Genomic DNA, 144,179 nt, shown 5'->3' with positions numbered 1-144,179 from the left:
TGCCAGGAGGTTCAGCCCCTGCACCACTTGCCTCCTTTTAATCCTCATACATTCTTAAGGCAAGACCAAAAAGGAAGCCCTGTAGAAGGCAACTGATATGGTTTCTAGGAGGAAAGGTCCTGAACTTCTGTGGTTAGAGTGCCGCCGGTAACCTTGCAGATAGGCCCTTTCCACAAGGCAGGCTCTAGGAGCTTGTTCTCTTACAGCATGTACTTGGCGAGGACACAGACCTCCCAATTTAGTCAGAGCAGCTGTTCAGGAAGAAATCTCCTCCAAAGCACACTGAGATACCCACTGGAAAACCATATTCCCATGTAAATCTGTGTTTAGTCCATGGTGCAATGGTGCAGGTACCTGGTCCATGGAAACGATAAAAGCTTCATCTTGTACTGGGAATTGACAAGCTGGAGTATGTTCAGAAGAGGGTAAATGCCATGATTTTCTTTACGGAATTTATGACATATAAATAACAGTAGAAGGAACTGGGGATGCTGAACTTAGAGCAAAGAGGCTTTAGGTCATAATTATCATTTTTATATATTTAAAGGGCTGTTAGAGGAAACAGGAATTCGACGACTTCTGCATAATGTGAGGGAGAGAGGTAAGAAACAAAGGATTGAGGTTATAAGAACATGTATTTCATCACAAAATGGAATGGATTGCCTTACTAGGGGGTTCCTAGTAAAGCTGAAGGAAAAAAATTGGGTGACCATCAGTCAATTAAAAGTGTTGACTGGGCTGGGCGCGGTGGCTCAAGCCTGTAATCCCAGCACTTTGGGAGGCCGAGGCAGGCAGATCACAAGGTCGGGAGATCGAGACCATCCTGGCTAACACAGTGAAACCCCGTCTCTACTAAAAACTACAAAAAACTAGCCGGGCGAGGTGGCGGGCGCCTGTAGTCCCAGCTACTCGGGAGGCTGAGGCAGGAGAATGGGGCAAACCCGGGAGGCAGAGCTTGCAGTGAGCTGAGATCCGGCCACCGCACTCCAGCCTGGGTGACAGAGCGAGACTCCGTCTCAAAAAAAAAAAAAAAAAAAGTGTCAACTAACTGAATATCAGTAACTGGAAGAACCGAATGATCATTAGTCAACATTTCTGGGGAAGAGGTGAGTAGATGGAATAACATATTCTCAACCCCTTTTTTGTGATTCTGTGAGTTATAAAATCATGGGCATCATCCCACAGTGCAGTTAAGTGTAGGGGAGAGCAAACTCTACTTCAGCCAGTGTTACATTTTGTTGGGTTGAAGACGGAGAACTTCTGGAAATATTACTAGTGAGAAGAGATATGTCAGAGATGATATTGTCAATTTTAGGGGGCCATTCTGCTTTCCTTTACTGAATCTTTGGCAGTCTGGAGTTGGTAGAAAATGTAGACATTTCCAAAGGAGAAATATCTCTGTAGATGCTCAGTGGTAAATAGCTAATTTGATGCCTGCGATTGCATTTGGAAAAAATATTGAATATATTTACTGATCAGGATATACATACATACACACACACACACACACACACACATTCTTTGAAGCTTTAATATGAAACAAATTGTTGTTTAAAGATTTGCAAGAAGAAGTGGCTCTGGGCTGGAATTAAGGATACATCTTCTCATTCAGTTTTTTATGATACTTCCTTTTTCATACAGAGACAGTTAGGATCAGGACTTCAGGCTCTGGAAAGAAAAAGACAGAATCCCAATGTAGGAGGAACCAGGTTTCTGATGCAGTGGTTTAGTGATACAGTTAAAAGCACAGGAATTGGTATTTGATGGGCCTCAGTTTGATTTTTGGTCCTGCCACTTTGAAGCTGTGTGATCTTGCGTTAGTTAGTCAACCTCTTGGTGCCTTGGTTTTTTCCTGTGCAAAATGGGAGCACACGTGGTTCTTGCCTGATCAGACTGTTGCAAGACTTATGTGAGATAGATACTGTACCTGTACCCGGAACACAGTAAGTCATTGATAAATAATGACATTCTTTTTATAATCACCACCATCTTATTAGGCAAAATGGCAGGAATAGTGGTTGGTAGGACAGGATTCTGATTTCTGGAACTCTGGTTCATTATCGGAGCAGAGTGTGAAGGGAAATGGTGTGGTGTCAAAATCACCATAAAGCCCTCTGATGAGAAACAGGATTGTTCCTGAGCAGTAGGTTCAGGAGGAGGAGGAAAAACACTTCAGCTGCAAGGATAGGTGAGCTGTGAGAAAAGGAATGATGCAGAGTTCTAGCTGCTGTCCTACTGGAAGTCCTGTGAGGTCATCTGCTAGCCCTGAGCAAGAAGACCCAATGAATGTCTCTGGTTATATAAACAAACAGCTGAGTACGTTCTGCTTATATTCAACCAAAGAGCCAAGAATCCACTTTTCAAAAAATTGTTTCTGAATTGTCTTTTCTTATATCCATGCCTGTTTCAGGTTATTTTTAACAGGATTCTTAGAAAGATGTCATAGTTAGAATTGCTTTTGGATAGTTTTTTATTCTCAAAGAAATTAGCGAGTTCGTATTTTGATAAACCTGACAAACAAATACATTTGGCATCTGCTCACGTTCTTTTTATCCTTTTCTGATTTTAGTTTTCTTCGCTGGCTGATAAAATTTAATTGCTTCCTCCATGTGTAAATTGGGATTGCCTGCTTTGAGTTTCTGACTTTAAGGAAAGGAGTGTCTGTATATGTGTACACACACATACACACACATACGTATGAATATATACACAGACATATATATAGATATGAATGATTGTCATATATAATAACTAGTTGCTTTAGGAATACTTTGGCTTTTTGGTTCACACTTCACCATCTTTATAGTCATCATCATCTTATCTTTGGAGCTACCATTTATTGAGCAACAGTTTATATGCCAGGCATTGAGCTCAGTGCATTGTATATGACATCTCATTGGGTCATCTCATTTACTCTATGGAGCACATATTATTGTCTTCATTTTACTGATGGGAAAACTGTAACTCAGAGAGATTAAGTAACTTGGCTAAGATCCCACAACTGGTGATGTCAGGGCCAGGATTCTAGTAATTTCCACATCCCTTTGTTGTTAACCACTAAACTGTGCTCCTTGATAGCTAACTCAAAACTCTTGTAAAAATTCAGAATTGTTGATTCTTAGACATGGAGAGGGTTTCAGAAGTGATCTGGTCAAATGTCCCCTCCAGTACAGTGATATTTTCTCTCACTTGCCTGTAAGTAGCTTTCTATCTCTTCTCCCAGTGAGGGATAGCTCATTATCATCCAAGGTAAGACATTATATTGTTTGGCAGTCCTAGTGGTTGCAAAGTTTGGTCAAATTTTACTTCTCTGTATCTTCATCATAAAAGCTTAGAATTTTCTAGCTGGAAGTGATATGAGAGCTCAAACAGCCCAGTGGTTATCAAACATTTTTGGAAGGTGTAGCAATCTTTTCTTCAAATGGTATCTCACTTGGAAGTGCAAACAACAAAAATAGAATTGCTTTGAGCAAAGCAGGTGTTGGTGTGGAGGCATGTGTGCACAGCATCGTGACGATTGCCCCATCCCTCTAAAGTCTCCCATGAGGTTATTGGTTGAAGTCTTGTTGAAAATAACCTGAAGTAGATTACTGACCTCAATATCTTATAGACAAGAAAATAGAGGCTCGGAGAACTTAAAAAGTTCGCTAAGCTAATGCAGCCACATCATCAGAGGAACAAAGACCAGAACCTAGGTCTCAGAACTCCTACATCCATTTCTCACTTACTCATTAATTCCTCCATTCATTTATTATCTTCTTATTACATGCCTAATAGGGTACAGACACTGTTCTTGGCAGAGGGGCTCCAGCAAAGACCTAGGCAGGCAAGATTCCTGTGGCTAAGGAGCTCACAGTTGGGCTTTTATCTTCTTACTTTTTCCTGATGGTCTAATTCCTGCCTTTGGAAGCTACACACAGACACATACACTCAAAAGTTAACCAGAGCATCCTGGGAGACTTCTACATTCAGTCCATTTTTTGCTGACTTTCCAAAAGGGTGAGTTCTAGAATTGAACTGAAAGGCTATTCACACATTTTGGTGGTTTTAGGATGCTCTTTCCTTGACAGAGTTGCAAATTATAAATTATTTTCTCTGTCTCTGGTTTTCTTTTGGGACTATGTATATAATATAGCCATAAAGGGAGAAGCTGCTTCGTCTTTATCACTCAGGAAGATGGAAAGGCCATTCAGACATGTGGGATTTTAAACTGCAAATGCCAGCTGGATTGGGTTGTAATAGGATAACCTTGAGCAGTACAGTAGGACTTGCAGTGGGTAGAGAGGGAAGGACATATGAAGCCTTTCTTGGCCAGACCCAATCTAGTTTTCCAGCTCATTTCCCTCAACTCTTCCCACTGCAGCCCAGCTCCCAGCTCCCCTGACCTAACTCTTTGTGCAATAAACATACAAGACTGGTCAACTTTTCTCAAACACATAGGGAATTATTTTGTCTCTGGATCATCTCTGCTGCCTCGAATGCTGTCTCACTTTCCAGACTGGCACAAGACTACTCATTCTTCTAGGCATGGTTCCAATAGGAGATCTCTAAACTTTCCTGGCCCACTTTCCCCTCAGTCTCTTCCCTCTCTTACCACCTCCTTGCCTTTCTCTTGGAAGTTCAGCTTATCCCTCAGTATCTTAAGTATTCTTTATGTACCTGACTCACTGTCACTCACATGGGCAGCTTCTCAAGAGCACTGTTTAGGGGTTGAGAATGCCTGTTGCATGAAGGTGCAAATTTAGTGATGTTGTTTCAATGAGGCTCTGAGTTCAGATCCTGACCCCACCACTCTCTAGATATTCTACCTGGGGAAGGTTACTAGGATTCGTTCCACTCAGCCAGAGCCTGCAAATAATAACACCCATGTGATAGGCTTATTGTGAAGTTTATATGAAATAATCCATGAATTTCTTAGCACAGTAGTTGACACATAACAAACATTCAGTAAATATTGGCTGTGTTTAAAACATACTTTTAAGGTATTTTCTCTGAGACATTTTCAGGTTCTTTTATATTGGAATACTATAGAAAAAACAGGTAGATAGTCTGACTCCCAAAGATTCAGGTTTCAATCCTTTTATTTGCCATTTAGGAACCATGGTAGACAATGGAAAAAAGTCATGAAAGGACATTGATTTGACCTCTTAGTTCCGTGTGCATATTGAGAAATAGGAAAAGAAGTACATCGGGATTAGAATCAGCCACGCCTGATTTGATCTCGCACTTTGGTGTATTGAAACATGGACATATCTGAGGCTGGCGATGGGATTAAAGGGCCTTGGGAATACATTTTGTCCAGAGGCCACAATGTTAACATCCCAAAGTGTGAAAGCTCAGCTTTCTGCAAGCTTCAAAAAACAGTAGAAAGAAAGATCCTAGAGCTCATGCCCTGCAGATGCATTGCTTTATGTCCTTGCCAAGACACTGTGCTTTCTGCAATTTAGTTTTCTCATCTGTCTGATAGGAGCTTTTGTCACTTGCATGCTACTTTCATGATTTTTTTAATCATATCACCACTCTACCCATGCCATGCTAGTATTTATTTACTATTTTTCTTTAGATACGTTTTAAATCTAAATAATTGTATTTGTAAAGGAAACTCTGTATCGTGACCTTAAATGCAAAATTACATAGAAAAGATGATTTTTAATATAAATGCAATGAAAATAAAACAAAGTTATTAAAATTTAACTTTATCTCATTTTTTTGCCAAAGACTTTGAGCCTGAAGCCTGCACTGCGTTTGTTAGGTATTAGAGACTTGTTAAACCAGAGAAGGACCACACTGAGTCAGAATGACTGAATGAAATAATTTGAATCCCCTTGCTGTCATTCAGATTATTTAATGCTGTGCCCATTGTCTGAGATATCACTCACAGAACACATCCCATGTTTGGGAAACACTTGATCTTCTAGCCTCTGTAGAATTCTGGTTGATAGTGAATCTAAAGATAATTTAAGAAATTGACTTTTTTTTTTTTTTTTTTTTGAGACGGAGTCTCGCTCTGTCGCCCAGGCTGGAGTGCAGTGGCCGGATCTCAGCTCACTGCAAGCTCCGCCTCCCGGGTTTACGCCATTCTCCTGCCTCAGCCTCCCGAGTAGCTGGGACTACAGGCGCCTGCCATCTCACCCGGCTAGTTTTTTGTATTTTTTAGTAGAGACGGGGTTTCACCATGTTAGCCAGGATGGTCTTGATCTCCTGACCTCGTGAAGAAATTGACTTTTAACAAGCGAACTTGCTGATAACTTATTACAAATCTATGTGTCTCACGGTTTGTAGACATCTCAGTTTTTATCAGCTAACAATACCCAAGAATTCTATTTCTCATCACTTGAAGATCACCTAGAAAAACATTGCTTTGTAGATCTCTTTACATTTTTTGCTTTCTCATTTTCATAATCACCAAGTGTTTTCTCATCTGTTTATCTTCAGTGTGATGAAAACCAATAAATACTCACTTGTCCACTTTGCTGAAATGTATGTTTTATTTCATTGTTTCCATTCCTTTCCCTTTGGGAGCATCACCGAATGCTTCAGATTTCTAGCTCTGGCCCCTCTGACCTGCCTGTGCTTTCTCTCTACTGCCCACTAAGTCTCTATCTCTAAGCTGTCTCTCTGGTATGAATAGAATGGCTGGCGGGAAATCTCATACACCTGTGTGCGTAAAAATCAATTGAGAGCAGTTTTTTAAAATGCAGATTGCCGCTCTCTCCGCCTCACTCCTGCCCTCCTGCCCTCGCTGTCAAAGGTCTAGTATGGATCCTGGGAATCTGTATTTTATACAAGTACCCAATATAGTTCTCATGCACATAGCCTCTGGACCTTTGAGAAAGATGTCTTAGCAAGTGATTCTCCTCCTTCTCTTCCTTCACTTCCTCCTCCTCTTCCTCCTCCTCTTCTTCCTTCTCTTCTTCCTCCTCCTCCTATTCTTTCTTCTAGAGAACAGGCAATTGTAAGTCTGTTTCATTAACTGCTAATATTAAACTTCGTTATAAAACTTCCCGTCACATAAATGATTTCCATGTTTCCGAATGGGCAGAATTCTTGATTTGAAGGGCAAAATACCTGAAGTACTAGATCCACCATTACCCATCAATCAGTCCATGACCCTACATTACACTTTCCTATTCCTCTAACATGGAAATAAGACTCTGTACCTTCTTGCTCTAGAGATTTGCACTGAAGATAAAATGTGAGAAAAGATATGACAATGCTTTGTAAATTGTCAGGGATTTTTACCAACACGATTACAAGAAACTGAATTTTAAAAACTCATCCGTTAAAATATTGGAGAAAGATTCTTTTTAAATGATGTTTTGCATCAGGGATTTTGAGTGGCTCTGCCAATGTTTTTGATCAAACATATGTTTGAGGAGAGACAGTTGTGATCTCGCTGCATTTTAAGTTGTGGCATCTCAGCCCCACCCTATCCTATCCTACCCAGATACGTTTAACAGCTTTGCAATGTAATTTCACAGATTCCGGAATTGAGGTCTTTCAGATTCTTTAATACAAATCCAAAATTACCCTCCCTGTGTTTCCCGTGAAACCTCTTCCCTCCACATGGAATATAAAGTATCAGATACTAACAATAGAATATTAAAAGCCAGATTTGAAGCAATTACCCACAGCTTTGGAGAACAGTCCCACACACAGCTGGTGCCCAATCAGAGGGCCTGTCTCTGTCACCCACCATCCCCGCTACTCATAGAATCAGAATGCCAGAGTTGCAAAGGATCTTATAGATTATCCTCCCCTTCATTTAACAAATGGGAAAAGTGAGGCACAGGAAAGGGACGAAGTCATCCAGAGTCACTCAAATGGAGGCATTAGAACCCAGGTACCTGTCTTCCGGTTGCTACACTCTGCTGCTTTCTTCTCTGAATTAGTAGGGTGATTTTGTAGCTGGGAGTGAAAGGGGCTTCCTGAGTGTTAAAGCCACGTGCACTGAGGATGATCTTGTTGCACAGGATGGAGGTCTCTTGTGGTGCAGCATAATGTACCATATTGTTTTTTATCATGTATGAAGGCCTAAAAGGCAGATGACACTAAACTGTTAACTGTGAACAATTATGTAAGTATAACAATGAGAACCGCGGCTATGAGCCAACTATCCATAAGATCATTCTATCATTATTCTCAAGTTCTCATCCGTCCTGCTGAGAGAGATGGTTGTGAGTCCTTCATAGCGTTAGATGCTGGGCCACTGTTCTTTCTCCATGGCCGGAGCTATATTGATGTAACATGGTATTAGGCATCAAATAGCAATACTAGAGTATTTTCAATCTTTATTTAAATCTCTAAAAGAATTGTACAACAGAGCCAATATATTGAAGCTGAGTTTGCCAGTGTCAAAGATAGATAGAGAGGGAGAGAAAGAGAGAGCCAATGTAGCCCTTCGGGAAACATTTCTCAAGGAACCTCTTCCTCTCTCCAATTGCTCTGGAGCCTTCCGCATGCCCAACCACATAGTTTTCTTCAGCTCTGATCTTTTTGCCTTGTCTTTTATCCTCACTCCTCATTCATTATTATGTTTATTCATGTAACCCCTCTCTTTGTCTTCTGTACTTTCCTCTTACCATTGCAGGGTTTTTTCCCCTCCTTTACACGTAGTCTCCCTAGTTCTACATCACAGAAAACATTGGGTTCCACTTGGCAATGACTCTTCTTTAATGGTCAGATGGAGTTAGCAGGAAAGAGTCCAATGTTAGTGTCACAGTCATATTGTGTTGCAATAAATGGAGAGGTCACATCACACTGCAGATTTCTCACAGGTGGAACATTTATAACATGCACCCCTGTACATATTCATTTCACCCAGGAATCTGCCATAGTGGGACAAAGAAATGCTAGAGACAGCAAGACCTAAATACTATATCTATAGTGGTAGTTGTCAAAATGATGAATGACAACACAGTAGAACAATTACTAGCACAGATGCTGGTGTCAAAAATGACTTAAATGTAAGGTCTGACCCTGTCATTTATTAACTGTGTACACTTGGGCAAATTACTTATACTCCTTGAAGCTCAGTTTCCTTGCCTGTGAAATGGATATAGTACATGAATTAAGGTGCATAATGCATTCAGCCCAATGCCTGGCACACCAGTGCTGCACTAATGGGTGGTTGTTTTCATCGTTGCTAATAATGACAATAATAACAAATATGACACAAAGGGAATTTGGCCAATGAGAGATGAGAAATTCTTATTTTTTTTCTTCCCTCTCTCCCTCCTTCCCTTCCTTCTTTCCTTCCTTTCCTTCTTCTTTCCTTCCTCCTTCCCTTTCTTCCTTCTCTCCTTCCTTCCTTTTTTAGTTTCATTTCTTCCCTTTCATTCATTCTTCTTTCTCTCAATAGATATGTTTAATGAATAAGACAGATAAAAATGTAAGGGAGCATGTAAAGGCCTGAGGGCACATCTTGAGTTGTCTAGAGAGTTTACACTTTAAAAAGGCATGTGGAAAATCTGGAGGAAGGAACATATAACCAAGGATGAATCAAGGATGAACAAAAGCTATGTTCAGAGCTATGTTCGGATCTAACCCAGAAATAGTTAGATCTCATTATTTAGGGAAGAAATCTTGCATATTCTGCTGTAATAAGAATAGACTTCCAACTGGAAAGAAGAGAACATTTTAGGGAGAAAGTTGCTGTCCAGGATTGATGGAAAGCATTTAACTCTTTCTAGCCAAGATGTGTCATGTCTTAGGGGTTTAAAGGAACTTGTTGCTAACAAGTCTGATGATCTTTGTCTAGGACTGGAGAATAGGTGGAAGCCTGGAGATAGTAAATATTGCCCCAATTTTTCAAGAAACACTAAAGCTAAACTCCAGAAACCATAGACTCATAGCTTGTGTAAGTAAGATTCACTATTGTATAATAATTCATGCCAAATAATTTCTTTATCTGTTAGGAAAGACTTTCTGTTTGGCAGAGACATTTTAGCAAGGCATTGGACAAAGCCTGTCAGAGTGGGTCCATTCTCAGGCACATTGAGCATTAGATGTTTGACTGTCAGGAAGCCTGTCTTGGGGTAACTATGATTTTCTGTTTTTTCTTGCTCAATATTTTTTACCTTGCCTGAAAAACTAAAAGGCAGATGACACTAAACTGAAATATCTACTATTGTAGATTATTTGATCTTCCTATGTGCTTGCAAAAACCTTAAGATCTAGTTTGAGTGGATGCTAAATAATCATATCTTGCATGTTAAAATTGCTATGATTTAGAATGATCTCAGCTGACTAAAGTGATATCAAACCAAGATAACAAAGTTTAACTGAGTAAAATGTGATGATTTATATTTTGGCTCAAATAAATAAATAAATAAAATCAACTATGCAGCAATGTAGTAAAGAACCTTAGGAACTGACAGCTGTTGTATCAAAAATGATCAAAGTTGGCCGCAAGCTCAATATACGCCAATAACTTATTACCATTGTTAGAAATGAACTGAATTTGACTACATTCATAGAAGTAAACCCAATTGATGATGAAAAGTTCATGATGTAAGTCAGGCTCATTGCCAAAATTTGTGCACTTTCCTAGTACCATAATTCAAGAGAGGTGTTCAAAGGACAGTGCCCATTATGAGGAATAATCTGGAAACCATAATATGTAATGAACTATTAAAGAAAATGGAATGTGTAGCCTGGAGTAGAGAAAACTTGGAGGATATAATCAGTAGAGGGCACAATGCTGAGGGGGCCTGATAGGCGCACTAGGTCCATCAGGTAGAAGCCACATGGACACCGATTTTGGCTGAACATTGATAGGTTATTTCTAATAGCTACTGTTGCCCAGAATTAATATGGACTGGCCTGTCATTTGAAATTCCTAAGTAGAAGCCAAATAGCTACCCATCTGCATGGCGCAGAGTGTTCCTGCCATGCAGGTGGGCTCTTTCAGGAGATGGTCTGCAACATCCATTTCAATTCTGAGGTTCTGTAATCTTCTCCTCTCTCTAGGGATGCAGTGGAGTGTGGTGGCCAATGGGAGAGTCAGTGTCACCCGCCAGCAACTTCTCCTTTGGTGGCTACTCAGCCGAGTGACACTTAGGCCCCTGGGACAATGACCCAGAAGACAGCCATGCCTCCGAAAGAGGGCCAGGTCCTAAGCTGCTGCTTGCGCGCGACTGCACCCGGTATTCTCTTCACCTGAGGCCTTCCTTCCGCCGGTGCAGGAACCCGGTGCACGCTGGGCTTTTCCTCCGAGATTCCAGCAGGTGGCGCTGGAGGGAGTCAGAGGACATAATGGCCTCCTTGTTCACTTTTTATTTCCCAGCACTCCCTCTTCCCAGATTCTCTGCTCTTGCCGCATGGTCTCTGGTGTCTCTGACATGTTCCCGTCACTCACTGTGTCTGGTCTGTCTCACTCACGTTCTAAGCACGATAGCTTGTTGTGTCCTATCGCGGTCACTGATGTCTCCAAACACACCTTCTTTGCTGTGTGGGCTCACAGGTATCAACAAAATACTCCCTCTCTGCTTCTGTCTTAGCCAGAGTCCTCGCTCCTGTCTTGCTTACTTGCTTGGTCACGTCCGTCACAGCCATGTTCAAGCTCTCCCCTGTCTCTTCTTCACCCTGTTCTGTGCCAGACGCTAACACAGTTTTCTCCCTGTGTCTGGGTCCAAACGTGCATCCTCTTGGCCGGCCCCCTTGTCAGTCCCAGACATCCATTTGCTCTTCCTTATGTCCAATGTCCGTCCTCCTCTTCAGGACATGCTCCATATATTTTCCATGGAAGACACAGGGTCAGAGATCTGTCAGAGGAAAATGGTCTCCACAGCAACTCCGGAGGGAAACTGAAGACAGATAGCTTCCCCCTGTTGTCCTGGCCGCTGGCGTGTCTGCCCTGAGATGCCACTGTCCTGCTGGGCTAGAACGGGACATCTTTTAAAGAGCCTTGGGCAGGGCTAGCAACATAGTAGGTGTTTATTAGGCTTCAAGATCTTTCCCATGAACTTGTGATGTCATTTTAAAACCTTTCAATCTGGCTTTGTTGCTCCCAAAGGAAGAGAACTGTTGGAAGTTAACACTGGGTAGACTCATTTTCCCCTACAGCTCCCCCCAGGTGCAGGAGGGCAGGATCCAGCAGTACTGGGGATGCGTAGGCAATACTGGACTTGAAGCCAGAGGACCCAACTTGCCGCCCTGGCTGTGCTACTAACAAGCTGTGAGATCTTGAATACTGTTTTTTCATCTCTGGACCCCACTTGCCACATCTGTGCACTCAAGCTTGGACCAGAGGATCTTTAAGTTTTCTTTCTGTTTCTAGGACAACAGGATGCTGCTATAGCCGTCTGCTACCTCGAGAAGCCATGGCCTGCCTGCCTTTTGGCTTTGTTTCAAAGGAAAGACCCTCCTCATTTGGGCCTTTTAGACCCCTGACCTTTCCAGCTTTTTCATTTAGATTAACCTGGATGTCTTTTATTCAAAGCTGATCAGTGGCTCTTGCGAATGCCCCAGAGCAAAAGTCCCTGGAAGGTAAATGCCAAACCCAGAGCCGTGTGAGATTCTGACTTTGATCTTGGCTGTGGTTTGATAGCATCTCAGGATTATTTATCATACTCTCTTTTTCTCTTGTTGCTTATGAAGTGTCAGTTATTGTTTCTATTGTTGTTTACTTTAGTTCTGGAACTGAAACTGACAGGAAGAAACTTTGGAATAAGGAAGAGAAGATTGACCAAACCATCCAAATGCCAAAAAGGAAAAAAAAAAAAAAGAAAAGAAAAAAGCCTCTCTGTCCTATGAAGGCTTAATTCTGTTGGGGAGAAAGTCATGTTTTAGGGAAGGGAAATAGCCTCTGAAAGAGAAATGCTATTCAGAAGTCGTGAGAAATATCTCTCCATGCTGAAATGTTCTTTGTGTGGACTGGGATTCTCCCTGATCAATGGAGCAGATTGAACCTGGGAACCATTCTTGTCACATATGAAGAAAGTTTATTTAAGTTCTAACTTGCACCCTGACTCTATGGCTGGACCAACCCCCTCTGATTTTTCAAGTCATTGTTCCCTTGCCATCACGAGGCTCAGCAACCACCATTAGCAGGCAAGCACCATTTGAGGTGCTTTTCTAATATGAAGAAGGGAGCAGCCAGCTTCTGGGCCCCACGGCTCTGGACCTGATGATGAGACCCACCCAATCTGCTGTGGCGGCCCACACACCCACCCACTGCCTGCATGAGTACGTTGGTGGGAGGAGTACAGCACAGAGGCAGCGCATGCACTGGGTCCATTGCTGACTTATTAAGCAAATTGAACTAATTCCTGAATGTCTCAGACCTCAGAGAGAATCTCTCTTGTCTACTTCACAAAGCTGTTGTGGAGATAAGTAAGATAAATTTTTTTTTTGTGAAAACATTCTGTAAATCATAAAATGCCATTCCACATATTTATCATTACTTTGGGCGTTTTGGATTACTGTAGATGTGCCTGAGCACTCAAGGACTAAGAATTTATTTACCAGGAGGTAAACCAACTTAAGAGAATAAGTTTCTATGTTGATAAAGAAACAGAGAAAGAAATGCCCCAGGGCAAAGTTCACAGGAAGGTAAATGCCAAACCCAGAGCCTTGTTAAAAAAATAATATTTTAAGAGCACCCCTTGGGTATTAATTCTTCCTGTATTCCCAGCACTTTGGGAGGCCCAGGTGGGCGAATCACTTGAGGTCAGGAGTTCAAGCCTGGCCAACATGGTAAAATTTGATCTCTACTAAAACTACAAAAATTAGCTGAGTATGGTGGCATCTGCCTGTAGTCCCAACTACTTGGGAGACTGAGGCAGGCGAATTGCTTAAATCCGTGAGGCAGAGGCTGCATTGAGCTGAGATTGCACCACTGCACTCCAGCCTGGGCAATAGAATGAGACTCCATCTCACTAAATCAATCAATCAATCAATCAATAATATTCTAGGAATTGTAGAAGCACCCTTTTGGTATTAATTCTTCCAAATCTGTCCATCCTAATTTGGTCATTTCAGGTTGCCCAACACACAAATTTATGAATGACAAAAACTCATTTAAAGGGATTTTGTTATTCACAAAGTAGGGGACTACACGCTAATTTTGATGATAATGAGTGTAACTTCTCATATGACTTCAAAGTCACATGGAATAAGATTCAAATGTCTGTTCACTATAAAAAATGTATTTGAAGAAGAAAATACTTGGGCCATCAAAATCATCCCCACACTGTAAATTATATATATACATATCCTATGAAAAAAATCAAACATGGACCAGACTATGACCAGCTAGCACGAATACTACATAAAGAGTCAACTAAGATATTGAACCTGATAACTTTTGAGAATTTTCCTGATCTGATAGTCTATGTATATGATTGTTAATTGTGGTTTAATGCTATTTTAGCTAACACCTTAATTTTATTTACATTTTTAGTAAAGTAGAATTACAAAGGGGCCACTTATGCAGTTTATAATGCACTGAGATCCCTTGTATAATCAACATATAAAGTACATGTGTGCCCACCACATAGAAGATGAAACAATTCTATCATTTCAAAGGATTACAAATTGTAATGATGGTTTCGTTTTGGTTTGTGAGATTGTATAGCTATGATTTATTTGAAGTTAAGGCTTTGAAGGTCCTAGAATCCCTGATTCTAACTTTGTTTACATGGAAAGCATCTTTGGCTTTATGATTATCAACTTTTTGATGCAGTTTCCAGAAATGTGTTATGGAAAAAATTGGAGCCTACATAGATTTTTTAATTGATAAATTCTATTTATTGATAAATTATACATATGTTTATATGAGTGCATTCTGTACATGTTTATATAAATTATATATTCAAGGAAAAAAATTAGTCTGAAAACTAATGACTGAATTTTGAATATGCAATAAAATGCCAAAGTCAACTCCCTTGCCTCAGTCTTGTGGAGCTTCTTGGGAACCTCCAAGATCCCAGGGCATCCTCCGGTAGCTACGTCATTTGAAGCTGGAGAATTTCCTGACTCCAGTACCAAGTTCCCCTCAAAGGAAAGCTAGAATCCCCAGGCCCTATATAATGTGATTTTACCAGATTCTACCTGTCTGCCTGTCTGTCACCAACAAGGCCTCCAGCAATAAGACAGATCTCTATGACATGGTCACCTCATGAGCAGAGGATGGGGATTCTGTCCAGCTACTCTCAGAGCACAAACCACGAGAAGCCATTTAAGGCAGTGTGACAGTATATATCTGGAGGTCTCGGATTGAGGTTAAGCATGTCATCCCTGCTGAAGCCTTTAGAAAAAAAAAAAACTGGGGGAGGTGGGTGGTGTCATGAGCCATCCAAGAGCCTGGAGTTCGTCTCCCTTAGGCCCAGGTTATGTGTCAATGAAATCTAGGTACCATCTCTTCTGGGTGTGGAACAATGGAATGAACCCTGTCAGCAGTCAGGAGACAGAGCAATGTCCAGAGTAAAATAGACTTAGCTCTTTTGTTTACCTCTTGGGACCTATCTTCTCACATATAAAATGCCAGGGGTGGAGAAGAATTAGGTTCTCACATCAGAATCCTTTCTTCATTCACAAATTTACCTGGAATTCCATCACATGAAAGATTCAAGCCGGATGGGGAATAGGTAGGTCTGGATCCCCTATCTCTAGTTATTGTAATCTATGCCCTGGAAGGAATCTTCTTGGGAGCCTAAAGCCCAATCGCTTGACCAGGGAATATCCTCTGTGCCGGTGCTTATTTTCCTCCTGTCCTTAGCTTTTCTGAGGTGGTGTTCATAATACTGCCATGAACTGTTTTTTCCAGGTGACAGTCATTTCCTCAAAATCACGCCTCCCCGTTACAAAATCTCTTCTTCCAATCAGAAAGCACACTGTCTCTGAAACTTCCTTCCTAGAATAGAGACCTGAGCCTTCACTGGTTGTGAAGCACCTGCTACTAGACCCCAGAAAACTCCTGCAGAACCCACCTTCAAACTAACCTACCCTTGGGAGAATGCCCTCTTTCTTGATTTCTTTACAAATTGTCTATTTTCATGTTGGAGCATCTCTAGATTCATTCAAGGGGAAGAGACTAGTATTGATTTAGCACTTACTGTGCGCTAGGTGGTTTCTATTTGTTGTAGTTTAATTCTCTCAATAGCACTATGGCATTCAGAGAAAAAGAGATTTTCTGAACACCAGCTATGAGGTAGGGTCTCTTGCCAGAAACCTACTAATAAAGAAACCTGACAAGGTCTCTACTCTCTCGTGTCAGAAACCAGAAAATAAACAAGGAGACATATATACATGAATAAGACAAGTTTAGATACTGATACGTGCTATAAAAAGAATAAAAAATAGAGATGGGCAAGGGGATGTTTCAGCTGAAGTAGTTAGGCACGGTTAGATGGAGGAGGTGTGCTCTGTGATGGGGGACAAGAATGCTAAGGAGTCAGGCATATATTTCATCTGAGGGAATATCGCTTCAGGCAAAGGGAAAGGCAAATACAAATGCACTGGGGCAGAAATGTGCTTGACATAGCCAGTATAGCCTAGTGAATGGGAAAAAAAGTGGTAGGAGATGGGATCAGAGAAGTGAGTAAAGGCTGATCATAATCCAGTAGCTTTGGTGCCATTTACCAGTTACTACATGTCAGCCTTGGTGAAAGCATTTTACATGAGACACCTCATTTAACCCTATTAAGCTAAGTATCATTTTCCCATCATAGGGATCAGAAAACCAGGCTGTACGTCAGAGAAGTTAATCTGGAATTTTTAAGGATGCAGAAATTACCTGCGGCTGGAAATGGAGCGCAGGTTCCACCAAATCTAAGGGGACTTGATTCACCTGAGGCCTGTTCTTGTTAGCAGCAAGAACAATCTTTGAAATGGATGGATTCTCTTCTTGTGCACTATTCCCCTTTGCCTCTTTGTTTCTCTGTGGAGTTTTGGCTGTCTGCAAACAAAGATGCATTTATGCAGTAGGTCTTCATTGATTTCAAGTTAGCTAGTTCCAAATGGCATCTAATTGGAAGGAAAAGCCAATTATTGGCCAGCCAGAAAGTGATTCTTGATAAAAATTATTTTATCAGAAATGAGTGGAAATCAATCTGGCTATGTAATCGTAGACTTTCTCATGCATTTCCTTATCTCTATCCTTACTGACATCATCCTTTCTACAACTGACATTATCTTTCGTCTGCATTGGGGAATTAGGCTCTAAAGCGTAACTTTCAGCATGCCATTTCCCCAATCAAAACCCCTCAAGGACTCCTCATGGCCTACTAATACTTTCTCTAAGTCCACTGTCAGAGTTTTTCTTCCAGTTATTCCCCCTCATCCCTGCAAAGCAAACAATATGCTCAACTCTTTGGATTTGCACATTCAGCTACTACTCCTGCTGTTCTTTCCACTGGGCATGCTTCCCCTGGCACCTCTTACATGGTGTATTTCAAATACCACCTCCTACCCGAAGTCTTTTCCAGCCTCCAGGACTGCATGAGGTTTTTGACCTATTCCAGCCCCGAAACACTTTATTTGTTGTTCTCCTGTGACATTTCGATATGCTTTTCAGTGTGCTTCATTAATTATGTTCTTTTTGATCTCTCCTACTAGATTTTGAGCTCTTTGAGAACTGTGGCCAATTCTTATTGCTCATCTTTCTCTTTCCTAGTGCCCAACACAGGTTTTTGTGCACTGAAGTTATCAAATAAATTCATTGGATGTATTTGTTTGAAAGAATGTGAAGGTTTTCATTGTTACGGCATCTCCACTGTACCAGTCTGCTTTGCCCCTTCAGTCCCAAATCTCAGTGCTGCTCTGCCATTAATACTCCACCCACTGCAAAAGCTGCAGCCTTCTGATAAGAGAAAACTCTTTCAGTGACAGTTTTGAATAAAATCAAGATGTTTATCCTACCTTTTGCAAGTGGCAGAAAGATTAGAGTTTTAAAATACCGTTATATCCCTGAGTTATGGCAAGTTTATTTTCTCTTTTGGTCCTGTCTATTGAAAAAGGACTTAAGCTTAAAGTTTTGTATTTATAGAATGCTGTGATGAAGCAGACCGAAGTTTTGTAGGTTACTTGACATTGTGTAATCCTAGAGGACATTGGCCTCCATTTCACCAATAATGGCATTTATTGAGACAACGTAGAGCAAATGAAGCGTGAACTGAGCCATAGATGTAGAATGGACCCAGTGAGAGTTATTCAGGCTAGAGTGTAACAAAGCATATACGAAAGATGTCAGAAAATGTCAGATTTTTCAGCAGCATCCTTTCTAATTTGCTGTGTGACTGGGCATGTCTCTGCACCTTTCTGCCTGAAGTTTTGCCATTTGTAAATTGAGAAACTGTCTTCGGTTAGGAGCTTGGGCTTTGACATTAGATGGACATAAGTTGAGATTTAGAGTCTACCAGTTACTGAATGTGTGACACAAGCAAGTTCCTCAACTCTTTGAGCCTCAGTTTCGTCTTTGCAAGGGGATAATCATAGCACATTGCCCATCCAGTGTGATGAGGCGTCAGTGGGTTAAAGCATATAAATAGTGGCACACAGTCTCTGCCATACAGTAAGTTCTCACTGAAGTGTAGCTGTTACTATTATTACTCTGAATTTCATGACATTTGAAATTCAGAAGCAGTATGTGGAGTCATATGGAAAGGGTGTTGAGAAACCAGGAGCGGGGAAGTGGTGGAAGTGGCAGGCAGTGATTGTTTCTCTGCCAGTTGTCTAATCTGAGAAGGGAGAGGTTAAGAAGGCTATTCAGAAGATGGAGATAGTAAGGGATTTGGCTGTGGAGTCAGAGAAGAAACATAATCTGCACGCATGGAAAATGGTATGTACTTGTCATTCAGTGTCTTATTATGACGTTCCTAATATGTCTCTTAATCCTTTCCAATTAATGTGTCTCACAAGCAAGAGTCTCATTTTACCTTCTAAGACAGTAAAAGGATGCAACTTTATTGAGAATATAAGATAGTCAGGACTACCTAAACACTTTACATATTTGGTAACATTTAATTCTCATAAAGAGTTTTGACTGGATTGAATCCCTGTTTCCCGATTTGCCAAATTTGTTTCGTTGGACACCTTAATTAATTTCTCCGAGCTTCAGTTTCTGTATTGGTAAAAATAGAGGTATTAACACTACCTAACTCATGAGGTTTGTATAATTTAAATAAAATTATGATAGCAATAGCAACACACTGCCAGGGAGATAATTGGTAGTTTCTATTATTATTTTTATTATTATTGTATATAATGCCCATTTTATGGATAAGTAAAATGAGGCTTAAGGAGACTACTTTTTTTTTTTGGAGAAGGAGTCTCACTCTGTCATCCAGGCTGGAGTGCAGTGGTGCCATCTCGGCTCACTGCAACCTCTGCCTCCTGGGTTGTAGCAATTCTCCTGCCTCAGCCTCCCGAGTAGCTGGGTTTACAGGCATGTGCCACCATGCCCGGCTAATTTTTTGTATTTTTATAGAGATGGGGTTTCACCGTGTTGCCCAGGCTGGTCTTGAACTCCTGACCTCAGGTAATCCACCCACCTAGACTAAGTTTCTAACCAAAGGTCATACAAGTTATAATGAGCAGAGCCAGGCTACAAACCTAGATCTGTCTATGTTGAGAATCCATGCTCTACTTTTCTGGCTGCCTAGGTGAGAGACAGAAGTAATGCCACCAAACATCAAAGAGACACTCCCTCTGAAATTAGAAGACATTTTATAATATGTGAGGGTAGCCTAATAGCCTGGATGAATAGTCATTTAAATTGGTCTGGAGTCCTGAATGAAAGGGCAGACATTATCTGTACTTTTAAAAACTTGGTTGAGATCAGATAATTTAATTTCAATTTAGTTTTTCTCCATATTGAATGCCATTAGGGGGTTACGTCATTTCATTCCGGCCTTGGTCCCCTCAATTAGCATGGCAATCATCAGTATATGGTCTTCCTGTCAATAGGGTACAAATAGGGACCCATATGCCACTGCTTAATGATGAAATTCTTGGCCAGGATAAAGATCAGCAACCCCCAACCCCACCCTACATTCTTTCTCCAAAGTCTTGTAGCAATCTCTTTTTATCATCCTTGGGAAACTTGCTGCTGGGAAGATCATGAGTCATCAGCTACTAAGGCTTTGTGAAAGAGAACCCAAGTCAGGATTCTGTAATTTCAAGTGAAAAGACCTTGGCTGGCTGAGCAGAGGCACCATTTCTGGTGGGACCTCTTGTCCCAGCCAGCTAGAGAGTGGGCAGTTGGTCAAGGGATGTGAGTCAGTGGAAGGAACTAGGAAAGGGTACTCTTATCAGGGTCACCCTTGTTATTGCATCTCCTCTCCTCAGCACAGAGCCATCTGGAAACACTGAACTTGTAAGACTAAAAGGCCAAAATCATTCTTTAATTCTGTCTCATCTAATAGTAGCCTTCTCGGTGGAGAGCATTCTCTATTTATTCTCTAATTTCCTGGCATTTCTTTGCTATTCAGACCTTCCTATTGCAGCAGATGGTTTTACTGTGGTAGCCTGAATAATGGAAAAAAAAAGACATGGATTCTGATTCCACCTTGCATTTTGACATTCATCAGCTAGGTAAATTCTGGCAAGCCACTTACTCTTCGGGGTCTCAGCTTTCTCATGAAACAGATGCCCTAGACTACCTCACCAAATTTTATTCAATTACTTGACAAGTGTTTTTGTGTTGTTAGAGGAGTGATACATAAATCAATTTTGTTCAATGGCCACTGAACAAACACCAATGGTGATTATGCTAATAGGTGAGAAATATGTAGTCACAAAAAACAGAAAGCTAGGCAAAAAGTAGTAAGACCAGTGAGGTTCATTAAGATACCATATTCTAAAATATGTAAGACTGGGTAACAAATTCAAGATACTACTATTATTATTACTGATTGTCTAATATTCCAGGTGAGAAGTCATTTTTTATTTTCGTACCTTCCAAGTCTCTTACATTTATTCTTCAAACTCTCTTACTTTGATACAACTTATCTGGTCTTTCACTGCTCATCACTTCATATGAGGACAACCATGGCTATATTCTACCTCCTTTCCCTCTACATCTGGACATACCATCAGGTTGATGTTTTTTAAATCACACATACACACACAACAATAAATACAGAAAGAAAAAATAAAGTTATACCCTCCTAAAATTTTCTATATTCAGCAACTCTACTCCAAAACTTTAAGTAGTAATGCCAGTTGCTCATCAATACGTCATTCACTCCTACAATACAGTGCCCAATTCAGAGTACTTCGTATTTCAGCTCTCAGGTTGTGTGCAACTTTTCCCTGCTCTGCTGCAGCCCACTAACCATGCTTTTCTTCCATCGCCTATCAGTTAAAACCAAGGCCAAGTTCATTGACTGCCTTGTCTATGAAACCTAATGGAGCCCCCCGTGATCTGTTTAATACATTTTCCCACAGGACGTGGTTCCCTGGGGCAGCAACCATAATCTCCATGGGTGTTCTCAGCCCTACATACAAGAGAAGCATCCAAATTAGCTATCTCCACATAAAACTAACCAACAATACCAACACCAACATCACCAGCACCACCAGCAAAAAAATAGGACAAGGTAAAAGTCATTCTCTAATTGACAAAGACACGTGGGTCCATATAGATAGAGCATCTCAGGAGATAAAAGAAATGAAACAACTTTATTAACTGTCTCAGGAATGTAAGGAAAAAATGCTACCAATTTCAACATTTTGCTTGTTTTCATTTAAACAAACTTTAAGGAGATATCCACTGTGTGCCAGGAATTGTGCTAAGTGCTAGTAATGCAAAATAATAGACTCAGGGCTTGTTATGAAAGTCCCCATGGGCCTGATCTTGGGGCCGCAGATAAAAGGGAAGAGACTTTGTATTGCCACCTTCTGTGGCTGCATATACCCCGTTGGGTGCTCTGAGTGCTGATCATTGTGGCCAGCCTGGACTGTGATTAATCTTCCAGACTGGTTTGCAGACCCAGACACCTATGCCAGTGGGAAACTGGTGAGTGGGATCCTATGTGAGTATCTTGAGAGTATAAGAAAGCATCACACGGACAAAGACATCTGGAAAACCTAGTACTGATCACCACACACCAGCAACTTTCATGTTTCCCTTTTTCCCATCGAAGGTAAACTGCACTGAAACAATTCTACTGTAGTACTAACATTTAAGGCATAATAAATCCTTTTGAGAGTCTGATGAAATCTATGATCTTTTCCCTGAAAATCCGGACATATGCACACAATTTTTGCCACATTTCTAAGAAGTTCATTTATTCCCTGAAGTAAAAATCCAAGGTTAAATAACAATTAAAATCCCTGCTTTAATGTGAAACTTATTGGTGGATAAAACAAAAGTGATTTATAATGAAGTCACTAGGTTCTCCCTATTTTCCTGTCTGTGGTTAGTGATGTATTTATTTAGAAGTCGTAAGTACAGTCTTCTAGTACCATTTTTGTGAGCACAATGACTCATTGTAAAAATAATATTTCTACATATAACATCTTTCTTTCCTCCAAATAGTCTATGGAAATTATCTCATAAATTGTTCCAGGTTCCCTAGAAACTGGATTAAGGAATATATTATTGCCTTCCTTTACAAGGAAGACAAGTTTCAAGTGCAAAATACAGAAGAGTCTGGGCAAATGGCTGAAATATTAAGGAATGACTGAATTCAACCAGAAATCAGAATTATTTCACTCAACAGGGAGTTACTTATTATATGCCTGTTGTGTGTCAGGTATTGTACTAGGCATGGGATTGGCTAACTCTCAGCCTGCTATCTGGTCCCCAAGTCTGTTCCTAGAGGAGAAAGTATATTCAATTTGAAAATTGACTGGAGAAAATACAGTATCCCTAACTCAGTAACAATATCCTACATTGTAACAGCATACACGGAGACAGTATAGTGTAGGCTGACACAGTTTTTGAAAGTAAACAAAACTGGATTCAGATCCTGATTTCAGCACTTATTGAATGGCCTTAGTTAAATACCTGAAGCTTTTGATCTTTAGTTTTCTTATCTGTAAAATAGAAATTACTTTTAGAGGCTGGGCCCACCGTGTCTCATGCCTGTAATCCCAGCAGTTTGGGATGCTGAGGTGAGCAGATCATTTGAGGTCAGGAGTTCAAGACCAGCCTGGTCAACATGGTGAAACCCCATCTCTACTAAAAATACAAAAATTAGCTGGGCATGGTGGTGGGTGCCTGTAATCCCAGCTACTTGGGAGGCTGAGGCAGGAAAATCGCTTGAATCTGGGAGGTGGATATTGCAGTGAGCACAGATTGTGCCACTGCACTCTAGCCTGGGCAACAGAGCGAGACTCCATCTCAAAAAAGAAATTACTTCTAGAGCAAGAGTTAGCAAACTACAGCTCTGTGGGCCAAGTTCAGCCTTATGCGTGTTTTTTGCGTGATCCTTGAGCTAAAAATGTTTTTTTTGCATTTGTAAAGGGGTATAAAACAAACAACAACAATCAAACAGGAAAAAAAGAAAAGGAAAGCAAAAAGGAGTATGCAACAGAGACTGCATGTGGCTTCAAGGCCTAAAAATACTTACATCTAGCCCTTAATAGAAAAAGTTTACCAACTCTCAAAAAGTTGGCAACTCCTATTCTATAGTCAGAATGCCTGCATTTGAATCCTTATGGCCTCTTACCATCAGTATGATCTTGAGCAAATTGCCCAACTTCTGTATCTAATTTTCCTCATATCTCAAGTAGAGATGATAATAGTACTTATTTTATGTGTTGGGAAGCTGCATATGTTAATATGCTTAAAATGCTGAGAATGGAGGCTTATATATAGTAAATATTTAAGAAATGTTAGCTATCCTTATTAATATCATCACCATTGTCATCAGTTCTTCAAAAGATACTTGTGAATATTAAATAAGATAGTGCACATCAAACAAATAGGACAGTGCCTTTCTCACAACAGGCTCTCAATAACTGTCAGCTATCATTGATATTATCATCACCATCACCATTATCATTATTATAATTTTCAAAGCTCTTTTAAATACATCATTTCACTAGAAGCTCCCAACCACCCTGTGGTTGCTGTTATGATCTCCCTCTGATACATGAGAAAATGAAGCTTGGAGAAATGAAGAGTTAGATAGTGAGCCAGGAAGAGGCGGAATGTGGACTAGCGCCAGAGATTTTGCATTCTGGACCAATGTGTCCTCTTTCCACACCATGCTGCCTCTCCATCAAAATATCTGAGGATCTGTTGTTTGTTAGTTTTCTCCAAATGATATACTTTGCATCCTAGGAGCCTGACAAGGCAGGCAAACATGACTATGTTCCTCCCTGGCGTGGTTATGCAGACAGGAAGCTGGGATAATTGGATTCCAGCCATTTGGTCTCAGGACTGCATTTGTAACCAGCCAACTGCTGATGACCAAGCCTAATGGATAAAGCCCTGACCAAACAAACACAACCCCCGTGTAGGAACTTATTGTTTACGCCGCAGAGAGAGAGATACATTGGCAGCAGCCAGCAGCCTTCTAATGGTTCCTACCCAGGGCAGAGCTGGCTTCAGAATGTGCCAGGACTCAGCTTGCCACTACGACAAGCAGAGGTATTTGGACTGGGAAAATGTTCAGGTGAGGAGGCAGGACATTTTTGACAGCAGATCGTGTGTAGTCAGATCAGAACCGTTTTATTATTTGGTGTAGGCCAAAGGCTATGGCAAGACTCATTTAAGCAAAGTGTGCACAAGGATTGATGTTTAAACAAAGTTAAGATCACAGTGGTACAGCATTAGAGTGTGTTGATGACTATAAAAAAAGCTAACGTTTTGCAGTTAGTTTATAAAAGGAGTCATCTTATCTTCATATCACCCTGTTGTTTCTATAGTACTTAAACCAGCTTTAGCTCAGATTTTTTTTTAAGTCGGGAGATTCAAATAGACTTTACTGTGGAGCAGTATGTAAATTTGTGTTTCCTGGTATTGTTGCTGCAAAGATAATAAAAACTATGTTTAAGAAGTGTATTCATCCATTTCACACTGCTAATGAAGACAAATCCAGCACTGGGTAATTTACAAAGGAAAGAGGTTTAATTGACTCACAGTTCTGCAGGGCTGGGGAGGCCTCAGGAAACTTACAATCATGGCGGAACGGAAAGTAAATACATGCTTTTTCACATGGCGGGAGCAAGCAGACGTCCCTAGCAAAAGGGGAAAAAGTCTCTTATAAAACCATCAGATCTCATGAGAACTTACACATTATCATGAGAAAAGCAGCATGGGGTAACTGCTCCTATGGATTCAATTACCTTCCACTGGGTTCCTCCCACCACACATGGGGATTATGGGAACTACAATTCAAGATGAGATTTGGGAGGGGACACAGCCAAGCCGTATCAATAATCTTCAGCATTGTCCTCGATGTATAGGGCAGAATAAATAAAATACACTTCGTAGACAGGGTTTTGCCATGCTAGGATAAGCAAATGGCATCTGTTTCCAATGATGGAAGTAAGCTGTGCTTAGAAGCAGTTCTGAGACTTGTTCCCCAACTGTTGCGACACAGAACTCTCAGTCTGAGGAAGAGGACAAGAAGACCTCCCTTCCTAGAAAGACACCTTTATGGATCCCTATGGTGGGTAGATTTAGTTCTTCCTTCTAAGGCAACGGCAAACAAGTGTAAGGTCTTATAACTTAATATTTGTAGATAAGACCATTTTAAGTAGCCAAGAGTTCCTGTGATAGTAAAGGAGACAGAAGTAATAAGGAAAGCTGGGAGCCTTAGAAACTCAAAGAAGGTCTGGGAGCTATCCAGGTGTTTGAAGCACTTTGAGCCAATGTTCTGGGATCCCATGTCTCTACTGACCTCTTCTTTTTGTTGGCTACATAAGCCCTGTCTTCTTGGCTTTGAGGTTTCCTAACACCTGCTGTCAGGCAGTTGGCTAGCCACCAACCAATCCCTGGCCTGTCACATCACCATTCACACCACAGCTAACACAACAGCCATCTGTGCTGCTTCCTAGGCCTGTGACCTACCTCAGCTCTCTCCCAGGCTGACAGACTAAGGCCCTGCCTGTATCAAACATATCCAAACTTAAGAATGGAAAGATTGACCTTCTAGCATAGGCTTATGCCATGGTCATTTAAAGTTTTCTACATTGTCTGGGAAGTGGGGTTGGGGGAAATGTGTAACCCTCCTTTTCACCATACCAACCTCCAGAGTTTGTGGTGAGTAGAAAACAGAATAATGGATGTCCAAGGGCTTTGTACAATTATGGTTTGCAATACAAATGTAAGTGACAATCTCTGTATGTAAAAACATAGGTTAACGTTGGTGTGGTTTTACATGGTCATTCCAGCTAATGAAAAATACAAACAGCCAGAGGTCTCAGGAAAACCATACTGTTAATTTAGCAAGGTTGACATAAATAGGGGACTGTGGATAAGGCATGTTATACAAATTATACCGTTTCTGAAAATCTGAAGTTTTGTTTTATAGTAATACCTTAGATTTCATCTTAACATTATTGTGTGACATTAATCGCATTTATCATTTTTACGCATGTTGTGATGCAAACAAGTGTTCATAAGCATTATATCCTCTTCTGAAATTTTCACAAGGAAAGGGCTGTGATTTTTTTTTTTTTGGCCAGAATTTGCTGAGTAATTTCAGACATGTCTATATTATCTACATGGTGCGCACTCAAAAGTTCAGTCATTTAACTCCTTAAGGGTTATATCCAAAAAAACCCACCATTGTTATCTGAATTTAGAAAGAAATATTAAATAGGCATGTAAAAGTTGTCAGGATCATAATTAAATAATTATTAAGGTCTAATAAAACAACATATATATGCCAAATATTGGTGACTTGTAGTAATTCATAATATTATCTCATGTGTAATTGTAGCCCCATGCAGGAACATTCAACACTGCTTAATTGTAGGAGATCAAGAGTGAAGGAATGATTTTGGCTACCCTTTGTGCACTAAAATGCAACAATCCTGCTGCGATTTGAGTGAATGGATCCTTATTGCCTTGAAGTTTAATTTTCAGAGAAGCATGACATGCAGATACCCAGATACTTAAATCTTCAAATGATTACTTAGAGCCTATTGAAAGTTTTTGAGTTTCTTTCTTAAATTTTCATACTGGCATATGAATTACTGAAATTGGAAATTTTCATAAAATAGACATAGTTTTCAGATGGTAACACTAAGAGAGCTTTGTTAGTTCAGGATACCAAGGCATATCATCAGGCTAATGAAATACAAGACAAATCAAGTTGAAGGAAGAAAAAATTGGAGGTCTAAATGACCACTTAATCATGTATTTAACTTAAAGTTGCATTAAAATGATGCTAGTTGATATTTATAAATGTTATGCCAGGCATTATTTATACATGATGAACATGCCTTACTTCATTTACTATTCACCATAACTCGCTGACAGAGGGTACTGGTATTGTCTCTATGTGTAGATGTGGAAATTGAACCGTAGGGAGGTCTGAGGTTGCAAGGCTACTTAGTAACGGAGTTGGGATTAGAATACTGGACATTTAACTCTCCGCCACCATTGCTCAATTAATGGTCAGTGAAATACCTAACGGTGCTGAATGAGTAAGTCATGGCTCCTTTCCCCAAAAGGTTTGTAATTTATCTGAAAATGTGCTATTTCAATTCACTTGCAGTTGCATTTAACAAGCCACAGAGGCTTATATTGTTAAATGAATTGCAGAAGCAGAAAGTGCTGTTTATTTAAAAGAAGGAAAGGGAGTATCACATTGAGATGGTCACAGATGACTATACGGAGGAAGTGGACATATATATTCAACTATATTTTCAACGATACTTCAACACAGACATATCATGGAGATTAGCCACAGGAGAAAAGAGGAGGCTGAGTTCCCTTACTTGATAAATTAAGGTAGTAATGTGTCCTGTGAACATCCCAAGTTGTTGCAAGACTCAAATGAAACACTAACTTAAGCGTGCTAAGCGTGCTTTTTAGACATACAGTGTGGCATAACCATGTTGTGCAATAATTATGCTCCCCTCCTTATCTTCCTCTAAAAGCACTTTAAGAATATTGGCAAGTTCATTTAGGCTGAGATCACATGTCTACTAATCTCTATGTTTTTTTTTTCTTCTTCTTTTTTCTTTCCCAAATTCTGCTTGGCTCTCCTTCATCTGTGGCTGTTTTCTGTTTCAACTAAAAGTGGCTGTTCCCCTGTCTCCAGCTTCTTCCTGCTCTTCTGCAATAGACCAGTTCCTGTCTAAATCTGAAAGTGCTCTGTAAGTCTGTCACTGTCTGTTGTGAGTCTGTCTGTGTCTACCTATTTATTTCTTTATACAAAATATCCTTAAGTGTCTGTTTACACTTCTGTCCTCACAGGACAAAATTAAGGCTGCACAATTGTTGGCACAGACCTGCCAAGCCCATATTAATATTGTTTCGGTGGTTTATTTAATTTTCTATTTTTACATTTTTTAATGATGTGTTTGGCTTCTTCCCTGTTCTGGGAGCACGGCTTTCACAAGCCCTATGGGAGATGAGCACTGCGATGGAGCTGAAATCACCCAGTATAACTGTGATTCTTAGAAGTCCTCTCATCTGGATTACCCCAGTGCTCCAGTTCATTTCTTTATCTCCTTGGCTGTAAGCAGTAGACTCCTTCATACTTCTTAAACAATTGGTCGTGACTAAATAAGGTACTTTTAAAAAAAGTTTTCTAAAGAGACTACTTTTTAGAGCAGTTTAAAGTTCACAGCATAATTGAAGGGAAGGTACAGAGATTTCCTATATGCCTCCTTACCCCACATAGGCACAGCCTCCCTCATTGCCAATATCCTCCTCCAGAGTGGTAAATTAGTTAAACTGATGAACCTACATTGACACATATCATTATCACCCTGAATCCACATTTTACATTAGAGTTCCTTCTTAGCATTGTGCATTCTGTGGGCTCAGACAAACACGTAATGACACATATCTACCACTGTGGTATTTTACAGAATAATTTCGTTGCCCTAAAAATCCTCTGTGTTCTGCCTGTTTATCTCTTCTTCCTCCTCCCCCGCCCCAACCTCTGGCAACCATTGATCTTTTTGTTTTCTCCATAGTTTTACCTTTTCCAGAATGTCATATTATTGAAATAATACAGTGCATAAACTTTTCAGATTGACTTTTCTCACTTAGTATATGCATTGAAGATTCCTCCCTGTCTGTTCACGGTTTGATAGCTCATTTCAATTTGGCGTGGTATAATATTCTGTTGTCAGAAGCACTACAATTTATCCATTCACCTACTGAAAAATGTTTTGGTTGCTTTCCAGTTTTAGCAATTAGGAATAAAGCTCCTGTATACATGTGTGCAGGTTTTTGTATCAACATTTTCAACTCCTTGGCGTAAATACCAAGGAGCTCAATTGCTGGATTGTATGATAACAATATGTTTAGTTTTGCAAAAAAAAACAGACAAATTGTGTTCCAAAGTGGCTAAACCATTTTGCATTCCAACCAATTGTGTATGAATTACTGTTGCTCTTCATTCTTCCTAGCATTTGATGCTATCAGTATGATGAATTTTGGTTATTTTTATAGGTATATAGTGGTGTGTCATCTCTATCTGCAATTCCCTGATGATACATGTGCAGCATCTTTTCATTTGCCTATTTGCCATATAACTATCTTCTTTGGTGAGGTGTCTATTAAGGTCTTTGGTCCATTTTTAAAATTAGGTTGTTCATTTTGTCATTATAGAATTTTAAGAGTTCTTTCTATATTTTGGATAATAGTCCTTTATCAAGTATGCCTTTTGCAAATATTTTCTTGCTTTGTCATTCTCTTAACCATGTCTTTCAAAGGGCAAAATTTTTAATATTAATAAAGTCCACCTCATCAGTTATTTCTTTCATGAATTGTACATTTGGTGTTATGTCTAAAAAGTTGTCACCAAACCAACAGTCATCTAGATTTTTTCCTCTGCTGTCTTCTAGAATTGTCATGGTTTTTATTTTATATTTAGATCTATGATGCATTTTGAGTTAATTTTCCTGCAGGCTATAAGGTCTGTGCTAGATTCTTTTTATTTATTTATTTATTTATTTATTTATTTATTTATTTTGCAAGTCAATGTCCAGTTGTTCTACCACGATTTGTCGACAAGACTATCTTTTCTCCCTTGTATTGCCTGTGCTTCTTTGTCAAAGATAAGTTGACTATATTTACCTTGGTCTATTTCTGGGGTCTCTATACTGTTTCACTGATCTCTTTGTCTATTCTTTGGCCAAACTATACTGGCTCTCTTACTGTAGTTTTATATTAAGTCTTGAAGTTGGCTAGTATCAGTCCTCTGACTTTATTCTCCTCCTTCAATATTGTGTTGGCTGTTCTGGGTCTTTGTCTCTTCATATAAACTTTAGAATCAGTTATTCTGGTCAAAAAACAAACAACAACAAGAACAACAACAACAAAAAAACACTTCACTGAGATTTTGATTGGAAATGCATTAAATCTATAAATCAATTATAAGCCTTGACATCTTGACAATATTCAGCCTTTCTATCCATGAGCATGGAATATAGCTCGATTTATGTTCATATTTGATATTTTTCATCAGAGTTTTGTAGTTTTCTTCATATAAATCTTGTACATACTTTATAATTTTACAACATTCCAGTATAAGCTTGAAAAGCAGGCCAGGTGTAGTGGTTCATGCCTATAATCCAATCACTTTGGGAGGTCGAGCTGGGTGGATCATGAGGTCAGGAGATGGACACCATCCTGAACAACATGGTGAAACCCCATCTCTACTAAAAATAGAAAAAACAAACAAAAAAATAGCTGGACGTTGTGGTGCGTGCCTGTAGTCGCAGCTACTTGGGAGGCTGAGGCAAGAGAATTGCTTGAACCAGGGAAATGGAGGTTGCAGTGAGCCAAGATTGTGCTACTGCACTCCAGCCTGGACAACTGAGTGAGACTCCATCTCAAAAAAAAAAAAAAAAAAAAAAAAAAAGAAAGAAAGAAAGAAAGAAAGAAAGAAAGAAAGAAAAAGAAAAGCAAAGCAAAGCAGTGGTGACAGCAGACATCCTTGACTTATTCCTGATCTTAGGGGAAATCTTTGAGTTTCTCTCCATTAAGCATGGTTTTAGCTGTGGGTTTTGTGTAGATTTTCTGTATCAAATTAATAAAGTTCTCCTCTAGTCTTAGTTTACCAAGAGCTTTTTAAATCATGAATTGATGTTACACTTTGTCAAATGCTTTTTATGCATGTATTAATATAATCGTGATTTTTCTTTTTTAGTCTATTGATATGATGGGTTACATTAACTGATTTTCAAAAGTTGTATTTGCCCTACATACCTGAGATAAATACCACTTAGTTGGGTGGACAATTTTGTGCATACATTGTTAGACTTGATTTGCTAATATTTTGTTGATGATTTTTGCATCTATGTTCACAAGAGGTACTGATTTATAGGTTTTTTTTTGCTTTTTTGTAATGTCTTTGGTTTTGGTACAGGATAATGCTCATAGAATGAGTCAGAAAGTATTCTCTCTGCTTGTATCTTCTGAAACAGATTGTAGAGAGTTGGTATAATTTCTTCCTTCTGTGTTTGGAAGAATTCACCAGTGAACCCATCTCAGTCTAGTACTTTCTGTTTTGAAAGGTTATTCATTTTTATTCAATTTCTTTAATATATGTATAAGCTTATTCATATTGTCTATTTCTTCTTGTGTGAGTATTGGCAGAATGTGTCTTTCAAGGAATTTGTCAGTTTCATCAAGGTTATCAAATTTGTGGGCATAGAGTATTTTGTAGTACTTGATTATTCTTGACTATCCCTTTAATGCCCAGGGTGTCTATAGCAATGTCACTTCTTTCATTTCTTGTATTAATAATTTTTGTTCTTTCTCTCTCTCTCTTTTTGTTTAGACTGGCTAGAGATGTATCAATTTTGTTGTTGTTTTCGAAAAACTAGCTTTTGGTTTTATTGATTTTCTCAATGAATTTCTTATTTTCAATTTCACTGAATTCTCCCCTAATTTTTATTATTTCATTCTACTTACTTGGAATTTAGTTTCTTCTTCTTTTTCTGGCTTCCTAAAGTAGAAACTTAAATCACTGATTTTAGATCTTTCTTCATTTAGTCCAAAATATTTTATAACTTATTTTGAGATTTCTTTTTTGATCCATATGTTATTTAGAACTGTGTTGCTAAATCTCCAAGTATTTCAGAATTTTCCACCTATCTTTCTGTTATTGATTTCTACTTTAATTCCACTGTGGCCTGAGAGCAGACACTGTGTAATTTCTATTCTTTTACATTTGTTAAGGTAAGTTTTATGTAGAATGTGGAATATCTTGGTGAATGTTCCATATGAACTTGAGAAGAATGTCTACCTGCCATTGTTGGGTAAAGGAGTTTATTGATATGAATTTTATTGATTCGTAGTACTGCTGAGTTAAATTATGCCCTTAACTAATTTTCTGCCTTCTGGATCTGTTCATTTATGATAGAGAAGTGTTGAAGTCTGCAGCCATAATCGTGAATTTATCTATTTCTCCTTGCACTTCTTAGCTTTTGCCTCATGTATTTTGGTGTTCTGTTCTTATGTGTATGCAGTGCTAAGGAGTATTGTGTCTTCTTGGAGAACTGACCCCTTTTTGTATTATGTAATGCCTCTATCTCTGGTAACTTTTCTTGCTCTGAAGTGTGTTCTGTTTAAAATTAATATAACTGCTCTCATTTTCTTTTGATTAATATTACATTGGTATATATTTCTCCATCCATTTACTCTTAATCTATATGTGTCTTTATATTTAAAGTGGATTTCTTGTAGATAGCATATAGTTTGGTCTTACTTCTGATCGATTTTGATAATCTCTGTCCTTTAATTGGTGTATTTAGATCATTATCATTCAAAGTGATTCTTAATATAGCTAAATTAATTATTTGTCTTCTATTTGTTGCCCTAGTTCTTTGTTCTTATTTCTGTCTTCTACTCTTTTTCTACCTTTTGTGGTTTTAAATAAGCATTTTAAATTATTCTATTTTCTATCTTTTCTATCATATCAGTTTAATTTCTATTTTTACTTTTTTAATGATTGCCCTAGAGTTGGCAAAACACATTTAAGAACTAATCCAAGTCCACTTTCAAATGACACTATACAACTTTTTGATAGTACAAATCCCTTATAATGACAAAATAGTCGTAATTCTTCTTCTCATCCCTTATTTCATTGCTGTCATTCATTTCATTTACACATAAACATATGTACAGATAGTCACCAACTTATGATGGTCCAACTTAACAATTTTTCAACTTTATGATGGGTTTATCAGGATGTAACTCCATTGAGGAGCATAAAAGCATACATAATTAATACATTACTGCTATTATTATTTTGAACAATCTGTTATCTACTTGAGCAATTAAGACTAAGAAAAATAGAAACTATTATTTTACTTCACTTATTCCTTCTCTGATGCTCTTCCTTTTTCTATGTAAAACTGAGAATCTGGCCTATTTATTTTCCTTCCATCTAAATAATATCTGTGAACCTTTTTTTTTGCAAGGCAGATATACTGGCAACGAATTCCCTCAATTTCTATTTGTCCCAGAAAGTTCTTATTTCTCCTTTACTTTTGAAGGATAATTTCACAGGGTTGGAATTCCAGGTTGCCATTTTTTTTTCTCTCAACACTTTAAACATTTCACTCTACTTTTTTCTTTCTTGCATGGTTTCTGAGAAGTTGGATGTAATTTTTATCTTTGCTCCTCTATAAGTATTTTTCCACTCTGGCTTTTTGTCAGCATTTTTTATCTTTGATTTTCTTTAGTTGGAATATGAAATGCCTAGTTGTAACTTTGTTGGCATTTATCCTGCTTGGTATTCTCTGAGCTTCCTGGATCTATAGTTTGGCATCTGACATTCATTTGCAGGGAAATTCTCCATGATTATTTATTCTCCATGAAATATTTCTTCTGTTTCTTTCTCTCTTTTTTCTTTTTCTGGTATACTTGGTGGTGCACTTTTTAAAAGTTGTCCCATAGTTCTGGGATACTGTGCTCTGTACTTTTTTTTTTCTGTCTTTATTTTCTTTTCAGTTTTGGAGGTTTCTACTGAGATATCCTAAAGCTCAGAGATTCTTTACTCAACTATGTCTAGTCTACTAATAAGTTCATCAGAGGCAGTCTTCATTTTTGCGACAGTGTTTTTGACCTTTAGCATTTCTGCTTGGTTCTTTCTCAGAATTTCCATTTCATTGCTTACGTTACTCATCTGTTCTTGCATGTCACCTATTTTTTCCATTAGACCCTTAGCATATTAATCACCGTTGTTTTAAGTTCCCAGTTTGATAATTCTAACATTCCTTCCATATCCGATTCTGGTTCTGATGCTTAAACTGGCCTCTCCAACTGTGGTTTTTTTGTTTTTGTTTTGTTTTCTCTATTAACTATGCCTTGTAATTTTTTCTTGATAGCTAGACATGATGTCTTTGGTAAAGGCACTTTAGTAAACAGGCACGCTATTTACCGACATGGTGTTAAGGTATTGGGGGAGGGGAATGGTCTCTAGTCCTGTGATTAGTTCTCTGTCTTCTAGAGAGCCTGTGCTTCTGGGCTGTGAACTTCACACGTGCTTCTTAGTTTGCCACCCCCTTTGGTTCATGAGATGGCTTAAGGGGGCTCCAATTGGATATTTCCCTTCCCCCAAGGTCAGCTGGGCTAGATAAAATTCTAATAGGTTAGGCTTGCTAAGTATTTCTCCTGAAGGCAGACCTTATTAAGAACAGAGTGCTCTGGAATATTTCAAAATAATTACTTCCCTTCTCTCTGTCAGAAGCATGAGGGGATTCTTCTCAGATATTTACAGCGAAATCTGGTTGAATTCCTGAAAGTGAAACTCACAAGAGTGAGAGGTCCCCTGTTATTGGCCCCCCTCCAGTTTTTGTCTCTCATATACTTGTCCACTCAGAAGCTCTAACAGTCTATCAATTACAGTCATGCCAATTCCATGCCCATGTCTGGAATGTCCTCGCTGCCCCTACAGTCAGTGCATCCGCAGATCTTGTCAGCTCTACCTTGAAGCTATATCCTGAATCCAACTACTTCTCAGTACCTCCACTGTTACCAACATACAAGACTTCTAAGCTCCAGAAATGTGAGATAATACATTTGTGTTACCTGAAGCCACCAAGTTTGTGGTAATTTGTTGCAGCAGCAACAGGAGGCTAATACACCTCCTAATTTACCCCTGGACTTTCACTCCAACCTCAGTCCAGTCCATTCTACACACCACAGCCAGAATGTTCCTTAAAAACATAAAGTCTTCAGGAACCTACTCTGCTCATGACCTTGGCTGGCATCCTACTACTTTTTGGAGGATGACAATGGTCCTTAGTGTGGTGGGTCCCTGCTGACTCCGTACCCTCATCTTAGGCTCATGCCTACTTCGTTCCCCTCTCACTACATGGGCCTGCCCCCAGGACTGTGGGCCTTTGCTTTTGCTGGTCCCTTTGTCTGCATCCTCCCCACCCTGGCTTGGTGAGCCCCTACTCCATTTTCAGTTCTCATCTCCTGTCTCTTCCTCAGTGACAGAACCCTGACACACTAACCGAGATCTCATCCCCCTCTGACATGCTCTCATAGCATCACCAAGTACTTATCACTCCTGACACCACTTGTAGCTATAATTTTATAGCTGGCTGTGGTCTCTCACACTACGCTGCTAGCTCCATGAGGACAGGGACTGTGTCTCCACTCTGGTATCTCCAAGGCATGGCACTGTGCCTGGACTGTTGTAAGCAATCAAAACATATTTTAAGTAAATAAGTGGCTGGATGAATAAATGCCTAGGATTCATGTTCATGGAAAAAACACCAACTGTAAAATCTTTGTTTCCAGCTAATAGAGCTCTGGCTTTTGTGAAACTACCTTAGGGTTGAATCTCTTTAAACCAAGGCACTTTATATTTTAATAATTAATACATCTTGCAAACCTCCCTTCTCACCCAGTCTGTGTGAACACTGCCTTGCAGGAGAAGGCTGGGGTGATGTATAATAAAGTCTAATCGTTTCCTGATAATACCAGGCTGGGCAGGCAGAGGGGGCTATTATTACGCTACTAATGACCACATCCAGGCTGCTCTAAGTGCGATGCTAATTGCTCAGTGAATGAATTGTAGACTCAGGTAATTACCAAATCTAATGTGGCTCTTGTCATGTTTGAGTAAATTAATACAAATGGGGGAAGTAACTCAGCTTGAAGGGAGTTGCCGCTTGCATTGCTGTTGCTTGGGAACCAGCAGTGTTTTTTTATTAGCTGTGAAACTGCCCAGGTATACCCACTCATCTAGAGTTGTCTTTCCACCAAAGCAGCTGTGAAAAGGCAAGTAAGACCTCACACCAAATGGAATTGGGAGACTTTTGTCCCTTTGACAGATGATTGTCTCTTTCTGGAGCTGTTTGTCTGTAAAGCCATTTACAGATAATGCCAGGCTAGGCAGGCAGAGGGGAGCTATTATTATACTACTAGTTCCCAAATCCGGGCTGCTCTAAGTGACCTTAACTGATCACAGGGTTAAGGTTTCCTTAGCTCTCTGATCAATTAACAAGTGAATGAACGTTTGTTCAGTTACTAAGGAAAGGATTTCTGCACTGAATTGGGAATTTTGTACCGAGTTCAATTTCTACCTCAATCATCAGATAAGAGCCATCCTTTTTGGCTGGCACTATTCTAATAAACATTATATGTGAATTATCTCATTTAATGTCTACAACAAGCCAGAACATCTGTGATAACTCACAGAGTCAGTAAATGGCAGAGCCAGGATTTGAACCAAGGCATTCTGCCTCAAGAATCTGTATTCCTAACTATTCTGCATTTCTTTATTTATTTTACCCTAGGAAACTCACATTTTCTAAACCTTGTTTTACTTACCAGTGAAGATTCCTGCATCCATTGTGTGTCCAGCCCTTCTGTTAAGGCATTTGTAGATGTTCATTTTCACAACAAATGTGTCAAGGAGGTGGGAGTAACTTATTTGACTGTGCGTCATAACTAGTAGATGGTAATTTGGGATTTGAACGCTATTCAGTGTGCCTGCAGTACCCTGTGCTTTCTTTCATTTCAATATTTCCCAAATTGAGGGTGTTTAGATCTCCATGAATGGGCCTACAGACTGCTGGAGGTTTGCATACTCCAGTTAGAGACAATGCATGAAGTTAGCCAGCAACAGTGGAGTGGACATGAACGCAACTGTGAGCTCTGAATTCACAAGGCAGTGTAAGTTTATAAGGTGACCAATCAGGTGATCGCAAGTCTGCTCCTATTATTTATTTATTACCAAAGTGAAAATACCAGCTTAAAAATATATGTGCTTGAATCACGGAGACTTGGGAATACTCAAACCCAGGGTATGTTTCTATGAACCAGACTCCGATTGGGATGTACTTATACTCTGCTAGACTCCCGCCAAGCAAAGCTTGGACTATTTCCTCCTTCCTGTGTCTACCAGCCACTGTGCCATGGTGAGAGGAACCACTCAAATGTTGTACAGTTGAGCCTTGAACAACATGGGTTTGAACCATGTGGGTCCATTTACACATGGATTTTCTTCTGCCTCTGCCACCCCTGAGACAGGAAGACCAATCCCCCTCTTCATCCTCCTCCTCCACAGCCTTCTCAATGTGAAGATGCCAAGGATGATGACTGTTATGATGGTCCACTTCCACAAAACGAATAGTAAATATATGCTCTCTTCTTTATGATTTTCTTAATAACATTTTCTTTTCTGTAGCTTAGTTTATTATAGGTACAAAATATGCATTAACTGACTATGTTATCAGTAAGGCTTTCAGTCAATAGTAAACTACCCGTATTTAAGTTTTGGGGGAGTCAAAACTTATATGCAGATTTTTCAACTGCACAGAGGATCAGCAACCCTAACTCCTACATCGTTCAATGGTCAACTGTAACTGGAAAATGTGCCCATCTGCTTACTCTCATATCCACAGAGAGCTGTTGCCTTTCAACTGCCCTCTGGAAAAAGGGAACCTCCACTCGGAATATCCACTCCATTCCCACACTTCTTTTCTGGTTATTCTTGACAAGTGACTCATTAGCACATGAGAAACAGATGCTTATGAGGAGAGACGTGTGAAAAGCAGGCTGTTGGAGAGGTTGCCTGCATTCCACGGCAGTACATCTTACGTGGTCACAGATGTCTCGTTGCCTTCTCAGCTAGAATACCTTTTTCACGCGATCTCAGTGGAAGAGAAGGTGTCATTTCTTGCCAGTGAAAGTGATCTATTAGCCATAGAACAGGGCAAAGGTTTAGCGGTGTGTTCTAAGGTTGAGGGCATGGGCACCATGCACATTGTTACCTTAGATAAACTGCTCTGAGCCTCAGTTTTCTAATCTGTAAGATCAGTCTAAGTAGAGCACCTGCCTCATAGCAGATGTCAAAAGTAAATTATATACATGAAATATAAGGTATGTAACTACCAAAAATGGTACCTGGCACGCATCCTAATTTCTTAATAAATTGAGCTATGATTTCTTAGTATTGTCATTCGGGTTTCTCCTGCACATCTACTTCAGGGATATCTCTGCACCTCAGATACTGAAGTACAGCCGCATTTCCTAGGGCTGTTTGGTCCTGAGCCCTTGTTTGAAGACTCATACGTAAGTCATTAAGCAATGCTGCTCAAAGGCAAAAGCAGTGGGGAAGGGGTGCATGGCCTTCGTCCTGGCCTGGCCTGTGCTCACCCATCATGACACTCAGGAGACTTGCTCAGCTGCACTGACTCTCACTTCTCTCCTCTGTGTAATACCAGTCTTATCACCTGCCTTGCCTGTCCTGCAGACTTACTGTGATTATAAAAGGAGTCCGTGGATAGGGAAATCAATTGGTGTTGCTTTAGTACGCATATTTGCCAAAACAGGGCTTTGTGATTCTGATAAGGGAGAAGAGAAAGGCAAAGTCAGGGAGGCTTCTATATCTTGAGGCCAGTTAAGTTTCATCCATAAAGGAAATAAAAGAGAAAAATATTTCTAAGCCATTAAGGCTATATGTACGTCATCATTATCATTATCATTATCATCATCATCATCAACAACATTACATACTCTTAGTTAAATGCAGAGGAGCAAAGTGAGGCATAGAGAGATTAAATAACTTGCCAAATGTCACAAAGTTGGTAAGTGGTACTTTTAAATCTCAATAAAATAGTAAAATTAAGATTAAAAAGAAATAAAATAATTTTAGCTTCAACATATTGAGCTTCTACTATGTGGCAGACTCTGTGTTAATGTTTTTCTTACATTATGTTATTTAATCCACAGAGCAAAGCTATGTGGTAGGTATCATTACCCTCAGTTACAGAGGTATAGAAAGTGACACATAGAGAGATTAAATAAGTTGTCAAATGTCACAAAGATGCCAAGTGGTAGAGCCTGAGATGGGAACTAGGTTTGCTTGACTCAAGTGAGGGTCGTGGTTAGCATGCTGCATAACGCAGCCCTCTAGCTGACGAGACAAGGCAAGGGAAATAACCACACATGACAGGGTCTGAGAAATGGTGTGAAGGCTAAACCTTTTGCAGAATTAAGTACAACAGAAATTGGCTACTGGTATTTCTATTTCTATATCCAGCGTCTGACCGTTCCTCACCATCTTTACAGCTACCTCCTGGACCAAGTCACTGTCTTCTCTCACCTGGATTATTGCTGTAAACTCCTAATTGGGTCACACCCTACCTCCATCCCATATACTCACAATAGAGCATCCAGAGGGAGTCTGCTGAGAGGCCATTCAGACCATGTCGGTGGTCTGCTCAGACCCCTCACGTGTAGTAAAAGCCAGAGCCTTACAGGGATTTTCAAGCCCACCCCCGCCCCCGTGGTCCTGGCTGCCTTGCTGATGTCAACTCTGTTTCATTCCTCCCCTTACTCTTTCTGCCTCAACCTGCTGCATCCTTGAGGTTCTTCAGATGTGCCAGGCAGGATCGAACCTCAGGACATTTGCATCTGCTGTTCCCTCTACCGAGAATGTTATTTTCCCGGATAGGCACATGCCTCAATTTCTCACTATATCTCACAGGGCTCAGTCAGGAGACAGAAACAGCCTAGGTATTTAAACACCATTTTAACATAAAATGTTGTTAACTAAGCATGTAGTCATTAACTACTGAAAGAATGCTCTAAAGTATTATGGAGTTAGCAACTGCAGGAAGCAACTACTAGCTCTGGGGATGAGGACATAGATAAAATAATCACAAAAACTTAGACACTTAGAGTAGGGACCCTACTGAGCAGAAACTTAGACCTCTGAGAAAGAGGGACGGTCCAGATGAACCTGATGTCTCTGAGGGACTGCTGTCAGCCTGGTTCTGCAAGAGATAGAAAGACTAACCTGGACTCAGCTGCTGCTCCAGAAAAGCACTGACTCTGCTGGGGCAAAGAAGCATTCCAGGAATGACGTTTACAGGAACCACAGCAGACAGAAAGCTCACAGGAGTGAGCCCCTTTCCTTCCTCCAGCTTCCTCTGCCCTGTGACACCCCGTGTTCATGGAGCTGGACAAGAGGCCAGCCAACAAAGCAGACATTTGGTTTGCAGAATGGCAAAGCCAAGTATGCAAGGCGTGGTTTGGAGGCTGAGTGTCTACGACTCACTAGCTGGGACTCTAGCTTCCCTAAGGTCTTGTATATCTCACTGGGACCTTTCCTGGCCACCCTAGTTAATAGTGGCTGATCTGGCCCTTTCTATCTCCTTTCCCATTTTATTCTTAACACTGACCTATCTGGCTAGTAGTAGCAGATGCTTTGGTTCTGTATGTCACATCCACTTGGCTCAGCTCTCTCTCAACAGCAGCTGTGGTGGATGGTTCTGTGAAAGCTCAGACTCAAGCTCTTCACTGAGGCCCTGTTCTTCAATTAACACCTGCTTCTAGCCAGCTAAAGGGACTAGTTATTCTAGATTAGGGTTTCTCAGTCCTGGCACTGTTGACATTTTGGGCCAGATACTTCTTTGTTGTGGGAGGCTGTGCTATGTATTGTACAACATTGATCAGCATCCTCGGTCCCTACCCGCTAGGTGCCAGCAGCACTACCTCTTCAGTGACAAACAAAAATGCTTCCAAAATGGCCCCTGGGGAAGAACCACTTTTCTAGACTTGTACCTAGTCCATGGGCTATGTGAGAACCAGTTAAGCACATGGATATTGGCATGAGCTAGAGTGGGTTTGATTGGATGTATCTTCATGTATGACCTATATTCCCGTGGGCATCACTAAACTTGACTATGCGTCATTTTGCTCACCTGTGAAATGAAAATGATACTATCTCATAGGGCTATTAGGGGTATTAAATAAAGTAATTTATGGAGAGGGCTTAGTACAAACCAGCTGGTCAATACAAATCAATAATAAATTATTTTAATTCAAAGCAAAGCATCAATATAAATCATGAGAAGCAACCACCAAGTTGTTTTGTCAACATATGATGCCAAATAGCTGACCAGTATTTGTTTGTTTGTCTACCGGAAAGTGCTTGACACTGGCTTCAGAGAAATGAGTGGTGATCATGCTTCTAAAATCTGTAGAAATTTCATAGGAATGGCTGCCAGATGCTGGAATCTGGGTAACTGATGCTGAGACTCGCCTGCAATTGAGATGCATTTAAAGGCAATTAAGATATTGAGTGCTATTGTGTGACACTGCAGAAAAGTAATAAACACTTGTCAGGTAGTAAATTTCACCGTGATGCTTAGAGTCAACTTGCTATTTGATTCATCTAATTGATTTACTGTTCCAAATGGCACCAAAAGGAATCAAAGTAACAAATAGAGTTACATTGTATTTCAGGCTCTGAGTGGTTTATTCACCTCAGTCAGCAGTCAGAACCCAAAACTATCTCCTAGATAGGACGTAAGCATATTGAGGTATAGCCTGAGGAGGTACATAGGGTTCATTCTGATGAGTGACACAAGAACCCCAGGCTTTGTTGGCAGTAAGAAATCTGGGTTCTTGTACCAGCTCCGCCACTTACCCCGTGTGCACTCCTAGGGCTGTCGTTTCCTCCAGGACTGTTTCTCCACTTTTAATATGAGCAATCTGGGTGCAGTTCGTTTGGTTTTCTATCTCTATGAAGTATCACCCCACCCCCACTCCCACTTCACCATATCCTCAGAAGTATGCAAAGAAAGGAAGTCAAGAGTAGAAGGAGTGCTCTTGACTTTGGTGCAGTTGAAGTATGCCTGTTGAATTCTCATGCCTTCTTTCCTTCCTTTCTAGGTACACCGTTCTGCACAGTGGACATCATCAGGAACTCGAGAAACTGCCCATACACAATGACCCAGAATCCCTGGAATCATGCTTCTGACTGAGGACATGGCTCACAACTTAGCCATTCATTCCCATTCATGTTTGCATGAACAGGTCACCCTGGCATCACTCCTGATCCTCATCACCACCAGTGAGGCACAAGGCAGTAGGGGCTGAGAGCCCAGGGGAGGTATATGGAGGACAGTGTTGGGGGGTGGGGACCTGAGGCCAGAGCATCGAGGATCTCAGAGTTGTGAAGGAACTTCAGGCATCGTCAGATTCAGTCTCCCATGCAAAGCAGGAACAGCATCTTCTATTGCATCCCTGAAAGTTGGTCAATCTCTGCTTATACACCTCCAGGGACAGGAGCTCACTACCTCCTAATTCAGGCCCTTTTATTTTGGAGAAGCTCTAATTATAAGGAATTTCTTTCCTTTCTTGGAACACAAACCTGTTGCTGCTCCTACTTCCATGCAGTTAGCCCCCACTTACCCCTGAGAGCCCTTAAATACTGGAAGAGAGTAATCTGCCCATGCCTGTCAGTCTTTTTTATAAACTGAACATTTCCAATTTCCTCTCCATTGTGGCCATCTTCTTCTGGACATGCTTTGGTGGGTGAATTAATCATGGTTCTTGTGATAAAGTTAGATTGATATCAATGTCAAGATGTCTATCTAGAAGCATTGACATAGTGACAAGTGAAGTGTCAAGATTTTTGGCTTATAGTCATGAATATTTTCCTTCTTCTCCTCCTTGGGAATAGGTTTTGGAGACTCCACTTAAGTTTTGGCTTCAGAGTCATTACTAAAAGGCATCTTTGCAGCTTTTCTGATGTGCGTGTGTGCATGCACACATGTGTGTAAGTTTAAAGTTGACATTTTCTTATTGGCATATTGATGTTGAGGTCATTAGGAATTCATTTCATTTCTATGGCAATGGGAAAGGGATCTTACTTCTTTCCTGAGAATGTTGATTGAGGATGACCTTATAACCCAGAGTCTGGGAGGGAAACTGACTTTTTTCACCCTTTATCAGCATCTCATCCTCTCGAAATACCTATGCAGATGCTTCTCTTTCTCAGTCAAAGCAATCACCATCTTCCTTCATCTTGAGGTAAATTATATACGCAGTTTGAGGATGTGAGGGCAATTTTTTAAAGAGGCCTTTCTTTTGGCTGCTCAGTTGATTTTTTAAAACCCTATTGAAAGGATTTATTACTGGTCCTCCCTTAGTGAGACAAAGGTAACAGGGCATGTGGGTGACGTTGAGGTTCATATGTAACACGCTTCTGATTGAGGACATGCCAGGAGTTTAACAGCAAGATAAAGATGTGCCAGGAGTTTAAACCTCACAAGTTCTCTTTGCCCTTCTACTTGGTCTATTGATCCTTCTTCTTCCTAACTGATGTCAGATGCCACAATTGCCTCCTTAACCCTTATTTCTTCCATGAAGGTAGAAACCCATTTACCAGCCCTCTCTCTTCTTTCTGTGACCAGGTATGGTGAGAAGGGATGGTCAGACACCACAGAGGAGACTAGGGTGATCACCCTTCTAGTTTTAACACTCAAGTCCCTCATCTTAGGAAACTCCACGGTCCTGGACAAACTAAGGAATGTTGGTCACCACACTGATGGGACCTCCCTGTGTTGATGATTAATACCCGTCCCTCCTCAGAGTGGATTCTCTTTCTTCTCTTTTTCATGGAAAAGGCAAAGATTAGTGAATTTGGAAGTCCACAGTTCTCCTTTCTGAAAATGGTCTCTCTTCTCCTCAACAAAAAAGCATTTCTTAGGGAAGGACTGAAACAGGGATCATAAGAATCAGATAATAGTGCTTTGAGGCAGCTGGTAAACTTTTGTTTAATGCCACCAATGTTGACAGGATCTACTACTTAATACATACATGCATACACATATACATAACTACAGTAGGATTTCTTCCTTATGAAATGCTTCTCTTCCCAGGAGGTTAGTAAGTATATCTGCTTTTGTAAAATATTATTTCTCAGTGGCAGGTCTTCCATATTAAATGGGAACTTGGATTCAATAGAGACACAAAGATTATAACATAGGGAGGAAAATGAGATCTTGCTATATCATGGGACTCTTCTTAACTCTCTAGATGTGCTTCTGTGGGCCAGCTCATGATTGGTGTCTGTAGAGGTCACAGGCACCCTGGACCAGGGAAAAGACAGCAATTGCAAGAATAGTACTCCTTGTCATTGTCAAGAAACTGGTCTCCCTTGCAGAGGAGAGCCTCACAAGATTGCTTTGTTACCACTTTGGACTAGGGCTGGGATGCTGTGAGTGATTCATCAAATGCCAACATTGGTGATTTACAGGACAGGGCCAGACTTGTTCTGTGTGAGCAGTTGCTAGCCTTGCCTAGGAATCCAGGTAATTTAGCATGTGTATGAAAGACTCAGAAGGAGAAGACTTAGAGCTTGTCCAAGGAAGGAGGAGACCTATACCTTGCCCTTTTCTCTAAGAAGGCCACCCTCTTCCAGGAAAACTGCTGTGTCAAGAAGAGAAACATCTGGGGAAGAGGATGATGTGCTGCAGACATGTCTGCCAGATTGGCCTTGACAATCACTGGGGTTGATAAATGCTACAATCAGAGTGTCCCATGTCTGGGAGAAAGGAATTTCACTGTGCATGCTCTCCACTTGACTCTCCAGGCTGCAAGACTCTTCAGCTCTGAAACTGGAGAGGGATGTACCATTCTAGCCTTCACCATTAACAGCTAGAAAGCAAAAGAAATAAAAACCAACTTCTTCAACTGGTACCCAAGTATGTGCTTGTAAAAAAACCTTTTCCTTCTGAGACTCCACCTTCTTGTCTCGCCAACATTTCCACTTCATGCTGCTAACTTGCTCAGTCCTGATGCAAATTGCCACCTAGCTGGGAGTGCGGGGTGGGCATGGGGTGGATGAGGGAGGGGACCTAGGGAGGGACTGGGGAGTGGATATAACTACATAGCCTTTAATATTTTCTTCAAGCAAGAACAAAAATAATGTCTTCTTGGTGCTGTGCTGTCTACCCATTTATCTCTTTGGTATTGGATCTCTCTTTGGTGAGAGAACATTGTCACTCCTCTCTTTCTGTCTCTTCACTTTGCTGTGGTAAAAATTCTGTAACACCTAGTCTGGGAAGGAAAAAAAGACTAGTGCATTTACCTCTTCTGGCCAAAATTTGTAATCTCTTTTTCATCTAATTTAGAAAACTGAGGCTGAATATTCGGTTTGAATTCAAACAATTCAGGAATGGATTTGAAGTCCTAAGTATGAACAATGTGTTGCCTTGGGCCTTACCCAACGCTTACCTTTACTTGTCTCATCAACAAAATAGAGATAATTTCTGAGTTTGTAAGATTGTTGTGAGTGCTCCAACATGGGTCATCCAAGGGCCACTGTTAGGATTTTTACCAAATATGTGTTCTGTCTGTTCTGTTACCTACTTAATATCTTTATTTGAGTTAATTCAAGTTTTCACTTACCTAAATTTATTTTTGAAGGGAACATTATAACAGTACTCAAAATAGAAAACAAGGGTATTGCGTTTTAACTAGATGCCAGCGATCAGAGTGCGTCCTCTGTTTCTGTGTTTAAAAGGGAGACAAGTGAGTGTTGGAGAGTTGTTAGAAATGCCCTACCTCTTGCATGGGGCTCTTTCAGTTAACTGGGAGGGTCAAAAGAGAATTTACAAAAGAGGAGCTTCCAAACTTTACTAGTTATTGTGATTTAGCTACAAGCTGCATTCCACACTTTTGGAAACATGGAGAGAAAGGATAAGAAACTGCATATATTTTTAACTACTGTTATAGTGGATTCAGATTAGGTTTCTCCTTCTTTACCTTTCCTTTCAGCTTGCCCCAGATCTATATCTTTGTTAATAAAAAAATAATAAAATAGCAATAAGAGAAACTGACATTTAATGAGCTTTTTTTCTGCTAGGCATTGTGGTAAGTGCTTTATATGAATTATTTCATTTAATCCTTAGGAAATCCTTACAAGATTAGTATGAAAATTACCCCCACTTTACAGGTGAGCAAACCTCAGCTGAGACATCTGGTGACTAGCCCAAGGGAGCAGACCTGGGAAGTGTGGATTTGAAATGCAAACCCAGGCAGTCTTATTCGAAATAAGGCCCACAGTCCTAAGCATGTGCAACTGTGTTCATTATGAGGATATATGTATTCCATCTTCACCTAGACACGGCTAGGAGAGAGCAATGAACAATGTTCCTTAAGAATTTTCCTCCCCACATCAGCCTGGGACCCGAAAAGGAACTCTGGACATGCCTATTCCAGTCTGAACTCTGCCACTCACTTGCTTTCTTGTTTTCCTTTGCTCTTGCTTCCACTCCCTGAGCCTCAACTTCCATCTTTAAACCATGGAAGATTCTGGTAAATGATTGATCAGCAGGAAAGGCCCTTCTGCAATGATCTTTTATAGTCTGTCTAGTATTCAGCAACCTGGGATTACTGAGTAACCAGCAATAGACTGTGAGAATGAGATATGTGAGTCAAAGAAAGCATTGGTCCTTTATATTCCAGGCCATCAGGGAGGCTGCTTATAGTAGGAGTGGCCCCTGCAGAAGGCGGTTTGCCTTCCCCACATTTCTGGGTTGGAACCTGGAACACTATTTGGATATGCTCCCATTGGTCTCAGTAAGCATCAGTCTACCATTGCAAGCTTTGTGCAGTTTCTCTGCACTTTTATAAGATCTCTAAGCCTCTCATAACAACATATAAAGAGGGATTGTTGACTTCATTTTATAGAAGAGAAAAGACTTTGTCAGGAAAGTGATTTGTCCAAGAACAACAGCTGACATCAGGCTGAAGACTGAAAACATTCAGATTTCTCAGTTCTAACAACGTGCTTCCTTCTTCTTTAAGTTTATCTTATTTCTAAATATATAAATTATACATTTTTAGACTATATAAATTATAGGTTACACAAATGATGTATTTATGCAATCCATTTCCACTATAAAAATTTCTTGTTATGTATTAATAGATACAACAAAATACCCCTTGACTCCAACTCAATCCTACTCCCATCTCCAGAAGTAAATGCTCTTTTCACTTGGCTTATGTAATTCAAGAACATTTTCTATGCATTTACATATGTATAAATGTACATATAAAACATATGGCTTTGTTTCTTATATGTAAATAAAATGATGTTGATATATAATAATCTGCTACTTGCCTTTCCAACGGTGTACTCTAAACATCATTTCACATTAACACATATAATTTTTTTAGCTGCTGCATATGCATTTCATGCTATAGACATTGTATGGATTCCAGTGTTTCTTTTGCATTCTACTTGCCTCCCATGTGTAAATGGGGCATTTCCTGCATCAGAAAATCAGCCTGTTTTTCTGGGACTATGCTAACCATAGTTGGAGTGGTTTCAGTTTAAGTGGCAGCAGTAAGTTGACTTGGCAGTTTCCCTATTAGGGCAGGCCCACCCTTATATGGGCCTCCTCTCATTATGAAGGACCAGGGAACTGCCCAAGTTGCACAGGCTTTGGATTCATCCCGCAGGACGTCATTCTTTGACAGCATCCTGCTCCCATCAATTCCTAGATGTGTGCTTTTGAGCAAGTTACGTAACCTCCTAAAACCTAGTTTTCTCACCAGTAAAGTAGGAACATATTGATCATACATTTGAAGTGTTATTGCAGGAGGTATGGAAAGCACTTAGTAATAATCACTTTTAAAAATGCTAGCTTTCATGCTGTCATGATTTCCTCTTTCTCAACAGCCTCACCAGTTCTGTTTCCTACCATCCTGGAATATGGTATGAGGAACAGGTTATGGAAAGACGAGTCCAGAAAAACCCCCACAGCACCCGCCCCACCCCCCTGCAAACAAACAAACAAACAAACAAAAAAACGAAACTTGGCTGGGCACAGTGGCTCACGCCTGTAATCCCATCCCTTTGGGAGGCCGAGTGGGTGCATCACCTGAGGTCAGGAGTTTGAGACCAGCCTGGCCAACATGATGAAACCCCGTCTCTACTAAATATACAAAAATTAGCCTGGCATGGTGGCGGGTGCCTATGATCCCAGCTACTCGAAAGGCTGAGGCAGGAGAATTGCTTGGACCAGGAGGCGGAGCTTGCAGTGAGCTGAGGTCGTGCCACTGCACTCCAGCCTGGGCGACACCCAAACTTCTTTTCATAATAAATTATATTGGAAGCAACACTACCTCCACTGGCATCACACTGTCCGGTTTACTGGCAGCTCCTATTGGAAACTAACCACTGCCCCATGGGGTGGGTGGTTATATTATTAGTTGTTACCATTTGACAGAAGAGAAAACTGAGGCTCAAGGGTAGGGGTTCCAGCCATCTCCAGCTCTCCCATCAGTTGTTTGAGGAAGTCAAAAACTGAACTCAGGTTTTTAGATTCTACATATGAAGTCCCTGTAAGAATTGTGGTACTAGCTATTATTTAGGGAGACTGTTAGACCTACACACCTGGCAATGAGACACAATTCTCTCACTGCTATTAAGTCATATATCATCCACGTAGTATTTTTAAAGCCTTTAAAAAGTGTGCCAGGCACAGAACTGCACCAACAGCTGGTGATATAATTAAATGAATGAATAGGATATCTCAGGTTTCTACGGCAGGTGTGGCCAAACCATGGCCTGGGGGCCAAATCTGGTCTGTGAGCCTTCAGGATGGTGTTTTACTTTAGTAAATGGCTGGGGAAAGAGTTGTAAGAGTAGTATTTTGTGACATGTGAAAATTATGTGAAATTGAAATTTGTGTCCATAAAGTTTTATTGTAATACAGCCATGCCCATTCGTTTATATCATCTATGACTTTCACAATAGTCGTGCAGTTGCCACAGAGAATGTGGCCCATTGAGCCTAAAATATTTACTATCTTGCCCTAGATAGAGTTTGCTGACCCTTGCTGTGGAGCGATCACTCTCCAGCCCTTCGTATTATATATCTATTCACCGACTGACTATTGTAGTTGGCATCTTCCAGATTGCTTTTTGGTTGTTCCAGTCTTAGCATCTTTTGAATTACTGTAGCGCTGCCAGCTGTACTTCCACTGATCTAACAGTTTAGGTTAGGTTAGACAAAGACATGACTAAGCCAAAAATTACAAAGCAGTGGCCTCTTGTGGCTAATGTTAGCATTATTTAGATAATTTGGTTAACAGGTTACAGTGAAAACCTAGATTATCTTCGTTCAGGGTTGGGAATCCCAGATTATTTTGAAATATCTAGGATATTCTGTAATTTGTTTCCTGCCTCTTACCACAGTTGTAATCTGTATAGTGAAACATACTTGTCTAATTATAAGTTAGCTGAGTTAAAAATAATGTAATAAGGAGACAACAGAATAAAGTACCTAATTGAATCACTCTTCCTAATGTAATGAGAATTTTCAGAGCCTGGGGAAAAAAGAGAACTTTAAGGGTAGACACTGATTAACGTGGAATATTTGAGTGTTAGAAAAACTTGCTGGCATCCTTGTATTTCTGTCATGAAAAACAGAGGTAGCCTAGCTGGAATGAGAAATTGGGATTATTGTCCTACCTAGCCTAAAAACAGGTCCTAAACGTGGGTGAGCAATTTTTCCCCTTGGGTTCCAATTAAGACCTTCTAAATGAAGGGGCTGAACAATTCTCAAAGAAACTTTACACCTTAGACCATAATTTCATGTCTATTTAGAGAAAATTTATAAAAATTTTCCACAGGCCTTCAGTTTCAGTAATTTGCTGAGGTCACTTGGCTGGCAAGTCACAAAGCCATGACTCAAATATAGGTGTTTAAGCTTTTGCTGACAATCCTTGCTTGACACTGTAACACTATGTATATCATTGCCTTATCAGGGCAATTAATTCCTCACCTTGAAAGGGGAGAAAGACTACCTCCTGATGACCAGAATTTTGGAAAATTCTGCTGTTCCCAGTATTGTCTTAAAGAGCTCTGCCTGTAATCCTAGTACTTTGGGAGGCCGAGGCAGGCGGATCACCTGAGGTCAGGAGTTCCAGACCAGCCTGGCCAACACGGTGAAACCCTGCCTTTACAAAAAATACCAAAAATTAGCTAGGCATAGTGGCGGGCGCCTATAATCCCAGCTACTCAGGAGGCTGAGAGAGGAGCATCACTTGAACCCGGGAGGCAGTTGCAGTGAGCCGAGATCATGCCATTGTACTCCAGCCTGGGCAACAAGAGTGAAACTCCATCTCAAAAAAAAAACCAAACCAAAACAAACGAACAAAAAAAGTTCTGTGAGTTGAACATCTTGTAGCTAAAAACTTTCAGAGATCAGAAATTGGATTACACTGGAATCTTACTTAGATACAACTCTATATATACACTGCTTTTCTGAGCAGTATTTGCTACTCTTCTTTAAAAAGAGGGATTCAGGTCCAAGGCAAGAGAAAAGTTTTTAATAAACTTTTATTTTATATTTAAGATAAAGCATATACACAATTCAATGTGGAAATAAATTACTAGAAATACTTTGGAAACTTTTCCATTTCCCTCTCAAACTCACTTTTTTTTAAGTTCATAAGTCTTTTTACTTGATTTTAAGAAACATGGCAACTATAATACTAAGAAAGAACTACAGCTTTGTACAGAAACATATATAGCCTTGTCTGACTATAAGGTTTAGTTGGTGTTTTAGTAACAACAAAAAAGCACACAAGACACAAACACTCTTCAACAGGTTTACTCAAACAGCTTCGCTCAAGAAGAAAAAGGCACAGATTTAAAGGGATGACAATAATCATTAAGAATGAAGTAAATGGAGACTCAGTCAAAAAATGATACTTTATGAATTAAGTCAAGAAAAACAAAAGTCTTTCAAATTATCTGTCTTCATTAAAATGAATTTTTAAATTAAATTGTATAAACATATGATATAAAGTTGGTACTTTAGGAAGCGTCTTTGTATATTTTTTATGTACAAATCTTTGTATACAATTTCGATGTTCCTTATACATTCCCTATATAGCAAACTGAGCCAGGACCTCCCAACTGCATGCCTCAAGTCTCTGTGGAGCACTCTGGCAGCTGGATGGTCCTACTTGCTTTCTGACAAAATAGCTGGAAAGGAGGAGGGACCAATTAAATGTAGTCATCTTCAACTGGCTCTCCATTGACATCACAATAGTGGATAAAAATTGCCACTACTCGCTGAAATACACCCTTCTTCATCTGACGCATCTCTGAAATTTCCTCTCCTATTGTTTCCATACAGATGTCTGCAGACAGCTGTCCTTTCCTTCTAGGAGCATAGATAGTGCCTTCGAAATTAGAAATAAAAGGAGAGATACATATGATAATCAGAATCATTTGGAAAATCACTGTTAAGCTGGTCCATAGGATATTCCCATATACTGCACTATAATGTAACTGACGTATGAATAGCTCAAGGAATGGGTCACCACCAGTTTGTTCTTATGTTTGATGCCTAAGACAGCGTACATGCTTAAAGTCTCAAGGTAAAAATACTATACCAAAGGTAAGTCAGACACGTGTACATGTAGTTCATAAAATCCATTTCCTTATAAAGTATTTTCTTAACACTTTGGTTAACAATAAATATTCAAGTATGCTACCACTTAGAGAAACTACATTCAAAAATTTCTCCCCAAATTTCTACACCTAAATTATAAGTTTCCACACAGGAAAATCTGTCCAAGGGAATCCTTTCTACCAGCCTTTATATATCCCTAGTAAGTCCACTGAACATCTATTGTACAAATAAAGAACTGTTTTGAAGTGAGTAAATAAAAAACATTTCTATGGGAAACCATTTAACACTGCACTACTCCTAACTCACAAAAAGATATTAAGTATGTAACACAGTAGGCTATACTTAAACTAGAGAATAGATGTCAAGTCAGGTCATAATTACTTTCTTCATCATCTTCAAAGTCGTATCGAGCAAAGCTGTTGGGCTCTGCTGCTCGTAATGACCTCAGCCAAGGGAAGTCAGAAATCATGGAATATGGAGCTCCATCCACAACACCTAAAAGACGACAAATGTAACATTGCTAACTGGCGTGGAAGTGCTGATAGAGCCAAATTCTGCAGTATTTTGTAAGCAGAATGTAAAATATAAAATAAAGAGAGTGAGTCAGGTGTCCTCAAATCATTTCCAGCTATCAAACTACAGTAATTTGTAATTTTTGTTTATGTTTTATGTTTCACCACTGGTTCTGATTGTCCTAGAAATAGTAAAGACTCATACAGGCAAAGCAATATTCATCTGGCTCCCACTTCTTGCAGGTATTAAAATCATCCATGTTTTGAAGAACTGTAAGACTCCCATTCATATCTTCCCTAAGGCATGTCCAGTCATCTAGTTAATAGCTATTTAACTTTTCCTTTTTAAAAAAAGTATAATTCTCTACATTTGGGTTACTGCTTGCTGTAAGCCCAAACCAGTTTGACTAATTGATTGATGGATCATTCATTCATTCGTGAATGAGAAAGGGCCATGTTTTGTTTCCCAGGCTGGTCTTGAACTCTTGGGCTCAAGGGATCGTCCCACCTTAGCCTCCTGAGTCGCTGGGATTACAGGGGCAAGCTACTGCACAGGCTATTTAACTTTCTAAATATTTGTAAATACCTTCTAAAGTATAGATTTCTCTCCCCCAGGGGTACTTGGGGTATTTCTTTAAGTCTTCTTCACTTCGAGTGGCTTCAGGGAAGAATTCATATTTAATGAGCTCTCTGGAGGCAACAGGAAAAATTAAGTAAAAATTACAAAACTGGAAATAATTAGAGTGTTGGGTAGGAAGGAACCATCAAAACTGTTTCGGACACAGATTCTACCAAACATCTTAAAGTATTAAATACCTAACAGAAGTAGGATACAATCAAACTACAGAATCCAAGTGTAGTCAGGTCAAAACTACTTTCTTCACTGTCTTCAAAATCATATCAGGGAAAGAAAGTCACTTTCTAAGCACATGTCTTCTACACAAAAGGTGCTGAATGCAACATTAATATAACAAATATACAAAAGTCAAATTTTCTGATATAAAATATCATAGTCTTAAGATCTTCTTCAAATTGATCTCTTTTTTCATGCCCCAAGGCTAAATAATGTTACAAGTACATGTACAATTTTTCCTTGTAATTTTTATGTTTTAAAGATCATAAATATATACATATGCTTTTTAGTTTTAAGTCCTCGTTTCCCTCAGTTTCTCACTTATGTCAACTTTTAAGTCCTCGTTTCCCTCAGTTTCTCACTTATGTTAACTTCAGGATAAGCTTGTCTGAAAAGCTTAGATGGAATCATTTAAAATAAAGAAAAATTGGGATTTGCTTCTGGGAGTCCCTGCTATGAGAAATGACTAAAAAGGCCTTTAGGGGCCACAGAGTTACTTACTGATTGATGTTTGCTATAGTGTCCATCCAGCTGCGAATGCGCACCTTATTCCGGACATTGGGAGGGTTGCTGAATTCATGGATAATACAGATGTGATAGGGGTAGGGACCACTAAACAGCTTCTGCTCCAAAGTTAGCGTGTCCACCTGCGGAAGACATCATAAAGAAACACCTTCAACAAAGAGAATGCCTTAGAAATCTCTCTCCTAGAGCTTCAACAATCTTTCCACGGACCTTCCGTTTTGAAATCTCTGGCTGATTTGAAAATCAAATAGTCACATACAGACCTGAAAACAGTTTGTCATGCTGGGAATAATTTTGCAAACTCTTCTGTCTAGGGAACTTGGCAATTTATATCTCACTGTTATATTTAAAAGCTTAGTAAACCAGAGAATCCTGATTGAGATAAATGATGTCAGTAAACTCAGAATCTACTTCTGGGTATGTCCTTTATTAAGTCCTGACTGCATTATAGAACTGTGAATGAGTAGTAACATATACCCTATTGAAATGGGACTGCTGCCCAGTCTTTAAGAGAGAATGCATTTTCTTGTCTTCTAGGAGCCTTTGATAACATTGCTGTTTTCTCATGGCATACCCCTCTCCCATCTCTAGTTATGAAATCTCACTCTGCCATCTCAGTGGCATATGTGTTTATCTCCCTTTTGGGAAGGCAAACTCCTTGAGGGAAGGATCATGTGTTGTGTATTTTTTCGCACCCGGCATATTGTAAGTTTTGAGACACTTGACAATATGATGACCTGACTCTTTTGAGGCCAGGCTGATTTAAAATTTCCTTTAAACCCTCTTTTGGCATTAAGCACAGAACCTTATATACAATATACTCTTAATAATGATAATGACACTAATAGTAGTTATATGATGGCTTACTATATACTACCACCTGTTTTAGCATTTCACATATATTAAATATCACAATAATCCTTGGTATATCATTATTATTCTAATTTTACAGATGAAGAAACTAAGACATAGAAGTCAAATAATCTGCCACAGGTCAGACAGCCAGAAATTTAATCAGGCAGTCTGAACCAGAGACTGTGTTCTTAACCACAAGTAACTTTTAATAAGTATAAAAACCTGTGGAATAACAACTCCCTGCATCACATATAACTTGTAAAAACTAAAATATCATTACTGTAGGTTGGAAGTGAATGAATGCCAAATCCAAAAGGCTAAAGACTAAAAAAAAAAAAAAAATCACAATATGTGTATCATCGGAAAGGAGCAAAGCTCGTTACCTGCTGCATTGGGCGTAGGTATATGATGCGGTTTCTCTCGGGTGGCATTCTTAGTATCTGGTCTAGTACCTGATCCATGTTCAGTTTCTTGCACTGTGCATAGTCAAATCGGTTTACAATTGGTGCATTTTCTACTTTTAAATGTTTTAGTACCCTGCACCTGGTAGCTACAAAATGAAAACAATGGTAAGCTCTATACATATCATCTTTGGAGAGATGGCCTAATTTTTGTTAGCACAAAATACTGCAGTAACAAACATCTTTAACACAGGTCAAATAATATCATAGAGTACAAATGGCAGTTAACAAAAAAATTTGAAAATGTGGTTCTGTTTACGTCAAAAGAAGGTAGAAGGGGCGCATTAAAGTGCCTTTTTCTAAGATTTTTACTGTTAAGAAAACCAAGCCCTAGAAAATGACTTGCCCAGACAGAAACTGTTTAGGAAATATTTATTTAAAAAATGAATAACTATTATACATTTTTATAGTTAACAATCAGACCTGAAATAATTCACCTATATTACCTTACATTCACTCTCAGGAATGAGCAGAGTTGGATTTTAATTCCTGTCACAAATGTAAAAGCAGAACCTTGAAAAAAAGACCCAGAAACACATTTGGGTATTTTGGTCTAAAGCTATTCAGTCCAATATAGTAGCCATGTGGTTAGTGGTTACCATCATATTGAACAGTGTACACACAGAACATTAAAGTTCTATTGAAATGCTGGTCTAAAACATGATTAGTTTTTCTGTTTGACATATAAAACACGAAGTCAGAAAAAAGTAATTTTGATATAATAAACACATTTAACTGAACTAGTATACCAACTTCAGAAAAATATTTCCTTCTCTTTTTTTTAATCTCAAATTTCAACCTGGTCCAATTTTCACTGCAGACTGCAACCAGGTCCAACTTGAGAGAGAAGATCAAATGGAAAAGATTATAAAACCACAGGCTGATTTGCCTGATCTTTTTAACATTTCACAGACATCTTCTGTAACATCCTTGACCCAAATGTCATCATCGTCTTGCACAATCTAGTGTAACTAACTTGACATTTAAACACTGAGCGAGACTCCTGCCTCTCACATTCATTTTCTCCTTCTGTGACATGGTGGAAAGGAGGGGAACTGGTGTTGAGGACAGCAACAGAGGAAAGGAAAGCGCTAGATGACAGTAAGGATCCAACGGTTGGTAGCTATAAAATCAGACATGGCTAAGGTCAGTTCTAATCTCATTTAATCATCTCCTCCGTCATTAACTTAGCCACTATCTACAGACTAAGCTAAGATCTTCTCCCCATGATAAGCTGAGCCAAACAATTTGGTTTAAAGGGGAGAAGGCTGGGCCTGAGGCCGTGTGATCCATCATTAGGTTAGAGAATGTACAGGAAGAATCATCAAAGTAAAAAGAAGAAAACCAGTCAGATTCTTGGAGAGCTCAGAGTAGAGAAAGGAATGGAATGAGGTGCCAACCGGCAGAGTCTGAAAATTGAGTTTTACATTCTCAGAGCTCAAAGGGTGTAGGCACTGACAGAATGAAAGTTCTTTCAGTGCTACTGAAAGGCTAGGGTGAGTACTCCTACTGTTATGAACTCTGAGCTTTTGAAGAGCCTGTGTTCTCTATTGTAGAAGGAAACTCCAATAGGAGACAGTGATTTAAGATGTTTTAGGACCAAAGACCTCATTGGCTGGGATAGAGAAAAGCACTATTTCTTCAGAGTAAACAATAGAGTTGGGGTCCCAAAGGTCTGAACTTTTGTAGAATTCAGAGTAGTGCCTGAATCTCAGTTTCATCTCTCCTTTCTTGGATTCTCCTTAGTTTATGACAAAATGTTTGGTAAATACCTTTTAACGGGATTTCTTTGTTTACTACTAATATGGTAGGAGACGTAAAACAAAACAAAATAAACCTCTTAATATTTTTTGCAATACAGGTTGACTAACCTTTATCTGAAATACTTGGGATCAGAAGTGTTTTAGATTTCAAATTTTTCTTCAAATTTTGGAGTATTTACATTATATACTTACCCTAATAAAAAATATCTGAAATCTGAAATGCACTCCAATGAACATTTCCTTTTAGCATCATGTTAGTGCTCAAAAAGTTCTGAATTTTAAAGCACTTGGGCATTTTGATTTTTAGATTAGAGATGCTCAACGTGTAATAACATCACTAGGCATTACTAGAGGTCAGACCCTGTACTGTGTGTGTGGGTGTGTGCATATATCATGTATATGTACATATACAGGCATTTCTCATTTTATTGCACTTTATTGTGCTTCACAGACATTGCATTCTTTACACAAGGTCTGTGGCAACCACGAATTGAGCGTCCACTGATGCCATTTTTTTAGTAAGCATGTGCTCACTTTGAGTCTTTGTGTTACATTTTTAATAATTCTTGCAGTATTTCAAACTTTTTCATTATTATTTTATCCATTATGGTGGTCTGTGATCAATGATCTCTGATGTTACTATTTTAATTGTGGGGTGCCACAAACTGCACCAATGTAAGTGAACTTAATAAATGTTGTGTATGTCCTGACTGCTCCCCCAACAGGCTGTTCCCCTGTCTCTCTCCCTTTCTCTCAGGTCTCCCTACTCCCTGAGATATAATGATGTTGAAATTAGGCTAATTAATAACTCTACAGTGGCCTTCAAGTGTTCCAACAAAAGGAAGAGTCACAAATCTCACTTTAAAATAAAAAGATAGCAATGATTAAGCTTGATGAGGAAGTCACGCTGAAAGCTGAGATAGGTCAAAAGCCAGGTCTCTTGTGCCAGTTAACCAAGGTGTGAACGCCAAGGAGAAGTTCTTGAAAGAAATTACAAGTGCTATTCCAGTGAACCCACAAATGGTAAGAAAGCAAAAGAGCCATATTGCTGATATGGAGAAAGTCTGAGTGGTCTAGACAGATCAAACCAGCCACTACATTCCCTAAGCCAAAGCCTAACCCAGGGCAAGGCCCTCAACATTTGGGCAAGACTCTCTACCAGCAAAAAGATTATGACTTGCTAAAGGTTCAGGTGATTGTCAACATCTTTGAATAATAAAGTGTTTTTATTTTATTTTGTTTTTTTCTGAGATAGTGTCTTGCTCTGTTGTCCAGGCTAGAGTGCAGAGGCATGATCTTGGCTCACTGCAACCTCTGCCTCCTATGTTCAAGCGATTCTCTTGCCTCTGCCTCCCAAGTAGCTGGGATTACAGGCATAAGCCACCACCCCTGGCTAATTTTTGTATTTTTAGTAGAGACAGAGTTTTGCCATGTTGGCCAGGCCGGTCTCAAACTCCTAGTCTCAGGTGATCCGCCTGCCACAGCCTCCCAAAGTGCTGTGATTACAGGAGTGAGCCTCCGTGCCTAGCCAATGAAGTGCTTTTAAATTAAGGTACATAAATTTTTTAAAAAAATACAATGCTACTTCACATTTAATCGACTATAGTGTAAACATAACTTTTATATGCACTGGAAAATAAAAAAAATTCATATGATTCGCTTTATTGTGATATACCTTTTATAATGGTGGTCTAGAACCAAACCTGCAGTGTCTCTAAGGTATGCCTGTATACATATACATACAGAAACATATCAATCACTGCATTTAACTTTCACAAATGCTTTATGAGTTAAGCATAATTACGCACAGTTTACAGATTGAAAAAAATGAAGACAGAAAATTATAAAACTTGCCCAAGGCAAGGAAATAAGTCAGATCCTCATAATTTTACATGGATGGATATCTAAAATATAATTTTGAATAAAAAGGTAAAATTAATAGATCAATTATAGGATATACTATGTAACTAAAATTTTAAGAAATCATAAAAATTAATACCCCATGTTTGAGACAGACACATATATAAAGAAAGATATAAAAGGTACACTGGAAAGATGTATGTTCAATACACGAGTATAGATGGTGGGAGCGGATGAGATTAACAATGAGGGACATGAGACTAAAAAGAAAAAGGGGCTTGGATAAATGATAATGTGCCATGAAGTAAAGATACAATTAATCATCTCAGTCAAATACAGAGCAGTTATACACTTGAGGCCCAGTCGGCGCTTCCCTCAAAAACCATGTCCAAGTCACACAGCTGGTAAATGACCAAGCCAGCAATCAAGCTGAGGTCTATCTGACTCCAAAGCCTATGCAGGCTGTTATTTACTCTGCCAGATCAGGCAGTAATTATCCTTTGGAGACAGGCTATTTTAAAAGATGAACCAAGTTTCTCTACATGATGCTCAGAAATACTATGGAGTAATACTTTGAGAACTAGAACAAAGGCGGAACTAAAGATAACCCAACACAATATTTCCTTTAAGAAAATAAGACGGTAATGTTATTACAGTATTTATGAGTTCCTAATTCTTTTAACTCATTCATGATGCTCGTGTATAATACGGGCCCAAATACATACCATGGATGAACATCATCTTGGGACAGTCTTTTAGCACTAGATCTGTGATTCCACAATTGGTCATAGTGACTCCAACGAGATTCTTGGATTTTAATACAAGAACCTACAAGGAGAAAAATTAGAAACTATATAAAGATACAAACTTTAGTTTGCATGCATTACTTAGGAACTGGGCTAGACTGTGATAAAGGTAAGTGAGGGGATTTTCCTCTACCTGCACATGGTCATCCTCGATCACAGGATCACTTGTACTGGTGGATTTATCTGCTGTCCGCTTCCGTTTCATGGCGTGACGTGGCTTTGTTTTGGCTACTTCTAAAAAAGGTAAAAAAGAAGAAAAACCAAAACTTTAGCCTTGCTTTCTTTCCCTCAAGCACATTCAATCACATATGTATGAATACCATCAAGGCAATTCCCAAATCTACAATTTGGTTCCCAATGGAATACAGTTATATTGGTATTTCCAATGGATTGTTTCAAAACAGGATCACCCTCCATTACTTCAAACATATCTACATCAAATATAACAACCCTTCTCATACCTAGGTCATCCTAATAATCTAATAAACATTCCTACTTCCAGTCTCTCTGACTCATCCCATCCTAAATACTATTGGTGAATTGAACTCCTATCTTTCCTACTAAAAAACTTTCAAATTATTGACTGAAGCTTAATGAATGTTTCAATGCTTGACATTTGGAGCTATGCTTCAGCTCTGCCCATTCTCCACACCATACCCTATCATCTCCCACTGCTAATGTCTCCGAAGTCATCAATTGCTCTAGCTTCTTCTGCCCAGAACACCTTTTCTGACCCTACTTTTTGAAATACGACCCATCTGGGAAAGGTCCAACTCAAACACTTAGTTCTAACAAAGCACCCTTGATCCCCACACATTACATACTGCCCTAATAGTTCCTTTTATACTTGTTTTGTTGGTCTAGTTACATAAAAGCTCATTAAAGGCAACAACACTCTCTTAATTCATCTTTATTTCAATGTCAGTCACTAGCAATGAGATAAAATGAACATTTATTGAATGAACTGGCACTCAACACTTACAGAATGAATGAATGAATGAATGCACCGCAGGTAAAACAGAATAACAAATATTTACCGAGCTCTTACTGTGTGTCAGGCACTGTTCTAAGGGTTTTACTTGTATTAACTCAATCCTTACAATAGCTCTGAGATGGATTTATTGTTCTCCCTGTTTTACATATTAGGAAACTGAAGCACGGGAAGGTACAAAAACTTGCCACAGTGCTAAATGGGAACCAGGAGTCAAACCCAGGAAATCTAGCACCAGTTACTAAGCTAGAAAACCTGCAATCTTTCATCTGTCAAACCCTGGTTAATAAGGCTCTTATTTACTGGTACTGTTCTGAAGCAATACACTTCGAAATAAGCAAATATTGTCCTTATTTTATTTAAAAACGAGTGCTAAATTCATAGCTAAAACTTAAGCACATATATATTCTAAGAAAATACATTAGTCATCATTCTCGTTTTTGATACTTAATCATACTGTAGCAGAGCATATATAGAATTAAATACAACCGACTTTCACGAATTAAATTACCACCATACTGTTTTTTTAGATAGTACTGCTAATTATAAACATTCCACTTGGTAATTCTGTAATATCAGTAATTCTGTAATCTCAAACATGAAAGATCACAAAAAAAGACAAAGAAATGAGAATGAATACTGCAAATTCCCAAAGGCTTGGGCTTAGATGGGAACCGTAGAGATTCAGTCTGATTTTTTTACACAACAAAATCCTTTCTACACCATTGAAGTCTGTGAAATTCTACTCTGTAAAACAATTCAAAGCAGCTGCTTTGGCTGAAGGCCGAAAAGGAGCCCAAGAGCTCTACCCATCAAACTTCCTCCAAGGACCTTGAAACGAAGCGAAATTCTGGAGTTCCAACAAAACATGAAGACTACTAACCACACAACACAATGTAGGCCTTCTCCCACAGTATCCTGAAGGAACTTCATCCAAAATCAAATCATCTTCATTGACAAGGAACCTTCTAAAGGCAGCACATTTCACCTGATAGCCAAAATTCACAAACCTTTTAAAACCTCTAATAAGTCCTGGCTCCCTCTCCCAGTACCACAACAATGAAAATGAACAAACAAAAAGCAAGCCGGTTTCCACTGCTACATGACAGTGTTCTAGTAAGAATCTTCTCTCAGTAATCTCCTTTTGTGATCTGATTTTCAAGTATCTCACCTTCCCGGATTGCTCTCTCCCTTCCCCCTTAATTTAACAGAGTATGGGGTTCAAAATTAGGTAAAGTTTCCTGCTCTCCAGGGTACCCAAACTGGTAGTTTACATTTTCTAAGAAAAGTTATAAAATGAAGTCACACTTTATACATATATGAGCTTGAAAAACAAACATTTCTGATACATAAGGAAAAAAGTTTGTGTGTTTGTTGTTATTCTCTTATGCCTCCCTCCCTGTTTAGAGAAAATTAATTTTGTTTAGGAACATTTTTTTAGTAATTCAAAACATCCACTAGCATCAACAATACCTCATATGATGGTGTCTATACTTATTATGTTCACAGTTATTATCTAAGCCCCATACCATGTGTAAGACATGGTGCTAAAGGATAGAAATATACTGGTGAAAAAGCAGAGACTGTCCTTGTTCTCATGGAGCTCACAGTCTACCAGAAAGGAAGACAGTAAAACAAGAAATTACAACAGAGTGTGGTTCACATTAATGTTGAAGATGCTACAGAAACAGAGAAAGGCAGATCAATCCAGTCTTGGGGTGTCAGGGAAAGTGTTTAACATTTATAGCAACTATTTTAATCTTAAATGTTATTCTTTGACAATCCAATTATTTATTTCTCTAATATTTACTTTATAAATTGTTATACAGTGAGGATTAAAAGCAACTTACAGGTATTTATTCCCAAAATATAAATTCACAAAACAATTATATTAGCTTCTAAAATGGCTTTAACACTCCACAGGGTCATAAATTAAAAACCAAAGATCTCAAATGTTACTTTTTTTTGAACTGATTTTTAAAAATCTTTAACATTCAAGTTTTTTCCTTTATTAGTTTGGATTTTTCTCTTTAAAAAACATGCCAGATTAAAAATAATTTGGGCCGGGCATGGTGGCTCATGCCTGTAATCCCAGCACTTTAGGAGGCTGAGGTGGGTGGATCACCTGAGGTCAGGAGTTTGAGACCAGCCTGGCCAACATGGGGAACCCCTGTCTCCACTAAAAACACAAAAATTAGCTAGGCATGGTGGTAGGCGCCTGTAATCCCAGCTACTCGAGAGGCTGAGGTAGGAGAATCACTTGAACCCGGGAGGTAGAGGCTGCAGTGAGCTGAGATGGCGCCACTGCACTCCAGCCTGGGCGACACAGAGGACTTCATCTCAAAAATAATAATAATAATAATAATAATCATCATCATAATTTGTAAGCCACCCAAATAACTTCTTGTCCTTTCCAAAAGGGACTATAATAATATTAAAATCAGTACTTTGATAACTACCCCAAAAAACTACTATTCAAAGTAAATAGACATTTTTATAAATCTAAAATACATTAGCAAATAATTTACCTAGTATAACCATGTTACAGACATTAGAAGTCTTCTCAAATTGAAAAAAAAAATCACATAATAAATGCAATAAGAAGCACTACATAAATATTTTCTTTATTTTAAATCCAGAGAATGATTTAACTTAAAAAAAGTTCTAGACATGAAAAAAGTCAGAATAAAATAGTTAAGGGATAAGCAGAACACCAGGCAAAAAATAACATCAAAACTTCAATGGTTAATATGAAGGTTCTGTATTAAAAACAAAACAACAAAAAACGAAAAAATTTTATCAAGACATGTAAGTAAAACGGCAAACATAACAGTCCCTAAACAGGAAGACTCAGTGCTGTTAAAATGACAATTATGTTTCAGTTATCAATTGAATGCAATTCCAAACAAAAAGCAAGATTAGTTTTTGGAACTTGATAAAAATATTACAAAGCATATCTATAAAAATAAATGGCAAATGCATGGCTAGTCAAGGAAATTTTGAAAAAGAATAACGAAAGAAGACAGAACACTGGAACAGAAGAGAATGACCAGAGATTAACCTAAGTATGTCTAAGAATTTAGTAGATGAGAAAAGAGCGTTTCAAAATAATAGCACAAGAATAGACATCCATAACCAGTACTGAAACAAGCTGGTGATGGTTTGGAATAAAAATTTAATATTAGTTCCCACAGATTGAAATAAAATTCCAACTGAACTAAGGAACTAAACCGAAATCAATGAATAAAGGAATAAGAAGATGGGCACAATTATCTGAACCAAGTGTAGGAAAGGCCTTTCACCGTATAAAAATGAACTCATAAAGGAAAACATGCAGATCTGACTTTGCAAATATGAAAAACCACACAACAAAAGGTGTCACAGGAGGCAGATACTGTTTACTGGGCACAGAGTTTCAGTTTGGGATGATGAAAAAGTTCAGATGGTTGGTGGTGACAGCTGCATAACAAGGTGAATGTATTTAGTGCCGCCGAATTACACACTGTACTGAATGGTAAAGTTATATCTTACCACCAATTTTTTAAAAAAGATATTATCAAACATTTACAATTGAAGCTGGGAAAAGTATTTTCACCATATGGCAGAACTACTGTTTGCAAAGCATAAAAAAGTCTTCAAATAAAACTCATCTATTTCAATGAGTTTATGCAACTATGGTAACTAGCACACAATTAAGGTCTCAAATGTATCTCATGAAAGCTTACTTTTGTTCTGTTTAGCTCTGTATGATTCAATTACTTCTATTTAGAATATACAAAAAGCACTGACTGCCTATGTTCTGGGACTGATTTTAATATTTTAAAATTGAGGGCTACTTGAAGAAAATTAAAATACATTTATTATTCACTGTCAGGTAGTAATGATATAATAAGGGCAGGAAAGAGTACTTAAAAATAAGATCAGAAATAGAAACAGACTTATGATTAATAAATGTGCTTACACCCATTCCACCCAATCCCTTGGCTATACATTATAAACATTAATGAAATTAAATACACATTATTTGTTCTGAGTATTTTCACCAAAATAATTCTCAGCCAAACCATTTACTTACCTGCTTATCTCCTGGCAAACCTTACTTGAATTGAAGCAAAACTAGATTTCTGAAAAAATTACTAAGTCCTGCAGAGACAAAGAGAGGGCTATACCCAGGAAGCTGCACTGAGATGTGCTGCCCCAGCTCCAGCAACGTCAAGTCCTTGCTTTTTGGCTAAGGTTTAAAACTTTCCTAAGTTAAGACTTCTCTAAGTGTGTGATGGTAGCAGAGTTCATCTACTGGGGCTTAGGTGTCAGTCAGTGTTATATTTAGGGAAAATATACACAGTGCCACTTCCCTTAAAAGCTGAACTGCTTGAGATTTCCAGGTTGGACATTGTATAAACTGTTTTACACCCCCACCCACCAAACCATTGCTGAAAATTAGTTTAAAATCTGCAAGACCCACAAAACCCCAAAACAGAATTTAATTTGCCAAACTGGCTTTTTGTAAGAAAACTCATGAAACAAGTTCATGCCTTTCTGCAGCCCTACCCTGCAGTTGCTAATCCTAGGAGCATTGTCATACCTGACTCAGATACCAGCAGTACATGGGACAGTCTGCTCCTGGCCCTGGTTAGGGGCCTCCGAGGGTAGTCTTCATTAGACTGCACGTCACAACTCTCAGGCTGGGAGCTCCCCCTCCTGTCCTCACCTGTAGCCCCAGAGCCACTCCCATTAGTCCTCTCATCATGTGCTGGGCCTGAAGACCCCCCTTGTGGCAGAGTCCTAAAGGAAAAGGCGGATCTCGTACCATCCGGGCCATTCACAACACAGGCTCGGCTGGTTGAAGGACGTTCCTCATCAGAACACCTGCTAGTTCTCCTTTGGGATTCCTGGGGCCTGTGACAGCAGCATCTGGGGCAGACAGAACTCTCTGCATCTCCCTCCTCCATGGCCTCAGAGTCCTCTGACCCACCGGGGGAGCAGGCACACTGCCTGGACACATCCACTTCTGTAGGGCTAGGCTCGGAAGAGCCGCCGCTGTTCACCGTCCTTACAAAGTCGGGGCTTTGAGAAGCAGTGCTGTGTGAGCTGGAGTTTCCCACTGTGCTGGCGGTGGTGCTGCTGCAGCTGGGATAAACATCCTTGTTTTTTTTCTTTTCAGGAATATCCCTAGCTGCTTTCATATCGGCTTTGATCTGCTCACTGGTGACCTGACAGCCTTTCTCACAGCTGCTTTCCTCGAGGGGAAACTGCTTCGACTGGCCCATCTGATGGGAGTTGTACCTCTTTCGAAGTGGAGTCTTGCCTTTTCCACTTACTGCTTATAGAAAAAGAAGAACGGCCCGAGGAAAAGAAAAGATTTCAGTACAAATTCTGGACAACACGCAAGAGTAAATTTGGAACAGGAAATAATGTATACTAAACACTAATTTTCCTAAAGTATAACTGTGATCACATCATTGAGCTGCTATAAAATTCTCTATGGCTCCCTAGTGTCTACCTGGTTTATACTCCTTAGCTATGCCTTCAAGCCTCACTATGATCTAATTCCAAACCATCTTTCCATGTTGTCCCCTCCATATACATTCTACATTCCAGCTCCAGCTTTTCTCTCAATATACCCTTGCTTTACTACCTCAGGGCCTTTGTTCTCACCAATTTGTCAGCCCTGGTCCTCTACTCCATCTCTTCTGCACTCCCACCCCAAATCAACTGTGGTTGTAGTATGTGCCCTGTAATATTACTACCTATTGTTTTTGACATGACTCTTCAACCAGACTAGAACTTCTGTAAAGAGAGACCATGACTTACTCATCTCTGTATCCCTCACAGTGCCTAATACAATACCTGGGGCACAATAAAGCTCAATGAAGATATAAAGGAATAAATAGGTTTTGTCTGGCCAACAGAGGATTTAGTTGCTAAATTTAGAAACTGCACTGTCTGGGAAAGTTAGGTTAGTCAGCTGGTCATATTACTTTTCCTAAATTTCAGTTTCCATAAAACCTTCTTTCAACCACAGTATAAAGTTATCTGAATCTCTTAAAAGAAATAAAAATTGAATAATCAGCCAATGATCAGCAAATTATTCCAAGTCCAAAGAACTAAACCTTCCAGATAATAGTACTACATAAATGTTTCAGGGTCAGTGTTAAATGTGTATTGAACATTCAAAAATATTGAGTAAGGGTACCCAAGGAAAAATGACTGGACAATTTGTAAAAAATATATCCTTTGCTAAAAGTGGTAAGCACATGGTTCGGAGAAACAAAAGGGAAGGAAAGACAAGGAAGAAGTATGAACTTCAAAGTTAAGAGAAGTACAGTTTCTTGGTGAGGCATTGCAGAGGGTTGTTGCCTAGATTTAAAGGGATGTGAGGGATTATAAAAATGTACTTTAGGACTCCTTCAAGCACCAAACTAGCCACCAATACTCATTAAGCACAACTGGACAGATTATCAACTGGTGAATGGTTGCTTTTCATTGCTCTGGATGACTCAGTAGTCATCCCTTACATGAGGCACAGGCTTTTCACTCACTAATCTCTGACACCCTGATGCCACAACTAAAGCCTCCACTGTAGACTTAGAATCCTTCTTTTCTTCCCTGAGCCCTCATTCCACACCACTGTTGTGTTGTATTGCCTACAAGAGCACCACCCAGATTTCCCTCTTACTTGGGCAAGTGCATTTCTTGCTTCCTGTCACATTCCATAATATATGTTAACTGCACCCAAGTTGTCATATTAAGGCCAAGTGTGTCAGTTCTGATAGTGACTGTCATTAACAGTTCAGAAAAAGACATAATTTCTCACCTGACAATTCCCTGGACTGCACTGACTCTCCAGTTTTCTCTTCACGTTCAGAGTAACGCCGAGTACCGTTCTTAGGAATCCAGACTTCTTGGAGTTCTAGACTATCTTCTTCATCATCGCTCTCTGAATCATGAACAGTAATTGGGGTTGGTTTTACTACACGCTGAAGACCACTGGGTCCTAAAAAAGAAAAAGTACAGGCCTAACAGTTACTTTTTGTGCAAGAAAGGGTCTAATACGAAGTACTGTTTCCAGGGCTCTGGAATCAATAGAGATGCTTTGTGGCTCTATGCAGCCTCCCCTGGCACACATTTTAACTGATAATACACTTGGATAAGATACTGTGAAAGCAACTTAACTCTAAACCATTATGTCAACATTAAGTATGATTAATATGCCAACCAACTTGATGCATTTCTAAAGGCAAATTAAAATAGACACTCATACAGCATTCCCTTGCAGGACCTTCACTACTTCAAAGAGTAGCATAAAATCATCCTAAAAATAATCTAAATAACAGTGATAATAATTTTAAAAATAAGCTACATATTTTCTCAATTTTTCAAACATATGAGCCAAGGTTAAGTAAATGAAGATGAATTCAGAAATGTATGGGACTGGTAAACAAGACTGTATTCTTTGAGTATGGATCTATCTCATTAGATGTAGCAGATATATTTTTGAAGGCTAGATGCATGTTACCTTTTGGTTGAATATGTGTATTTATGTAAAAAATGTTTTATCTGCTTGGCAGTATAGCTTTTAAACCTAGTTCTTATAACCTAATTCTCTCTGACAAGTGACTAATATTAGCTCCATCAATAAATGTATGCTCCGAGGAACCTAGCTTTTTTCCTGTCACACTGTACAATGCCTGACACAGAGTAGGCACTCAATAAATATTTGTTGAATGAGTGACTGCATCTGTCACACACTTAAAACAGGGTAGCATATTTTCCATCAAAGACAAGGCAGCATTCCAACAGGCAGGGAATGAGAAAACTTGAGTTTTCTCAATTTCAATTCTATCCCTCGATTACTGGCTGACTGGTGTTGAGAACATCATTTAAATTTTTGAAAGAAAATTAATTCCCCCATCTGTAAAATGAAAGGCTATGCGAGTTAATCTTTAAGGGCCTACGACTCTATATCTTGTCTTAAGTCAGCCAATGGCAAACAGAGGTTAAGTTTTGGTCTGTTTACTAAACCAGGTCAACTTCTCAACTGCTCCTCCTCTCTAACTGAATTGAGGGGAGGGCAAAAGCAGAATATTTAATCAGGTCATTTATTTTCCCATCAACAATTTGAGTGCTTTCTTTTTCTACACATACACGGATACACACATGCACATGTGGCTATACAGAAAAAGCAGTTGTTGCTGCAGTCACAAATAATAAAAGACAAACTTTAGTGACATATATATACATGCAACGAGAATACCAGCAATGTATTACAGTTCTCAGTAATCAATAGCATAAAACACATCATTAGCTGAAAGGTCAGAAAACAACCATTCTCGGTGTCTCACGTACTTCATTAGAGTTAGGCCACAGTTTCAGAATGATGAATGTGGGGTAGATCACATGATTACCTGCTTGTTCCTCATCAACATCCACAGGAATAATTGCCTGGCTGTGAGCTGGAGTATTATTTCCACTCTCGGCCACCACCTCTCCATCTTCTTGGACGATGTCTTCCATCTCATTTAATGCTTAAACAAAAATATACACAAAGTAAAAACCAAGAGAAGTATAAAGAACTACAATGGCAGGCAAAACTGTGGCCGCCCTAAGAATTGAACAGTCCCGCTGATTACTAGGCCTGCCCTGAAAGAATAGCATATACTGCATATACTGCATATACTGTGCTTGTTACTGCAGACATTAAGAAGTATTTAATCAGTCTACAGGAGAGAAAATCACAGATGGGAAAGAAACATTTGGTGGAGAAAGCCCATCAAACTCATACAAACTCAAACTGTTAACAAAGAAACAAGGCAAAACATGATTAAGCCAAAAAGATACCATTCAGATTAACGTCACTGAATTATATGGGAGAGGTTTGAAATTTCATGGGGACAGTGGGAATTGCTTTGGTTTTAAATATACACAATAGCACACCTCCCCCTGAATAATTGTCCAGCTCTAGCCTGCAATATCTATATTTCAGTCATTGCCAAAATGAGAAATGACCTTGCCTAGAAATCTTTCATGATAAAAACCAATCAATTTTCTTCTTTCATTCAACTAACAATTATGAGTAGCAGTAATTAATGTGTACATACTCTATGACAGGCTCTATGCTAAATGTTTATAGAAACATTTTCTTATTTATTTCTCATAGCAATCAGGCTAGCATTATTATTAGCCTGATTTTTGCAGTTGAGGAAATGGAGGCCTAGACGTTTTAATAGTTTGCTAGGATTTAAATTGAACAGTTTCTAGAGCCTACTACACTACAGAAACTACGAGCAGGAGGGAAATTTATACTCCTTGCTCTCAAAGAGGATGAACACATTCTGGCAAAGATGTTAGACACATAAAATAAGGTCAGAATATAATTGCTAAGACCTATAACAATTCAAAAGTGCAAAGGGAACATAGACAAGGAGCACCTAATTCTCTCATTGGGTCAAGGAAGGGTTCACTGAAATAAGGTAACATTTCATATACTACCATACCAGGAAGAATGCTACATTTTTCGGAAGAATAGTGGTCCAGTGGTAACAAAAAACAGTATCTGTGTTGTGATAGGGATGCAAAAGAAAAAACAAGGCTAAAAAGGTAGCCTGGGCTCCAGATTGTTAAAAGCTTAGAAAGCCTTGCTAAAAAGCTTAGAATTGTTTGCTGTAGGCAGAGGGAAACCACTAGAAGGTTTTTATGCAGGGAATGGCATGAAAAGAAGTACATTCAAATATTAACGTGATAAGGTTTTCCAAAGCTGCTGAGCAACTGCTTTTAGGTTGCCAGAATAGCCTGTGCAAACATTTAATATGATACCCAAAAGTTGTTTAAACGATTTCTTTGCATACATTTGAATACTTACTGAGCATCTACTACAATTTGTTAGTATTCCTTGGAGCTGAAAAACAGTGGTGATATTCAAGATCCCTAGTCTCACGGCTTACTCTAGTTGGGGAAGAAAAAATTTAAAAAATAAAAATAAAAACATCAGATAGTAATGTCTTATGTAACAAAAAGTGCGATGTGACAGAGAATAAACTGGTGGCTGCTTAAGATCAGATGGCAAGGAAAGACATCTCTGAGATTAACATTTAAGCTAAGAACTAAAAGTCAAGAAGGAGCCAGCCATGAAAAGATGGAGGGAGGGAATTCTAAGAGGCAGTAGTTAGTGCAATGGTAGACGCCAGCTGTCATGCTCAAGCATGATGTAGTGGTGGAGGTAGTACAAGATGAGGGCAGGCCAGATCATACAGCAGTTGGTGGTCCAATTCAAGAACCTGGATCTTATTCCAAGGCAATGAGAAGCTATTAAAAAGTTTTGAGTAAGCTATCAATATTGTCTGGTTTGTTAAAAGACTGCCCTGGCTGCTGTAAGAACTAATTTTGGCTGGGTAAGAAAATAGGCCAATTTTAAAGCTATTAAAACATTTAGGTTAAAAAAAAGAGAAAGGTCTGATGTAGCGGTAGTACAATGGGAAAGGAGAGATGTAGGCATACTGGAGAGATGTATTAGAGACATTCAACAAGATTTGGTAAATGACTTGGAGAGCAGTTAGGAAGTAAAGAAAAAAGCATAATGTCTTGATTTTAGTCTCTGGTAATTAAATCGCATTGTGGTGCCTTTGGGCTAGTGAAGACACAAATGATTCTTGGTTTTGACAAAAAGCATAATGTCTTGATTTTAGTCTCTGGTAATTAAATTGGATGGTGGTGCCTCTGGGCTAGTGAAGATACAAATGATTCATGGTTTTGACTTTTTTCCTTTGTTGGAAAATATTTTATCATTATGGTAGTACATCTTTTTCAGAACAGTTTTAACTTACAGAAAGTTATATATATGTATACGTATATATTATACATACATACATATGTATGCTAACTTATAATCAAGTATCAATATTCACCAAATGTTTTGTTTAGCTGAAATGTTACTTCAGCTGTAAAAAAAAGTGTTATAAAGAATTCATTGCCTCTTAACAAAATAATTTTTATGCAACGAAATTGTTGCATAAATTAATAGAAATTTACTATCAGACATAATATTTAGTGGTTGACAACTACCTGCCCCAAAGTATAAAACAAAATACATTTACTGGTCTTTTTTTTCAGACTGCAAACCCCTTAGGCTTCAAAAATAAAAATTTTACAAAATCAGTGGTTTTCAAAGTATAGTCCCAGACCAGCAGCATCAGCACCACCTGGGTACTTGCTGAAAATTCAAATTCTTGGCTGGGTATGGTGGCTCACGCCTATAATCCCGGTACTTTGGGAGGCCAGTGTGGGCAGATTGTGAGGTCAGGAGATCGAGACCATCCTGGCTAACACAGTGAAACCCCATCTGTACTAAAAATACAAAATATTAGCTGGGTGTGATGGCACGCGCCTGTAGTCCCAGCTACTTGGGAGGCTGAGGCAGGAGAATCGCTTGAACCCAGGAGGTGGAGGTTGTAGTCAGCCAAGATCATGCCACTGTACTCCAGCCTGGGAGACAGAGTGAGACTCTGTCTCAAGAAAAAAAAAAAAATCAAATTATTGGCTTGGAGCACTGGCTCACACCTGTAACCCCAGCATTTTGGGAAGCTGAGTTGGTTGGATTGCTTGAGCCCAGGAGTTGAGACAGCCTGGGCAATATATGAGATTCCATCTCTATTTAAAAACAAAAACAAAGCCATATTATCTAGCCTCACACAGACCAAATAACTGGAGCTCTGAGCGCAAAAATCAGCAACGTGTTTTAACAAGTCCTCCAGGTGATTCTGATGCACACTCAAGTTTAAAAACCACTGCCATAAATAAAACTGCAGAGCAATTTCACTTGGCAGTCAATTTAGGCTAACTGGGGTGGAGGGATGAGAAAAGAGGTTCACCATGATGCCATATTTAAAAGCATTAAGTACCTGGAATGTATGTTTTAAATCAAGAGAGAAAATTAGTTAAATGATGTATAGGTAAAACTATGCTTTAAAGTTGTAATTACTTAAAAAGTAGTTACATAAAAATAGACACTATGCTTTAGCAATTACAGAGGCATAATTTTGATACTTATAGGCAAATGTAAATTGTTAAAAAAAAATGAACATTGTGGGGCACAGTGACTGACTCATGCCTGTAATCCTAGCATTTTGGGAGGCTGAGGCATGAGGATCACTTGAGGCCAAAAGTTCAAGACCAGACTGGGCAATTCAGTGAGACCCTATCTCTACATAAATTTTTTTGAAAAATCAGCTGAGAGTGGTGTCACGCATTTGTAGTCCCAGCTACTCGGGAGGCTCAGGTGGAAGGATCACTTGAACCCAGGAGTTTGAGGCTACAGTGAGCTATGATCACGCCACTACCCTTCAGCCTGAGTGACAGTGAGACTCTATCTCAAAACAAAAACAAAAACAAAAACACAAAAACAACAACAAAAAAAACCCCACCAAAAATTGTAAACATTTATTCTTATTCTAGAATGCTGCAAAATTCAGGTAATCAAGTTATATTTTCAGCTAACTAGCTCATAATTGAGTACTCTAAGTTATAAGACTTCTGAAAGTACAAATTTAAGATAATATCCTGCCAAATTATAAAATTTTGATAAATATAGTAACTGTGAAACAATAAATCATAGTTTTGTTGGAGTTAATTTATACAAATTAAATAGCTTTTAAAATTATACAATGCCCCTCTTTTATAGTAAATTACCTCATGCAAGCTGAAGAAGTTAAATACAATAGAGCAATTAAGACTGGTGCTGCTTCATTCTGGGGCTGGTCCAAAACCAAGTAAAGGCCATGCATGTAAAGATTTGTTTTAAGACTCAAAGTCTCCCTCTGTCACCCAGGCTGGAGTGTAATGGTGTGATCATAGCTCACTACATTCTTGAAAACTCCCTACTCAAGCCATCCTCCCGCCTCAACCTCCTTAGCTTATAGGCACGTGCACTGCACCCGGTCCAGACGTGAAAAGTCTTCAAATTGTATATAAAGGAGAGTGAACATGTTAATACCCATTTCAAAGAAATTTTTAAATTATTATTTTCACTTGAAGATGTGAACCATCAATATTAGTCAACTGTTTAACATAATTCCCCATTACCCCTTTTATTATGAAGCCTTGTATTTCTCTTTATTTCAACCAAAGATCAGTCTTTTTCTAGTTCCTTATTTTGTGTGTGTGGGGGGAATCTAACTTATATGTGTGTGTGTGTTGTGTGTGTGTGTATACATGTTTAATAACAAATACAACTGAACACACTACCACGTGGGAGTGACCTGTGGAATCTAATGTTTTCTATCAATCTTCCTTTCTCTACAAATGCTGCCATTGCCTCTGGTTTTCTTAGGCTTCCTCTTGTTGAAGCTGTTTAATCCTTCAATCCTGGCATTTATGTATGCTTTATACAATTATGCTTTATACATTATGTATTTATTCTTTGCTTCTCAGGATTAAACAGCATTTTGAAGATACTGTACTTGACAATAGTCCTAGGTAACTGCTGAAGCTGAATCCTTTCATTGTAATTATGGCTTCTTAAATCAAAATAGCTTATCCTGTATCTTGTGTATTTGGTTTTTATGCCAAATCTCTCATCTTCTGAAACCATATTTACAAATCAAATTAAGATGTAAGTTCCATTTTCCTCTCTTAAATCAAATACAGATACAAATTAAATCAAATATGTTGTTGAGTATCTTTTTGGTCCTTGTTGCAACAATATGTGATTTCACAACGGCAGGTATTCTCCACTGTACTGAGAAGAAGTCTATGGCAAATTAATCTTCTAGTGAAGTCTATAATCTGTGTGTCAACTCAAACCAAAAATGAGTTCACAGGATTTGGGTAGTTCTGAATGGCAGCTGCTGTAAGTTTCCCATGTAGAGTCCATGTCCTCTGACACGCAGATCTTTATGGTGGTAGTAACCTGTACTAGGTACCGTAGCACTCAGGACAACAAAGCAAAGGGACAATATGTGACTGTCTTGCCCTCTCGTTCCCTTAACACCTGTTGGCTCTGCACTTTTATTTTTGCATTTTTAAGGGAGATTGTTGGGGAAAGATTTTACCTAGGTTTGAAATGCGTAAGAGTACACCATGGACATAAAGTACAGAGCTAGACAGCTGCATTTACTGCAGAAAAGTATAAAAGTCAAGGCTGGAAATAAAGATTTGGATTTAATACCATATAGCTGGTACTAAAACCTTGAGCTTGAGTGAAAATGTGTAGAGAAAGCTATCGTGGACAAAAGTGGAACACAGGAGGTGCCACAAGCAAAGGAAAATGAAGTAGGAGAAAAATCAGCAAAATGGTTTCAGAGATGCCGAGAGAAGAAAGTGTCTCAAGAGTGTACAAGTCTAGGCAACAATGTTTAATGCTGCTGAGATGTCAAATTAGATGAAAGTCACGAAATGACCTTCAGATTCAGTAAGACAATCACTAGTGACTTTGCCAAGAGCCAAAGTGGAGAGTTCTATAGGGACCAAGTGAGATGAGAAAGTGAAGACATTGTCTATAGATGATTCTTTTGTCAAAAACTGTATACTCAGAGTGCCCCTAAAGGAAATCATGCCCTGTACACAGTACATCTCATTGTAAAAGCAGGTACATAGTATCGGAGTACCCTATTTCTCATTAATTACTATGTGCAAGAGTAGGCAAATGGGGAACAACAAAAGGATGGCTAGAAAAGATTCCTTTTCTAGTTCCTAAGCGTGAACTGGGAAACTGGAAAATTTGGTAACAAAACAATCTTACATCACTTCACTCATCAACAGAGGGATGGATGGAGCACCTTCACACATGGGTTGGCACACCGGAAGTATTCAGTATATATTAACGAACTGGACAGACAATTACATAAATGAAATAGAATAGTCCTTCTTAGCTAATGTACTTAATCTGCTGTGTGGAAGTGAAGACCTAATGATTAAAGGTACATGAAAGGTGCCAATGTGTAGCCCATGGTTGGTATTAATCTTTCAGTTCTTCAAATATCCAGAAATGCTCTTAATGTTCATGCTATCCATTGGTCTGGGAGACAATAAAAGATACTCCTTTGTCTAAATCCTGAAAGTTCAGTCTCAGACCTCAAGAGTTACCACTCTACCCTAATTTCCCCGGCATCTGTAATCCCTCCCATTCTGTAAGTATTCTTACACAGTCTGTGGACAAAAACAGTTTTGAAACAAGCAAGAAAAGAGAAAAATTTCACCTACTCCCTCATGTTCCTTATCAACTAACTTTCCTCAGTGTGGAAAGTGACAAGTTGAAACAGGGGCAAAAGGGAACAGGATAAAGGAGAAATACAATACAAAGTAAAAATCATTTCTGTCTGGAGCTCACAAAAGATCTGGGTTACCGTCAGCTGCAAACTGCTGCTCTCCTGGCTGTAGATCTTGCCGAAAGTCATTCTCCTCGTCTGAGTCATCTGGGTGATGGTGATTGTTGTCGTGGATGTTGGCATTGTTATTCTGGGCATTGTTATCGTCATTGTTGGAGTTCTGGTTGCTAACAAGAGCTGATGAAACCCCAATTCCTGTGCCTGCACTCAGACCAACTCGAGCACAACCCTAAGGCAAAACCAAAACACATATGTTTATTAATTTGGGTTAGTATCTATCACTTCATTTTTAATATCCCTTCATTTCACCTTTACATTAGAACTAATATTTATATAGTACTTATTTATGAAACGCTTTCACATACACATAGAAAATCTTATTTAAGGCCTGCAACACTTCAAGATAGATAAAGGGTTACTGGCTTAATTCATAGATGAGGAGTCACACAAGGAGAAGAGATCTGCCCAACAGCACATGGCCAGTAAGTGGTACAGCTGCAATTTGAAACCAGGATTCTGACCTCGAATCCTGAGCTTTCCCCATTATATTGTACTGCTTCAACAGTGGGAATGTAACCATTAATAACTGATAAGAGAGAACACAAATGGTTGAAGGATTAAGTTTTTAATTACCTTAACAGTACAAAGTTCTATATGTTAAGCAGTTTGAAAATAACATTTTGTAAAACGGGGCAACCTCAGATTTCCCAGGCTATACAACTTAACAGAAAGATAGCAGCAAAGTAAAACATTCCCCAAATAAATCCTTAATTCTTATTTATACTTTGGGTTCCTAATTAGATTTAATCTACCAATGAATTATTCCACGTAATAATTTCTGTCTTAAATTTCCAGCCTCACCCTCACCTTACCTTTTGTTTACATACTAACAGAGACAGCTTCCACTTACTTCTTCCTTACCCTTCCCCAGAGAACCCTTAATTCTCATTTAGAAGAATGAGAGGCCATGCATTATTACAACCTTTATGCTTTCACGGAGGCTGGCAGTAAAAAGTCTGACTATAACACTGTAAAGGCATATTGTTGAAAAGAAAAAAAAAAATCACAGGCTGTCTTTATTTTCTTTCCTGAGTATCAAAATAAACAAAAACTCCCTCAAATGTATCTTACCTTGGGTGGTTCACGAAACATCTGATCCAGTGAAATAAACTCTAGGCTCGGTAACAATTCAATAAACTGGCCAAAAGAGTCCAGCTTCAAAGCATGGCACCGTACTAGGTTGATATCAACCAATCGAGTCCATCTTGAGTGGTCTGTTGAAGAAATGACATGACCAGAGAAAACATAAGTAACACTTTCCCCATTACTGATGAATTTTGATACAGGTCACAAAGACTTTCAAATCCTTTTTTATTAAATAACTTTTCCTTTTTTTCATGACTTCTAAAACCTGATGATTCTAAATTATGATGTTTACATACCTAATTCCATTGTGAGAACTAAATGGCCTGGGGAACATTAATTTGAATCCAATCAGCCCTGATTTAAATGTGATCCACTCAACAACCTACATGGCTTTTCAACAATAGGACACTGAATTAAAAAATTATGGCATATTTATTTAATAGAACATCATGTAGCTATTTCAAAAGAATGAAGGAGAGTTTAGTATGCTTGCTGACATGGAAAACTCTCCAAATTATACTTAGTACAAAAAGCAAGCTATAGGACAGTGTATACACAGTAAGATCCTTTGGTATAATATAAATTATTTTTAAATGCTACACACATATATGCTGCAATATGCATAATTTGTCCAGAAAAATATACAAAAAACTGTTGATGATGGTTACCTTTGAGAAGAGGAGAGTTTTCATTTTGTACCTTTCTGTACTGTTTGAAATTTATCAAGTGCATGTATTACTTTTATTTTTTTAAGTGTTAACAGGAATTCTGAGTGATGGGATTATAGGCCATTTTTTGTTTTCTTCTTTATACTCTTCTGTATTTAAGAAAACAAACAAACCAAAAACCCAATAAATGTTATTTTTTTAAAGTCATCTACGCCTGCTACATCCTAAAGTTCATATTTCCCAGTAACTTCTTGGTTCAGCAGGGCCAGGGATAGAATTTAACTGCTGCTGGCACATGAGACATGACTATATTAATGAGTGATCTCAGCAGAGGTCCCAGCCCTAAAACAAGCCTGGATAGTAGCTTTGTGAGGAGATACAGATCCCGGTAAAGTGACTCAACAGCAGAGGAGGCTGTTCTGTAGGTGTCAGTGAGAGGCTTTGTCACAAGTACAACTTTCTCGGGCTCTCAATTTATTTAATGGTTTGTAAATTTCGGTATTTAAGAAGGGCCTTTAAGACAACAGATGACATTACTCTGAGAGGAAAATGAACTCCCACCATAAGGGAAAAATATCAAGTGCAAAAGTCACACTTCTACATATAGGAGATTGGAGGGGTAGGTCTGAAATAGACTGGGATTTCTAGTCAATAGAAATTTTTATCTCAGGTTAATGTCACTCAATGAAAGTTCAAAATACATACCTACTTTGTCCTTTCAGATGATGTGCCATTGTGAAGATAATTCTGAGAAAATAACTACACTATCCTAAGTCCCAGGTAGCAATGAACTAAGCTTAATTTTATATTCCTAGCCCAAAGAAGTACATATAAAAATCAGGGCACTTGAATCCACAACCTGGAGAGTATAAATTTCCAGGTAGAAACCTTCAGAAGTTTAAAGAGGCATTGAATACACTTCCAACTAGTTATCAAAGGTTACCAGAACTTGTATGAACAATCCAAACGAAATACCTACAGTTTACATTAGGAAGGCAATCATATCACACATAGAAAACAAGGACAAATGTATTATTTCAGTATCAGTAAAACATAGCTGTATTTGTAAGTCTGTAATACCTGAGATCCAATTGTATGGGTTGTGTAGATGAGGGCAATTGTAAATTGCCAGATATTTGATACAGGAAAAAACTTCATTGACTGCTTTCATCCCTATATCAGTGATGATACCAGGATTTTCTACCACATCAGCCAAACCATACTTCACCAGATCCGCATTAGCCATTCTGCCTAAAAAGACCAATCAATTTTTTAAAAAAGTCAAATTCTTAAGTGTTAGGGAGTGTTACCAATTTTGTATCTTACCAGTCAGCATAAAAAGTCTCTACCATCATTCTGTATCATCTGCTTATCGGGTTCAGGTATAATTTTAGGTTAGGTATTATTTACATATAGTAGCAGTTCTTATGCAAAATAATAAATTATATTAAAAGTCAAAGGACAGCTAGTAGGAAAAATTATTTCCAATTGTTTAGAGAAGAAAAAAGGCAAAAATTCTTAAAGCATAAGTGAGGACATATCATACTGGTTCACACGATGGTAAAGTTTTAGCTTTATCATTTAAAAGGAAAACAAAATCTTAAAAACTCAACTCCCTCACAGTAAAATGATGTTCTTGAAGCCCAGTGTGGACATGTGTAAAGAAGGGTAAACTCTGAGAATTTAAGATTCATTGTTACAACCCATGGCACTGGTTAGTAACATCTATTTATATCCTAAAAGTGCACTTCTTAACTCAAACACATGCCACTGGGCTTTAGTGCCTACTCTCTGGTCACACACTAGGGGTTTGGGAATACGTAAAGGAGGATCCTTTATCCTAGATCATGCCACTGGGAATCACACCTCATCTCTTGCCTCTTATCACTTCTCCCATCTGCCTGTCCCCTCACACTCCAAGATTCTATTAGTTCATAGTTACATCTTTAGTGTCTGGCATAGTGCTGGGGATACAAGAGCTCATGGGGATACATGTCTCTCACAGTCTGCAATCAATCAATACGCAGGACAAAGAAAACACTGCCGCTCCGGTGAAGTTGTCCTGAATATCACAGGGGTTTACACCTTTAGCTAGAACATGTTTAAAACAATCCATCTTCTCCAAACTTCCAACTTTACTTTCCATAGAGTTTACAGTTTTTCTCCTAGAGTTCCTATTTTTGGTATTTCCTGGCACTTCTTACAGATTTCACCTTAATCCATTCTTTAGAATTTAGCTGAGCTATTTTCTTTAGCTCCTGGTAAGGACCTTTTCCCCGCTCTTTGGACTTGAGACGAAACTTGCATTTTCCTTAAGATAGGGTAAACCTTGAACTGACCCTGTTTCCTGGGCACTACCTGAATAAATGCTGTAACCTAACATGACAAATCAATGTTTCGCATTTAGTTTTTTGAGATGACCAACCACGTTTCTACTCTTGGGGCTTCCTGCTTGCCACACTCCTTCAAAATCCTGATGATATCACTTGAGATTCATGTTTGTTTTTCTTTTCAGCCCACAGGTCAGCTAAAAGTAAAAGCTATCATTTATTGAATACTTCCTAAGTGTCAGAGATTGTTGTAAATGTATATATCACTTTTCCCTTGATTCCTCAGAGCTACCCAAGAGAAAAGCAGGAAATCACCTTATCTTCATTTAAGAAATGAGAAGAATGAACTTGCTTAGGTCTCATGATTAGTAACAGACAGGCCTCAATTCTCTCTCCCTCAAGCTCTAGGACTAAATTCCTAGGACTCTAGGGCTACGACTATATTTTTTTCTAAAATTTTCACTGAGTTATACATCTCTATCACTATTATATAAAGCTTACAGATCATAAATCCACATGAACAAAGAACTCTCTAAAGATTCATCTTTAGGTCATCGCTAGAAGACAAAGGTGATGTTCCTATTTATTTATTCTGCCAGACCTTTTATAACAAGAAAGTGACCCAAGTTTTACCAGAGGCCAGTCACCACTTCTTGGGGAGATGCTTCAAATCTAAATTACTGAGAAGAGAGAAACTAAGTGAGAGAGTGTGAGTGAACAGTGAACTCATGACATTGTCCATAAGAAGTACCACGCACCTATTCTGAAACAGAGAATCCTAGGCCATCTTTGGAGGGACAGAAGATAGTATGTATATGGAAGAAATGGTTAAACTGTGGCAAATAAGAAGAGAATGATAGTACAAAGTTCAACATAACAGACTATTAAGTATGAAACAGAACATGAAACAAGTTGTGTTGAAAACTATGAGATAATGATAGTCAAGAAGGTATTTTTATGCTATAGAAAACGTACGTTGAGGAGAAAGAAACACTACAGGAAAATAATTGCTTATAAAGATAACACTGGAAGACAATTCTTCAGTAGACCTAAATTTGGCCATCCTGAAAGTACACAATTTGTCAAGTTCTGAGCTTTTGGGAAAAACAGAAAACAACATTATAGAAGGAATATCAACTTCAAAGCTAATAATTTTAAGTTACTACACAGACATTGCAGAAACATAGGGAATGTTAGACACTTCATTCAAAACCAGAAAAGCTTGATATCAAATGTATTAATTTTATATAAAATCATTGTACTAGTTAGCATTTTAAGCTATTTTGGAGAAAAGCTGATCTTTTTCAAAGCTGTATAGATTTAACGTGAATCTAATAGTCAACTGTCTAGAAAAGGATGGCTTAACTTTTTAAAGTAATCACCTATATTAATGAGTACCGTGAACAACAAAAAAGTAAACAAACAAAAAACCCACAACTATTATTGTAATATATACATTAGAAATGAGAAAGAAAAACAGTCATGTTTTTTGAGTGGGACTGTCCTGATTGGAAGAATTAAGCCTTCTTATGTTCTTCTACAACACAAACTAGATCCAAAGAAAAAATGTTATCTGCTATGATGATGAGAGTTCAAGAAAGACTTGTTGCAAATCAAGTGGGAAGAAAATGAATTCTTGAATAAAAACATGTTGGTGATGAAAATTTTCTTTCATATCTTATTGATGCCATATGGAAAAATAGTTTGAATAATGAATTGACATGCATTCAAACCCAAAGAAATGAGTTCTCAATTGTAAATGTGTAAGAAAATGCTGTGAACAAGCTTTCCAACAGCAATCATCATTAAATGAATACTGACCATTATGTGCTCACACTATCTGGAAAATCCAGAACCCCCAGCGGGCTTATTATGGAAATGAAGAGCATGGGCAGGGAATGGGACCTCATCTGAGAGGGCCATCAAAAGCTTCAAGAAGTGTGGCAGATCAAATTCAACAATGGAACCAAGGATGACATTCTGTGAAAAAAATGAAGCAGAATGGGAAAGAAACGTGGGCAGTAAAGTGGAGACAATATCAAATGTAGATAAGGTTCTTTTTCTGGTGTATTCTTAGTAACTATATTTTCCATAGTATGCTAAAATCAGAGGCAATATGGAAAAAAAATCACTGATATTTCTAATTTAAAAGTTTATTTTTCAAGACGTAAGAGCACCTAAGATTTTAAGTTGTCTTATGTTCAAAAAGACAAGGCACAACCCCAATTCAGATTTCAGTTTGTCAAGTAAATTTCCTACAGTAATTCTAGGAATTAAAATGAGATAAATCTTACTCTGTAGTAAAAACTCATCTACGTATCCTAGATGAAGGGTTTCAAACTGGGGGAACTCCAACTCTGCCATCTTTAGGGCAGAAAAGACACCATCTTTGGTTAGGGAAGGCTGGATCCGAACTTCATGTAACCTGTGAATAAAGAGAAAGAACATATCAGAGCAAAACAAAAACCACCAGAACCAAAGATTCCTCCTAATATAAGTGTATTAGTCTGTTTCTATGCTCCTGACAAAGACATACCAGAGACTGGGAAGAAAAAGAGGTTTTAATGGACTCACAGTTCCACGTGGCTGGGGAGGCCTCACAAACATGGTTGAAGGCAAAAAGGAGCAAGTCACATCTTACATCATGGCAGCAGGCAACAAGAGAGAGGCTGTGCAGGGACACTCCCATTTTTAAAACCATTGGATCTAGTGAGACTTATTCACTATCACGAGGACTGCATGGGAAGGACTACCCTCATGACTCAGTCATCTCCCGCTGGGTCCCTCCCACAACACAAGGGAATTATGGGAGCTGCAAGATGAGATCTGAGGGGAAACAGAGCCAAACCATATCAGGAAGACTCTGAAAGAAGTTTATGACTTTAGTGAAGTGTCACAGATGTCAACAACTTCCCTCCCACCTCCTCCATTGAAAAAACACAAAAACAAAAACATATTTTCTTCAAAGGAGTATCTGCAAAGTGTAAGGAAATCTTAGGCAGTACACTGAAGCTATACATTAAATAACAATTAATTACAGGTAAGAATCTTATACCAAGTGCTTTACTAAACCTGAAAAGTCAATGTGAGAATCTGCACCTGGTGCTGGTATTTGACATTTTGCTTAGGCTAGCTGTTAATGTTGCGTTTTAACCAAGAGTATAGTTCTGTAGTAGGTAACAATACCTACTTAAACTTCGAAACACTTTTATTTTAGACCCTGAGGTATTATTCTGAGGGACTAGGCTCAGATTTGTCAAAGCCGAGGTTTCCTAAAGCTTGCAGTCATTATGAGGTGTGTATTATGTAACTGCAGAATTATCTTAATTCTTAAGAAGGGTAAGTTTAAGTTGTGTTCATTATTTAGAAAGACACTGAATTATTTTTGGATTGATATGAAAGATAAAAGAGTGGTTTATTTTTCTTCCTTGATAGTTCATTTTCCACAATGATTCTGTAAATACATGGCTAGGATTTCTGGAAAAAAAAAAAAAAAAAAGAAAGAAACACTTATTTTATTTACAATCCTAATCAATAATCTCTTGATGGAAAAAGCTTTGTTTTTGAATAAATTTAAGAAATGCTTAATTTAAAGAAAACACTATAAAATAAAAGTGGAGATAGAACACTGATATGTAAGAAATAGTAAATGTGGTATAGTGATACAACCACTTGGTTAAAAATTATAGATGTGTTATAAGGTCAGACTTTGGAAAAGCTGATTTAAAACACTGATTTCTGAATAGCAAATATTATCACCAAGTAACTAGAACAATTCAGAAAATCATCCAGAGATTGAGACAATGGTCCTGAGAGGGCTACAGACACCAGAGCTTCAATAATAACTTCTGTTGGACTCTTAGCCGTTTCCAGAAATTCCACTGCTTTTCTCTGATATGAGACCAAGCCACTCTGGAGCTTGCTAGTATGCAGCTCAACTGGTTACCAGTATATAACATTAAGACTACCATGATGTTATACTCATCTGTTATTTAAACTTCTTTGTATTTTAAATTTGAACAAGGCTTGATCAAATGTACACACATATATACACACACGTTCCACAATTTTTGGTAAAACAGGGAAAGACACAATTACTTCTAAAGTGAAAGACACAATACAAAGAGGAAACATACCTACGGGCAGCAGTAATGATGAGGTAACCAAGATCTACTTCAAGAGCATTTTTGCAAGCTCCCAGAACAATAGTGTGCAAATTTCTAAAACCACCTGAAGACAAGGAACAAAAACAAGTGTTTCTTTTGACCACAGTATTTTTAGTGAAGTACTTATATACTATACATTATAAAGTATTATCTTAGATGATAATTATTGGTTTAAAAGTAAATCTCAGCTTTGTTTTTGCATTGAAATTAATATCTTAAGATGAATTATAACTACTAGTCACCTAAAAGGAGATGAAAGCAGACCCTCATTTTGACAAGACACTCTGATGGCATCTGAAAACTACTCTAAAAGATTCAGACTGTTAAGTAAGGATTTTTAGAAAGTCAGAAGCTGATGAGATAATTGTAAAAAAAGAAACCCTGCCATTTCTGGCCAAATTTTGAACCTCCAAATATCATACGGAACAAGACCAGAACCACTTTAACTGATTTTTTAAATGTTTCTGAAACTTGTATTTACCTACAAAAAAGAACATAAATTACTAATGTATAGCTTAAAGAAATGACTGGCTTATCCATTTTAAATTTGTATAAATAAAGTCACAAAGTATGTATACTTTTGCGTCTGGCTTCTTTTACTAAACATTCTGCTTATGAGATTCATCCATATCGCTGTGTAGCTGTAGTCTGTTCATTCTTATTGCTGTACAGTATTTTGCTACATGAATATGCCACAATTTAATTATCCATTCTCTTGACGACAGGCATCTTTCCATTTTGGGATGATTAGAAACAGTGCTTCTGTGAACAATCTTAAAAATGTCTTTTGGTGAACAAATGTAAACATTTCTGTTGGGTTGAAAGCCAGGAATGCAACTGTTGCTATGTGTATGACCAACTTTAGTAGATACTACCAAACAGTGTTTCAAAGTGGTTGTATGAATTTATAGTCTGACCACCAGCGTATGAAAGGTTCTGTTGCTCCACATCCTAGCCAACATTACTGTTTTTATCTTTTTCATATTAGTCATGAGTAGGCATAGTCATTTTAGTGCTTGAATATCACACTGTAGTTTCAATTTGCACTTCCCTAATGATTAGTAAACTTTATCGTTTTTTCATGTTTACTGGATTCTTGTGTGGAAACTTTTCTATTCAAGTATTTTCCCATTTTTTCTATTGAGTTGCCTGCCTTTTTCTTATTCATTCCAGGAGTCCTTTATATCTTCCCAAAACCCGGTGTCTGTATTGCAAACAGCTTCTCCCTTTCTGTAGCTTGGTTTTTCACTCTTTTTTTTTTTCTTGAGACTGAGTCTCGCTCTCTCTAGCCCAGGCTGGAGTGCAGTGGTGAGATCTTGGCTCACTGCAAGTTCCACCTCCTGGGTTCATGCCATTCTCCTGCCTCAGCCTCCAGAGTAGCTGGGACTACAGGCGCCCGCCACCACGCCTGGCTAACATTTTGTACTTTTTAGTGGAGACGGGGTTTCACCATGATAGCCAGGATGGTTTCCATCTGCTGACCTCGTGATCCTCCCGCCTCGGCCTCCCTAAGTGCTGGGATTACAGGCATGAGCCACCACACCCGGCTGGTTTTTCACTCTCTCAATCATGCCTTTTGATGGACCAAAAAAAAAAAAAAAAAAAAATCTTAATTTTAATTTGGTACAGTTTATCAATCTTTTCTTTACGGTAAATGCTTTTTGGTGTCCTGTTTAAGAAGACTTTGTGTACTCAAGGTCAACAAGACATTCTTCTAAGTTATTTTTTTAAATTTCTTTTTAAAAATTGTTCTCATTTGAATCTATGATCCATCTAGAATTAATTTTTGTGTGAGGTATGCTGACTTCTTGAATAAAATATAAGGCAGGGTTGCCCTTAAAAATCGATTAGAGAAGAAAAGTCTCTGTTTTTCTTTCAGGACCTTTATACAAACTCAGCTTTCAGCACCTCTCTACAGGTCTTCTCTCTAGTGAATGGAGAGAGACCTTCTTTTCGTTTTTGACTTTTATCTTGTTAACTATCGCCATCAATCAAAATACTGCTGGTCTTAGGGGTTGTTTCATCCCACTGGCTAAATGTAATACAGTACACTTACACCACACTTGACTGACAAAATGTCTAGAAATGTAGTGTTTACTTTTCTTAGATTTCAACAGTATTAACTATAATGCTGTTTGTTAACAATGGTACTTGATGACTTTCCATTTTATTTTAGAGAGCCAAAGTTAGATTTTTGGTTTCCAACTATTAATCATCCATTTTGCTAAACCACAATTTTTTTTTTCTGCAATGAGATGATTAACATAGAGCATATTCTGTTATGTAGCATTTATCTATTATTATATGATAAATATGAACATTACTAATGCCTAAATTTTTTTTGGAAGCCTAGCTGTACAAGTTGTAAAACATCACCAAAGAATGCTAGAAATCCCTGTTAACATTTCTAAGAAAGATTCCAAATATAAGAGGAGGTATTATTAGCTATGCAAAAGTCAAAACAAGCCAGAAAACATGTCTTATCACTCTACTGTCTATTTTAAGAAAGTTTAATATGCACCAAAAGAAAATGAACACTAGCTATGCTCATGGTTACTTATTGTCCATCAAATACACCAGAGAAAGCACAATTACTGACAAGCATTTTCTTTTTAAAAGACTTGCCAGGGAAGTTAAATAAAAGCTTAATGATTTTTTAAAGTTGACTTTTAAAAAATAGTTAGTAACAAAAGAAAATGAATACCTGATCTCCAACTGTCTTCAACAACATGTTGGATAAGACCTCCAAGGAAAGGAACTCGAACCATTTCTAAGTGTTCCAAGTTTCGGGCAGAGGCTAAGCCTGTTACTAAAGGGACATATTTCAAGGAATTTGTGGGTCCTAGAAAAAAAAAAAATCTTTGAAAGAATAATGTAAAGTGCCTTAAAATGAATTTCAAATCAGTGAAAGGCATGTATAACGTAACTCTATATCTTAAAATGACAGCCAAATTGGCTCTCTGCAATCTAGTTCTTTTTTTTTTTTTTTTTTTTTTTTTGAGACGGAGTCTCGCTCTGTCGCCCAGGCTGGAGTGCAGTGGCCGGATCTCAGCTCACTGCAAGCTCTGCCTCCCGGGTTCACGCCATTCTCCTGCCTCAGCCTCCCGAGTAGCTGGGACTACAGGCGCCTGCCACCTCGCCCGGCTAGTTTTTTTTTTTTTTGTATTTTTTAGTAGAGACGGGGTTTCACCGTGTTAGCCAGGATGGTCTCGATCTCCTGACCTCGTGATCCACCCGTCTCGGCCTCCCAAAGTGCTGGGATTACAGGCTTGAGCCACCGCGCCCGGCCTGCAATCTAGTTCTTGTTACAAATGGAAGTATTAGCCTATTAACCATATATTTACTCAGCATAAAGGTTTTTCAGTAACACTGGAGACAGATGTAGTATTCTGTAAATTCTCTAAAGGCTCAATAGTTTTGAACCCAAACTAACTAATGGGAAAAAGTCAAGATAAAAATTTGATCCTGGCCGGGCGCGGTGGCTCAAGCCTGTAATCCCAGCACTTTGGGAGGCCGAGGCGGGTGGATCATGAGGTCAGGAGATCGAGACCATCCTGGCTAACATGGTGAAACCCCGTCTCTACTAAAAATACAAAAAACTAGCCGGGCCTGGTGGCGGGCGCCTGTAGTCCCAGCTACTCGGAGGCTGAGGCAGGAGAATGGCGTGAACCTGGGAAGCGGAGCTTGCAGTGAGCCGAGATCACGCCACTGCACTCCAGCCTGGGTGACACAGCGCGAGACTCCGTCTCAAAAAAAAAAAAAAAAAAAAAAAAAAAAAAAAAATTTGATCCTTCAATCAAGTAAACAGCTCAATCATTTAACCATCTCTATGACCAGTGTTGCATTAGATACTACAGAAGATCACAAAAGATATGGTCCTGTCCATCAAAAAACGTGCAGTTGACATGGAGCTAGAACTAACATAAACAATTATAGAAGGATAAGAAGGCAGACTGCATCAAGTATAAAAATAAGATCTGCCATACTCCATGAAAAAGAAAAAGAAAGAGGAGAAAAGTAAGTTGGAAAAGGCAGAACCTGAAGAATGCATACAAAAAAAGAGGAAGAAAGTGCACATCTCAGGATAAGGCAACAGTAATCCAGCATAAGAGAAGACATTGAGGTGGAAAGCTGTATGGTTGTCCAGGGAACAATGAATAGTCAAATGTGATGATAAAAGAAGGTATATCTTGGAAAGGTGTCAGAATAAGGCTATCAAGAGGGGTCCTGGTTATTTTGACCTTAAGCAGAGTAGTTCCCCCTTAATGCTCTAAGTGCAGGGGTGTCCAGTATTTTGACATCACTGGGCCACACTGGAAGAGGAAAAATTGTTTTGGGCCACACATAAAATACACTAACATTAAAGATAGCTGATGAGCTGGAAAGAAGTGGGGGGGGGGGGGGGGAAGACCGTGTGTAAATCTCATAACGTTTTAAGAAAGTTTAAGAATTTGTATTGGGCATCATGTGGGCTGTGGCCAGCGGACCGTGGGCTGAACAAGCTTACTCTAGGGCAACAGGGACACTAAAGATTTCTGTTTAGAAGGATAATACCATAAAAGCTATGTTTAAGGTAGATTAAGGAAGCCAACTATTTACATGCAGAATGATTCAGAGACCAGAGACCAGAAACAAAGAATACTGAAATTTAATAAAACAATCCTATGAAAAGTAAAAAGTGCCTGTAAAAAATACAGATATTCTGAGTTGTTTTTGTTTTTGCTGAGGTCAAACGCAAATCATGTTTCTAATGTCTTTAAAACAAAAAGTACATTTATCTTCACAAGATGAATAAGTTATAAGACATAAATAGTAATAGCATAATATAATTGTATTTACAAATGTAGCTAAAGTTTGCTTCAGGATATTTTTAGAATAGCTTATGTTTAATTCCACCATAATTGTGTACCATTACCTGCACAGTTCCTCATGACGAAAGTTCTTAAGCTGATACAAAGGAAGTCTTTAAATGGCTGTGGTTTAGTAAGTCTTACCCACTTCATATAAAGGTGCCTTAGCATTGGGATACAAGGAATTTCAGGAACATTCACCCCTAAAACACAAATATAAAAAAGAACAAACAAGAAAAATCACAAAACTATACTACATTTTGCTTATAAGTTCAAGAGTCTATTTTTCATATTAACAGTTTAACTGGTCAAGGATTTTTATCAGAACAAATTACACAAAATCTATTAAGTTTGCCTTATTTAAAACAGGTTTATAAAGAACCATAAACCGACTTAACTTTTTTAGAAAAGGCCAATGGGAAGATAGAGTTTAAAAAGTATTTCTATATCTTAGATTAGCACGTAAGTGTTTCTTATAATCTTACAACTCTCCTAGGATATATTTTCCCAGAAGAGGTAAAGTGAAAATGGATTATCGAAAGCAAAACTACAATGATGGAGACGGAACACACAAATTTACTATTTGACTACTAATGTCCACTGCCCCCCAGTAGGAAAACTAAATTTCTCAGTGCAAAGTCAGCGAGGTGGGTTTAAATATGCAAATAGATATTTGGAAGATAGCCAGACACAGAGCTTTAAAAGCTGTTTTCTACAAATATATGAATCTTAAGACTTTGTAAATATGTGGTAGAAGCCAGCCAGCATGGCTCTGAGAAAAGCAGAAACCTGCCAGTCATTTATTTTAGAATTTCAGATTGGTAAAGGTAATTTGATGCATGGGATCCATGAGCGGCTTAATACTAGAAATCATACCCACAGAGGACCACGACCAGAAGAAGGGAGGTGTAGCGTGAGGTGAAAAAATACAGGAAATACGGACGAAAGAAGATAAAAGCCAAGGAAGGGACACAAATTTATTAAAGAAATCCAAGGATCCAGGATGATGGCATTTAACAAAGAGTAGTTGGCAAAACTATGTAATGCAATTTTTAAATTTGGAAAATAGAAGCTCTGCTAGCAAGAATAACTAGAGAATGCAAAATTGGAGTGCTTGAATGGTCAGTTCTTTAAAGGCTAAATTCTGCCAAATGTTCTTATTGTAACCTACAAGGATTACCCCTTAACTTGTTCCTCTCAAAATAGCATCACTCTGCTATTTAACTCAATTTAGCTTGAACTACACACACACATAGTACAGCAACAAATGGGAAGTAAAATTAAGGATGAGACAAAAGGACAAAAAGCAGAAGTGAGGTACAGATTGAGATGTACGATGCAGAAGTCACAAAGGTAAGTTCAGCATCTATTTTAATACTATCAAGATGGTAGTAATGATTGTACTGATTAGGAAACCCAAGGTGGCAAGGGTGAGACAGATGCAGAGAAGACAGTATATCCTAGGCCCAATCCACTTTCTGTCCCAAACTCTATAAACAAAGGACATAATTGCCCATTCTCTTGGTAATGTTCATTATTATTAATTTACCACACCTCTGCATCACCATAATACAGTGTTAAACTGTTAAATGATTCCCACAAATTAATGCATTTTAATAAAACTTAACCTGTACTTATATTTGCAATGAACTGTGACAGGCATTATAGAAAATATAAAGATATGAAAATAAGTCTTTGACCTTAAAGAGCTTATATTATAAGTTTCAGATATTATAGAATCCTTATATCTAAAAATCCAATTTCAAACTAGACACCACTCCCTGATCTTATAAATGAAGGGTTGCTAGAAATCTTTACTTTTCTCCCATAATTGTGTATCTAAGTCTTATTTAAGACCAACTCCTTATCATTCCCGATGCCCTCCCTTTACCACCTGAGTTTCAGAAATTTCCAATTCTTTGGACCATCCCCAATACCTAGAATAATGCTGAAAACATATATTCTCTCTCTCTCTCTCTGTGTGTGTATACATATATACAGAATAAAGTAGTAAACAAATATTAAAGACCAGACTATATTAACAGGGACCCCTGAATTCTTTTCAGTAGCGTAAGCCAAAAGTGACAAATTTGAGAAAATATTTACACTTTTTACTTAAGTTGAAGCTATTGGTATATAATTTCAAAGAATATTCAGATAGAGAATATACACTTGGTGAAACAGTATTTCCCTCACCCCAGTGGATCTTTAATGGGAAATCTGAATTTTTATACAGGTCTTGAAAACATTTATTTTGAAGTCATCAATCAACAAAGCCATCTCTAAAATTCTCATTATTCTTTTTCAGTGAATATTCAGGTTATATGGCATTTCAGGGAGTTACAACTGACCCAAGAAACATGTACTCACCAACTAAATGTAAAGTTTGAATTTTGGCTCCTATAGGAATTTTCAGTTTATTTTCAGGAGGAATTGGAAAGGCTCCATTACGATTACGGAATTTCCCCAAAATATGAACATGGGGCATATATGTCCAAATGGATTCTACCAATTCCAAATGAGAAGTTTCCACACCCTAGAAAATAATGCCAAAGCAAGCATAAGAAAGGATTTTAATTTAGCATCCAAAGCTTTTATTTCTGTACCACAAGATGCTAAGTACACAATGGAACTTAAAAGTTTGTAACAGATGATTTGCACGTGAGTAAACAAGTCTATCATTCTTTGGTCTATTATTTCATCAACAGTTGATGCCAAAATGTCCAGCCAGGTGCACTCACCACTAAGTTTGGGCATGCCTGCAAAGCTTCTAGGACTCCTGGAATGCTAAAAGCCTCATGGCCCCTTACTCTTCGCCTCTCAAGGTATCGAGGGTGAAGGCCATATAGCTGTTCAACATCTGGCATCTTCTTTAATAGTGTTAGAAAACTGGAATCTGTAAAGCCTGAGAAGTTCAGAAGTATTTAGAGCCAGGTTCGTCTTTCTGTTCATTAACACTTACTAGGCACTTCTGATTTTTACCAAAAGTTAAAAAAGACTTCCTTTTCAAATTTCCGTAAGGCTAACACTAAAGCTGAATAAACATAACAGAAAATAAACTTCTTTAGTAACAGAGGAAATGTGTCAGAAACTCCACTTAATCTGAGTTAATACTTTATGGAGGAGGCTTTTATTATTGACTGTTTGGTTTTTGTTCCTTTTAAGGCACGGAAATCTTCAACAAAGAACACCCTTTTAACCCAGATAACTTGGACCTATTTGGTGGATGGAGCAGGACCACCCACCTGATCACCACCACCTTTCTCCTCCCCCACGGGTACTCTCTTGTCTGTAAATCCTTCAGGGCTCTGCAGAACACAACTAAAAATATAAATAAGATATGATCCTCATCCTTAGGAAGCTCACAGTTCTGACCTAATTCCTATCTCAAATTATTCTATCCATTTTCTAATAATTACTCTGATACTCTGTCATATGTTTAACTGTTACTCCCTTGCCATTTTAATTAATTCTTTTGAAAAAGACAGATGCAAGTCAGCTAAGAGAACCAGAGTGATCCAATCTCAGGGGATGCTGCTGATAGGAAGCTATCTATCCAGGAGACCATAGCAGGAATCAACAAGATGGGAACAGAGAGAGGCAGGTTACTTCCACAGCAGGAGCTGTTGGTTAAGTAAGTGGGGAGACAAGTCTCATATGGATGCTATTTTAATCTGTTACAAGGGCTTTTTTATTTTTAATGAAAGTGGTCAGAAAGCCAACTGTCTGCTTATTAATAACAAATAAAAATATTAACTGTCAAGAATAAAAAGTAGGCCCCAAATATTTAAGTCTTACATACTTTTTTGAAAGTTGTTTTATTTGTAAGTTATCTCATTTAACATGTAAAGTCCAGACATATTAACTTCAGTATCACAAAAGTGAAGAGTAAGGAGAGACTAGAGATTACTTGGTCTCTAATTATAATAACAATTCTTATAACTTTCTTGTATAGTAACTTTTAATTACTGAACAATTCAATGTGTTAATCATTTTGTTTTTTCATCTATTCTCACGACCAAATCAGAAAGGTTATCACCCCATCTAACAAGCATAAAAAATGAAGTTGAGAGAGTTTAAGAGCTTCCAAATGGCAGTGCTGGAATCTAAAACCAAGCGTAACCTCTGCAATGTTTATCCTCTTTTGTCACATATGTTGCCTCCCACGAGAGAAATGGGGAAAGTTCTACCTTCTTTACAGAGATGGAGTGAGAATCCAAAGAAATCACATACATAAACCATAAAGTACTATTATATAAAGAATCTGGGTTAAATGCCAGAGAACTGGTCAGGGTGGCATTAGTGAGCAAGGTTAGTGTGATCTGATCTTAGGCTAGAGACTGTTTGCTTCAACTCTCTTTTACATTCATTGCAAAGATGGGAAGCCTTGGGCTCACAGGTTATTTATCACAGCCTAAAACTCAGCAACATGCAGTCAAATTCTTCTCTAATTGGTAAGTGGTAGTAATGTTAATGCTAAGACTGTATCACATGGGAGTTCTGCCGTCCTGCCTTTATATACTGTATTAATCCCATCTTCAGAATTCCCACTGGCCTAACCTTTGCAAAAGCAAAACTAATATAAGGAATAAGACGATCGTTTTCACACTGCCCTAATTTTTTTTCTTTCCTGATATAAAGGATCATTCTGAAACGAGATGAGATGAATCTTTTACCCTTAGAATGGCTTTTATTAAATATTTGAAAGCAACCACGGTTTGCCTCCCACAAACCTATTAATCAGTTCCAGCCTCAGGTCTTTGCAATGTTCTTTATAAGAAAGTATATATTGGGGCCGGGTGCGCTGGCTCCCGCCTGTAATCCCAGCACTTTGGAAGGCTGACGCAGGCGGATCACAAGGTCAGGAGACCAAGACCATCCTGGTGAACACGGTGAAACCCTGTCTCTACTAAAAATACAAAAAATTAGCAGGACGTGGTGGTGGGTGCCTGTAGTCCCAGCTACTTGGGAGGCTGAGGCAGAAGAATGGCATGAACCTGGGAGGCGGAACTTGCAGTGAGCCTAGATTGCACCACTGTACTCTGGCCTGGACAACAGAGCAAGACTCCATCTCAAAAAAAAAAAAAAAAAAGTATATATTGGTAACTACTATGGCCAACTGATAAGAGTTAGCAACTGATCTGATGACTCTCTTGAAAGGATGCAGCACCCACCTGCACAATTCCAGTATTCCAGAGCTAACCTGTTCTGTTCTACAGAACAGAACAAGACAATTATCTCCTCCAGCCCTTCACTTCTATTAAGGCTTTTTTTAAATTTTTTTATTTTTTGGTCCCCTCTCGGTCTTATACCATTTTCAAAGTCTCATAATCTGGACATCATAGAAAAAGGATGACTTTACAAGACAGATTCATAATTGCAAAACAAGAGTAACTAAATTGTACCAATTAATGGATTGGCATTAAGTGAAAAGAAGCTTTTAATTGCCTTTTATTTTAACTCCTTCCTTTCAAGTATGCCTTGCTTAGCTAAAGCCATTAACTTTCTTTTCAGGTGGTCTCTTCAACTGGGAACAATTTGTAGTGGTTAGGAAGCTAACTCTGAGTTCTTTACCTGTAAGCTCGGTCAGTGCCTTATTCGAGAATCTCCAAGACCTACTATAGGCCATTTAAAGAAATTGGAGTTCTGCGGTCTATTTTACAAAAACGGCAAGTATTTATTTAATTAAAGGGTACAGTTTAGTTGTAGAGGAAATCTATGATGAAAACTGTTACCATTCAACGGAAAACCCAAATCAGAGAGTAAAGGACACACACGGTCTAATGTGATATACATATACTCCATTAACCAAAGGCTCATGTTCTCCAATCACATATGTGTGTGGAACAGGCTGATATAGTTACTTAAGGACAGGAAATGAAAAGAGCAGACTATTAAAACAATAAAGCCTCAGGTAAAACGCATTTTACAAACCTAAAACTCAACATGAATAATTTAAACAAAATCTTGCCTCCCTACGAGGTGACTTAGATTGCCTTTTTCAAGACAACAAGTAACTTTTTATGAAACCATTGTTACTACTTTCCAGTAGGACACTACTGTACTTTACAGACTAAATCCACTTACCACTTGGCATGTATTCCCACCACCGCCCTGCACAGAGATCTACAACTCTCACAACTCGCAGATACAGGGTCACTGCTTCCTTTAGCTTCCGGGAAAGACATTCCATACACATGATATCCTGCAGAGGGAGGTACCTTTGTGAGAGAAAGAAACTCATATTTATCAAGTGGGCAAGTATCACCCCTCACCAATAAGTTATTTTTTTTCCCTTCTTCCAATCTCCTACCACTCAAATGAAATAAGATCTTCAGACAGAGATTCAAAGCTAACATGCATAAATGGTCAATATGGTCATACAGCTTTTTACTAAAAAGATAAGTCAGCAAATACTTGAGTATCCAAATAAGGTATTGAGCTCCCTCCACAGGTCATTTGATAAAACCTGCCTTTCTTCTTTTGAGTTTTCAAGGACAAAGAAAATCTAAAAACAAACCAAAAAAAAAAGAAAAGAAGAAAAAAAATAAGTGCTTTTCAAGATGTGATGAGAAAGGAACCTGAGAAAGATCAGAGAGAATTACTCATTTTGAACATGGGCAATATTATTGCATATCTTTTACAGAATCTACTTCCTGTAGGGACACTTTGCTCCCTCTCAACTCCACCCTCCTGCTCCTGCAAACTCTACTATCTTCTCCACCAACAAATACGTATGCTAGCCATATAGTACACAATTTCTTTTCCCAGATTTTTTTTTTTTTTTTACCTTTAAGGTCACATACACTGATAAAAGTATTGCATAAGTATTAAGACACCTCATCTGAATTACAACTTCCTCTTTTCCATTCTTCTTTATTATCTTTTCCTGAAACTTTCAATTAACCCTGACTTTTGTTCTGTTACATATTCTGAAAGGTCTATTTTTCTCTCTTAAGACCCCTCCACACACACTTAATTAAATTTTTTGAAAAGTTAAAGCTACCTTTACCTACTGAACCTGTATTGCGTCACACTCCACTCATTGTTTCACAACAACCTTAAGCGGTAACTAGCTGGTTCCTGTTTGTCATACAGCTCTCTCCCAGTCCTTTTTCTCCCCCTCTCTGACCTGCTGTGTTCCCTACCCATCTCTGGCTGTTAATTTTAGCCAATGAGAAGCACCAGCTGGAGGGCTGCAGGTGGCAATGCTGCCTTTCTACTGCTGCTAATCCCGTAGATGAATTCTTCATCATCCCTTACTTGTTCCGTAAACTCCACCTACACCTCTGTAAATAGTCCCTTCATTAAATTATCTTCAAATTCCAGGTAAGTGTATTTTCTGTTATCTGTTGGCACTTCACTGACATAGTATACACTATTATTACTTCATTTTACAAGTGCTGAAATTAGCTCAGAAGAATTAAACCTGCAAAATGTCACATGGCTAGGTAAGAGGGCGAAAGGGTCAGGAATGGCAACACAGTTTTGTCTGACACTATCTGAAAGAAAAGTCCACATATGCCCGTTGAATATTCATGTGATCCATTTTTTTTCTACTTCTCGTCCCTCTTCTTACCCCTTTAAAATGATTTAAATCAAATCTTATACAAAATAAAGCATTACTGCTAGCCATAACTTAATTTAGTCTCTATAACTTAGATTATAAGTAGAATTTTTCAGAAACATGACAACACATTTTATAAACAATGAAAAACATTAAATTTGCTTTCTTAATTAATTTTGCCACTGTAATATTTTTCTCCTAAATATTGTTATCCAACGTATTTGCCTAGGTTAAATTTATACTCCCTTTAAATACAAACAGATGAATAATCACAAAATCAAGATTATTTTACATCATATTTTCCCTAAGAAGTAACATGTTTTTTCTTCATAGTTACATAGTCAAAGGACTAGAGTTCTGAAGACAGATCAAATATAACACTTTAGAAAAGAGAGCATAGCAGGGACAGCAAAGATTAGGTTTCTTGTAAGGAAGGCCATAGTTTTTCTTGTTTTATGAAGAGATGTTAAGTAGTTACTACACCACCACAATGAGTCCTCAAATCAAAATTTTGGAAGACTAAAAATGAAACAAAATTTAGTTTGTTTTCAGAATAAATACATGAAGTTCAAGAACTAAGTTCATGGTTCTTTCTACATGCTGTCAAATGGTCTGTTTTCTTCATTGTAACTACCATTATATCTTGACTTGATTCCACCCCTTCCATTTGAATATTTTGTTTGAACTGCCCAACGTTATCTGATCTATTTTCAGTTTAGATTATGGTCCAATGGCCAGGTGTGGTGGCTTATGCATGTAATTCCAGCACTTTGGGAGGCCAAAATGGGAGGATTGCTTGAGGCCAGAAGTTAAGACCAATCTAGGCAACAAATCAAGATCCCGACTCTATGAAAAAATAAAAAAATTAGCCAAGCACAGTGGTGTGTGCCCCTAAGGCAAAAGGATAGCTTAAGCCCAGGAGTTCAAGGTTGCAGTGAGCCATGATCATACCCTGCACTCCAGCCAGAGTGAGACTCTGTCTCAAAAAAATATACATATATAATACATGGTCCAATTTTTTCCTAGCATTATCCAACTTTATCCCTAGATGCAATTTTACCTATGCTTTCTTAAAGAATTCTGAAGGATTTATTGTTTAATTCACTGATCCACTTTGAATTTAGCTGTAAGACATGAGATAAAAATGCGCTTTTATTTTTTCTCCAAATGGTTTGTAGGTTGAGACATCGTTGCTGAATAGTCCACCCAGCTTTTCCTCACTGATGTGAATACAACCTTGTCATAAACTAGATCTCCACATGTATTTGAATGGAGCCTATGTTTGTCTCCTTTACCCAACTGTCTGGCTTTCTTTTCCAAAACATTTTAGAATGTAATTGAACATCTGGTAGTTGTAAGACTCTTTTTCTGAAAATTTTTGGCTATTCTGACAGACTTTTTTTCTGCCAGATGAAAGTTAGTATCATTTTGTTTTGTTAAAAAAAAAATCTACCATTTTTAATTTGGTCTTCTAATCCCAGACAGAACTGAACTAGCAAAAACTACAATGTGTCACACAATAACAAACTGCAGGAAATAATGACATACACATTTATATTAGAAAAAAAAATACAGTGCCTAGGATCTCCTAAAATAACTGTTCTTGCTATTTTAAAAGTTCATAATCTGCAAATATTCATTTACAGAAATTCAAAACATTCTTAAGAACTTCAAATAAAGAAATTTTTCATAGGAAAACAACCTAAAATAATGGAAAATCCAGATGCTTAGAGAAGTTAATTCCAACTATAATTGCAGAAAACAGAAAAACTGAAACCAATCTAGATGTCAGACAAGGGAAATGATAAGTACCATGTTATTTATACATTCTATAGAATAGTAAGCAGTAAAAAAAAAAAATTATGAAGACCATGTAGCAATATGAAAAGAGGCAGAATAACCATTAACATTTACCAAGCATTTATGCTTCAGTGTGCTAAGTGTTTAATGCATTATCTCACTGAATCCTAATAATACTGCCATTATGTCTATTATTAGTCTTGAGCTAGCAAATAATGAACCCAGGATTCAAACTCGGATCTCTAATTTCAGAGACAAAGTATGTTAGAATTTGTTTATTTGAATTATATACATAAGGACAATAATTGAAAGAAGAAAGCAGTGGAAACTAGAATGACAGTTTTCCTTCAAAAAAAAAAAAAACAGTTGTTATAATGCAGTTTGGGTAAAAATATAATTTTTTTAGAAGTCTTTTTGTGTTGTGCTTATAAAACAACTTTAATGTATGCACTGCATTTAGTTATGACGGGTATTATTTCAGAAAACTTTGTTACAATCACTTACACGTATGTTTCTCACTGAGGGTTGTAGTCAGAAAAAGTCAGAAACACTGCCTTATATTGTGCAGTGTACACACATAGTGCTGTTATAATGCAGTAACAAAAGTCAACAAATCTATTAGTCAATAAAAATTCCAAGAAGTCTAGAAATGTTAACAGTCTAGAGAAAGGCTGTCCAACAGAACTATCTGTGACAAAAGAAATATTTTCTGTCTATACTCTGTTGTCCTATACACTGTGTCCACTAGCCACATATGGCTACTAAGCACTTGAAATGTACCCAGTGCAACTGACGAACTAAATTGTAAATTTTTACTTAATTGAAATGTAAATGCTGCACGTAGCTGGCAGCTACCACATTAGACAGCACTGCCTCAGGGTTTGCTCTTATCCATTCCAGGTAGGTAAGTCAACCAAACACAATCTTACCTAAAAATATGGCAAAGTACTTCATGTGAAAGTTGATTCATATAGTCCTTTGTTTCATCTGCTGTAATTTCTTCTGGAATTTCATTATTCATGATACATGTTTTCACACTTTTCTTTCGTGGCCCCATTGTTGTGCAGTCTCCAGTATCAAAGAGAAAATCTTCCCTTTTGTTTACTTGAGTTCAAAGTACCTGAAAAGCAAACAGAGAATGAAGTAGTCTAAAAAAACACACCCCCTATTAAAACACAGGTTAAACAATGTTTATTCTCAAACACACACAGGCAAAGGTATCATAATGGTACATATCACATTCAAATTAATAAAAACATTAATTTGTTCTGTGCAAAAAGCACAGAACATCTTTTTCTGAAGATGAGTGGAGAATCAACTTCTGAAGATAATGTAAATGTGCATTATTTAGAATGAGCAAAAATCCAGGAATCATGAGTACTGTGTTTTAATTTGTACTGTTGCTTCTTAGCTTATTCACTCAATTTCTCCAAGTATCAATTTCTTCATATGTAACATGTGATCATTAAATGAGGAATCAAAACCTCTTCCAGCTCCAGGAGCTTGTGGTTCTAGGACTGCTTCTAACATAGTAGAAACTAGAGGACATTCTTGGGTTCTAATCTTGATTCTGCCCCCAAATTACTTCTATAAACTTGCAACAATCTTTAAAATTCTTCATTCTCTCACCTATAAAGTCAGGGATTAGATTAGTCATGGACCCCTTTGTGAATCTGATAAAAACCAGAGAACTCCTAAAAAATAAACACAAGCTTATATACAATTTCAGAGAAAGAATGCAACATCCCCTCTCCCTCTCTTGTGAATATTGAGATGGTATTTCACTTTTGTATCACATGCACATTTCGTTTTTAAAATAAGCTTTAGAGAAGGACGAAAACAGAGAGAAAATAGGGGAGAGGGGAGGAACGGAGAGGGAAAGCAGAGAGAAAATGGGTTGCATGAGCACCCAGATGGTTTTTTGTTCTATTGATCAGCATGTGGAGTTAACACCTTGACTGTCAAATTGTCCAGGAATTTTAATAAGGAAAGTTTATAGGAAATACTGGTCTATTTAACATTAATGGTTTTGTAGATGGAGGAGGCACAGGATGACAACCGAAAAGAGGTGCATTCACATTCATTTAAATATGCCTTGGCACATTTATTTTGAATACCACTTGTATACTCTGGGCCAATGTAAACAAAGAGCCCAGAGGCAAGTGGAGATACATAATCAAATAACCACATAAATGAGCTCAGAATTACACAAGGAGGTAACTGCTACAAAGACAGTAAACACAGTTCTAAAGCCTCATATAACAAACGGGCCAGAGCCACTAATGATTCTCCTAAGGAAAAGACAATTGAGCCGATAACTGAAGGGAGAGCAGGAATTAACACTGCAAAAAGTAGGAAAGAAGAAAAGCATTCTTGGAGCTACACAGGCATGTGCTGGATTCTGCAAAGGAGCTTGGCTCTTTTAAGGAACTGAAATAAAACCAAAGGTATTAGGGTACAGAGGGTGATAAAAAGGGAATAAGATGAGGCTGAACTGCTAGCAGGGGTCTTAATCCTCAATGTGATAGGAAACTCCTAAAGGATCTTAAAAATGAGAGAAGAGCAATACACTTCAAGAACCCAAGCATTCAGGCATCTCAGTAGAAGAAAGGCACCTGGTGGGAAGAAGGTACTTTAAGTACATGCAGTTCCTGGGGTTCTTTTGCCTCAGCAGTAAATGGACACACTACTAGGCTAAGTAAATCTTCATCATTTCTTGTGCCTGTATGTGTGTGTTCCAGTCTCTTCTTCCCTCACTGAAAGGTTATGTGCTATTTACTTCTTGAGGCTGTCAGCATGCTTGCCTCTCATACCCCAAACATACACACACACACACACACACACACACACACACACACACTCCCTCATTTGTTGTTTCTAACCAGTATGGCCTGAGAAACTAGACAAATCAATGTGTGTGGACTGGCATCAACAGGTACCTCATAGTGTGAGCCTAAAAAATTCTGCAAAAAGTAGGTATATGGGCTATGCTACCCTGAATTTGTGACATGTATCTTAAGTTCTCAGAAGCTTACTTCTACGTTGTCCATCACATTTTGGCTAACAGGCCTCTGGAAAAATAAAGTGCATACTCAGAACTGCCCAAGCTAAAAGAAAAGCTATAAATAAACTCACCTGCTTCTGATTATATTACTGCACACCTTTTCTTGTTTACTGCCCTGCCTGCTCCAAATGAATTTTTCCATCTTATGATAGCTCCTGAAACCTCTGAGGTTACACTGAACATGTAGTCAACAAATCCAATAGCCTCTTTCCAGTGCTTCCCCATCTGACCCATTTGTATTATGGGACACTGCTGACCACTCCTTTGAAACCATCTCATCCTCTGGCTCCCAAAGTGACATTCTCCATTCTTGTGGTTCCTCTATGACCACTGCTCAGTCTCCTTTGCTAATTCATCCTCGAGCCCTCTTTTCCATGGGCAATTGTACCCATTCGCAAGGATTTAGCTACTACAAATATATATATGTGTGTATATATACACACACACACACACATACACAAAGAAAAGCAAAAAAAGAAAAAAATTTCCAACTCTACTTCTTACCTCTCCTGAGCTCTGAACTTTATTTCCTCTGCCTATCAGAAATTTTCACATCAATAACTTGAACATCCTCCAAAAACATTATGTCCAAAATGAACGCTTCATATCACGAACCCTCCCCCTTCCCAAAATACAGATATATGCAAATAAACATACCTATTTTCCTAATGTGTTTTACTGAATTCCTGAATTATAAACCTTGAAATCATCCTAAATATATTCTGATTTCTCATTTCCCACAGACAATTGATTGGCTATTCTTATCAATTTTATCTCAGTACAGTTCTTACATCCACTCCCATTAGTTTTGGGAGTTAATAACATTCATGTGCGCTACTGAAATGGCTTCCTAAATGATACCCATCACTGTATCCTCAGGGTCGAGGAAAAGCTTAGCAGACACTATGCCTGCCATAAGTAATTTACTGAATAAATGCTTACTATGGTATACTCTACACTGAAGCCACAGTTATCTTTTTAAAACAGTCCTCTGATTTATAGTGCTAAGTGAAAAAAGCAAAACATAGACTACATCTAAAGTATGATTCTAACAACAACATAATTTTAAAAATTAAAAAGATTACCCCCCTAAAACTTTTTTTTAAAAAGTATGATAAAAAAGACAAATATACTGTGTTTGCGTACAACATTTTATGAAAGATGACAACAAAACATTAACTGGTAACCTTTGAGGAGTGATAACAGAGGTTTAGGAAAGCAGAAAAGAACTTTTACTTTTCATTTCATATTATTCGCCATCATTTGACATTTTCAGATTGTTTTTAAGAAGTACAATATACATTGCCAAACAAAACAAAACAATCGGCCTACAAGAAATCCTGGTTCAGAGGATAAAATATTTCCAATCTAATCTAAAAACACCAGATGTTCCAGTCTTATCTTCTTCCAATCCTTACCACTTGCTCTCAGTATACTCACTCTAGCAGACCAGTATCTTCTTCGTTCCCCCAAACAACCATTGGTGTTTCATTCCTAATATGCTTTTAACTCTGATTGGAAGTGTCCTTCTCTTCCCTGCTTTGCCTAGAAAACTGCCTGTAAAAATCTAGCTTAAACGTAAGTCCTCCGTAAAAGCTTCCCCTACTCACGCCTTCATTTGAGCTCCCTGTGGGACTTAACATATGCTTCCATGGCAGTTTGTGTAGTGATTTATTAGTCATGTTTCTGCTAAAAAATCTTGCCTCTAGGTGATAACAAGTCCTTGCTCACAATATACCCTCAAATATCTAACGTATGAATATCCATCAGTCTTTCCATTATCCCATAGGTTCAAGGCTGCTTCTAAAAACCATTTCATGCTCCTATGGGGCGTTTGCTACCACAGCATTCAATGATCTCAGCAACAAACTTATAGCCCAGACAATAATGCAATCAGATTTTACTCCAGTGACACATATAACAGCTACTCTGTAGCATGTAAAAGCCTCAACATGACTATTAACCAGCAAAGACTAATCCACCCACAAATTACCTAGATGCTCAGACTAATCCTCCAGTTGTTATAATTTAGCACGTATTCAGCTTTAAGAATCCTGACAATTCTTCATGGAGATCATGCTCTTGATTCTTGATTCCTTTAATAAAAAGCTTTTTTCTTTTTTTTTAAATCCCTTCTTCCTCCTTTTTCTTCATCAAATTCACACCACCTAATAACATCTTCCTCTGCTGATTCCACCTTTGATTGTTCCTTAGGATTTTACAATGTAGTGCTTTTGTGTGAATTAGATTTAGTAGCCTTAGTGCACAAATTATACTTGAATTTTTAGACTAAATACCCAGAACCTTAAACATCATTGCATTTATAAAACTCCACTTATTGAGAATTAAAAAATATTTACTCACAGAGATGTTATACAATATTACACTGAGGTTAGATCTCCAGGAAGCTGATAAAAACCTTACCCTACAGTATCCTTTAACACTAACTAGCAAAAAGCCTAAATTTTAAATTAGCAGGACTGACAAAATTTTAGATGAAACGATTCATATTTCTTACATCATGGCTAGAATTGAAGACTTACGTCTTTTAGTTCTTACTTGGCAGGTGGAATAGTGACGCCCCTGCCCTAAGTCTATCGTGGGGAAGGGACTTGTGGAGATGAACACTAGGGTAAAGGAAAAGATCTTTATCTTATATATAGGAGGCTGACAGGACTTACAGCCAGGAGAAATCTACCAGTCCTCTCAAGTTCAAGTAGATGTCTGAAAATGTTCAGGAGATAAAAAGCTTCCTCAGTCAACAAATTTTATTTTCCCCCACCCTTACTCAGTCTTGATAATTGATAAAGGACAATAAAGTTGCTTCAGCTAAAGTTGGCTTCATCTTCATTTAAGTGAAATACCCAGCTGGGCTATGCTGAGCATTTCATCTCAGATACTGATGAATAGGGGCCTGGTTTCCCTATATGAGAAAGAAAACATGAAATTCACACAAACTCCCAAGTAAGTGGTGATGCTATCATTTTTTTTTCTTTTTCGAGAGACGGAGTCTCGCTGTGTCACCCAGGCTGGAGTGTAATGGTGCGATCTTGGCTCACTGCAACCTCCGCCTCCTGGGTTGAAGCAATTCTTCCACCTCAGCCTCCCGAGTAGCTGGGACTACACGCATGTACCACCACATTCGGCTAATTTTTGTATTTTTAGTAGAGACGGGGTTTCACCATGTTGGCCAGACTGCTATCAAAACTCCTGACCTCAAGTGATCTGCCCGTCTCGGCCTCCCAAAGTGCTGGCATTACAGGCGTGAGTCAGTATGCCCGGCTGGTATACTGTGCACCTTTTTAATGTGCACCCTTTCTCTTATTCGCTTTTTAGTTGGAAGAGGAATCAAATCAAGTGAGGAGAAAATTGCCATCACTAGTCTTGTGTTCTTTTCTCACTCCTACCTCCAAAATACCACTTGCCACTAAACACCCTGCCTTCAATTCACTTGAGAAACTCAACAAGGCAGAGAAGGTACAAAGCAGTAGCAGGTTAAAAAAAGAGTAAAGGAGGGGAAAGTCCAGTTACTGGCATTAGAGAAAGATGAGTTGGAGGGAGTCTTGCCGAGAAGTCATGGAGCATGAGGGACAGGTGAGTACAGGTATACCTTAATTGTGTTTCACTTTATTGGGCTTCAAAGATAATGTGTCTTTCACAAATTGAAGATTTGTGGAAACACTGTGTCAAGCAAGTTTATTGGTGCCTTTTTCCAGCAGCACGTGCTCACTTCATGTCTCTGTGTCACATTTTGGTAATTCTCACAATATTTCATATCCTTTCATTATTATTACATGTTTTATGGTGATCTATGATCAGTGATTTTTGATGTTACTACTTTAATTGTTTTGGAGGTACCACAAACCATGCTATATAAGATGGCAAACTTGACTGATAAATATGGTGTCGTTCTAACTGCTCCACTGGCTAGCTGTTCTATCTCTGTCCCTCTCCTTAGGCCTCCCTATTTCCTGAGACACAACGATATTGAAATTAGACCAATTAAGAACTCTACAATGGCCTCTAAGTGCTCAAGTGAAAGGAAGAGTTGAACATCTCTCACTTTAAATCAAAAGCAAGAAATGACTAACCTTAGTGAGGAAGTCATGTTGAAAGCCAAGACAGACCAAAACCTAGGCTTCTTGTGCCAAACATTAGCTAAGTTGTGAACACAAAGAAAAAGTTCTTGAGAAAACTACAAGTGTTACTCCAGTGAATAAACAAATGATAAGAAAGCAAGACAGCCTATTGCTGATATACAGAATGTCTGAGTTGTAAGGATAGAAGTTCAAACCAGCCACATTCCCTAAGCCAAAGCCTAATTCAGAGTAAGGCCCTAGGTCTCCACAATTCCATGAAGGCCGAGAGAGGTGAGGAAGCTTTAGAAGAAAAGTTGAAAGCTAGCAGAGGGTGGTTCATGAGCTTATGGAAAGAAGTTGTCTCCACAACAGAAAAGCACAAGGTGGAGCAGCAAACGTTGATGGAGAAGCTGCAAGTTATCCAAAAGATCGACCTTTGATAATGGCTGAAAGGAGCTACAGTACACAACAGATTTTCAGTATGTACAGCCTTCCATTGGAATAATATTCCATATCAGATTTTCACTGCTAGGGAGAAGTAAATGACTAATTTCAAAGGACAGGCTGATTATCTTGTTAGAGAATGCAGCTGGTGACATGAAGTTGAAGCCAATGCTTACTAACCATTCTGAAAATCGTAGGGCTCTTCAGAATGATGTTAAATCTACTCTGCCTGTGCTCTACAAAAGGAACAACAAAGCCTGGATGACAGCACATCTGTTTACAGCATAGCATACTAAATACTTTAAGACTTCTACTAAGATCTACTCCTCAGAAAAGTTTCCTTTCAAAATCTTACTGTTCATTGACAATGGACCTAGTCATCTAAGAGGTCCCTTAGAGATATAAAAGGAGATTAATATTGTTTCCATGCCTGCTAACACAATATCCATTCTGCAGCTAATAGATCAAGAACTTTCAACTTTCAAATCATATTATTTAAGAAACAAATTTCCTGGCTGGGCGTGGCGGCTCACACCTATAATCCCAGCACTTTGGGAGGCCGAGGCAGGCGGATTACAAGGTCAGGAGTTTGAGACCAGTCTGGCCAACATAGTGAAACCCCATCTCTACTAAAAATACAAAAATTAGCTGGGCGTGGTGGCACGTGCCTGTAATCCCAGCTACTCGGGAGGCTGAGGCAGGAGAATTGCTTGAACCAGGGTGTCAGTGGTTGCAGTGAGCGAAGATCGCACCACTGCACTCGAACCTGGTAACAGAGCTAGATTCTGTCTCAAAAAAATAAAAAAGGAAGAAATTTCCTAAGGCTATAGCTGCTATAGACTGTGATTCCTCTGATGGATATGGGCAAACTAAATCAAAATCTTGTGGAAAGGATATATTAATAGCTTAATAGAAGCTATTAAGAACGCCTGTGACTCATGGGAGGAGGTCAAAATATCAACATTAACAAGAGTTTGGAATCCAGTCCTCATGGATGACTCTGAGGAATTCAAGACTTCTGTGGTTATAGAAGGAGCAGGATTGAAATAAAAAACAACAAAAGACTTCAGTGGAGGAAGTTGTTGCAGATGTGGAACTAATAATCGGATGGACAGCCTGAAGATGTGACTGAATTGCTGCAATCTCATGATAAAACTTGAACAGATGAGAGGTTGCTTCTTACAGATGAACAAAGAAAGTGATTTGTTGAGATGAAATCTACTTCTGGTGAAGATGCTGTAAACATTATTGAAATGACAACAAAGGATTTAGAATACTACATCAACTCAGTTGATAGGGCAGTGCCAGGGTTTAAGAGGATTTAGTCTAATTTTGAAAGAAATTCTACTGTGAGTAAAATGCTATCATACATCGCATGCTACAACAAAATATTTCCTAAAAGGAAGAGCCAATCAATGAGGCAAACTTCACTGTTGTCCTAAGAAACTGCCAAGCCACCCCAGTGTTCAGCAACCACCACCCTGATCAGTCAGCAGCCATCAAGACAGAGACAAGACCTTCCATCAACAAAAATATTATGACTTGCTGAAGGCTCAGATTAATTGTTAGCATTTTTTAAAATCAAGTACTTTAAAATTATGGCATATACATTAGTTTAGATATAATGCTGTTACACAGTTAATAGATTATACTACATTGTAAAATATAACTTCTGTAAACACAGGGAAACCAAAAAATTTGTGACTTGCTTTATTGCAGTAGTCTGGAACCAAACCTGCAGTATCTCTGAGCTATGCCTGCATAAATAAGGAGGAGAGTGTTATATATAAAGAATATACTTTGCAGTACCAGGTGTTACCTATAGGCTTAGCAACTTCTAGACCCTCAGACTCTGAACCTTAAGGAAATGTCAGAAATGACAGAATCATAGAATCCCAGAATGTTAAAAGTTGAAGAGGACCTGAAAGACTACTTAATCACACAGTTCTCAATTTTTTGTGGGTCACAAACCCATCTGAGAATATGATGAAAGTGGCACATCTATTTTCCAGACTCGTGCAAGCAGAAATACATACACGATTTCAGGGGGTTCATATTCACAGACATCGAAGCTCATCCAGTGATCCCGAATTTTTAAGATGAACAAACAGAACCAGAGAGGACAAGGTGACAAATCACTTGCCCAAGATTAAATAGTGTCAATGTTCAGGCTGGGATACAGACTTCCCAGGTTACACTAAACATCCTATCATCAAGTCAGTCCTCTGCCACCGTGGCTGTCTTCCGGCATTCCAGAGCAATGCCCCAGTGCTTGGAGAAAGGCTTCTAGATGCTCTGATAGAACTGCATCTGACCACACCCTACTTCACAAATTAGGGTTTATGGTCCATTTAATTTAGGCTCCCACACAGTGGTCTATGGCCACCTTAGGTATATTACAGTCATTCTGTGGCTGCCTGCTTAGCTGACTTTAGCCACAGGAAGCATTACTTTTGTCTTGGTGTTGCAAGCACATTCTTAAACCAGAGTTGTTTCCAAAAAGTGTTCTCTTCCTATCTTGTCAATTCAAATCTCCTTCCCACCCAAACTCAAATTACTTTTATCCTCATGAAAAATACCCACCTCTCACTTAAAATTTCCCAATATTCTCAATGATCCTATCTGGTCAAGGGCTTCCCAGCTCTTCAAGTTTCTCATGCCTTTCTTTTGGTTTCTATTGGTTTCAGCTTGCTCATATCAAAGTAACCTTGCATATCACTTAATTTGCCCTCACAGACCTTAACTGACATCATAGACTATCTAGTGTATCTACTGACTAGGACAGCCTCTCGTCTAAGGAAATACCACACCACATCCAGCAAACTGCTCAGATAAAAACCACACACGAACAAAACAAAACAAAAACCCCCCACAGGATTATGGTGCTGAAAAAGGCCTAGAAATCATCCAGTTCAACCCTTCGTTTTACAGATAAGGAAAGTGAGACCTAGAGACGTTAGATGTCTTATCCAAAGTCACAGAGGCAGAATGTACCAGTGTGAAGCAGGGATCCAGGTCTTCAACTCCTTTTTAATTTTATTTCACTATACCACCTTATTTCATTTTAGTATACTACCAATTTTACTTCACTATATCACCCTACCTTACAGGAATCTAGCTGTTCCTTTTTCTCCTCTACTATGCATTAGTATCTGTTTGACTAAATATAAAGAGTGTACCTCTGGGCACACAGCCATTTAAACAAAGAGGCACACAAAACTCTACATTCTTTACCCAAGGAGGATATCAGAATTACAGCATCACACATTTTAAAGAGGGGAAAGAAGGCTTACAGATAATCTAAAATGTTAATTCTCAAAATGAAAGTTAAAAATCACAAGCGGATTTTTTTCAGTCTATGCCTATGTAACACATACCCTCCAAACTGGACCTCTTCCCTCCCTGAGAAAATCATGGCTTTATAGAACTATTATTTTATCCTTCACTTGTGTTGGGGGAATGGGCAAGGGGATGAAAAACCAGTGATCTAATCCAACGTCTTCCTTTGGCTGATAAAAAAAAATTTCAAGTTCAGAAAGAGGAAGGGATTTGGTCAAAGTAAACCATCAAGTTAACAGAAACTTTGGAACAAAAATTAAGGTCTCCTGTTTTTCACTTTGTAGTGGTTTACACTGTTGGTTTAGGTGTATAAAACAAAGTTTTCTGGACAGAGCTTCTCATTGCACAGGAACCTTCCTAAGTGCCCAGATGCCCTTGGCCAGCTTGGTGTCTGCAAAGAAACACGGTAGACATCTCTTAGTCAAATTCTGGATGTGCAGAGTGCAGGGAGAATATGCTTTTCAGGTCCGTAAAGGCTCCATAAAAGGGGAGTTAAGAATCTAATTTCCACAGCTAGGGCACGGACATCAAAGGCATCCAACACAGATAAGCAAACTGCAGCACAGAAAGGCTAATGGACCTAGACAAGGTCACACAGTGTGTAGGTGGAAGGGGTAAAACTAGAATTCAGGGATCCTGATACTCAGGCGTGGCAGCCTCTCAAAGATGTGTTCACTGCTTCCTGCTCACGGACATCCCCTCAGTACTCTGAACACAGGCCTCCTTCACTTCACAGGCCGAAACAGCGACTTAACATTAAAATCATGAAATTCGTGACGCCCGGAGTGGGAGACAGTCACAGAAGCTGTCCAGTGCAACACCCTCAGACATTTGATTGAGGAAACTGGGGCCCAGAGAGGGTTCTTTAGGCTTGATTTTGGGGCCAGGCAGAGGAGCAGGCAAACCCCGCAGGCACGGCCTAGAAGGCCAGGAACTACAAATTCAACCCCTGATCTCTCAGGGAGCTCTAGGCCCGAAGGGGGCCAGAGGCCGAGCTTAAGCGGTCGGAAGTTCCAGAACCCCCATCCAGCTACCTCAGCCCTGCCACACGCACTCCTGGCTTTGCCACCCCGCTCCCGGTCCCCAGGCCCACTCAGCCGCCGCCTCACCTACGCCGACCCTCCGTCTGTTATTGTGGTTGAGAGGGAGGGACGCTACAGACACTTCCCCGGCCCCCACTGCTGAGGCACTTCCGCTTCCGCCGCCGCTCGCACATTTCCGGAGTGTCGTCATCCGGGGCTGGACCATCAACCCGTGTCCATATTATGTGTGTAAAGAAGCATCGAAGCGCGGCAGCCATGTTCAGCGTGGCATTTCGGAAGGCTTAGGAGGTGCTGGTCTTTCACGTGACACTAAAGCGCCATGCCGGAAGCACTGAGTCTGATGCGCCGGAACCAGTTTCCACCGTGTGGTTTGGTCTTGATTTCCACTGGTTCTCTGGGGTCTTGGATACCCTCCGGACCTCGCCTTTGCCATTTGCGAAGTAGATAGGTTCCAATAGAGATTTTACCAAAATCATTCAACTGAAAATAGGTAACTTTTTTTTTGAAAGGAAGGACGGGGGCGCGGTTAAAGATGTTAATCTTAAGTCATCCCTTCTGTGATTTCGGGACATTGGCTTTGCACGTAAGTAATAGTATTTTACAGTCCAAAGGAATTTCACATGAGTGTCATTAAAAACTCTACACGACTCTGACATGTAGGCAAGGATCAACTTAATCACCTTTTTTGTTGTTTAATGGATAAGGAATTGTCTTCAGAGAGTGTAATTGACTTGCACGATGTCGCACAGATGGACTGAAATTGAGATTTTTACCTTTTACATCCTGTGTTATTGACCTTATATACATGTAATTAATATGGGCTGAAATCGCTAGATTTAAATAGATACAAATACTTCTTAGGAAAGTTAGTGTGCATTAAAGCCATGTAAGATATGATTTGACAAGACCTAGCATTGACTAGGCTATTCTGCTGGAGAGGAAAAAGCTAAAGAAGGCTTGGGAATCCTGTTTCTTCTTCTTTTCTTGATTGATACCAGACCTACTAGTTTTTCCCCTCTTTCCCCAGTATGGTTCTGCACCTTAGGTTTCAGCTTGTCTTAGGCACCCACAGTTTTAGCTATCCCATTCCACCTGTCAAACCATGTATCTGTTTTTTGATTTGGAGCTCTGTTAGGACAAACAAAACCAAACCTCATCATATTCATGTACTATTCATTGCAATCTCAGCTTTCTTGTTACAGTCTTCTTGTAATTGAAGACAAAAATGAATTTTTATGCTATTTGCTTCTGTCGATTTGTTTCCTAGATTATCCTGAAGAATAAATAGGAATTACGAAAGTTTCTAGTGCAGGGCATGGTATATTTAGAAGGCATTCAGTAAGGTTTATTTCAGCACAATTGTCCTGAATTTTTAATTCAATGGAATGTGATTTTCATTTTATTAGCATTCCTCCTTTTGTAAAAAGCACTGTAGTGGGGCCTGAAATGAATACTCATGAGTAAGAAAGGTTTCCTACCTCAAGTTTAGAAAATTTCACACCACAAATCATTGTAATAAATGTTAAAGATATTTTCTCACTGCTATGAGTGTTATATATAATAAGATATCAAAACTAGTTTTAACATTTTCAGGTAGAGCATGTAATATGTATCCCTTCATCTCTAGGACTTATTTGTACCTTGATGATACAGGTTTTCATTAAAAATGTCCTGAGTTAATGTTTCTCTTATACAGTGGCATCATCATGGGGTCCCTGAGCACTGCAGGAAAGTTTGCCCTACACTAAATGACCTTAAACTACTGTATTTTTTAAATTTTCAATCCCCATTTTTAATTAAATTCTGAAATATCTCTTCTCATTCTTCCATGAGTTCTGGTATCAGCCCCTATTCTTCCTTGAAGTTCCTTAGGTACCTAAACAACAGATAATCCCTTTATTAGAATGATGACTAATACTCAAGAGAAGTTTTGGTTAGGGATAGTGGTTAGAGTTTGCTCAGGACTGGTTCATATGGCTCTGGAGCCTGTTCAGTGCACAACTGCAGAAAGTGCTATGCATATCAAGGTTATTCTTACCACCCTTAGACTTGAGGTATATGGAAGAACTCCACTATGAATTCAAATACAGGATTTTTTTGGAGGTAAAAAGAAAAAAAACACAACTGTTGTAGCTGTTTTGACTGAGAAATTGTGTATTTGGTAGTCAGGAATGTAGGCTTTAGAACCAGAAAGACTTGGTTAAGTGTGAGTTCCTCTGCTTACTGGCAGAGAGACCATGGGCAATCACTTCAGCTCTAAGGCTCAGGTTTGTTAAAATAGACATCATTATGGTATCTACATAACAAGTCACTCCAGAATTTAGTGGCTAAAAATTTTATCTGCCGTGATTCTGTAGGCTGGGCAGTCCTAGCTTGCAGTCTCTGGCATTTACAGTCAGATGTCAAACTGGGGCTGTAGTTAATATCAGCCTCTAATAGATGTTATATTGATGGCAGTTGAGGCTGGCTGATCTCTAGATGCTCAGTTGGAGCTATTTATCAGAGTGCCTACACTTGGGCTTTCCCTCTGATTTGGGTTTCTTATACCATGGTGTTTGGGTTTTGTCAGGAAGAACTTGGAGGTAGAATGGGAAAAAAGGGAGCTATTCCAAGCAAAACAGGAGGAAGCTACAAAACTTCATATGATCTAGCCTCTGCAGTCCCAGAAGTGATTTCCATCACATCTCGTTGGGCCAAAAAAGCCGCTAAGACAGCCCAGATTCAAGAGAAAAATGAGTCCACCTCTTAATTGAAGGTGTAGTGAAGACTTTGTGGCCATCTGTAATTTACCACACACTGCCTCATTGTTTTTAATTTTTAGATTTTTGGATGTGTATATATTAGCACAAGCATCAAAAAGCAAGGCTTGTAGTCCCACCAGCCCAGTCTTGCATTTGTGCATGAATAATCTCATACCTTATTTTTTAAGAAAATTGTGGCAAAATATATATAACATATTTGTCATTTTAACCACTTTAAGTATACAGTTCACTGCAATTATGCACATTCACATTATTGTGCGAACATCACCACCACCCATCATCATAACTTTTCTATCTTCCCAAACTGAAACTCATTAAACAGCAATCCCCCATGCTCTCCTCCCTTCAGCTCCTGGCAACCACCATTCTGCTTTTTGACTGTATGATTTTGACCACTCTAGGTACTCATATAAGTGGAATCATAACAATATTTGTCATTTTATGTCTGAATTTTTTACCTTAGCATAATATCTTCAAGGTTCATCCATGTTGTAGCATGTATTTAGAATTTAATTCCTTTTTAAGTCTGAATAATATTCCACTGCATATGTATTCCACATTTTGTTTATCAATTCTTTCTTTATGTTTTTTTTGTGTATTTTTAATTGTGATTAAAAACACATAACATAAAAGTTACCATTTTAATTATGTATTTCCATTCATTTTTAGTTTTCAGTTAATGCACAATAATTGTACATATTCATGGGATACAGAGTGATATATCAATACAGGTATACAATGTATAATGATCAAAGCAGGCTAATTAGCATATACCTTCACTGCAAACATTTATCATTTCTTTGTGTTGCAAACATTCAAAATCCTCCCTTTTAGCTTCTTGAAAATATACAATAAACTATCGTTAACTATATTCACCCTACCATTAACAGATGAATGAATAAAGAAAATGTGGAACATATACACAAAATATGTATACAAAAGGATGAAATTCTGTCATTGGAGGCAATATGGATGAACCTGGAGGACATTATATTAAGTGAAATAATTCAGGCACAGAAAGATAAACACTGTATGTTTTCACTCTTATGTGGGAGCGGAAAAAATTTTTGAGCCCATTTTTAAGTGTACAGTTCAGTAGTATTAACCATATTCACGTTGTTCAGCAGATCTCTAGAACTTTTTCATTGCAAAACTGATACTCTATATCCATTGAACAAGAGCTCCCCATTTTCTCCTACCCTAGCCCTGGAAACCACAGTTCTACATCCTGTTTCTGAGTTTGACTGCATTAAATACCTCAAAGAAGTAGCTTCATACACTTTGTCTTTTTGTGACTGACTTATTTCACTTAGTTCGAAGTCTTCAAGGTTTTAAGGCTGAATAATATTCCGTTGCCTGTGTATATCACATTATCTATTCATCCATCAATGGGCATTTGGGTTGCTTCCACATTTTGGTTATTGTGAATAATGCTGGAATAAACATGAGAGTGAAAATATCATATTGAGATCTTGTTTTCATCTTTTGGTATATATATGCAGAAGTGGGATTGCTGAATCATACATAATTCTATTTTTAATTTTTTGAGGAGCCACCATACTCTCTTCCATAGCAGTTACACTGTTTTACATTGTCAACAGTGTATAAAGACTCCAATTTCTCCACATCCTCACCCTCATTTGTTTCTTGTGAGGTAATGTTTGTAATCCAGATAGAACAGTGCTTGGCAGGCAGTAAACACTCTATAAATGTTAGCTGTTATTATTTGATTGTTCAGAGACCTCTTTTCCTTCCTGCTTCTCAGTTATTTCTAGATAGTTGAAGTTATAAGGGCTGAATTCTTAGCGTATGATATTTCTGAAGTTCACTTTCAAAGTGCCCTAATTTTTCCCAAGTTACATAAGAAAATTCTGTGAAAGGATGTTGTATGTAGGTGTATGCATAGAGAATTGCAATTTCAAAACCAACACATCGTGGTAGATTAAGAAAAAACAAAAACAAAAGCCTGCATTGAAGACTTTTACACTTTCATAAGCATGAACTCTGAGTGAACATTAAGCAATATTAAACATTAAGGACATTACCGTTCATTTTTAATTTGTGCCGTACTACACAAGATCATGTTTATGTGATGAGGAAGTGAAAAGGTTAAGAGTGAAACAGGAAATTCAACAAGCTTATTTTTTTAAAATTACCCTTAAGTGTTATGGTTTGAATGTGTTCCCCAAAGTTCATGTGTTGGAAACTCATATGGTTGGGGTCTGTGTCCCCACCAAAATCTCATGTCAAATTGTAATTCTCAGTGTTGGAGGAGGGGCATGGTGGGAGGTGATTCGATCGTGGGGGCAGACTTCCCCCTTGCTCTTCTTATGAAAGTGAGTGAGTTCTTATGAGATTTGGTTGTTTGAAATCATGTAGTACTTCCTCCTTCACTTGCTCTCTCCCGCAGGCCACGTGAAGATGTTCTTGCTTCCCTGTCACCTTCCACCATGATTGTAAGTTTCCTGAGGCCTCCCCAGAAGCAGAAGCCTGTACAGCCCACAGAACTATGACCTGATTAAATCTCTTTTCTTTATAAATTACCCAGTCTCAGGTATGTCTTTATGGCAGTGTGAGAATGGACTAATACAGAAACTTAATGCCTAATGCAATAGTTTTGAGGAGGTGGAACTTTTAAAAGATGATTAGGTCATGAGAGCCCTCCCTCATGAATATATCAGTGCTGTTATCAGAGGAGTAGGTTCCTGATAAAAGAAGGAGTTTGGAGATTGGCCCTTTCTCTCTCGGGAAATGGGGAGGTATTAGTCACAGGGTACAAACTTGTTTATACAAGATTAGAGATCTAACAACACTGTAGAATGTATTTACAAAATTTGTTAAGAGAATAGATCTTATGTGTTCTACTCACACGTAACATAATGAAAAGACAGGAAGAAACTTTTGGAGGTGATGAATAGGTTTATGGCATAGATTGTGGTAATAGTTTCACAGGTATATATTTATCTTCACACTCATCAAGTTTTATATATTAAATATATGCAATTTTTGTATGTCAATCATAGTTTAATAAAGTGGTTTTTTTTTTTTTTTTTAAGAAAAAACTTTCAATGTCTCTTTTTTGCTTAAACTGAGGCTTAAATAATGTATATATAACTTGTTTATCAGACTTCCCAGGTACAGTATGCATTGGTTTCAGCCTACCTTTTCAATCTTATTTCCCTTCACACATAACATATTTTAGCTGAGCATAGGGCTCACTGCTTCCCCTCATATACCTGATGAGTCTCCAGCCCTAGGTGAGTGAACAGTTTGCTCCCCTGTAGGCAGAAGGTGGATCAACCTTATTCAGCTATTGCAAGGGAAGAAAAGGAAGTTGCTGGTGAGCTGGGCCCATCTAGGTAAGTATAATAGTGGGATGGAAACTGATGGTCCTTATGTTCCACAAGTAACTAGGAGAAAACAATTGTGCTTCTTTTATAAGTTGGTTGTATTTTGAGCCTCACATGGTTCATTCATTCATTCAGCAAGTATTTTCTGAGGGCTTGCTCTAGGGCCAGACACTGTTAGGTACAAAAGAACAATTGTGATGAGAAGTAGATAGGTTTCTATGGGCAGTTTGGTTGAGGAGTTGGGGGACAGAAATCAAATAACCATACTAATAGACCAGTTTTTCAAAAATAAACAGATGGGGGTAGATACATAGTTAAGTTTTGTCCAATAAAGGAATTAATGAATAAATGAATACATATAATACCCTCGATTTTTCCTTTTAAGCATTTCAATGGTTTAATAAACCAAACCTTCCTAAATATTTAAATAAAACTCATAACTCTATTAAACATACAAATATGGCAAATGACAACTTCTCAAACAGCCAGTAATCTTTAGTCTTAATAAAATTCTCATCTCTTCAACTTAATATTCTAAGTTTAAGCCAATACTTGATTAAAAATTTAAAATTTCAATCATAAGACTCATCTAATTCCTTAACATGCTATAGTTTTTGAAAATATGACATTTTACATATTAATTATTCATATACTGTTTCTTAGTGCCAAATAATAATAATAGGTGTGATCTGATCCTCATTTCTTTGCTTAAATTTTACCTTTTGGCATAGACATTTAATCATGTAAGAAAAGCTTCTATTTCCCATGTCTGGGGACCACAGTTGCATACTGATTGTGGGGAATGTTTGGCTGGCCTCCAGGATTCTCTTCTTCCCATTCCCAACCCCTACCCACCCCCCCTTTTTTTTTTAGCATGAGCTGTAAGGACATGAGACTGGAGTGGCTGCAGCTATTTTTCTTATCTGGTAGATAGAGTTTGTATGGGAGATGATGAAACCAGCATTTAATAAAATCGAGAGACAAGCAGAGGGCAGAGATGGAGACTGAGACTTCTGACAATACCTGAGTCCATGGATAAAGCTGTGCCTGAATTACGACCCACCCTGAATCCTCCTAATTGCATGAGTCTACACATTTCTTGCTTGACCTTAGCTGTTTCATTTAGATTTTCATCTCTCTTAACTGAAAGTATTCTGACATATTTCATAGGCCGTGTTAGCCATTGTCGTCCTCCATTATTCCAAATCTTCAGAAAACATTTGTTCCCCTAAATAGCCTTGAAAGTGCTTGAGGAGTGAAGTAAGATAGCAGGTGTGCAGTGGCTGTGGAGTCATCTGCACCAAAGTGGGGAGTGAGGCAGCAGCATCCAAAGATGAAATGAGGTGCTGATGGAGAACTTTGCAAAATTAAAGATACAGAGCACATAGTTACCATAAGGACATAGAGGTCCTGGGATTCTCTGCAATTGGAAGGACACCAGTCTTCCTGTGGTTTGTGGAGTGGAAGATCAAGTCATGTCATTTGGATATAAAAGTGTGGGCACCAGAAGGCTAAGATCTCTAGGTGACATTTTTATGCTTTCTACCAAGATAAAAAGTTTCTGCTCCTGACAATACCAAAACTTATTATAGCAAAAACAGGCAAAACAGTTTACTGCAGTAAGGACAGCAGTATAGCAAGGGATTGAGGTTGGGGCAGGCCTGAGAACAATCTTAGACTCAAAGATAGTATATAGAAAGTATAGTGTTGAAGCATCTGTTGTTTGCTTGACCTGCATTTATTTCTCCTCTGGCAATAGTTCTTCAATATTCCTTTGGGGAACAATTCTTTATCCCCTTCTAGTTCATACAGTAATACCAACTTATCTCTGGCTCCTGTAGGACCTTATAATTTGCTCCATTTCAATGAGAGTTAAGCATGCTTGTAGCTATGACTGGTTCAAGAATTTTTATTCCAACTAGTGTAATAAGACTCAAACCTTTCGTTAGAAGACTTCTTAGAAAAGGAAGGCGCTGTTCTACTGACGACATTATAACTGTAAGCTGCCAGGGTCTACCACTGCGGATAGAGGTGGCGTGGGGTGGGGAAAGTCTGCCTGAGAATAAAAACCACACTAGAGAAAGTAGGGATGGATCCAAGAACTGGAGAAAGAAATTTCCAGCAGAAGTTTTGGAGACCCTGAATCCGGCTGTTACTAAATTCAGATTCACCTGGAGTTTTCAGGCAGAAGAGCCATAATATCTCCCATTCCCCTATTCCCCCATCCCCTGCTTTTTTTTTTTCTTGTAAAATCTGGGGAGCCTGATCCTTACTGGAGGTGGTAGGTAGTGGGCAAAGGATGTTACTCTTCCAAAGTTCAATGAACTACATATGGTTTGCCCACTAGAGGGTGTAGCTCACTTTGCATTAGGAGCAAGGAATGTTCAGAGTTGTAATGCTGGGAGGCATTTATTGTCAAAGAGATCTCTTGAAATGTTGTAAGGTCTCAGCCATAGGGTTCACATTCCTGAAAGGGGCCCTGTCTCAGAAGGACTTGGAGAGTGGTCAGATGACCAAGGCATGACTACAGGTGTAGAAAATAGAGTAGGATGAAGGACTTCATCTTAAGAACCATGAAGCTATTTTTTGTCTTAAAAAGAAAAAGCCATAAAAAAGAATGAGACCTTGACATTTGCAACAGCATGGGTGGAACTGGAGGTCATTATGTTAAGTGGAATACACCAGGCACAGAAAGACAAATTATGCATGTTCTCACTCATTTGTGGTAGCTAAAAATTAAAACAATTGAAGTCATGGAGTTAGAGTGGAATGATGTTTACCAGAGGTAGTGGGGATAGGGAAGGGGGGGATGGTTAATGGGTACAAAAATATAATTAGATAGCATGAATAAGCTCTAGTATTGATAGCATAGCAGAGTGACTACAGTCAACAATAATTCATTGTACATCTAAAAATAACTACATAATTGGGTTGTTTGTAACACAAAGAAAGGATAAATGCTTGAGGTGATGGATATCCCATTTACCCTGATGTTATTATTATGCACTGTATGCCTGTATCAAAATGTCTAATGTACCTCATAAATACATATACTCACTATGTACCCACAAAAAGTAGAACTTTTTTTAAAAGGTTATGTGCAGGAATAGCAAATAGGTTTTATATTCCATGTCAAATCTGATGACAAGGCGTGCCTGGATTACTATGTTGATAAAGATTTTGAGGCCAGATCCAGCTCAGTGGCATGTACTGTTTGATTACTAATATCTGATGTGGGCATGGGGAGAAGCAGGATGGTTAGATGTGATAGACATGTGACATCTATGGTGAGATGTTTCTCAATAGGAACACTATTAGCATCCTGGATGGGTTAGTTTTTCCCTATGCAGGACAGTCATTGTGACAAGTAAAAATTAAGTCCTCACATACTTTAAATACCCTTTATGGGAATGGTACTGCTCTATTAGAAAATCATTAGGTTAAGCCAAGAGTGACTTGATTGGTTTAGATTTGCCTGAGGATTTAACTAGAGCTTCTTAAATTCTTCAAGACTAAAAAATGAGGATTTTTTTTTTTTCTGGATCCTGAGACCAGACTGAGCTTGCTATCTGTAGGGAATAGGGACTGAGAATGGGGAGGGGAATAAAGAGTTTCTATTGAAGGGAAGAAGATACTTATGACAGGAAGCCAGGTAGAACCTGACAGTAGGTGATTAATATGTCATCCCTGGTTAAGAAAAGCATAGGGGGAACCTCAGCTGTGGGAAAAGGAGGTATCTTGTTAAACATCAGAGTCATTTGGAGTGCCCTCATCCTACCATTTTCATTATTGTTGGGTGTTTCTTTTGCCAGGATGTTGTCTTTATATAACAGTTCTCAGGGAGTTGCCCTCTACTCTGTACCTTTGAATCCTCTGAATAAGATCAGCCACCGTAAGTTATTTTTGGAATGAGATAACATATGACTCAATGAATAAATATATACATGAATAAAATATTTCCTACCCCTTAATTTAAGAGTTCATGACCATCTGTTTTCATTTTCTTCATGCCCCTGTGAATTCCTGTGGAGAAGGGAGGAAAGGGGCAACAAGAATGATATTATTGCTGCCTTCAAGTTTTGCCTTTGTCATACTCTTCCAGCCAAAGACCACCAGGAACACACCTATAGTTGAACAAATTGGGCTTATGATTCATTGCAGCTTATGAGAACACACACCCCTGGGAGCCATAAGGCATGTCAGTAAGAGGGTATTAGAAAGGTCTTATTGTAGGATTTGAGATGTTAGGTTAATTCGGCAAAAGATTTAAGGAAAAGAGGCTTTGCTTTGGTTTGAATGCCCTGAGAAAGTGGGAGTAATTATTTAGAAGGAAGGAAGAGTAGCTTAAGGCTAAAGTTGTAATTGGTGAAGAAGCAGCAGTCACATTAGTCTAGATAAGTCGATATTTGGTATTTTGTGACTTTGATAATGTTCATGTTTTGCCTGTGTTTAGACATGATTTTTAAGTGGTATTATCTTAGTCTTGATTTCTCATAGTCACAGAGTAGCTTTGTCAGATGTAAACATTCTGTGAAATTGTTTATCTCAAATGGAGAACATGAAGGCCCAGATGTAAGTAGGAGGCCAACCTGTTACAATGCTAAGGCAAGCTTCTGCATGCCATGGGTTGTTTTACTCCTTTTCACATTTTGTCATATTGTTTAATAATCTTTTGTTTTATTGCTCCCTCACTGGACTGTAAAGTGCATGAGTGCACAAACCTGTTTTGATGACCACTGAAGACTAAGTCTAGCCAAGTCTCCCAATCTCATATGTACTTAAAGAGTATTTACTGAGTAAATGACAGAATTGTCCAATTAGCTGATTAGACTGTGAATTGCCCAATGTCAGGGGTTACTTCCTATTCAACTCTGTATTTCTGGAACCAAACAGTTCTGATATATGTAATTAAATATATTTCAAGTCAAAGAGGAACTCTCTGTAAAATAAGATTTATTGCTTTTCTTTGAAAAATAAGGTAATATAATGAATTCTACTTTATGAATGAGAGATGATGCTTGATTCAAATGGTTTCATTCATGAAAAACAGAAAAATCACTTCATATTCAAGATGCAGGGGCCTTTCTGCATTTTCCATGGTATTGAATGTTGAGAGTAAGATTGAAAGCTCTAAGAGAAATTGATATAAATATTTAGAAACCATTAATATGAAATATAATCTTTCTTGTCCAGCCTAGTTGCATATTATAATCTCTATATTATACAATAATGTTTTGAAAGGGGAGAGAATGAGCTCAAGAGGCGGAGGTTGCAGTGAGCCAAGATCACGCCAGTGAACTCCAGCCTGGGTAACAGAGTGAGGATAGATAGGTAGGTAGATAGATAGATAGATAGATAGATAGATAGATAGATAGATAGATAAATGGAGAGAGAACTTGATTTGTAAACTCCTGGCTTACAAATAGCCCATAGCTACAAAGATTTGCCTCTCCCCTCATTATGCACTTCACCCTGGAGACGCTTCTGATTTGTAATCATGGCAAAACATTATTAGAGCTTTTAACAAATGTGTAAACCTGTATGTTAAAAAGTAGAGGATGAGGAAATCAATGAATTGATAAGGTACCTTGGGAAAATCTTTTCTCTTCTCTGAATCTGAATTACCTTGTTGATAAAATGACTATAATGATGGTTACCTACTGAGATAAGCTCTTTTGAGCCTGTCTGGATATAGGCTTTTGAGCCTATTTGGATATGCTGTATGAACTTCAAGAATACTTATTATTGAGACAAAGACCATAATCCAGGAAGCATACTCATTATTGAGGCAAAGACCATAATGGTTAAGAACAGGATAAACTCAGGAGTGTGGAAAACAAAAATGAAAAATATCTGTCTTCTTCAGCAGAAATGTAGTAACAATACCAATCAAAATACTAAATTTTATACTAAGTTATAGTCAGTGAAATTTTGCGTGCATATTTCATGCAAAAGTGGCCTATTTTTTTTTAAACATGGTCTCACTGTCAGCTGGAGTGCAATGGCGCAATCTCGGCCCACTGCAACCTCTGCCTCTCAGGTTCAAGCAATTCTCCTGCCCCAGTCTCCCAAGTAGCTGGGATTACAGGCACCTGCCACCACGCCTGGCTATTTTTTTTTTTTTTTTTTTGTATTTTTATTAGAGACGGGGTTCCATCCTGTTGGCCAGGCTGATCTCAAACTCCTGGCCTCAAGTGATCCTCTCAAAAAGTGGCCCATTTAAAGAAAATTTAACAATAGCCCCATAGGAACTACTGTGAAGTGGTAAGGAATATTATTCATCTTCCATAAGTGCTTCCTATTTGACATTAGGCAAGGCAGTCAACTTTGGAGTACTTGTTTTGAATACTGAATGAGATAATTTATATGTGGTGCCAAGGACAGTGCTTGGTATGTAATAAGCACTAAATTGAAATCAGGCCTATTTATAGGTTTTCAAAAGATCCCTCATTATTTGTTCTCTTAAATATTTTATGTTTCTGAGTATATACAATAAATACTTTTTTTTAAAGTTTAATCATACTATATGCATCATTTGATATATTTTGCAAACTTAATGTTAGGTCATGATTATTTTTTGAAAAGTTAATAGGTGATGTCTAGTGAGGTTTTTTAAAAAAATCATATAGAGCTAAAAAGGGATGAGCCTGTAGGCAAAAAGCCAGAGAGCTTTGGTGTACTAAAGTGGATCAACCTTTGACTTCTCCAAGATGCAGAAACACAGTACCAGGTAGAACCGGAGCTGGGGCTTGAAGGATGGAGGGAGGCACATGTACAGTTAGTGTAAAGATATGCTTGTCACCCTCACTTTATTATGAACATGACCTGGCCACACATTTGGAATGCCTTGATAAACTTAGAAGAAAGCAACTTCAGGCTAACAGAGGTAAGTATAAAAGTGGAGGAGCCAGATTATTCTTATGCATAAACTCCCTCTGAAATAGTGGGCATGGGAAGCAAAATAGATTTCTCAACTGACCTGGAATAAGAAGAAGCTGAGCAGTAGGGTGGAGGTGTAGTAAACATCAGAGAATCATGGATAAGGATATTTAAGTGGCAGCACAACAATGGAAAAAGAAGATCTTATGTGAGAAAACTGTACTTCTCTCAAGTTCCACTATTGTGTCTGGAGATGCTAAGAACTAGTTGGAAAATGGAAACTTTGGAAAATATTGGCTTTCATGCAAATAAAGTTAGCGGGCATTAGAACATTGATATTTGTAGCATTACCATAGACAGTGACACAATTTCATTTGCTAACTCTTTTCCAGAAAGTATTAATTATAGATGCACTATAATTATGGATTATATTATTAGAAACTAATTATATATTATTAGATTTTTTTTTTGTATTTTACCCTTAGAACTATTGTGCAGAACATATCTATATATTATTCTTTGGCAATACCTTTAATACTTTTTGAGGATAGTACCCAGAATAGCTAAACAATCTGCAAATGAGCGAAGTTGAAGAATGCATACTTCTTGACTTCAAAGCTTAGTATGAAAATCTAAATAATCAAGAGAGTGTGGTATTGGCATAAAGATAGACATATAGACCAACAGAACAAAATTGAAAGTTCAAAAATAAATCCTTATATTTATGGTCAGTTGATTTTCAGTGAGGGTTATAAAACAATTAAATGAGGAAAGATAAATATTTTCAACAAACAGTGCTGGGATAATTGTGTATCTACATACCAAACAATACAGCTGAATTCCCTGCCTCACACCATATACAAATCTAACTCAATATGAGTCAAAGACCTGAATGTAACAGTTAAAATTTAAAACGTTTGGAAGAAAACAGAGATCTTTGTGATCTTGGATTAAGCAATGTTTTCTTAGATATGACGCCAAAAACACAAGCAGCAATAGATAAATTGTATTTTATGAAATTAAAATCTCCTGCACTTCAAAGGACACTATTAATAAAGTGAATAGAAAACCCACATAATGAGAGAAAATATCTGTAAATCAACATCCATTAAGGAGCTAGTATCCAGAATATATAAAAATCTCTTACAGCTCAACAATAAGAAGGTAAATAATCTGAGTAAAAAGTGAGCAAAGGATTTGAATAGACATTTCTTAAAAGAAGATACACAAATGGCTAAGAAGCCTATGAAAATATATATAACATTAAATCTTTTGGGAAATGAAAATCGTAACCATGGTTTTCATGATTATGATACCACCTCACACCTATTAGGATGGTTATCATTAAAAAGATGAGCAATAACACGTGTTGGTAAAGATGTGGAGAAATTAGAACTCTCATACTTTTACTGGGATTGTAAAATTCTGCAGCTGATTGAAAAACAGTTTGGTTGTTCCTCAGTTAAAGTTATCATATGCCCCAGCAATTTAACTCATAGGTTTATACCCAAGATAAATAAAAGCATATGTTCACACAAAACCTAGTAAATGAATTTTCATAGCAACATTATTCATGCTAGCCAAAAGTGGAAACAACCCCATGTCCATTAATGGATGAATGGATAAATGAAATGTGATATATCTATACAATGAAATATTCAGCCATAAAAAGGCACAAATAACTGATGCATCCTACAACATGGATGAATTTTGAAAATCTATACCAAGTGAAGGAAGACAAAAAAGGCCACATGTTATATTATTCCATTTATATGAATTGTCCATAATAGGCAAATCTATAAAGACAAAAAGTAGACTAGTGATTTCCAGGTACTGGGGTGGGGGAGATGACAGAGGGGTAGAGATTTCTTTTTAATGAAAATTTTTCTGAAATTAAACAGCAGTGATAGTTGTACAACTCTCTTGTATATATTAAGGACCACTGAGTTGTATAGTTTAAGAGAGTACATTTATTATGTATCTATTAAAATTTAAATCCTAAGAATACATTTTTAGCACTGAGAAGTTATTTTTTATTTCCCTGAATCCTTGGGATTGCAGAGAAGGGTAAGACAGTAGATTTGGAGAAAGGATGAAATGTGGTTAGCTAATAATACATTTGGGAGAAGTAGCAGCAATCATCCATGCAGTTTCTATTCCCTCTATGGAATCCCTATGTATGCCATAGAATTATGACCACAACATGAAGGCCTATCAGATGAGGTTTTGATATCATTTGGAAGACACTGCTATACTGGCTAAAGCTGACTATGGTATAGGTTATGTGATCTGAGTGAGTTGGGAAATGTGGAAAGAGCACTAGGGGCTGAGTACAAATGTGTGTTTATGATAGAGTGATCAACCATTCTGGTTTGTCTGTGACTCTCTTATTTTAGTATGCAAAGTCTCATGTCCCAGGAAAACCCTTAGTCCAGGGAAAACTTAAATTGTTGGTCCCCTAGTTAGTAGCAATAAAGGTCACTCATCTGTTATTTACTAAGGGCTTGCTATGTGACAGGGATTATGCTAAGCTCTCTTGATGCATTATCTTTTTCAATCCTCATAGCCAACTTCTGAGATAATGACTGAGGTTATGTTTTCTGCCCTAAGTCACATAAGTTTAAGCGGAAGAGCTGAGGTCCCAATCTAGTTCTATAGGATCAGAATCTTCATTCTTAAACACACATTCCATTCAGAGAGTTTGAGCCAAAATAAGTGGTGAATTTTTCTTAAAAAAATTACCTCTAAAAGGTGATTTAGGTTTGCAAATGTGTTTTATATCCACTATCGCATTCATTCCGCCCAAGAACCCTTTGAGTTATTCATTCATTCAAAATGTACTTATTAAGGTCTTACTTGGTGCAGATACTGTGTTAAGTGCTAGGAATTAATCAGAAACCTGCCTTTTGACTTCATGGAGCTTATGTTGGGTGATAGACCAAAAATAAAGAAACAGAAAATTAAAATATATGGTCATTATGACAAGTATTACAAAGGAAATATAAATAGATTAACATAAAAATATCAGAAGTGAATATATTTTAGATAGAATGGTCAGGAAATCCATCTGTGGGAAGATATATTTAGACTGAAACCCAAATAATGAAGAAGAATTAGTCCTGTGAAGAGCATGGGAAAACATTGTTGTAGGAGAAGAGAGATTGCCCAAAGTTTCTGAAGCAGGAAAGAGCTTTGTAGGTTTGAAAATATCGAAAAAGAAGAGTTAATGTGGATGGAGCATATGTAGCAAGTGAAGCACTAAATATCATTCCAGATTTATAGATGAGAACTTGAGGTTTGGAAGCGTTACGAGACTTCCAAATATCACTCAAACACAGGAACAGGATTCAACCCAAGGGCTTCTGACCTCGAGTGCTGAAACCTATTACTTTAGTCTTATCTTGGAAAAAGTAATGTTTCTTAACAGCTATGATTTACATTTTAGGAAAAGAACTTTTTTTTTTCATGGAATCCCGTATTGAAATTATTGTTTAAAATAGATAAAGGGAGGCTTCTAAAGTGGGAGATGAAATTTGAAGTCCCATTTATTTACTCCCTGTCCCCCTATTCCCTCAGGGTCGGACAGTGGAACTGAGATTTCAATGACTTTCTTTTTTTCTTTTCAGTTTACAAAATCACATTTTGAGGAATTCACAAACATTTTGCAAAACAGTAAATAGTTGATTGCAGTCAGTTACATATTAAATTCTCAAAAGAGGGTTCTGTTTTCGGTTTCATGTTTTCATTTACATATTAACGAAACAGTACACTCAGGAATTAGGATAAATAATGTTATTAGAAGCACATAATGGGCTGACTCTTATGGAGCATATGTGTTTCTGTTGTGTAAACTTCTTTTGATAATGACTGCACTGAAGGACCTAAAACAAAACTCACAGGTCAAACTTTGTATCCTGCAATTATCTCTTAATGGCTTCTAATGTAAGTGTTCTGGTGTTCTACTTTATGTAGAGAGGAGATAATGATAAATTATCTTTCAAACCTCAAACATTAAAACTATATTTTCTTAAATTCAGCAGCCAGAGCCTTTGAGGTTGCTGGAGTTTCTATCTTGCGGGGCAACCTAGTCTATACAGCCAGATCCTTGGTTGTGTAATGCATATCTGTAATTTGTTAGGAAAAAAAAAGAAACCATTCTGAGAAATGAGAAAAATGACTATAACTACTGTCTGGGAATTACTGTAAGCACTGTCCAGGTTCCTCTGGAATCATTTTGGTTCATCAAATTCCCCCTTTTAATTGTGGTGCCTGGAAAAGGATGCGTTTTGTGGTCCCACTCTAGCATCGAGTGTACTTTAGTCCTCTGGGGATTAGGATTCTGGAATAATAAGAAGCTAGCAGGTTTATGTTTTCCTAAATCTTCCCATTTTATTTTCCTTTGTTTCAGTATCACCAGAGTTGGAGGACCTTGAATATTAAAATGATTTTTCTATGGATGGGAGGAGGCTTGGAAAGTTTGTAATTATTATATAACGAGATTAGGAATGAGCTGCCACAGTCTCCTACTCCAGTGATTCAGATTACAGTGTGTCCGTTTATCCAGTATATCAGGCTATAAGACTTCACTGCCTCTCATCACAGCAGTGTTTCCTGAACTTCAGTAACTTGGTTTGTGATTCCTTCCAAATTCATGTGTCATTTTTCTTTACAAATATTTTACTTTAAATTGGCTCACTTTTTAAATTTACCTACCAATCTTAGATTTGTCCTAAATGTGAATGTCCATGATATCTTGGGTTTGAAGTTGTAAACGTATTTTTTCTAACAGATGAAAGAACAGCTGTAATTATTGAAATGAAAGTGATTCATTGGCATATTAACTAAAATTATTATTAATGCTATCAGAAGGTACTCAACTCACTCTTTGGAGAAACAGTGTAAGTCTCTTATCTCCTCTTTCAGTGATTTAACCTACATGATATAGACTTGGAAAGATTTTACCAAAGACTAGATGCTTTACTGGGCTTTTAAGAGATGCAAATGACTTTTAAAATTGAATATGTATATGGAAGGAAGGATGTTTAATTAGAGGGAGTTGTATGCACCAAGACACAAAACTGGAATAGCATGAACTCCAAAATAGTTTAACTATTAAGGAAGTTATACTTTTAGGTAGAAAGAGGCTGGATTAAGTTGGGGGGTATTGTAAAACATGCAAAAAATGTATCCTGAGAATACTTAGAGTCATTGTTTTAAATAAGAAGAAGTCTCAATCAGATTTGCATTTTAGAAAGTCCATTCTCAAGGTTATAGAGATTAGAGCAGGGGTTAGCAAACTATTTCTGTTAAGAGCCAGGTAGTAAATGTTTTATAATTTTTAGGTCATTTGGCCTCTATGGCAACAATCCAACTCTGTACCAGCTTGAAAATGGCCATAGATAATATATAAACAAAGTGTGCCCGTGTTCCAAGAAAACTCTATTTTCAAAAACAGGTGGCCATAATTTGCCAACTCCTGAATCAGACTAAATGCAAGGAAACCACCAGATGGTATCTAGAAGCACTAGATGCATATCACAACAATATGGGCAAGTAACGAGGAGGACTTAACCTAGGCAAAAGTATTAAAGTTAGAAAGAGGAAATAAAATACATTAAAAAACAAAAATTAGGAGCTTGAATTGCCAGTGGTATCTAAGGGAATGCAGGAGCAGTAAGAGTCAGAGATGAGTCCTGATTTTCTCAGGACCTGTTTTGACAGAGGTATTTAAATTGAACCATATGAAATTGCCATTATGTAGACTCAAAACAGTCACATATTGGCAGTTTTATATGTTCAACCTTATAGAAATTCTGTAAGACTAAGATTAGAAAAATTATTCTTAGGCAGAAAGTGGAAAACTTACCTTAAAAGGACTGTCACCAAAAATATCTGAAATAAAAATACTTGGAATAAAATATTAAATAAAATAATGCAGTGTTGAAATGTGTATAGCTAACTAGCCCATTAAGTAATCACAGATAAATTAATAACCATGAGAGTCATGAAAAAATAAGTGGCTTCTTCACACAAACCGTTTATCTGGCCATGTCTTCTGGTTCCCAAACACTATTTCCTTCTTCTTCTTAATGTCCTACTGGGACATCTAATGTCTTACCTGGGAATTCAAACTTATCCTGTTCCTAGGTTTAATGTTGACCTTAGGCGGGGGATATTTAAACTCAAGCGTCATCCTCTGAGGCTCAGCAGTACCATCCATTGCTGAGCTGTTCGAACATCATGTAGTCTTATTTTAGAGAAAGGTTTCATTCTTCATAGTCATCTTGGTCATTTGCTGACAGAAATCTTAGATACCTGCATTTGTTTTCAGATTATTGCATCTCGAATGTACCCTTTTTCTAAATTCAACCGGCATACAAGGAAGCCTCTTTTGCTGGGGACCTCTGTGTCAAATCCATTTACCCAAACTATTGACACTGTATTTCACCTTCATATTTTATGTTTTACTTGAGAGCCTTGACTTCTTTCAGCTACTGCAGCTGAGCTTTCTCCTTGACTCCTCATTCTACCTGCACCATTCAGCTAGCAGATTCAGTCTTACATGGGCTTACCTTATTGGTGCCATTTTGTTGGAGTTAATTAGAAAAAGTTGAGTCCTCTCTTGGAATTTGATAACATCTGGTGGTGTCCTAATAGTACGCCCTGTAAAAAACTGACACTGCTTTGCATAGAATGCATTTCTGTGTACAGGCTAACATAACAAAATACCAGTGTGTGTGAAGAGTATGATGGGAAATAATTAGGAAAAAGAGGGAGCAGAGCCAAAATTGATTATGAATTCAGAAGTCCAAATTATTAGTCAGATATTGAGTACAACTTTCATAGATCATTCCTTAAAATATTTAAATTCTGAAGCTATCTTTGGCAGAATTCTTGGAATATTAAAAACTGGATTAAACCACTGATAGTTTACTCTATTTAAGATAGATAATTTTTCATCTCTGAGGAAAGTCTCAAAGTTTCAAAAATTACAACATCTAGAAAGAAGTTATTGTGAGCTTGTTACTTCCCCTGGAATATCAAATGTTTATTCTTTCCCCAAGTTTCTTTAACAAATGTTTACATGAAAAATAGCCAGTAGCCGAGATAACCAGGAAGAATGTTTCCGTCTTTTCCATAAGGAACAAAGTGATTCATCCACCTGAGTATTTTCAGTCCAGAGTTTTCTAGCAAATTCCTAAAGGCTGAGTTCTCTTGCTGAATCGAAGACTATGGTTCTATTGTGAGAACCTCAGACCCCATTATGAAGTCACTTGGCAAGTGATCTATTTACATGTGGCACTTAGGGCAAAGTCACCAGTTGACTTAGTCTGCTCTGTGTTGCTATAACTGAATACCTGAGGTTGGGTTTATAAGTTTATAAAGAAAGAGGTTTATTTAGCTGGCAGTTCTACAGGTTGGCAAGTTTAAGAGGCATGTGCTGGCATCTGCTCGACTGCTGGTGAGAACCTCAGTCTGTTCACTCATGGTGGAAAATGGAAGGAGAGTGAACTTGTGCAAAGGGATTACATGTTGAAGGAGAGAGCAAATGAGAGAAGTTGAGGAAGTCAGACTTCTAAATAACTAGCTTGAGGGAACTAATCCATTCCCAGGATATCTAGAATTCATCCATTCCTGAGGGAGGGCATTCATCTATTAATAAGGTATCCGCTCTAATGACCCAAACATTTCCCATTAGGCCATACCTCCCAATACCACCACAAAGGGGGTCAAATTTGAACATGAATTTTGGTGGGAACAAATCACATCAATACCATAGCATCAGGCCATCAAAGACCAAGAAGGCTTCCAGGGGAAAATATTTCATCCTTAACAGGCTGTAGAGCTGTGGTATGACAGCATGATTTAACATTGTTTTGTTTGATGGTTTATTATTCAGTTCCATGGAAGTGCATTCTGCTTTTTCTTGCAAGAAACAAATGTGAAAAAGATTAACTTAGTATGAGTAATTCTGGGGAAGGTTTTCAAAATTTGCATGTTTGCCTTCTAATTCTGCTCTAGCAATCTCAAGATTCTTATTTGGTAGACCAAGAGAATGACTCAGACTGTGTATATATATGTATAGTCCTCCCTCAGTATCTGTAGGGAAGTGGTTCTAGTACCCTGTAAATAACCAAAATCTGTGGATGCTCAAGTCTTTATATAAAGTGGGATAGTATTTGCATATAACCTTCACACATCCTCCTGTATATTTTAAATCATCTCTACAAGGTAGATTTGAACTTCATGGGTCCACTTATATGCAGGGTTTTTCCCCCAACAAATACAGTCAGCTCTCCATTTCTACAGATTCCATATCTGCAGTCAAACTTCAACTGAAAGTATAGTATACAAGTCCTACTTGATATATACAGGTTCCACAGGACCAACTGTGAAACTTGAGTTTGAGCAGATTTTGGTATATACAGGTGTCCTTGAATCCCGAAGAATAATGAGGGATGACTGTACTTATACATAATACAATGTAAATGCTGTGTAAGTATTTTTCATGTTGAATTTTTTATTTGTACTTTTTCAATTGTTGTATTGTTGTTTTTGTGGTCTTCTAAAAGAATATTTGGTGTACAGTTAGTTGAACCCTGGGATCTGGAGGACTGCTTGTGTGTATGTATGTGTGTGTATGTATATGTGTATATATACATACACACACACATATATATGTATGTATGTATGTATTTGAATTGAGTAAGGAGATTCTGATTCACCTCTAATAAAGAAATGATAGATTAGGGGACCACAATTTTACACTAAAGAGCTAATTTTCTAGATCTTTTTATCCCTTATTCCCTAAAGGCATTTGTTCTGTCAGAGCAAACTCTTTTTCCCTTGTTATCGTACTCATTCCTACCTCCCTAGATGTAGCACCTACTATCTTGCATTTAACATAAAACATATTAAATAAATAAAAAGAGTATCCATGGAAACTCAAGGCCATTATGTACGATTTTTGGTGTAATACCTGGCCTAACAAGGCAAGGACCTGGAGATATTATAAAATCAGTGATTCTTTTTGTTGTTGTTGTTAAGTTCTAGGGTACATGTGCACAACATGCAGGTTTGTTACATATGTATATATGTGCTGTGGTGGTGTGCTGCACCCATCAACTTGTCAGCACCCATCAACTCATCATTTATATCAGGTATAACTCCCAATGCCATCCCTTCCCCCTCCCCACTTCCCACAATAGGCCCCAGTGTGTGATGTTCCCCTTCCCGTGTCCAAGTGATCTCGTTCAGTTCCCACCTATGAGTGAGAACATGCAGTGTTTGGTTTTCTGTTCTTGCAAGTTTGCTGAGAATGATGGTTTCCAGCTGCATCCATGTCCCTACAAAGGACACGAACTCATCCTTTTTTTATGGCTGCATAGTATTCCACAGTGTATATGTGCCACATTTTCTTAATCCAGTCTGTCACTGATGGACATTTGAGTTGATTCCAAGTCTTTGCTATTGTGAATAGTGCCGCAATAAACATACGTGTGCATGTGTCTTTATAGCAGCATGGAAAATCAGTGATTCTATACTGAAGATTGTGTTGTGACCAGATGCTGTGGGGCTTAGTTCATATTGTTACCAAATCAAAGACATGAGAAAATGAGGTCTAACTCTTAAGGAAGTAAGTCTTAAAAAAATGAATGATTTTCAGATTTCCTAGGGATACCAGGTTCCTCTCAAAGTGCTGGTGTAACTGCACCAGACCAATTTGGCTCAGCTTTTATGTAACAAAGTTGTGAGCTGTTATTTCAGTTGCTATGAATCCCCAGGTTGAAGTGAGCATGTCCATATGAACCAAGGGTGCAACCACAAGCAGAACCTAAGTGCTTGGGCTGAGGAGTGGGAATTGAATTAAAAAGTGAACACTGCATGGAAGGATCCAGGATCCATCAGATCATTGCCTACTGGCATCACCTCATTGCAAGATGTAATCAGATCACACCTCATTACCCTATACTCAAAAAACTCAACCCAGCCCCCAGCTTGATGAGACAGATTTGATCATTTTTCTTCTGTCCTCTTGCCAGTTAAGTCGCAATAAACCTTTCTTGCTGCGAAATCCTGGCACTTTGGTGTTTGGCTTTCTGTTGCACATGGGCAAAGGGACCCAGTTTGGTTCATTAATAGGAGAGTTTGAATAACAAAAATGAAGTATCTTAGAACAGAAAATTACTCTGTAGAGCAATGGAGTAAAAAGAAAGATTGAGCCAAAAGGCCTGGGCTCTCTTTCTGTGTCTGTCAGTACTTAGTAGAATGTTAAATTCTGCCTCACTTTGGGGCATGTTTTCTTACCTGTGAAATAAATAGCTATCCCAAAGGATCCTAAGGGTTTTTTAAAAAAATTCTAAGGCATAATGTCTAGACCAGTTAGGAGAATGCTCTCCTGTCAAACCAAATTTGGGGTAGTTCCAAATGCTACACTTGGAGTGAAGCTCTAGGGAGATCAAGATGTTGGTGGATCTGGATACCAAGTCTCATGAATGGATAAAAGAACTGGGATAATTTACTATGGAGAGGTAAAGATTTAGGAAGACATGAGGTGTCTTTCAGCTCCTTTGGGCCTTCAAGTAGAATAAAAAGCTCATTTTTGGTCTCCAGACACAGATTAGGACAAATAGCTAACATTTACATTATTTCTCATAAAAACTCTGTCAGTAGGTACTATTAATATAAGTATCTCCAATACGCAGATGAGAAGATTGAGACAAAAATGGTTAAATTGTTCCCTCAAGGCCACAGTGATAACAAGTGTTACCGGTGGAATTCAAACCTAGGAAATCTGACTCCAGAGCTTGCCAACTTTACTATATTATTTAGCATTTTGGTTCAACATAAAGAGTTTGTTGAATATAAGGACTATTCTATTTATCATTGCATCTTGGGCTCTTAGCCCAATGCCTGACACATTATATGGGTTAAAAGATTAAGTGAATAAGCAATTGTCTCAAACTCCTGGCCTCAAGCAATCCTCCCACCTACCCTTTCAAGTAACTGAGATTATAGGCGCAAGCCACAGTGTCTTGAAGGAACGATTTTCTGAACACTCAAGATGCCTAACAATGAAAACAAGCTGCCTTATGGAGGCCTTAATACCTCGTCTTCAGGGCTGTTGAGACAGAAGCAGAAGGTGAATGATGATCTCTCAAACATGGGGAATAAGATTTCTTTATGAGTGAGAAGTTGAAGGAGATGTTTACATAGTCTTTTTTTAGACGCTGTGATTCTATGATTCAATGATTTCTCAATAGTCATAGAAATGAATTTCCAAAATTCCCTCCAGCTGAAAAGTATACTCACCCATCTGTGAGATGACAGTATCTCTAAACTTTGTGGACAGAAGGTATTTAAGGGACTGCTGTTGCCTTGGGAAGAGTAATGACAATGGTGGAAGGGAGATATACACTGAAGACAGAGGCAGAGGCAAAGGCAAAGGCAAAGACAAAGGGACAGGAGTCAAGTGCTACTCTCTTGCGTTGAGGTGACCAAGGTGGTAAGGTGGATTCAAAAGAGATGACCTGGTAATGTCAGCCAAATCCCTATACTCACATTATATTCAAGCAAGAGATTTCATGTTGATTATTAAATTACCTTTTAGTAATTCAAGGTGGTAAAATACATGCTAGAAATACTGTGTCTCTCAGTATCCATGGGGAATTGGTTCCAGGATTCCCCACAGATACCAAAATCACAGATTACCAAGTCCCTTATATAAAATGGTATAATATTTGCATATAATCTATACACATCTTCCCATATACTTTAAAACATCTCTAGATTACTTATAATACCTAATACATTGTAAATGCAATGTAAATATTATACTATATTGTTGAAGGAATAAAAACAAAAGAATCGTACATGTTTAGTACAGATACGATCATCTTTTATTTTTCCAAATATTTTTGATATGCAATTGATTGAATCCATGGATGTGAAACCCATGAATATAAAGGGCCAACTATATTTGCTGACCTATGAGAAGGCTTCATATAGAAAAAGAATGGTTAGAACCAGAAAACAGATATAGGGATACATAACCTCAAATCCCTCAGGAATACCCCCTATTCTGCTGATCTGGAGAGCTTCTTCAAATCAACAGCCATCACAAATGTAGATTCACCTGCATAAAATAACTAATGAAAATGTCTTTCAATGTGTTATAGGGTCCATAGTAATCAGTTTTATCCAAATACTACCTGTGTTCCTGTATCACCTAATGGTTTAGCAAGCATATTCTAATAACAATGCCAACAATAACAACAACATAAACAACATCACGTACATAATTTGAAATTGTTATAGTTTCTAGGTACTTTACTTCCATATCTGTTAATCTTCATAATAGTTTTGAAAAGTAAGTATCACTAATACCACTTTTACATCTATGCAAGAGAGTCTCCTTTGCCCTAGACCCCTGTTTTAAAGACCTGTTTTAAAGGCCTCCCTCCAGGTCTTCTCCATCCATGCCTCTCTCCAAAGGGCTTGGAGCTTGTAGGTCAAGGACATCTGCCCAGCGCAAAACTTTTAATCCCTTTCTTGTTTATGCCTTGGAATCCTAAACTTTTGAATTCACTTCCTAAGCAAACTTTAACCTGCTTACAGGGCCTATGTGAACTTCTTCTTCAGGTCATCTCCCTCAAGGCAGACTACATTTCTGATATGCACCTTCTTTACTCCAAAGTATGACCTAAGGGTGAATATTTGCAGTAGTTTGGATGAAGATTGGACATGCAGGCTTTGGTATGCAGGACCATGTTCACACTGCTCTTATGAGGCATAACAGAACTGGGTTGGATAGAGACCAGTGGCAGACCAGGAGAGAGACTGATGCTCTGTGGCTAACTTCTCTCATGCTGCTAGATTCCCACAGGAAATTCTTAAGGAATTTGAGAATCTTAAGTTTGAGTCTGAGCTTTCATGTTGTAATGAAGATATATTTGCCAAGATATAAGAATAGAATTGTATTTAAACATGTGTAAGCTATAAATTTTAAATAGTTTCTAAATACATTGTAGATATAGAATGCAAGAGCTTCCATTTTAATTCTTGCCTGGAGCCCAGCACCTGTTAGGGATGGACCTGGGTATTACTGTCACTAAAAGTGTGTTAAAAATTCTGAGATAAATAACAAGTAACTTACTTATGATCATTAAGTGAGATTAAAATTTTTTTAAATGCTCTATTGAAATATGATTGACATAAATATCTGTATATATTTAGCGATAGAATTTAGTGTATTTGAAGATAAGTATATACTTCTGAAACCATCATAACAATTAATGCAATAAATTTATCCAGTATCTCCAAAAATTTCCTTCTGCCTCCTTTTACTGTGTGCTTTGTTTTCTTTTGTTTTTCCTTTTCTGGTAAAAGCGCTTAAAATAAAAATCTATCCTCTTAGCAAAATTTTAAACATAAAATACAGTATTGTTAACCACAGGCCCTGTATTGTAGGGTAGATCTTTAAAACTGGAACTTTGTACCCTTTGATCAACATCTCCTCATTTCCTTCTCCTTCCATTCCCTGACAACAACCATTATACTCTCTGCTTCTATGAGTTTGACTATTTTAGTTTCTACATATAAGTGAGATCATGTGATATTTTGTGTTTCTGTGTCTGGCTTATTTTAATTAGCACAATGTCTGCCAGATCATCCATGTTATTGCAAATGGCAGCATTTCCTTCTTTTCTAAAAGACTGAATGATATTTCATTATACATGTGGTATGTAGCACATTTAAAAAAATCATTCATTTATCGATGTCTAATAGAACAGAGTAGAGAGCCCAGAAATAAACCCACACATATATAGTCAGTTGATCTTTGACAAGGATGACAAGGATACACAATGGGGAAAAGATAATGCCCTCAATAAACGATGTAGGGAAAATTATATATCAACATGCAAAGAATAGAATTGGACCCTTATGTCACACCATGTACACAAGTCAATTTGAAATAGATTAAAAAGTTAAATGTTAGACAGAACGATAAAACTCTTAGAAGAAAACATAGGGAAATAGCTTATAGCCATTGGATTAGGCAATGATTGATTGGAAATGGTACTAAAAGCACAGATAACAAAAAGGAAAATAGACAAGTGGAATTAAATAAAATTAAAAGACTGCTACATGGCAAAGGAAACAACAAATTTAAAGGTGACCTACATGATAGGAAAAAAATATTTGCATACTATATATCTAATAAGGAATAAATTCCAAAATATGTGAGAAACTCCTATAACTCAATAGCAAAAAACCTAATAACCTGTTTAAAGATGGGAAAAATAACCTGAATAGGCATTTTTTTCCAAAGAGGAACAACTGGCCCACGGGTATATGAAAAGGTACTCAACATAACTAATTATCAGAGAAATACAAATCAAAACCACAATGAGATATCATCTCACACCTGTTAGGATGGCTATTATCAGTAAAAAAAAAAAAAAAAAAAAAAAGAAAGAAAAGAAAAGTGTTAGAAAGGATGCAAAAGTTGGAACTTTTGTATGTGGTTAGTGGGAATGGAAATTGGTGCATCTGCTTTAGGGGATTTCTCAAAAAATTAAAAATAGGAGTACTATTTGATCTAGCTATCTCACTTCTGGATATATAACTAAAGAAACTGAAATCTGGATCTCAGAGGTATATCTACACTCCCATGTTCATTGCAGTATTATTTGCAATAGCCAAGATATGAAAACTACCTAGCTTTTATTTTTTAGTAGTCCTGCCTTACTTCTGGAGACCTCATCTTATTAAATACCCTAATAACATTTTTTTTTGCCTGTGGAGAAATCAAGTAACAGTTATACTCTCAGGGTTTTTTTTGTTTGTTTGTTTGTTTTTGTTTTTCGGCAACTCACTAACATTTATTTCTTTAACCCCATCATCAAGTTTTTAGGAACCCATTGTGGAAGGAGGATGAACTGTTCTATCAGGCTATTGAATACATGGCTGAGTTCAGTGATATCCTGTCGTGATTTCAGAGTGTGTCTTCTAGAATAATCTTTAACATTTGTTCAACACGTGTTTATTAAATGTGACCTCTAAGTGTGTTTACATTCTGTGTTAGGCCACGGGAGCAGGAGATGATTTGGATGTGATTCCACTTATCAAGAGGTCCATACTCCAGTGGTGGAGTTTTGCTTATCAGCAGACAATTACATTTCAATGTGGCAAATAACAGAAAAATATATATCATGTAGTGTAGTAGTAGTATCAAAAATTGAGACAACAAATATCGTTGGAGGAGAGTGAGTGGATAAGTCATCAAAGAAGAGGTTCTAGCTGAAGGATGGGGAAGCAGTCTTTAGTCACATTTGCAGGGTAAGGCCTGTGTCTTCCAAAAGCATTCTCCCAGTGTCCCTAGTGATCGTTTCATCCTCTGATCGCCTGTAATATGTAAAACCTGTTATTTTGTATTTATCCTCTGGATTTTGGTATTATTTATTTGTTTTTGCAAATGACCTGTCTCCCAGATGCAAGTTCCATAAAGTCAGGAAACTTTTTTCTGTTTCTTTGAGCTCCTAAAGAGTAGCCATTGGAAATTTTCAAGTAAGAAATAACACAATGAAAATGCTGCTCAGGCTCAATTATTGTTCATTCAAAAGTATTGATTGATTGGCAATTAAATGTAAGGAATTGTATTTAGGTTATATCTTCCAAGTACATCATATCTTCTCAACTACAAAGAAAACTCAGTAAGGGCAGAAATAATGTTGATACTGTTCATTGTTTTATCCCCAGATGTCAACACAATACCATGCATTTAGGAAATCAATGATTTTTGTTTGATGACTAATATGTGCAAGAGTTTTAAGGATGATTAAGACACCTTCCTTGGTCTCCAAAAGTTACGTATCTAAATAGGGGTGTAAGACAAATTTCAGACCTGGTGTTAGGGATCAAAAATTTTAAAAAGTAGTGGAAAGATTAAAAAAAAAAAAAAATGACCCAATGGAACATGCATGCAGACCAGTCCACTTGGGTGAGTAGGAAGAGTCAGAATTCTAATCTAGGGCAGTTCTCTATGCCATACTTCAGGGGATGTCAGCTGCTGCTGGTAAAAGTACATTTTCTGGTTATCAGAAGTTGAGGCTTCAGTCTTCTTATTTATGAAACATTTTCCTTTATTTGTTTTTCAGGTTTCAGTAAAGAATCTACACAAGCAAGCAAACCATAGGGTTTATTTCCCTGGCCTGGGTTAGAAAAAAAAGTATGTTTTGGGCTTTTGAGCTGCTGATTCCCATGATTCGCCAAGAGGGAAATTTCTGGCAGAAAGAAGCTATTAGCTGTTATTTATGACTAAAGTAAATCCAAAAGATAGAATTCCATACCAAAATTTTTAGAACGAATTTCCTTAAGGTCCATTTTATTTAAAAATCAAGTTAAGCAATGTTTAAAATTAAGTATTTTACTTCAAAAGAATTTCCTTTAGGTGCAGTTAAAAAGCATCTTACTTAAAAAATAATTTTTAAGCCTTTTACTTAAAAAAATCATCCTTTTCTTGGAAAATGATTGCCTCTTTTGCTCAGAATGCACTATAAGACATTTCAGAACCTCTTTACCTTCCCATTTGTAAACACTTAAATGCATTAATACTTGCTTCATGAAAGGAAAGACAAATGCTAAATACTAAGCCTGTAAGCATTTTCTTAGCGTTACACTTCACCATTATGACTCAGAAAACTCACGGCAACTTGTCAATTTTAATGGAAAGGATTGCAGCCCAGTAATATCTTAGTGACTGATGTAATGTATTAAATAGAAATCTTTTTTAATTAATACCTTTTGTCATTATTTTTATTAATTTTTATTTTCAAGGTGATCAAAATAGCTTAAAAGCTTCCTTTTATTCTAGATTATTAGCATTTTCTCAGGGGGTAGGTAGAAGGTGAGAGGATCTGAATAAACTGCCAGATATATGTTATCCTTGTTTTTCTTCACAAATATTATGTCTTGCAAATAATTAAAATGAAGGATGTGTACTTCCTCAGAGTTGACTGTAATTTTATTCATTTTTTTGATATGGTACTAATGTGTCTTTCGAGATGATCACTTCAAAACTTTAGACAATTTCAGTCTATATAATAAATCCTTCATATCCACTTTTGAGGCTTCTAGCACAACAAAGGTGTCTTAGGTTTAGCAAAAAGTTTAAACCATTTGCTAATTTTTAACATATAAGAACCAAAAATCTGAATTCTTTCTAGCTGTCAGAGCTGTTCAGGAATGTGTTGTGCAAACAGAGAAAGTGAGTTTCCTGTCACTAGAAGTATTTCATGTGGTCCAGTAGACAACTTGGTGGGCTTCCGGGGGAAATAAATGAAGCAGTAGATTTGATGAGAGGATATTTTATGATCCTCTGGCTCATCTTAGTAACCATCTTGTGCTGTGAGAAAAACAACCTAATTTTTATAAAACTGTACATCAGTAGAATACTACTCCTTAGAGGGACTATATGACACATTAAATTCTAAAAGAAATCTCTGAAATGAGATTTACTTTAAAACAAGTATAGGAAATAAGTCCTTTATATATTTAACTTTGGAGCAAAAATGTTAATTTTTGGAATAGATTTTTGTTTACAGGTTTGTAATCTTTTGTGTATTACCACTGTTAGTGACAGTTTCTTCTAAGAAAAGATTTTTATATTTTTAAATAATGTATATTAACTGTTCTGAGCTATTATTAATTTCAGGGATTTGGATTTTCCAATTAAATCTGCCAGACTGTAAGTACAAAAAATCATGTCTTATCTACCTCCTGTGAGATGAATGAAAGAGGCAAATCTCTGTGAATTGCTAACCTTCTCAAAGCTCTTGTTCTTTATAAAATGTGGATCTAATCACATCTATCTCATGTATTTGTAGTGAGGAATAATAAAAGCAATCAAACATGTTTAGGCTTGGTATAGTGTGTTATAAACAGCAAAGACTAAATTTTAGTCATTATATTTAGTTTTGTCTTAAGTTATCCACCCGGATGATTACAAAATTTCCATCAGTATCTTTTACTATCCCAGAGTACCTACTCTGAATTTCTAATCAATTGCTGAACATTGCTACTTGAGTATCTTGCAGTATCTGCAGAGTTAAAGTGTCCAAAATTTAACTCATCTTCCTCCCGTCAACCTGTTCCTACCACTTACTTATTCTTCTACATGTTGTGACCCTATTGTTTTTAAGGCACTGGCAAGGGTTCTGAGATTATATAAGACACAATGCTGGCCAAATACCACCACAGACTCTAGTGGAGACAAGAATGACAAAATCTCTTGCAAAATGTAAGGCACATTAAGTAGGAGGGGTTGGAACACATTAAGGACAACAAATTCTGCACCTAATTTTATAGAAAACTGACTGAGAAGTAATAACATCACCGTGTAAGCAATGGTCCAAACCAAAAACATCAACACCGTCCTAAATATTTAACTACTTCTAATCATGCATATAGTTTGCCAACTCTTTTTCAGTTCTGTTTCTGAAATTTATCTCCAATCTTCCATGCTCTGCTTTTTTCTCCTGTTGACTAATTTTATTTAGATCCACATTATAATTTCCAAATGTCTCGTAACTTTTCTCCTTTGCTCTCTCTCCTCATTCTACCATCCTCCATAACTCAGCAGAGAGCTGCCCTCTCCTTTCTCCTTTTATTTCCCAGCATCTCTTCACCTCACTGCTATGCAGAAGGCAGTATGGTATAGTGTTTAAAAGTGGAGACTGTGCTGCTAAACTTTTTGTCTCAAATCGCATTTAAACTTGGGCAAATTGCTTAACCTTTATGTGACCTTTTCCATTGGTAAAATGGTGGAGTAGTACCTACCTCATATAGTTGTTTTGAACATTAAATTCATTTATATGAATTAAGCACTTAGAATAGTAGTTGTCATGTAAAAAAGGACTATATGTATTTTCTATCATTATTTTTACTACTTCCATCTGGAGAGAAATTTTTCTCAAGCACAGGCCTGCTTAGAAGCTCCCTATTAATACTGTATATGGTGCTGTGGCTGCAAGATGGAGGCTGACTTTCTCAATACTCTACAGTGGTCTTCACTACCCCAAGCTACCTCAGGTCTTTTCATAGCCCTAGGAGAGCTCTTGAGTCCCACTACCAAACCTGCGCCCACTACCCTCAGACAAATACTTCATTTTAGTTCTAGTCAAATTCTCACTGCTCCCAAATCAAGGTAAAGTACTTTAATCCCTATGATTTGCAGCCTCTCATTGCTTGCTTAGAAAAAAATATCCTACTTATTGTTCAAAACCAACTTACTCATCATTTCACAAACACGCCTCTGCCACTTCTTTTACAGAACACATGCATCTTGGGAAAACAAAATGGCAATAGCTGACATTTATCCAATACTGGCTAGCTACCAGGAGCCCTCTGAAAACCCTACATGTGGTTACTGCTTAACTCTTGCAATCCTTTTAGGTAAATGCTATAATTTTCCTAAAGAAAGAGAAACCAAAACAGAAAAGTTAAGTAAAACTTTCAGGATCATATAACTGTTAATTGATGAACCTATTACTTGAGCCCAACCCTATGACTTTACAGTCAATAATCTTGATTTGTATGCTTATTTTATACTGTTTTACTTACAAGTCTCAGCCTCAGAGACAACTAAGTGTGATGCTTAGATTGCTTGCCCACTAATTGAAAGTTTTTATTCCCCTATATGAAAATTGTCTAAAATATATTAACAATTTTCACAATGAATCAAAATAGAAAGGCTAAATCATGTTCTTCATCCCTTGATGGGTAAGTAAAGACATATATGACCATTTTGTAATAATATGAGGTAGTTGCTATAATTTGGGTATTTGTCCCCACCCAAATCTCATGTTAAAATGTGATCCCCAATCTTGGAGGTGAAGCCTGGTGGGATGTGTTTGGATCACGGGGGCAGATCTCTCATGAATGGTTTGGGCCACCTTAGTGATAAGTGAGCTCTTAGTGACAAGTGAGGTCTTCCTCTGAGTTGACACAAGTTCTGGTCACTTAAAAGTGTGTGGCACCCCCAATCCTTTACTTCTGCTTTTACCATGTGATGTTACTGCTCCCACTTTGCCTTCCACCATGACTGAAATCTCCCTGAGGCTTCACCAAAAGCCAAGCAGATGCCAGCATCAAGCTTCCTGTATAGCTGTAGAATCATGATATTAAACTTCTTTTGTTTATAAATTACCCAGTCTCAAGTATTTCTTTTTAGCAATGCAAGAATGGCCTAACATAGGAGTACTCCTAGAATTTTTACAATGTGCAAAGGGCTATGTTGAGCTCTTTGTAAGACTTACGGCGTTTAAGCTCCTGGCAATCCAAAGAGGCATATAATTATTTTCATTTCATAAGTGAGGAGACTGAAGTCCAGAAAAAGTCATTTATTCTAGCCACATAGTGACAAAGCTGGGAATCAGCAGAATTTTGCCTGACTCTGAAGCCAGAACATATATGGCTACTATGTTCTATTAACTTCATTTAATGATGGTTTGAATCTAAAATACTTTCAGTGAAACCAGCTTTGATATTCAGATGGGTAAATACTTAGCTACATAACAAAATTATATGGCATATCAAATATATTTCTGATAAGTGACTCCAAATCATGTATTTTACATGTTGAAAAATATATGAAAGGGCTTTTGATTTTTGAGATAGAAAAATTTATCCCAACTTTTAGATTACATAAAAATAATAATTATATACTACATGTTGTGGAATGACCGCTTTCTCTGGGACACATGTTTTCTAGATGTAAATAAAATAAAACAATCTAGAATAAAATAAAAACAATTTTTTGAAAAAAATATGGTTATTTGCTTCAGTTATTAGTCTGTGCCACTGAAATACAGTTCTCTTCAAGGCTTTGAATTAAAATAATTATCAGGGTTGATTCACTCAGCAAGTGTGGGAATGCTATGGTTGCTCTTTGAG

The 144,179-nt window shown here is 38.0% G+C and overlaps 2 protein-coding genes across 7 annotated transcripts in view; one reads left to right on the top strand and one right to left on the bottom strand.

Annotated features, from left to right (window-relative positions):
• The window catches only part of HTR4 (5-hydroxytryptamine receptor 4), a 161,873-nt gene extending 149,146 nt beyond the window's left edge, over positions 1 to 12,727 (top strand). For 2 of the 3 annotated variants that reach the window (XM_025388278.1, XM_025388279.1), the window contains 2 exons: positions 9,918 to 10,037; positions 10,972 to 12,712. In XM_025388278.1, the coding sequence (XP_025244063.1) occupies positions 9,918 to 10,037; positions 10,972 to 11,062 (211 nt within the window). In that variant the 3' untranslated portion in view covers positions 11,063 to 12,712. Of the gene's footprint in view, positions 1 to 9,917; positions 10,038 to 10,971 lie in introns of all 3 variants that reach the window. The other variant, XM_025388280.1, reaches the window with a different exon arrangement.
• A 37,962-nt stretch (positions 12,728 to 50,689) lies between these two features.
• FBXO38 (F-box protein 38) lies at positions 50,690 to 110,403 on the bottom strand. 4 transcript variants are annotated; one of them, XM_025388664.1, is made up of 22 exons: positions 110,300 to 110,403; positions 99,194 to 99,384; positions 94,985 to 95,118; positions 91,639 to 91,802; positions 91,268 to 91,433; positions 88,963 to 89,100; positions 86,752 to 86,889; positions 84,018 to 84,111; positions 82,176 to 82,306; positions 78,632 to 78,802; positions 76,869 to 77,011; positions 75,756 to 75,966; positions 68,826 to 68,945; positions 67,235 to 67,414; positions 65,003 to 65,737; positions 59,560 to 59,660; positions 59,346 to 59,448; positions 54,920 to 55,086; positions 53,658 to 53,803; positions 52,890 to 52,993; positions 52,173 to 52,286; positions 50,690 to 51,558 (listed from the first exon to the last, which is right to left on the bottom strand). In XM_025388664.1, the coding sequence occupies exons 2-22, from the start codon at positions 99,319 to 99,321 to the stop codon at positions 51,380 to 51,382; spliced, it is 3,567 nt and encodes a 1,188-aa protein (XP_025244449.1). In that variant the 5' UTR covers positions 99,322 to 99,384; positions 110,300 to 110,403; the 3' UTR covers positions 50,690 to 51,379. The 4 variants fall into 4 exon arrangements, with proteins under 4 accessions (XP_025244449.1, XP_025244450.1, XP_025244448.1 ...); XM_025388665.1 differs by having other exon boundaries at positions 65,228 to 65,737; XM_025388663.1 differs by lacking the exon at positions 110,300 to 110,403 and adding an exon at positions 109,229 to 109,573 and having other exon boundaries at positions 65,003 to 65,740.
• Positions 110,404 to 144,179: the final 33,776 nt, after the last annotated feature.

Source organism: Theropithecus gelada, chromosome 6 (assembly GCF_003255815.1).
Source record: "Theropithecus gelada isolate Dixy chromosome 6, Tgel_1.0, whole genome shotgun sequence".
Taxonomy (NCBI): domain Eukaryota; kingdom Metazoa; phylum Chordata; class Mammalia; order Primates; family Cercopithecidae; genus Theropithecus; species Theropithecus gelada.
Note: the sequence above shows the minus strand (reverse complement) of the source record. Positions and strands in the feature narration are given on the sequence as shown.

What these genes read in the sequence shown, in the direction of transcription:
- FBXO38 (XM_025388663.1), bottom strand. Translation starts at nt 99,321, where the DNA reads ATGGGGCCACGAAAGAAAAGTGTGAAAACATGTATCATGAATAATGAA. An exon ending in GTACTTTGCCATATTTTTAG is followed by an intron (nt 95,119 to 99,193) that starts GTAAGATTGTGT and finishes TCTCTCACAAAG; the next exon opens with GTACCTCCCTCTGCAGGATA. An exon ending in ATCATTACTGCTGCCCGTAG is followed by an intron (nt 82,307 to 84,017) that starts GTATGTTTCCTC and finishes CTTTATTCACAG; the next exon opens with GTTACATGAAGTTCGGATCC.